Source organism: Neomonachus schauinslandi, chromosome 7 (assembly GCF_002201575.2).
Source record: "Neomonachus schauinslandi chromosome 7, ASM220157v2, whole genome shotgun sequence".
Classification (NCBI taxonomy): Eukaryota; Metazoa; Chordata; class Mammalia; order Carnivora; family Phocidae; genus Neomonachus; species Neomonachus schauinslandi.
The window spans coordinates 110,005,722-110,147,200 of NC_058409.1; the positions used below are offsets into that span (position 1 = coordinate 110,005,722).

The following is a 141,479-nucleotide window of genomic DNA, read 5'->3' on the forward strand; positions in this document are numbered from 1 at the left end:
CTACTCACTGAGGGATCCTAATCAGTTAGATCTTAACAAAGAGGCCCTGGGAGGAAGGCGGGAGAGAGGGGTCCTTTAAGTTCCTTTGGCTTTGAAGATGGAATAATCATGACTTCCTTTTCTAAATATCTTTTGGCCCTTCCTAGAACCAGATGGCGGATGTTTGGAATTTATGTTGTAAATAGTGTTTAAGAAGGGGATGGGGGTGCAGATGTGTTACTTTCTCCATCCTCCCAAAGCCAGATCTGAAGGAGGGAGTTGGGGGGAGGGGAGCTGGCTCTGAGATTGGGGAGAAGAATCTCAGGGAGGAGAAACAAAGGAGGAGAGATTGGCCGATAGTGAGGGCAAGAGGGAGAGAGTCAGGGAGGGGAAGAAAGTGAGGGAAGAGGGGTGAGGGGTGAGAAGGGGGGAAAGAGGGAGAGGAGGTGGACGAGGGAAATGGAGAAGGGGCTCCCCGGCTGTAGGCTAAGACAAACTCCATCTTGAGTTCAGGAGCAAACCCTTGAGCTTTCTAAAAATAGCTCAGCCTTTCCCCCAGCGGGGCTGGCAGCAGGGACGGGAGAGAGGCACGCTTGCCCTTTTATGGTAAGAAAAATTCAGATCCTCAGAGGGGGAGCTGGGCCAGAGCCTGTAGTTCTGGACGAAGCCCAGCCCTGGGGTCTGGAGTGGGACAGTCTGGGTGGGGGTTGTGACTTGGTGGGATGTCCTGGCCTGGGTAGCTCCATCCTCTGTGAAGCAAGGGCTGAGGTGACCACACTAGAAAGCTCTGGGGTCCTGGTGGAGCCCTAGTGATGGGGGTGGAAGGGCTTATAGAGACATCTGGTCCACCCCATCTCCCTGTTTTTAGAAGAAACTGTATCCCAGAGAAGGGAAGAGACTGTAGGTTCCCTGTGTGGACATTTGAGGTGTAAATAGGTCCCAGGCTCACATGAGGATGGCTTCCCTGCTCATTATTCTAAAGGGTAATGTGGTTAGTGGACAGAGCACTGGCCCGGTCATCAGGAGACCCAAGACCCACTTCCCTGTTGGCACATGGTTTGCTGTGTGACCTTGAGCGATCTGCTGAACCTCTCTGGTCTCAGATCCTCTCACTGGGGTAATCTTAAGGGCCTTCTTAGCTTTTTGCCTCTCTGGGAATTCCAAGGCTGGACGGCAGAGCTCGGGCGTAGAATATGCTGCCCCCAGGCAGAGGGGAATCTGCAGGCTGCTATTTTCTTCCTGTGCCTGACCTACTTCCTGCGCTGAAGCAAAAGCTCAGATGGACCAGGACAGAGAGAGACGAGGCCTCACGGGAGACTGAGGCAGATCATGGATGGATCCTCTGACTGTTTAATCTGGTAGGGCCAGCCCCTCACTGGACACACTGAGACTAGAAAAGGCTTCATGCTCATGGTCATGCTCAAAGTTATGTGGAGGGTTGGGGCAGAGCCAAGAATAGAACCAAGGGCTTCCCCTCCCAGCCTTGGGCTCTTTCCTCTGCAGGAGGCCTCCCATCTGCAGCAGCCAACAATTTGGGGGATTCTCTCTGGCCAGGAAAAGGGCCTTCCTGGGCAGAGCAGCCAGAACTCAAAACACACCATCATCTTTTGGCTCCTTTTTGGAGATAGTTACGTCCTCGTGGGACACCTGCCTCTCCTCTGACCCCTTCCCTTGGCTTTGAGGACCATCCCTCTGGAGAGAGGCAGGGAAGAGGCAGAGAAGGATGCACAGGGCTGGGCAGCCACTCTGGCCGTGTGATCTTGGGCAAGTCCCTCCCTGCCGGTGGCCTCAAGGTTTTGCCTCTGTAACACGAGGAAGGGGCCTGATGCTCTTGAAGGTCCCTTTTAGCTCTAACAGGATTATGACACGATGAGTTTAAAATTCAACACTGGGAATTATTACTAAGCATCTGCCAGGACCACCAGGGTGAATAAGATGGATCTAGCAGTGCTTCATAGCTTTATGGTCCACTGAGGTGGGGACCCGGTGCCCAAGGTTCTGGGGGGCCCCAATCCTGAGATCTTTGATCTATTCCGGGAACCCGGGCTGATTCTCTGATGCCAGCTTGAACCCATAGCTCACGGAGCTCTGGTCTTGAGTGTCCAGGCATGCCTCGTACTCACCGACCAGGACACTGGCCAGGCCTGGCTATCCCCTTGACTCTGCCCCTCCGTCTCCTCTTTCCCACATGGCCGTCTACCTTCCCATCTGCCCACACCCCATCTCTCCCCACTCATTCTTTCTGTGACTCAGCCCAAAGAGGAGGCTTGCTTTCCTCGTCCAGCCTTCTGCAACACCCCCACCCACTGCTGGGGGAGAGGAGGGACAGGAAAGGAAGGGGGACAAAAATAAAGCATCTTGTTCTAAATCGGAAGCTTCCCTGTGACCCTCCTGGAATTTCCATGTAGACTCTCTGGGGCGTGTGAACAGAGTTCCCAGGGACCCTGGCCCCCTCTGCCTCTTTCCTGCCGGGGTGGAAGGCCATCGGCTGAGTGTTCCCCGGGGACCCAGTCTTATAACCAGGCTCCAGGTCTCCCTGGTCAGTCCTGGCACTCCCTGGGAAGGGCAAAAAGCAGCAGTGGGGTGAAAGGAAATGGGAGGGAGGAGGGTCCCTCGAGAGCCCTTGTGAAGTCAGGGCAGAACTGATGTCATGCCTAGCTGGGAATTTGACATCTAGGAGGCAGGGGAGCTCAGTCCCAGAGGCTTGTCCCAAGGCAGCTAGGGCTGTGATGTGAAGACCCAGGCTAGTGGTGGGAAAGGCCATAAGGCCCATACTCCTTTAATGTTTGATTTCTCTCCACAGTGTCTGTGCTAAGCTTGCATACCTCTGGTGATGGGGAGCTCACTGCTTCCCAATCACCTTATCTTTCTTTGGACAGACTATTGGAGACTCCTTCCTAATATCTCACTGACATCGGCCTCTCTGGGGCTGCATGCCCCGTCCTTTAGCGCTACAAGGAACAAGTTCCTGTTCCCTAGAAAACTCTTCTGAGGTTTACAGATGGTGACTACAGCCCTTGGCCTTCCTACCCCTCCTGACCTCACCCTGAGGTCTCCTGTCCCATGATTTGATGTCTCAGAGTCACCAGTGCCCAAATCCCCAGGTCTGTTCCCTGCACTGGGGCTTTTGGCCTGGTGGTGTGGGGCAAGGAGACAAACAGGCTAGGTAAAGAAAGGGACTCCCTCCCAGAGACGGGTACCAACAAGGACTTCTAGCACTCTATGCGGCTTTGGTTGCAGGCTGTTCAATCCACTCCACGGCCAAACCTTCCCCACTTTGCCAGCCTCAAGTCTTACCGAGCTGCCAGACCTAGCCTCTCTTCCAGCCAAACTGGCTTGTTTGTTGTTCTGAAAGTGTCCTTCCAGTCCTGTTTCCATACCTTCGTACACAGAACTCTCTACCTGGAAAGCCTTCTGCTTTCTTCTCGGTCTATCCAAAGCATGCCCCTGCAGCTCTGACCACCTCTGCCCCAGATTTTCTCTCCCTGAGAGCCTGGGGAGCTGCCATCATGCCACCCGAGCTATCTCCCTTCCATCCCAAATCATGGACCATCACAGCCCGAAGGGCCCACAGGGACAGAGGAACTTACCCGAGTGTGTTGGCTACAGAGCTGGGGTCAGAGTCTTAGCCTGAGTCTTTCCCTTTCTCCCCATCTTGTTCCAGCTTATCTCAGCAGACACCCTTGGACTCAATGGGATTGTCGGGTCACATGCTCGAGGTCTGGCACTCTCCAGGTAGACTGGTTAGTGGCTCTCGAGCCTGGTAGACCACCTAGGGGGGGTGCCATGGCCACTACAGATGCCATCCTGAGATGGCAGCCTCCCTCCAGAGGGAGCCTCCAGAGGGAGGCTGCCATCTCAGCATCCCTGTTTGCCTGAATGAGGAGGAGGAGGAGGATGGTATGGGGTGGAAGCTAGTGGCAGCTGAGCGGGGTCCCTGTTAAGCTCACAGGGTCCAGTGTATTTCCCACTTTGGGGCTTTTCCATCTCCCTTGGAGCATGGCTTGGGGGCAGAGGAGGGCCATTCAGGAGGGGACTTGGGCTTGTGGCCGTTATGGGCACTTGACGAGGAGCCGGGGTGAGGCTGTTTCTTCCAGCCTTGGTCTAGCTCCCTGCTCTCCTCAAATCTCTGATGGGCTGTGCTGGGTCGGGGGCACCCAGGACTGATGGGACCCCCAAGGGTACTCAGCCCACACTAAGGGGTGCTCGTTGGCAAGAAGGATTGTTTGGTTGAGGTTTGCACTTTTGAGCAAGTGTGCGGAGGGAGAGCTCTGTCTATCCCCTTACTTAATCGAGAAGGAGGCACGGGCTTCCACTGGTCCCCTTTCCAAATGCTGAGAGTTGGTCCTATTAGACCAGCTGGAACCAGAACCAGCTCTTGCCCCCAGACTCACTGGGGCAATGCAGGAGTGTAGCGCATGGGTTCTGGGGTCAGCCAGACCTGGGTTTGAGCTCTAGCCTGGCCTCCTACAAGCTCTGTGACTTTGGGCATGTGACTAAATCTCTCTGAACGTCTGGGTCCCCAGAGAGGGGATGGTACTTACCTCAGAGAGTGCTGGGCAAAGGGCCCGGCCCTTGGGAAACCGTGGTATATGGCATCTGCTATTTTTGAAGGGACAAGGGCCATTTATGCCCCTGGGGAAAAGAAGAGTTGGAGCCCACTACGGCGCCTCCTTCCTTCCCGAAGAAGCTGCCTTTAGTAGAGCAGTCCCCCTGCTTCTCCGCAGTTCCAGTTACTCGTGGTCAACTGCCGTCCAGAAGCAGATGACCCACCTTCTGAATTAGCCTAACGCTATTAGTTATCGTTAATCTCTTACTGTGACGCATGTATAAGTTAAACCTTATCACCGGTTTCGGTTTGCAAGGATAGGGAAAAACATAGTACACGTAGGGCTCGGCACTACCTGCGGTTTCAGGCGTCCACTGGGGGTCTCAGAACGTGTCCCCTGGGGATGGGGGGGGACCCCTGTTACCACATGTTAGCAGTTAGTTGTTGTCGAGCACTTCCTGTGCGCCAGTCACCATTCTGAGGGTCTCAGGAGTCTTAACCTGTTCAATCCAGACAACTCAATACCCTGACGAGACAGGAATTCTTAGCATGCCCGATGTCACAGGTGCTACGAGGAACATCTGGAACTCAAACCCAGGCGGCCTGACTGCCACTTGGCACTTTAACCACCAGCCTCTTGCTCGGGCAGCCCTCTGGCCCGCCACCCCGGTCCCCTCTTCATCTGGGCACAGATGAAGATCTAGGCCCAACGTGGGGCTTGAACTTTCACCCCACCTCTGAAAGCCCCCTGGCTCAGGAGTTGGCCTCGGTTTCCTCATCTGAGCAAAAAGGGACCTGGATGAGTTGGTCCCCATGGGCCATGAGAATGGGTGACTGGTGCTGTGGTTTCTGGTGGAGAAGCATGGCTGCCAACAAGCCTCTTTTGCAAGCGGGGAGGGGGCCGGCTCTGTGGGCTCTTGCATGCGTGGTGAAGCCCCGTGGGGCCTGTCTAGACAGGCCGTCAGGAGATGGCAGCCACCATGGGCTCTTTCCCCCGAATTCCTGCAGATGATCTGGCAGGCGGCCTCTGCTTGGAGCATATTGCCTACTGCCGGGTTGGGGGGCAGGCCACGTGGGCAGGGCCTGCGCCTGCCCCAGCGCCTTCCGGATGCTCTGCAACTTGGTGCATGCAGGGCACATTTCTAGATACCCATGTGGACAGTGGTGAACAGCATTTTTGTTTTTTCCTTTCATTCTTTTTTTTTTTTTTTTTTAAAGATCTAGGCCCAACGTGGGGCTTGAACTCATGACCCTGAGATCAAGCATTGCATGCTCTACTGACTGGGCCAGCCAGGTGCCCTCCTGTCATTCTTTATTATACAAATTTGATAGAGAAAATAAAACGTGTTAACATATATACTTCAAGAAATCTGACAATTTTAAGTGTGGTCAAGGAGGGGGATGTTCATATGCCGCTGGTAGGAGTGTAACTTGGTTCAACCACTTTGGAAAATAAAATGGCGCTCTCCTGTAAAGTTGACAGGCATGTACCCCAGAACCCAGCAATCTCTCTCTCTAGGTATCGATTCCAGAGAAACTCTGGCTCCTGGGCACCGGGAGACATGGACAAAAATAGTCATAATAACAACAGTCAGAAAAAGCCTTTATCACAGTGTTTTGCACGACCCCATGGCCCTGAGCCCTGGGGACCGTTCACTTGGAAAGTTGCCGTTGAGGCAGGGCCTAGGCGTAGCCCAGCAGGGAGGACCTCAGAGACCTCTCCTTAGCTCCTTGAGGGAATCAGATAGAGCCCCGAGGGTCTGTGGCACACTGGGCCTGGAACTTTCTATTCCTCAGGGCTATGTGTACCAGCAATTCCCCACAACTGGCCAGTCTGGGTAAGGGCTGATTTTGCTCAAAGAGCTGCGGGGTAGTTCTTAGGCACCAGCAACAAGCAAGGCCTTTTCCTTCTTGGGACAGCCCCGGGGCTGGAGGGAAAGCAGTGGCCATGAAGCTAACTAGAACACTTGGATGCAAGTTCTGGCGAGGTCACCCCCTTAGCCTTGTCTCCTCTCTGAAGTGGGGTTCCTCATCACTGCCCTCAGAGGGGTCGTGGTGGGCAGGCTAAGAGCAAACATTTTGGAGTTGCAGACTGGGTTCACATCCCCTCTGCCACTTTCTAGTCATGTGACCTTGGGTGAGCTCCAGTGGTTTACTTCTCTATAAATTAGGGATAAGGGAGCGATGCTGAGTCCTGCCTCTCGGTAATCCTAGGAGGACCAAATGATACCACAAGCCATTCAGCCTGGTACCTGGCTCCCAGGAAATCCTCCATGTACATTCATGAGGTACTTTGGAGGGTCTGCAGGAAGTTCTGGGGTGGAGTGGCCGAGGGGCAGGGCAGGGGATGGGAGAGCCCCGGGGAGAGAGCAGCTGGGGCAGGTGGCACAAGACAGTGTGACCTTAGGCAAAGCCACTTCACCTCTACACCTCAGTTCCCTCATCTGTACCATGGGAATCATGACTACATCTACGTCACAGGGTTGTTGTGATGATTAAGTGAATGCATTCTCGTAAAGGCCTTCGGGAATGCCCAGAAAGTAACAATCGCAAGAGAATTCTCCTACCCGCACCACCACCATGGAGCGCAGGGCTGAGCAGAGCGGCTGCCTCGGTCCCCGCCCTGTCATCAGCTCTCTGTGAGACCTAGAGCAGCGCTCTCTCATGGTGGATCCAGTTGTTTCAGCTGTGTCTGCGAGGGTCCCAGCCTGCTTGACAGCCCAGCATTCTCAAAACTCCACGTGTGTCGGAATTCTCCTGGGAGCTGGAAATGCGGATTTCTGGGGCCCCACCCAGGACTCCCTGTCAGCGGATGAGTATACAGCGGCTCAGACCTCACCCTGAGGGACACATTGCCCACACAATGTGCTGTAAATGCAGGAGAGGAGACCTCACCTAGCCTTTTAGGCATCTCAAGCTGATCCCTCTTCTGTACCCCTTCATCTCTGACCTTTGAACTGAGGCCTCCTGCCCCTTTTCAGACCCTGTTCTCCCTTTAGCAACTCTGAGCACTCTCTGTCTGGGTCTCATTCCTACTTCTCTCTAAACATAGCTAAGGTCATCCTGCCCCTCAAGAGGAGGAGGCTCTGGTGGTAACGTAACACCAGCCCCACTGACCCTGATCTTGTGTGCCTATGTCCCTCACTCTCCATGATAACCAAGCAGTGTTAGAACCAAGACCAGACCCATTTTGTAGAGGAGGAAGCTGAGGCTCAGGGATGGCAAGTGACTTGCCCAAGGTCACTTGTCCGATATGTAAACAAGCCAGAATTGGACCCAGGCAGTTGGATTCCAGAGTTTCCTTTTGGACCATTATGGCCTCAGGCCTTATGTGACCAGAGTGGGGCAGGTGAGGGTGTTGAGTGGGCTAGCGCTGGAGGATTGTGTCCGCTCTGGGCCCCAGATGTGGCCAGAGCATGTTCGTAGGAGCCATGTTGTCTACACGCCTTCCAGTGCTGATCCCTAGCCTCTACCCCTACACAGCCTGGCTTCCCACGTCTCCTGCCTTCCTCTGAGGCCCCCACCACGCCGTGTCACCCCTCCTGAAACCCTCTGCTCTCCGTTCTAGCTTCATCCCACTCTGAGGCCCTGCACCTCCTGATCCAGAGATCAGCCCTTTCCCCACCAGAGGCTGCAGCGGTGGGGGTTCGGGGGCAGGCTCATCCTGAGGCCTTAGGCCTATGGGCTGGTCCTCCCCTGGCCGAGCCTGTAGTCAGAGACCATTTAGCTCCTTTCTGTCACTTGAGGCTCAGCCTCTGAGAGCTTCCATGGGCTTCAGGCATCTGCTTGGGCTCTGAGCCTCTGGTCAAAGGGCAGACTCAGCTCAGGGACTCCAGGGGAAACTTCCCAACACCGGCTGTCTTTCAGGCTCCAACAGGGTTCAAGAAGCTACATCCTACATGGAGACCACACTGTCCAATGGTTTCATGGTCCAGATGGCCCAGAGAGGGCAGGGTGCCTGCCCAAGGCCACAGGGCCAGGCAGCGGGAGGCCGAGCTGGGGCTGGAGCGCACGTCCCCCTCCCCTGGCCAGCACCCTGGCCTGCCTGCCTCTCTGCCTGTCTCCTGGAGCCTGAGTGGACATAGCTTTGCCTCCAGCTTTGCTTCTTAAAACCCTTATTTGAAAACAGTTTTCCTTGCCAGGAGCCCCAGGCTCTCAGAGCTGTGAAATCAAACCTCACAGAACAAGGAAGAAGCAGTGTCTCCGGAGGAGCCAGGGAGACAGACGGGCCCAGACTTGGGCATGGCAGTGAGGTTGGGGCCGGCGGCCGGCAGGACATCACCACCCGCCGCTCCCTCTGCTGCCAGCGCCATTTAACCACAGCCACCAGGAGTCCTCCCGGCCTAGAGGACCGCAGGGCAGGGCAGGACGGGCACTTAGAGATCATCCAGTCCAGCCCCTGTGCAGATGGGGAAACTGAGGCCCGGAAAGGTGGAAGCACGGAGCAGGTCAGCAAGAGAGCAAGGACCAGACCCCTGGATATAGCGTCTCCCTGGGAAGGATGCCCCAGATGCCCCCCCATTCGCAGACTCCGTGTCTGCCACTGGTTCTTACCTCTCCCGGGGTCTGGTCCAGGTGTGGTTCCTTGCAGCCTGGAGACGGGGCTCAGCCCATTTAGGGGATTGTTGGGGGTGTCATTGCTTCTCAACTAACTTGACCGGGCCTCTGCCACCCCTCATTGCCACAGGGCATTTTTAAATGGCTGGCACGGGGCCCCCCTCCCCTTAGCCCCTTGCCCGCTGCTCCTTGGCTACAGAGGCCCCTCTGCCTTTTACCTTATATGAGCTGAAGAGGCGAGCCCGGTGTTGGGGTGAGGCGGTGCGGAGTCCTCCCCGGGGCCCCCCATTGGCCCGAGCGCCCGCCACGTGACCGCCTCGCCTTGACCTGCCCCCGGTGCCGAATGTTGCTTTTACCCCCTAAGGAAGGAGTGGTTGACAATTTTCATATTTCTTCTAAATTTGGAGATTTCAGACAATGCTGGGAGGCTTGGCTCCAGCTGCCAGAGGCCCATGTGGAAGTCATTAAGCCCGAGAAGGGGGGCCGGGGGAGAGAGGGAGGCAGGGAGAGGAGGAGGAGGAGGAGGAGGAGGAGGAAGGGGGACGGAGTTCTGAGGGTTGCCAGTTGTCAGCCTGGGAACATGAGCAAACTCCCTGGGAGTTTGCTGTGTGTGAGAATTTCCTTCCTCTTTCCCGACCTAGTGTCCCAGGACTGGAGAGGGAGTTCTGAGATTTTTCTGGGAACCCCTGGTGGGGAAGACACTAGTCCTGGCTCCTGAGGTCCAGTGGTCTGGTGGGAATGGCAGGGGACGGGAGACCATGAAAAATTCAATTCCCTCTCCAGAAAGCTGGGACCTTGATAGGCCAACCCCATCATTGTGCAAAGAAGGTCCAGGGCCCCAGAGGAGAAGGGCCTGTCTGGCCACATACGAGGCCGTGATGGCGTAGGAGCTTGGATCCAGGCTCTCCCTGCTGGGGCTCTTTCCCCACTGTCCCAATGGTGAGAAATGCCCATCTCTCGCCCTACGCCCCCTTCCTCATTACGCTTCCCATAGATTCCTTCGCATTTTTCATGCCCGGGACTTTGCACTTGCAAGTTCTCTCTGCCAAAAGTGCCCTCTCCCCAGAGTTTTCCATAGCTGGCTCCTTCTCCAGCATCTGGTCTCAGCTTAAAAGTGACGTCTGGGAGAGGCTTTGCCTGGCCACTGCATTCCCCTCTACCACTCCCCTTGCTGGTTGCCTTGCATGGTGCTGATTTTATACGTTTCTTGGTTTAGTTGCTCATTGTCTAGCATTTCCAGGAGAGTGTGACCCCCCACCCCCACCCCCACCCCCGGACAGGGTCTGTGTCCCCAGGCCTCCCACAGCGCCCTCGAAGAATGGCGAGAAAGCGGTCTTCCGCCGGGCGGCCTCCATCATAGCATGGGAATAGCCTCTTTGAGGCCCATGGAGGCCTCCTGCTGGCGGCTGGCCATGCCCTGTGTCAAGCACGGCTACCTCGTCCCTGCCTTTGTTGCTCAGAGCTTCCCGTCTGTGGCCAGGCTGGCTGGACCCCAACCACGTCTGTTCACATTCTCGTTCAGTCTCCCAGACCCCCGGCTGGTACTGCTGCCCCAGCCCGTCTCCTTCCTCGGGGCCAGGATTCCCTCCAGCACACGGCCGTGTGCCGTCCCGCGTGGGGCGGCTGAGTGTCCCTGAGGCGGGTGGGGTGCTGAGCCCGACACTAGCCCTGCCCTTCAGAGGCTCCTTATCTGGTAGGAAAATCTTCACCCCTGCCTTGTTCCTTCTGAGGAAAGAATGTGGTCATGTCAGGAGGCCTGTGCACTCGCTCCCGTCTTTGCCACGTCCTAGCTGGGAGGTCTGGGCACAGTTTTCTACCTGCGGCTCTGAGCCTCCTTTTCCCCCTCTGTGAAATGGGTCAAGCCTGCCTTGCGGTGTTGCCATGGGGGTCAGGTGGGGGGGGGGCACCTGCGGGCCGGGGGGGAGCGGGTCAAGCAGAAGCTCTGGAATCAGACTTAGACTAAGCTCAGCACTACGTCTGCTGCTTCCCGAGGGGGTGGATGGGAGTGGGCTTGGGAAAGTTCTTTGCATCTGTGCACTTCGCTTTCCTCCTCTGTAGCATGGAGCAGGAAACAGTTCCTACCTCCCAGGGTTGCTGTGAAGACGAAATGAGACCCTGCTAGGAAGGGGTAGACCTGTGTCAACTTGTGAGTGCTCAGTAGATGTTTGGTACTATTTATTAAGGTTTATGATACCAGACCCAATACAGGCCAACCTGCCATGCCTTTCATGTCATCCCCTTCCTTCCCGGACCAAGCACATGGGTTCCCTTCATAAGCCCATCCCCGGACAAGGAAGGCTTGTGACCCTCCCTCCCCACCCTGCTCAGTGTTCGAGTTTATCACTCCAAAGCACCACCAACAGATCCCGGGGTATAGCTAAAACCAGCCCCTAGAACTATCAAAATCATGGAAAATCCTCTTTGGAGACTGCAAAACTTAAGTTATGTTTCTGTTAATCCTGCTACTGCATAAGCATCAAAGATTTTCCATCAAGACAGAAAAGAAAAACAGAACAACTACCAGTGTAAGTTGTAGAGAGACCCACCATTTCAAAACCCGAGAACCCTGTGTCTGGCTGAGCAGTGAGTTGGCTGAGCAGGCCCTGTTATCAGGAAGCCCATCACCAGAGGTCAGGACAAGGAATTGGAGTGACCTGGAGACAGATCCTAGGACAGGCGGTGTCCCGGCACCACGATATTTTAAAAGCCTAACTAAATGGGAGCCATTTGAGACTCGTCTCTATAAATCTGTCTCAGACATTTTGAAACCCGTTTCTATTTCCTCTCATACTTTCTCTTGGGAGTTATGAGTGCTTTATGTTTATTAACCGCTCTGTGAAGTGGCTTTTCTTTCCAGACTGTGGCAAAGCAGCCTTGAAATCCCCGCGCTCCCAGAGGAAACAGGTCAATGAGACTTGGGCTTAGTGTGTATGAGTAAGGCATCCTGGGAGGGGAACGGGGCTTCTTGTTAGGAGGTGGATATGAGAGTGTGCTTGGTGAGTTCAGTGTCTTCAGAGGGTGGGTGCAGCTAGGGGCAAGGGGAATCCTAACCAGGACGGTGAAGGGCTTAGAGAACAGGAGACCCACGGGACCTGGAAGAGCTGTCTTATCTCTACAGGTGATCAAGGAAGAGATTGAGGTGGTACAATTGGGACCTCCAGGGAGATAGAGTTTATGTCTACATAAGAAGGACTTTTTAAGTCAGTGGACCTACCCGAGGATGAAATGGGCTAATGAGTTGTCTCGGTAAAGTGATGAGTTCTCTGTCACTAGAGGAATGCAAGCAGAGACTGGATGGTAAGTATTTTCCAGCCCAGAGATCCTATGACCCCAACCTTTCCCCACCCCCTAGCCCCAACTTCATACTCATCTGACCCAAAAGGCATGTCTCAGAGGTGATTGGTTGGGAGATATTCATGGATTGAAAAGGGCCATCACCCTTGAGTTAAAAATCAAGCTTCATATATTTTCTTTGGTGAGCATAAGACTTTTGTGTCATTGATTGAGTTTGATTCTGAGAGGAAAGTAACAGTGAAGAGATGCTTAGAATGGTAATTAAGCCCATTTCTCAAAGACATCATTGCACAGACAGCTGTCCTCAGTGTATTATCGAGGTTAAAAATCCTAGTACAGATGAAAATACATGGTATAATCCCATTTCAGTAAAATGGTGTACTATAATGAAATACCACTTCACATCCATTAGGAGGGCAATAATAATAATAGTAGTAGTAGTAATAACCCCTAGATACTTAGATACTTGTACATTGATGTTCACAGCAGCATTATTCATAATAGCCAAAATGTGAAAACAACCCAAGTGCCCATCAGTGGACGAAAGGATAGATACAATGTGGCATATATGCACAATGAAGTATTACTCAGCCACTAAAAAGAACAAGATTCTGGTACATGCAACAACATGGGTGAACCTTGAACGCATTATGCTAAGTGAAATAGGTCAGACCCAAAAGGGCAAATGCTGTGAGATTCCTAGAACAGAAAATTCATCGAGGGGCGCCTGGGTGGCTCAGTCGTTAAGCGTCTGCCTTCGGCTCAGGTCACGATCCCAGGGTCCTGGGATCGAGCCCCGCATCGGGCTCTCTGCTCAGTGGGAAGCCTGCTCCTCCCTCTCCCACTCCCCCTGCTTGTATTCCCTCTCTCACTGTTTGATTCTGTCAAATGAATAAATAAAATCTTAAAAAAAAAATTCATCGAGATGGAGAGTAGAATCTTGGTTGCCCGGAGCGGGCTGGAGGGGAATGGGGGGTCACTGTTCAACGGGTAAAGGCACACGAGTCTTTGACAACGTTCTTTTGTTACAGCTCACAAATGCGAGCTGTGCAAGGTCAGAAATTGAATAGGGTGCGAAACGTCCAGGGAATTAGGACGAGTCAGCGTTCAGCTGAGGAAACCACTCCTGCTCATCCAAGCAGAAAGGAAGTCACTACGGGGAACTGGGCGCTCCCACCGTTGTTAGGAAGGCTGAAGAAGCTTCCAGCAGGGCTGTTAAGGACTCCGCTGCTGACACCGCAGGGCTGTCCCTCCAGGGCGGTCCCTACGGCCGCTGCTGTCAGAAGTGCTGGGCTCCGAAAGGGCGGCTCCACGGCGGGCTCGAAGGACACACCGTTGCAGATGAGTGCAGGGGTCAGGAAGCCACCCTCACCTCTTCCACAGCTGCCCCTCCTTACCCGCAAAGCCGGCAAGGGCTCTATATTAGGCTCTTTACCAGTTTCTTCCTCCCCCCTCCCCCACAAAGCTTTATGTTTCCATTTGGTTTCCAGCTGGGGAGAGGTCTCCAGGGTGGATTAAAAGCTGCCTAGGGGCTGCAGGGAGAGGCTCAGGCAGAAGGGGCACGCCCGAGGGCCCCCTCCAAGGCCGATGGGCTCTGGAGGCTCCTAGTCATGCTTGAGGGTGAGCCTGTGGAAGAGATACTCGTCCAGCCCGCCTGGGGGCCTGTCAGCCTGCAGAGGTGGGTCAGGCGGTCACCATCTTCTTGATGAGTTTCACCTCCCCACCCAAGAAGTGGTTCTTCGGGTCACAGAAAAGGGGGTCTGTGCAGCAGAACCCAGGGCATGCAGCTCCAGAAGGGCCTGCTTCAAATTTTTCTCCAGGTCCATGGGGCTTCCATGGCATCCATGCACGTTGGGATGGCTTCTGCAGGTCCCGGAAGAGGGCACAACCCGTGTGCTGGTTTTGCAGCTTCAAGACTCGGTGCCCTTGCACTTCTCCTCAGCTAGCTCATGGAAGAAGTGGCCCGCATCCAGAGCCACATCATCATGGTCAAAGTAGAAGCCCAGGGAGAGGTAGGTGTAGGAGGCCTGCAGGTGCATGTTGACCGGGCAGTTGACGGTGGCCTCCACCTTGGTGGAACAATTCTTGGAAGCTCATGGTTCATTGGCAATAAGGAGTTAAGCTCAAAATACAGTGTTGGCTGGTCCCAGAGGCAAAGGATGGCTGTAAAGATGTTCTCAAAGGTTGTGGTTGGAAAAGAGGTTGCAGGGTGGCCAGAGGCTGGAAGAAGGGGCATCCTTGGGTCTGTTCTGTCCAAACACTGTTGAAGCAAGAGACAGATCATGGGCCCATTGGGCACACTGCCTGTATTAGTTTCTTAGGGCTGCCATAAGAAAGTACCAGAGCTGGGTGGCTGAACCAACAGCGTATTGTCTCAAATTCTGGAGGCTAGAAGTCCAAGAGCAAGGTGTTGGCAGGGTTGGCTCCGTCTGGAGGCTGCGAGGGACAATCTGTTCCTGGCCTCTCGTAGAGTTTCTGGTGGTTTGCTGGCAGTCTTTGATGTTCCTTGGCTTGAGATGCATCAGGCTGCTGTCTGCCTTTATGTTCATGTGACATTCTCCCTGTGGGTGTCTGTCTCCAAATTCTGCCTCTTCATAAGGACACTAGTCATATTGATTAAGGTTCACTGTATTCCAGTATGACCTCATCTTAACTAATTACATCGGCAATGACCCTATTTCCAATTAAGGTCAATTTCTGCCATGTTGGGGGGTTAAAACTCAAACCTATGAATTTGGGGGAATACAACTCAGCCCATAAGGGGTAGAAAATTGCTGCAGAAAACCCACAGGATGGTACTTGACATCAGCTACAATGAAGAAGCAGAGATATGACATTCATCTAGAACTCTAGGAGCTCTGGGAAATGTTTTTAGCTTATTAGATTCTGCATTAATGAAGGTAGTCTAGGGGTAGGTTGGAATGGGTGCTCTGCCATTCTACCATATCCCCCACCTAAATCTAAGATCTTCCACTTGCCTTCTCAGTCCTGGTCATTTTGCAGCTGGTAAAATTCACACCACTGAGCACATGAAACTGGGGTACTAAAAACAGCACTATCCTTAGAAACCAGGAGATGGGAGTCAGATCCTGGCCTTACTGACTTGTTGGGTGACAGCCACAGCTAATCAAAACCTTCCACCATCCACAATTCACTCAACAAACACTGCAGTGTTCACAGTCATCACCACTCTCTAGAATCTGGGGCCACACACTGGTAATTCATAAATTTGTTCTACAAGGTTGTCCCACTCAAATTGGCTTCTTTATTCTTTCTATCCTGGGATTTTTAAAAAGATAATTGTCTCTTCCCAACCATGACCGATTTCCTGCCACCACCATTTTTCCCTTTTGTGTCCTGGTTATTGTGTGTGTGTGCAAGCCAAGCCCGACATTCTCCTTTGATGATGGGTAAATGATTTAGACGGCAACGAAACCAGGAGGCCAAGTTCTCCTCCAAGCTATGCCATTAACTTGCTGGGTGACTGGGAGCCACGTTTCTCCACCTGTAAGCAGGGTCATTACTGTCTGCCCACCTGGCAGAACTTGGGCAGGGTCCACAGAACTTTAGGGGAGGGATTGTGGTGTGTGGGACTGCTCTGCTCCATCACCATCCTCGGGGTCTGGGTCTGAGTCTGGTGCTTTTTGTTCTCATGCAAATATAGATATCTATTGTATACAAAGTGTTGTGGAAAGGGAATGAGACCATGTGTGGTACAGTTTAGGGTGTTTTCACACAATACTCTTTTATGGAGAGGGATGGAAAAAACTCAACTCTTAGTGGTTTCAAAACAAAGGCGAATTCATTGGCTCATGTGACTGAAAAGTCCACAGGTAGATTCCGCTTTAGGCATGGCTGGATCCAGGGACTCAAACAATATTCCTGGGTTCTGTCTCATTCTGAGGATGGATCCTGGGAAAGGGAGGGAGGGAAGGAGGAGAAAGGTGGTGTACAGAGCGAGCTGGAGTCACTCATGTCAAGCAGTGACCCCAGCAGCCAAGGGCGTTGCAGCCAAGACCAGATACGCCAAAACCAGCACAGGCTGACGACACTCAGAACCGATGACCCGCAGAACCAGGGGAGGTCTGCGAAGGCTCAAGACTGATTAAATCCCTTTAAAAAGGGAGAGTTTTCGCAGTAAACTGTCAGACTTTCAAGACGCTGACCCTTTCACATCTGACCACATCAAAAAGGCAGCCGCCGCCGAAGGCTCTGCCCGATTGATGTCTGAACAGAACCGAGATCCTCTACGGGTTGGACGTGATAAGCAGCACGTGCCGAGCGCTGCCCCAGACAGATGGAGGCCTCCTCCCAGCTGTGCCCTCACACACTGACTTTCCATTGGGTTCGATAACTTCCTAACCCTTGCTGTATCTTGTCTGTTGTGGGACTTCGGATCGTGCTTTGCTTTGTGTGACGTGTAAAAAGCCAAGTTAAACACGTACTGAAATGTCACTGAGTTTGGAATCCTGAACCTGCTTTATCATTATGTTCGCCTCGCTTTATGATTGAATAAAGCTGTCACTGTGGAAAGAAGACACAACTCGTGTGTGCGCCTTCATAGCGTGCTTCTAACAGATGGGTACTGCGAATATGCCCAGAACTAATTACGTTGTAAAGGAAACAGTGCTGAGTGATATGAGAGGTCTTGGTGAAGCCCAGGAGGATTTCAGAAGAGGGATGAATAGAAGCATGTATGAATGCTTCTATTCATCCATTAAGGTCGTCAACATTAAACTCCCGTTCTTCGCACTGGACCAGGCCTGGGGCTCTCAAGGAGCTTGCGCTGGCTAATGGAGAAGGCAGGGAATTTGGACAGTACTGTGGGGGTTCACGAGGCATGCCTAGAGGTCATATCCAGTCTGGGAATCTGGGGAGCTTCTTGGAAGCAGGATGTTGGACTGGAAGAGTGAAAATAGGAAAGAGCATTTGGAATAAAAGGAACAACATGAACAAAAGCACCAGGGCTCTATTCAGAACTGCACAGAGGCTGACTTACTAGGTGACATTGGGCACACGATTTTCCCAAGCTGGGCCTCAGGGTTTTTGTTTGTACAGTAAAGGGCTTGGGCAACTTGCTACCGAGGAAGGGAAGGAGAAAAGAATGAGACACTCCGGATGAGGCTGCTCGCCTCGGCGGGGTGAGACCTGACTCACTTCAGGTGACTTTCATGGCTTCAGGAAGGCGACGCCCCCTGGGCCCAGCCCAGCAGAGAGGGAGGGGACAAAATGATACACATCACACAGTAACCGGTATTTATTGTTCGAACAGGGAATGTCTACACATTGTGCCCATCAAAAAGGTCTAAATGGCATACCGTAAAACCTAAGTGCCCTCCCAAGCCCAACCACTCATCCCCCTACTTCCCTCCCCAGAGCAAATCTCTGTTACCAAGTTTTGCTTATACTTGCAGAGATGGTCTATGCGGATGTGAGCAAGTTCACACACACATACGTGCATCTACGGCCCTGACATGTTGTTTACACATAGGAGCACACTATTCACACTGTTCTGCACCTGACTTCCTTTCCTTAATCACGTATCTCGGATACTGCAGTCTATCATTACAGAGAGGGCTGCCTGGTTCTTTCAATGACTGGAGAGGGGGCCCACTGGGTGGATGTGCCCCCCCCCGCAGGCCACCAGTCCTGCGTGAATGTAGGGGTGAGCGTTCTGAAGGTTTGCAATCCTTTGCTAGTATCAACAATGCTGCAAAGCCTGTCCTGGTACTTGGGGTGTTTTTGCTTGGGGGTGTCTCTGGCACGAGAAGGCCTAGAAGAGCTGTTGCTGGAGCCAAAGTCTTATGTGTTTGTGGTTCCGACATATTGCTCCAGTCCCCCTCCCCCACAGAGGTGGTAACCAGCGTGTCCTCTCTCCAGGCAGCCTCAGGGAGAGAGGATGGGGGTATGGGACCCCGGGGAGGATTGCGCGGCCAGGGAGGGAGGATGTGCTCCGAAGGGGGAGGAACCTGGAACCTGAGCAGAGATGAAGCCAGTGAGAAGTCCCTGGGGTAATGACAGCGACACAGGGGCTTGAAAAGCCAAGGGTGATGTCCTGTGCACCCTGTCAGTTGTCCTTCCTCCACCAACAGTTTGGTGAAAGGCCTGCTACCTCTACAGCCTTGCATTTCCAGGAATGGCGCTTGGAAGATAAAGGAGAGGGCACCTGGTGGTGCTGGGGCCGCGTGTGTGTGTGTGAGCACAGACAGGAGCTCAGGTTAGGAGCCAGCGCCTTGGAGAAGCAGACGTGCCAAAGTGAGGACTAATTCAGGAGGAACTTAAGCGTCCCTAAAACTCAAGCAATAGTGGAGAATTCCCTGCACCTGCTGAAAGTGTGGTAGGGAGCTAAAGCCACTGGATCCGGACATTAAAGAAAAGTGACATTTGGACGTGGAGAAGGCAGTCACTTGGCTGACGTGCCCAATGGCTGGGGTTCTCAGCACCTCTAAGACGGGGTGGTGTACCCCTGCCCCCCTGCTGTTCCTCGCAGTCTCAGTCCGCAGAACTGCCGAGTCTCCATCCCTTGCCTTCCTGTTTTGAAAGGGCGTGAGTGAGCAATTTGACCCTGTTTTTTTGGGGGAGGTGAGAGAGGATGTACTTCTGGGGTGTTTGGTGATGGTTGCGGGGGGGCTTCCCTGCTGCCAGTCCATCACCGGCCCATCTTTTGACTTGGGCAGTAGAGATCCTGTACCCCCACTCCCTGGGGTCTGAGACCACTGGAACGACACTCCTTCCCTGGCACTATTCTTCTTTTTTTTTTTTTTAGAGATTTTATTTATTTATTTGAGAGAGAGAGGGAGAGAAACAGCATGAGAGGGGAGAGGGTCAGAGGGAGAAGCAGGCTCCCCGCCGAGCCGGGAGCCCGATGCGGGGCTCGATCCCAGGACTCCGGGATCACGACCTGAGCCGAAGGCAGTCGCTTAACCGACTGAGCCACCCAGGCGCCCCCCGGCACTATTCTTTACCAGACCACCTGCCCCCAATGGCCCCTGCCCTAGACCCTGTCCTGCACTCTGTGGATCCTCCCAAGGATCCCCAAGGCAGGCAGACAGGTGAGACTTTTTGTCCCACTTTGCACATGAGTAAACCCCAAGTCTAGAGAGCAGCCTCCCAAGGAGGTGCATCCTGCCCCCTAGCATTGCCTCAGGGAACTTCCTGCTTCCAGCAGGTGACACACAAAGAAGCAAAGCCCAAGCTGCCCCACACCAACAGGACCCCGAGGTGGCAGGCTGACTAAGGGGACAACAGGCCTGGGCCTTGTAAATGTTTTGTAAACACGTCTGAGGCTTACTCTGTGCAAAAGTACCGAGTGAGGGGCTGGAAGTAGGGACAGATATATGTCACTAATCAGTGTGTCACACCACAGTGGGTGGAATCCAGCACGGCTCTGGAGCCCGTCGGACCTGGGTTTAAATCCTGGATTTACCATAGTTTAATAATGAATTTACTATTCACTTGCTATCTTCACATGTCTAAATGTCCAAGCTGCTCAGAATGTGAAAGAATCAGAAAGAATGAGAGGTACTTTTGTTTCCCAATTCAGGAGAGCAAGCAGGACTCGAAATCCTGGAGGCTGGGGGTTCCCTCACTCTACCAGAGTTAAGGAACACTAAGTTCCAAGTCCTAGTCCAGGGGAACTCAACATTTTTTATCATAAAACCCTAGAAGTAAACAACAGTTTTTTTAAATAAATATATTTTATTTTAAGTAAGTTGTTTTTAAAGATTTATTTATTTATTTTAGAGAGAGAGAGAGAGAGAGAGTGAGAGAGCATGGGGGGAAGAGCAGAGAGAGAGGGAGAGAGAGAATGTCAAGCAGACTCCTTGCTGAGCTGGGAGCCCGATGCGGGGCTCGAGCTCATGACCCTGAGATCATGACCTGAACCGAAATCAAGAGTCGGTTGCTTAACTGACAGAGCTACCCAGGTGCCCCTTAAGTAAGTTGTTTTAAAAATAAATGTCTATAAATTCTGTAAAGTACTATTTTACTAATATATCATATTCTCTTAAAAAATAAAAAATAGAAATTAGAGAAGAGAGAAGTAAAAAACAGAAGACCCTAATACTTTCCCTGAGCTTTGAATGACCCCCCACTTTGGAAACCATGAACCTAGCTTTAAGAAATCACAGAACTGGGTTGTCCAAGGGACTTAGAGGGGTGTGTGTATGTATGCATGAGCACGTGTGCTAACTCAGGAACTGAGGCACTGGGACATTTGGGACAAGGTGAGGGTTTGGGGGGTTTCTTTGAGTGGCTGGGGCCTGGGCTGAGCAATGGAGGCCTGAGTGAGGACGGAAATATGGCTATATGGTAGATGGGCTGGACCTTTCGTGTCTTGGCCTGGGAGCAGCTTGGCAAGATCCCTGTACCCTGACTTGGGCTACATTAGTGGGGTGGACTTTCCCTTGCCCCACCCCTAGAGTCCCCTTAGATAACCCCCTTGCCTCCTTAGATGGTGAGCTTAACCACAGAGACTTAGTTACATATTATATTATATTATTAGTTATATATAACATGAGAGACTTCTCTTTTACTTCTATCTTTTCTAATTTCTATCTGTGTTAAGAAAATAAGTATATTCATGTAATAGTATTTTACAGAATTTATCAAGATTTTAAAAAAGAACTTACTTAAAATAAAGTTTTTTATTTCTATAAGCAAGGAGCTCGAGCCAGCCCCTAGCCCATGTCCCCGGAAGGGGGAGGGGGTATGCTAAGAGCACTGAACAGTAATGTGATCCTTGTTTCACCTGCTTGCCCTAGAGCTCATTCGTATTCCTTGCCTTGTATGAAAGGGTTATGGTAATGATTATCGGAGATAATTTCCAACTGGGAGCAACCTGGCTGGGGGGATTAGGGAAAATTCATGCCCCCTAGGCCTTGGCTTAAATTGACCTTGCTTGTCATCTCTCCCTTTGCTGCTGAGGCCTCTCCTTGCTTCCCTGACTCCACCCTGCCTATGTCTCCCTGGCTGACACTCCTCAGGATGGAGGCTGATCCATGCCTTCGTAAACCATTCAGGACTGTTAAACAAATCCTATAATTAGAAGCCAGGTTTCCTAAACGACGTGAAAAATGTAACGTTACCCTTTGTTTGTTCACTGGATGCTCAACGCATGTCCCATGACCCAGAGGAGCTGTGACTTTGGGTTTTCAAGAAGCCTTAATAAGGTAATGTTTATAAAGTTCTTAACTTTACAACTCCGCTGGAGCACAACTCCATGAAATGAGGACAAGCCGCAATTCCAAGGAGATTCCACACCACCAATCCCCCATCCCAACGGTAAAGAATGCTGTCCCCTCTTCCTCTTCCGTGGTGTGTGGAAAGCCCCAAGATGGGGACTAAGGGGAGTGGGTTTAGGCCTCAACTCCTACGCTGAATTGCTGTGTGACATTGCATCAGTCGCTTTCCGTCTCTGGACTTGTGTTTCCCCATCTATAAAAGAGAAGAGCTGATGAGACTTGCTTATTCTAAAAGTCTCTTCTAACTTGGATAGTTTACAGTTTGATTCCTGTGTCTCTCCACCACTGGGTTTTATCTCAAGCAAGGATTCTTCTCCAAATTCAACCTCCCGTCTCTGGACTTTCCAAAAGGTCTTGGTAATGAACCTTGAACAGAATAAATCTAGTTCGGGGTTGGCAAGACGCGTAGTTATACCTTTTCTGTCTCAGCTTTGAATGCTCAAGCTCCTCCCTCATGAAATAAAATACATGACAAAAAATGTGAAAATGACCTGTGGCAGGAAAAAGAACTCCTTAACTCTTTCAAGGAACTCAAACCGGCCAAGAGGGGGAACAGTGGAAGGAGCGGGGGTTGTGCTGTCAGGAGATGGCAGCCACTAGTAAGTTAACAATATTATGTTAACATCATAACAGTGGACATGCATGGAGTTCTTGCCCATGAACCAGAGCCCATGCCGAGGGCTTATATTCATCCTCCCAGTTAACCTCACAGCAAATCTGTGAGGTAGATACTTTCTCATTGTCTTCATTTTATAGATAAGAAACTGACACTTAGGAGCGTCTGGGGGGCTCAGTCAGTTAAGCATCTGCCTCCGGCTCAGGTCATGATCCCAGGGTCCTGGGATCGAGCCCCACTTCGGGCTCCCTGCTCAGCAGGGAGCCTGCCTCTCCCCCTGCTTGTGCTCTCTCTCTCTCTGACAAATAAATAAATAAAATCTTAAAAAAAAAAAAAAGAAATTGACACTTAAGGAGAGGAAAGAATTTGCTGCAAGAAAATAAGCAGTTGGAGCAAAGATTCCAAAACCCATTCTTGACCTCTATAAATGTACGGCCTCCAAACCTCTGATCCTGTTGTGGTGCTTGTGGAAGTATCCATCACTCTGGGTCGCTGAGCGATTCTGACGAGCAGAAACACACTAGTAGCCTGCACGGGACTTTTAACAGAGGTGGAGTGAGTCTCTGAGATCTGGGGGTTGTTTGTTACGGCAGCACAACGTGACCCATCCTGACCGACACTGCTCGTCATAGGGCAGAAGGAGCAGCTTTGTTCTGTATATTCTCAAAGAGCAAATTTGTCATCAGGAGATGGAGGGAGCAAGGAGGTAGACATTTAAATCAAGCGGAGCCTAATAAGAGACTTGGGAGCATTTACTAGGAGTATCCTTGAGAAGACAGCAAAATGACTGTAAGGTCCTGCTGATCCTGAGATTTGAAGAAACAGTCTAAAACATGCAGTATTTGTAGGGAATTCTGGAAAGATAATGTCAGAGCTAGGCCTGGGGTTGAGATAATGAGATAGAATGCAAGGGAATCCCAATATGGAAGACAAATACTGTGGACACAGCTATGTAATCACCAGCTGAAGAGCCAAACAATCCCAGTTTTTCCAAGAGAGCATTACTGGGGGAGAGAGAGACTGGGGTCAGCCCGACCCTAGAATTCTCTCCAGAGCTGACTCAGAAAACATGTCCGCCTGGCACCAAGCCCTCTTGCCGGACACATTTCCCTTCAATGTAGGCTTCTTCACAGAGCACAGCCTAGCCATGGCAAAGAGAATTTGGATGGACTTTGGTGCTCTGTGTACACAGCCTACTGACCCGGGGGTCCACCTCTACCCAATGCCTCGTTCCAAAGCTCATTCCTCATTCCCTAAACTGGGCAAAGGTTAGGGTGTGGTCAAAAATGACCTCAGGGACCCAGGCTTTCATCCTATGCTCTGCCCCTTTTCTCCTCACTATGTTTCCCTTCCCTGGGCCTCGTTTTCCTCTTTTGTAAAAATCTTTATATTTTGGGCTTTGTAAACTGTAGGGTGCTATCCACACACAAAAGCCATCACTCTTACCGCCGGGCAGTTATTGGCAGTGTCTGCCTGGGTCCTCAGGCTGCACCACCACTGTCTCCCAGGGCCAGAAACTTTGAATTTGTCTTAAGAAAAATTTTTTTTAAGTTTATTTATTTTTCTAGTAAGCTTTATACCCAACATGGGGCTCGAACTCATGACCCTGAGATCAAGAGTCACATGCTCTCTGACTGAGCCAGGCAGGTGCCCCTTGAAACTATCTTCTTTTTAAAAAAATTTTTTTTTTAAGATTTTATTTTATTTATTTGACAGAGAGAGACACAGCGCGAGAGGGGACACAAGCAGGGGGAGCGGGAGAGGGAGAAGCAGGCTTCCCGCTGAGCAGGGAGCCCGATGCGGGGCTCGATCCCAGGACCTTGGGATCATGACCTGAGCCGAAGGCAGACGCTTAACGACTGAGCCACCCAGGCGCCCCGAAACTATCTTCTAACATTAGAACAATTATGGAGGCTTCTTTCCTGGGAACCAGAGTTTGGACGTGGTCGGATTTCCCACCAACCATTTCTTCTTCCCTCACAAATACAAAATTTATGAGAACTGAACTTTCAATAGAAATTTGGCAAGATGTTACATTCTGGAGACATTGTACCTTCTTCCACATGCCCTGCGAGCTGAGGTCCTGGGTTCCAGGCATACTCACAGATGCAGGAGGTATAAGAGACTGAGAGGAGGGGCGCCCGGCCATAGTCCCTAAGCCTGGTCCGAAAATCTCAATATTGTTGTCTCCACCATCCTCTTTAAGAACATGAGCTCAGGAACTGTTTTAGCTGTTCCCTGCTGTATGCTCAGTGCTGAGCACAGTGCCTGGCACATTATGTATCTGTCAAGAAGTGAGTGGACCCTCCTCAAGAACTCTCAAGGCTCTTCACGGCCCATACCTTAAGGTCACAGCTCATGGAAACTTACAGAGCATCCTGGGCACAATATTTAAGACACCTGGGGTAGCTTCTCATTATCCTCAGCTAACAGGTTTATACCACAGAGACAGGAGGTTCAGACCTCCTTCTGCAGGGAGCCCTAGGAGTCTGTATGTTTCTGAGGCTGGTTTCTGGGTAGGGAGACAGGTTGGGCACAGAGGCATGGTTATGGCCATCCAGGCTCCTTGCTGAAGGGCGGTGGGACATGTCTCACTGCCTGTCCCCCAAGAGGCTCCCACCTGATGACTCCAAAACACACACACGCAAGACCCCATCCACAAATTCACACTCACACAGACACCAAAATAAACACAATGAAAACATGGCTATTTGAGCCAGTGACAGAAGCCAATATGTGAGGCAGACTCTGATAAGTACCATGCCTTTCAGCTGTGTTTGGGGAGCAGGCCTTTGAACGCAAGCTATGAAGGAATTCCCCTCTCCACCTGCCTCCCCTGGAGGACTCCTCTCCTATAAACAGCGGGGAGACACCAACCTCTTTCTCTCCCACCTCTCCCTAGGGCCAGGCTTCTTCCTCCACCAGGTCTGAGCTCTGGGGGTCTGAAGAGAACATTTCTCCTGCTGTACCCTTTTCCTGCTTCTGCTGGAGGATGGGGCCTCCCACACAAAATAGACGCAGACCCACCCAGCAGGAGGAGGGGCTGACAGCTTTCACAGAAAAGTCAGGACTCTGGATCTTGTAAGTCCAGACGTCCTATAAACTCTGAGCAAAGGATAAACATCCCCCGGGACTGAGGGGAGGATATGCCGGTGGGCAGGGGGCCCGGCGCCTCTGTCTGCCCCGGGGACAGGCTGTTTAGTCCATATCCCTCATGGGCCTCTTTGGGCTCCTTCCTGTTCCAGGTCTGGACAAGTGGAGACAGGCAGGACAGCCCCACTTGGGAACCTGAGGCCTCGGACATAGGACTCAGACCTCTCAGGGTTGGAAGGGAACTTTTAAAACTCAACAAGTCCAGCCCTTCCCTCTTTTTTATTTTTAAGTAGGCTCCATGGCCCAGTGTGGGGCTTGAGCTCATGACAGTGAGATCAAGAGTCGCATGCTCTACTGACTGAGCCAGCCAGGCCCCCCTTTCCTCTTCTTGAATCTCCCTCATACCACTCCCAACTGGCCTTTGGCCCCTACTAAAACAACTCGGCCGATGGGGAGCTCACTTTTTCCCAGGGCAGTCCATTCTATGCCTGGGACTCTGGCAGTTAAAAAGTTCTAGAAGAGCTGAGCAGAATTATTCTCTGCAAACTGGCTGAGCAAGAGCAAAGAATAATCTGCACCACAGAATAATAGCAGGGCCATTCACTGAGCACTGCACTGTGCCAGGCACGTTACATGCATCATCTTGTTAAATCCCCCTGCTTTCCGGGAGGACACACAGAGGCTCAGAGAAGTTAGGTCACTTGCCCAAGGTAACCCAGCTGTTGTATGCAGGGGCTGGGGTTCAGGTCACTCTGGTTCAAAGTCCATGCTTTAAATATTAGTCTATACTGTTTTTTCACCATCGAAAAGCAAAGAGAGCATACACAAAACCAACCAAATGACAATAAAAACAGCCGAAATTTGCCAAATATTAAGTACCAGCTGTGTGCCAGGCAAATCATAACTTTTTTAATTGTTTTTTTTATAGATTTTATTTTATTTATTTGAGAGAGAATGAGAGAGAGCACATGAGAGGGGGGAGGGTCAGAGGCAGAAGCAGGCTCCCCGCCGAGCAGGGAGCCCGATGCGGGACTCGATCCCGGGACTCCAGGATCATGACCTGAGCCGAAGGCAGTCGCTTAACCAACTGAGCCACCCAGGCACCCAATCGTTTTTTTTTTTTCATTTATTTTATTTATTTGAGACAGAGCACAAACAGGCAGAGCAAAAGGCAGAGGGAGAGGGAGAAGCAGGCTCCCCGCTGAGCAAGGAGCCCAATGCGGGGCTCGATCCCAGGACCCTGGGATCATGACCTGAGCCGAAGGCAGCTGCTTAACCGACTGAGCCACCCAGGCGCCCTGGCAAATCATAATTTTTATGATAAATTTAAGCAAACCTAGGAAGATACGGGGGCTCACTGAAGTTAGGAGAAGTGGACGTGGCCACATATGAGGGGCTGGGCAAGTGTCCGACCACCATTTCTGAAGGCGGCCATCTCCCACTACACCATATTGCATTGTAAGAGGGGACTTCAGCATAATGAAAGATAAAACTTTTATAATCATCATTATTATTTTCAACCACGAGAGCTTTAAAGAGTAGGATGTGTGTCCTCAGAGAGAAAAGATCTGCCTGCTATGAGGGTGTCCAGTGGAGATGCTTCAAATGGGGATCCTACGCTGTTGGTGGCTACACAAGACACACCCTGGCTCTGAGGGGCCACGGGTAAGCGCTAACAAGGGACGAGGTCCGGGGGGGAGTCGATCTGTAATTCGGAAACGTGAGCTTGGTGTTTTCAGGGCTGGCTGCTGGGCAGCAGGGACACCTTAGCCACCCAGTCCCAGAGCACAAGTCCACCTCTTAGATTCCTACCCCGACTCCCATTTTCTTGACTGCCCCCCACGGGGGAGGAGGCATGGGCTCCTGGCCTGGGCAGAGGACCCTGTGGGTGTGGCGGCCCCCCGGCCTACCTCAGGGGCCGCCTGCTCACCCAGACCTTTCCCTTTTTTGAGAACTGGGAGCTTGCTGGCTGGGTCTGCTCCCACCAACAGCGTTCCCGTCCAGGGAGCTTAAAATAGTGCCTCTTGGCTGGGTCTCTGGAGTGAGCAGTGAGGCAGGCATTTGTGCAAATATGGGCCTGGGAGAAAGGCTCCTACCCAGGAGGGTGGCGCCGGGGTGGGCCGCATGGCAGTAGAGCCAAGACCTCCTGTGCAGGATGAGCCCTCCTGGCCACAGCCCCGCTCCATCTCGCAACGGAGCCCCCTCTTAGTCTCCCGCCTCCCCAGCCCTTACTGGGTCCACTTGGGCAAGTCTTTACACTGACTCCCACAGGTCCTCCTGGCTCCAGGGTGAGCCCACGGGCAATGGGGCCGCTGCGTTCTTCTGCAGGTTCTATCCTTGTTCCCACCTCACAATGTCCTTCCCACCTAAGAACGCTCCCAGAAGCATCCTTGAAGGCCCAAATCAAAATGTGTTTTCACAAGAGCAGTGACAACAGCAGCACCTTTAATTGAGCATTTACTTTTGTCAGGCGCTCTGCTAACTGCTTTCACATGCAGTATCTCATCTCATCCTCACAACATGCTAGCCAGGCCAAGTTATTATTCTCTCTGCTGTGCAGAAGAAACTAGGGCTCAGAGAAGTCAAGCGACCATCCCAAGGTCACACAGCTGTGGACTGGTAGAGGCAGGATTCAAACTCAGGTCTGTCAATCTCTAGGGTCTGAACTCTTAGTCCCGGGCAATCCCCCGTCCTACAGGTCCCCGCTGCCCTGGCCTCCCATTCTCCATTCCAGCATTACCCCTCCATATTACAGACATCTGGTTTGAGTCAATGCATTCAATATCTTGTGAATGCCAGGAACATTGCTGGGTGCCGTGCTCACACCCTCGGAGCTCTCAGATCCCCTTGAGGACTCTGGTTTGGGCTTGGGCGCAGTGACCTCCCCAGCATTCATGGTCCGGGTCGTTTGAGGATGTCAGGGTGAGGCTGAGGCAAGCATAGCCCCTCCTTGGTGACCGGCTGGACATCGCCGCTCCTTTCCATCCTCCCCTGCAAGGAACAGCATGTACGGGAATCAGACAGACTTCCTTTGAATGCTCTGTGACTTTGGGGTCCCTGAGCCTCAGTTTCCCCACCTGTATACGAGGGATAAAATTAGGACCTCACTCCAGCGTGGCCGGGAGGATTTAATGACCCAATGCACACGAAGGACTTGGCACAGTGCCTGGCAGTCAGTGAGTAGATATTAAGCAGTAGCTGTTATTATTACTCATTGTTCTTTTCTGTAAATGACGATGTCTAGCTGACGAGTGCCTAGGGCCTAGCACCTGGTAGATGCTCCACGTGCAGGGGATCACTCACGCAGCGGACAGAAGCCCCCCCTCATCCCGCCCCCTCACTCTTGCTGGCTGTGCCGTTCCTGCTCTGACATGGGAGCTGTCCCTGGAGCTGGACCCTAACAGTAGGGTCGCTCAGGAGGCCAGGGGCAGGCACGGGACTCATGCCCCCTCCCCTGGTCCCCACAATTTCAGTGCCAGGGCCCATTCCAGGGAAGGGCGGGGGTGGGGGGTGGGGGGGAAGGGCGGCATGAAGTTCCCTCAGGGCTTGCTGTCCTCTTTGGGGCTGTCTGGCTTTCTGGTGGTGCCACCTGGTGGCAAGCACAGCACCGCTCATGGCGGGCCCTGCCTCCGAGGGCCCTTGCGGCGCTGAGCTAGACACCCAGCTGCCTCTCCCTCTCCAGCCCATCCGCCCCTTCCCTCATTCAGGAGTGCTGATGACCCCAACTTCGCTGTGACGCAGAAGCCCCTGAAGCCCAAGTTCTTCAGCCTCCCCCTCAGGCCCGGGTTGCGTCCCTCAGTGGTCCGCCAGGGTGGTGGGCCAGGGTTCACGCTTAGGACATCCCTGAGGGCAGATGACCCTTCAGTGGTTTCTAGAAACCTAGGCTGGAAGAAGGGACTATCTTCCAGGCCTGAGATGGCCCGGGAATGGGAAACCCATTGATGGTCACTGGGCCCATCCGTCACTCCCCAAGCACCTGTCTGGGTACCCCACAGATCCCCCTCCCCACTGGGAGGAGTCCCCCCACTTCCCCCCGGAGTCCCAGCCTGGCCCGGAGCTGTAGGTGTAAACTTCGGGGGAAGAGTAGTAAGAATTAGGAGACTGAGGTGCGCTCTAACCAGCCTCCCCCACGGCTCTGCACCAACAGGCCTGTGACCTTGGATGAGGCCCACCCCTCCCAGGCCTCCGTCTCCTGTGCTGAAGTAGGGGTGGGGTCCGGGAACGAGAAGGGGATGGGTAAGGACTCTTGTAGTTCCCAGACTGGCTCCTTGTTAGGTACAGATTCCCGGGCCTGCGTTGTCAGAGCTCTGAGGCTGGGAGCCTGGAATCTATATGGACAAGCACCGAAGCTGGAAGCCGAGAAGCTAAGTCCTGACTTGGGGATACAGAAGCGAGGGTGTGTGTGGCCAGCAGGTAGGAGGGTGTGGTGGTTTCAGGGGTCCTGGGAAGCAGAGGAAACCCCTGGCAGCCAGGTCCCTGCCTTTTAATTTCCCTTTTTGTGGGTGCCACAGTGGGAGTGGGGTCCCCCCAACTGTGTGCTGGTCGGACGCTCTGCCAGCAGCAGCAGAGGGGTAGCGAGGCGGCTGCCCGCATCCCTCACCCCTTCACGCTTGCTCCGAGGACAGTGGCAGTGGGGCTCAGGCAGCCCGGGATGGGAGTGGGGGCCCTTGCTGCCCGAGGAGGTATTTTCAGAGTCCCCCTCCCTCTGGAGTTTCCAGTGATAGAATAGAGTCCTGTCTAGTATTTGACCAAATATGGTGGTATCTCTCGATGAGCTCCAGCCTCAGCCAGTTTCTCAGTTATGCTGTGGAAACCTGCCCCGGGCAGATTAATCTTGTGACATTCAGGAGCGCGTCGCACTCTGTGTTCTCCCCCTCACCCAATTCCTGTAAATGGCCAGGACTGGCCCTCAACAAGACGGTGCAGTCCTAGATGTTTGCTCACGGTGTCCCTCCCTGTCCTCTGCACGCTCCCTCCCACCCCTCCTCCGCCTCCCTGGGTGGACTGGCTCGCTCCTGGGCTGTTCACTTGAGGTGAGAGACTTCGACCCGCGGGGCTGGTCAGTTCAGCGTGGGATTCCAGGCCCCGTAGACCCTGCGCTCACCCGAGCTCACCACACTGTGGCGGGAGCCTGTGAAGCCCAGAGCTCTCTCGGGAGGGTGGGCGCGAGGGGTAAGGAAGGAGAGTTGACTGAGCAATGAGAACCATGCTGGCTCTAATGCTAATTAGAACCGCTAATGTTTGCAGTTACAATTATATGATTATTTCATCATAATCAGCTAAGTATTTATTGAGCACTTTCTACATGCCGGGTACTGTACCAGCTGTTAAACATGGCTTATTTCCTTTTACTCCTTTTAACAGCCCCAAGTAGTGGCCACTACAATTACCCCCATTCTAGAGAAGTAGGAAGGGAGACTCGGAGAGATTTCAGGAAAAAAGGGGCCAGGCCACCGCTGATTCCTAGGTATGACTCCCATTTTACAGAGAAGGAAACCAAGGCTGAGACAGAGTCAAAGTCAAGGACAGCCACACAGGGGCAGGCCCCTGGAGCGAAGACCCTCTGCACAGGGTGGGGAGCACGACGTCGGGAAAGCCAGAACAAGCAGCCATGAAGTCCTCACGAACTGTGACTTAAACCGCGTGAGAGCACAGATTCAGAAACATGCTCACGGCAGGCTGGAACCCTGCAGAAAATATCCCAAGACAAACAGCCTGGGGTGGGGGATAGGGCCCTGCGCCGGGACCGGGTATGAATCCCAGCTCTGTCATCTCTAACCCACTGTGTCATCCCAGACACGTCCCTTCCTCGCCCTGGCCTCAGTTTCCCTGCCAGTGAACTATGTGGGTGGGACTCCGACCCCCCCGGGGCCACGGAACTCACCTGAGGCTGGCTGAGGCCGGGGTGCCTGAGGCTGTTTCCCTGGGAGATGGGGCCTGTGTCCTGCTCCTGGCCGGCACACTGGAGAACATTTGCTCTCCTGACCAACGGACAGCCCATCTCTCCTCCACCCTCACCCCCTCGCCATCCCCAAAGCAAACGAAGCTGATTGTCTTAGCCGGCCCTGCGGGTGCTGGCGGGGTGGCTAGCCACAGGCCACAGGCGGAGGTGCCACCCGCCAGAGCCCCGCCAGACACACAGGGCATTGTCCTTCAGTCAACAGCCCCTGGGCACCTTGGCCCGGCTCCTGGCCTGCCCCCACGCCCCTCGCTGCCTGCCACTGCGCCAGGCCCAGCCAGCTGGGGGCCCGAGGCTCCCAGCTGATGACGAGCCCACCCAGCCACCCCCCAGCAGCCCCCTGACGAGCTATAATTGCTTCGCTCCATCCTGTTGCTGCCATTCTCTTGGCGAAGGCATCTGGGCTTCCAGGCGGGCGGCAGCTGCAGGCCAGCCGCCTGGCTCGCGGGATGGACTGGCCGCACAACCTGGTACGTGGCGCTCCCCCCCCCAACCCCCACCCCCACCCCATTTTCAGGCCTGAGGGTTTCGTTACTTCTTTCCTATTGATTAATGGCTGCCTCTGTTTGGCTTGGAATCTGCAGAGGCGAGTTCTCCCTCGGCCGTCTCCCCCAGGGTGAGAGAGAAACAGAGACTGGTCTCAGAGCCTGCAGCCATGGCCAGCAGCTTGGGCTCCTGAACCGGGCTCAGCCCGTCCACAGTGAGGCCCTTTCAGGCCGAAGCCATCGGGGCAGATCCTGGCAAACTCCGTTACCAGGGGTTTTTCCAAAGAGTCCCCGGGGTCCTGAGATCCAGGCCGTGTGACCTTGGGCGAGTCCTTTTTGATTCTTTTTCCCAGGGAAGGGGACTTTGATTCTGTTCTGGGTTTCTCTGAATGGAGAGCCAGAGTTTCAGAACCCCATGGGAGACGCTCAGATGGGAAAGCCAACAGTTAAGGAGACATTTTTCTGCACCGGAATCCAGGACCAAAAAGGAAGAATTTAGCGACTTGAGTCTCTGTGGTGGATTTGGGGCCAGGCAGTGGTGCTGCCAGGAGGGGCTATGCTGAAACTTGTTTCCAAGGGTCAAGACTTGCTGGTAGCCTGGATAGTTCAGGCGTGGGCCGTGCAGGTGGCGAGGTGAGTGACTCAGGGCAGGTAGGAGCCTGGTTAGATTCAGGGACCAGATGAAACCCTCCTGAAGGTTCCTCCCTTCTGGCGAGCCCTGGGCCCCACCCAAGTTCTGGTCTGTCTCCTGGGCTTGCTGAGGAGTCTGGGTTCTGCCAGGCCCCCGGGGCTTCTCCTGAGCAAGCCAGAGCCTTTCCCGACGCTCCCAGTTCTGTGGGAACAGGAGGACGACGGTTGGATACAAGTGGGGGAGGCGTGGATGGTGGGCGGCAGGCAGAGGGCTGGGCGCGAAGGAGGGGAGCACAGGTGTCATGGCGTCCAATGGGGATCCTCAGCCGGGACCTGCCTGATTCCCCACCTTAGTCTCATAGCCCCCCCCCCTCCCCCCCCCCCCCCCCCCCCCCCCCCCCCGCCCTGCCGGCTTCCTCCGCATGCTCTTATTTCAGCCTCATGGTTTCCCCAGCACAGCTCTTCACCAACTCAAACCTCCTTTCACACTGCCCCCCTCCCTGTGAGATATTTAGACTCCCTCTGCCCACATCTGCCTCCCTCTTATGCTTCAGACCTCACCTACATGCCTGCTCCCCAGAAAGGCCTTGGGGGACCAATCCACTGCACCGGCTAAGCAGGTGTCCCTGATCCCCAGCCACATGCAGCCCACCTCATCATCTTCAACAACAAGCCCTAAGAGATTTAGGGGCTTGTTTCTTGTCTACGGTGTGCTCCCCATCCCAGACGGTGAGCTACAGAAGGGCAGGGATGGTGACTGCCGTTCACTGACCCAGTCACGGGGGTTGAGACACTATGTGGAAACTGTTGCAATGTCTGTCCACATGAAGTCTGTGCTTGGTGGGGGATGGCCGTATAAAAGAGCCACACACACACAATAAGTCTACAGTCACGCAAGGGGCGTGTGGTGTTGGGAGCCCAAGAAAGTCCACTGAGGCATCCCTAAGGACATGACACTGGGCTGAGACATGAGGGCTAAGAGGCATTTAGAAGGTGAGGGGAGGCAGGACGCTGCAGGTAGCAGCCTGTGCAAAGTCCCTGTGGCAGGAAGGATCATGGTGGGAAGAAGGGCTTCAGAGAAGGCCAGAGGCTGGAGCACAGGTGTGAGAGGAATCAGGGGTGGTCTGTGGAGGTAAAGGTCAGACCGTGTGGCAGAGTCGGGGTGTTGTTACCCTGAAGGTGAACTGCTAAGCTGGAGGGTGACATGATCAGATTTACATTTCAAACACCTGTCCTTGGCCATGGTATGGAGAACAGATTGAAGGAGCCAGGGAGGATGTGGGGAGCCCAGGTAGGAAGCTTTTGAGGGAAGTGAGGATGGTTGCCCAGAGAAGTGGAAGTGTGGTGAGATGTTTGAGAGGTGCCTCGGGTAGGACTTAGCGATGACTATGGTACATACACACACTTGTGGTACACGTGTGGTGGCCTCGCGGGACCAGGCCACGCATGGCAGGTGAGGGTGGTCCCCACAGAGGCTCCCTTCCCTCTCTCCTTCTTGGGCCTTGAGCCTTGGCCCAGAGCGGGAGACCAGGCTCTCCTACCTTTGACATGTGGCCTTTTTCCCCAGCTGTTCCTTCTCACCCTCTCCATCTTCCTGGGGCTGGGCCAGCCCAGGAACCCCAAAGGCAAGAGGAAGGGGCCAGGGCGGCCTGGCACCCTGGCTCCAGGGCCTCACCAGGTGCCGCTGGACCTGGTGTCCCAGGCGAAGCCGTACGCCCGCATGGAGGAGTATGAGAGGAACCTCGGGGAGATGGTGGCCCAGCTGAGGAACAGCTCCGAGCCAGCCAAGAAGAAGTGCGAGGTCAACCTGCAGCTGTGGCTGTCCAACAAGAGGAGCCTGTCGCCCTGGGGCTACAGGTAAGCTGGGCTGGGTAGCCAGGGGCAAGCCGCACACCGTGCCTACCGTCCCCATCACTGTCACAGGCCTTGGATTCAGAGGCCTGAGCACCTGCTGTGAATCCTGGCTCTGCTTCTTACCGGCTGTGTGGAACAGGGCAGGCTTAGCCTCTCTGAGCCCCAGGTTCCTCAGCGTAAGTGGCGGTGATACGGGTTCATACTCATAGGTGGGTTGTTTTTTTTTTTCATTTTTAAAAATCTAAATACAATTAGTCAACATATAGTACATCATTAGTTTCAGAGGTAGAGTTCAGTAATTCATCGGCTGCCTATAACACAGTGCTCATCACATCACGTGCCCTCCTTAATGCCTGTCACCCAGTTACCCCAATCCCCAACCAATTCCTCTCCAGTAACCCTCAGTTTCTTTCCCATAGTTAAGAGTCTCACTTCGGGCGCCTGGGTGGCTCAGTCGGTTAAGCGACTGCCTTCGGCTCAGGTCATGATCCTGGAATCCCTGGATCGAGTCCTGCATCGGGCTCCCTGCTCGGCAGGGAGTCTGCTTCTCCCTCTGACCCTCCCCCCTCTCATGTGCTCTCTCTTTCTCATTCTCTCTCTGTCAGGTAATAAATAAAATCTTTAAAAAAAAAAAAAAGAGTCTCACTTCATAGGTTTTATAGGCTTGTTATTAAATGAGCTATGGAGGCAAAGCCCAGGGATTGTGGTTCACATGCCCGCTAAGGGCCTGCAAGGCTCTCACTTGCTCCCAGTCCCAGGTCTTGCAGGAGGCATCAAGTTGCTGTGTCAGCAACTGTCTCACGTTCGACTGGCACCTTCCCAGGGCCTGCATCAGAGTCATGTAAGGATTCGAGTGGCCCACTCGATCACAGTCTCCTGGGAGAGGCGCAGAAAGTGGTATTTTTTTTTCTTCAGATTTTCTTTCTATTTATTTATTTTGATGTAGTGTATTTTATACATCTCCCTGTGATGAGGGTGCCCAGCCAGGTTTGCGAGTTAGGACCTGCCGCCCCTACATGATAGGGCTGATGTCTCACCTTGACTGTAGCTCTCCTTCTAAGCACAGACCCTGGCATACAGGAGGGGCCGAATGTGTGTGTGCTAAATGAGTAATGAAGAAATAGACTAACCTGGAGGGGTCCTCACTCACAAATCAGGCCAAAGATTTTTTTTTAAAGATTTATTTGAGAGAGAGAGAGTGCGAGAGGGAGCAGGGGGAGGGACAGAGGAAGAGGAGAGAGAGAATCTCAAGCAGACTCTTTGCTGAATGTGAAGCCTAAAGTGGGACTTGATCTCACAACCCTGAGATCATGACCTGAGCCAAAACCAAGAGTTGGATGTTTAACCAGCTGAGCCACCAGGTGCACCCAGGCCAAATACTTTTTAGCTGCACATCTTAGGTCCCAAGACTCTAGAAGAGGATGTTCAACGGAACTTTCTGTGATGACGACTAGCTTCATGTGGCTATTGAGCACTTGACATGTAGCTAGTGCAACTGAGAAACTCATTTTGATTATTTCATTTATTTTAGATTTATTTATTTTAAGTATAGTTGACAAATTTTGATTGAGTTAAATTTAAATAGCCACATGTGGAATGTGTATCTGGAATGTGGCCATTAGAAGAGTCCATTAAAATCCCACAAACCTGGGCTTCAAACTTTATTGTGCCCTTGATTTTTGGGGGGGATCTTATAAAAATGCAGGTTGTGACTCAGGAGATCTGGGGTAGGGATGAGATTTTGCATTTCTTTTTTTTTTTTAAGATTTTAATTTATTTATTTGACAGAGAGAGACACAGCGAGAGAGGGAACACAAGCAGGGGGAGGGGGAGAGGGAGAAGCAGGCTTCCCGCTGAGCAGGGAGCCCGATGCGGGGCTCGATCCCAGGACCCTGAGATCATGACCTGAGCTGAAGGCAGACGCTCAACAGACTGAGCCACACAGGCGCCCCGAGATTTTGCATTTCTAATAAGCTCCTGAGTGATGCAGATTCTGCAGGTCCACAAACTCCCTCCCTCCCATTTAGCAGACGAGAAAGCTGAGGCACAAGGAAGGCGAGGTCACAAAGCAAGTCCCTATACTCTCAGCTCTAGGAGGGAACCTGTGTGTGCTGTCCATCAGTGAACACCTCATGCCTAGGACAGATGCACTCACGTGGTGGGTGTGTGAAAAGCATGTCTTGAATGAAGAGAAACGCCGTCAGAATAGAACCCAGGCCTCCTGACTCCTCTTCTGGTGAGGATTAGGCATCAACGTGCTCCTACGTCATTTCCCGTGGACGAAGTTATATGTAAACATAAACACGTGGCGGGGGAGGGGGCGCGAGACAGAGAAAGCGTTGGCTTCTTTGCGATCCCACAGTACAATCTAGTACTGGGATGGGCAACTTGGGGATGAAGGAAGGGAACTGGGTGACTGACTGGTGATCTTGAGCCTGGATAACCTTGGGGCTGGCTTGCCTTCTAAGATCTTTGGTTTTCTCACCTGGAACCCGGAGTTCATCACTGCCCAGGCCCCAGCAGAGCACAGCCTTGCTGCGGGGCTGAAAACCCCAGTTAGGAAAGGTAGGGGCGTGGGGCATGGGCACGGATTTGCCCTGTCCTGAGCACCTGCCACTCAGGGCTCTCTCCTGCCTTCTTGCAGCATCAACCACGACCCGAGCCGCATCCCTGCGGACCTGCCGGAGGCGCGGTGCCTGTGTCTGGGCTGTGTGAACCCCTTCACCATGCAGGAGGACCGCAGCATGGTGAGCGTGCCAGTGTTCAGCCAGGTGCCAGTGCGCCGTCGCCTCTGCCCGCTGCCACCACGCCCCGGGCCCTGCCGCCAGCGCGCCGTCATGGAGACCATTGCGGTGGGCTGCACCTGCATCTTCTGAACTGGCGGCTGAGGGTAGCCAGAGACCACCGTCCCTGCGCTGCGGCGCCAAGCGAGGCCCATGAAGAGTAAACACTGTCTTTTGTTAAGCAAGACCTTGGGTTTGCTCCTTGTGGCTCCGAAGCCGAAACCAGGGTGCGGATGGGAGGTTGCAGGGAGGTAGATTTCGGATCAATGTAAAGGAGGATATTCCATCACCACCACTGAGATAGGTTATTTTAAAAATACCGCATTCATTTCTACCATTTAGGGCAGTCACATACTTCCTTTAGTTGGGGTTTATAAGCCTATTTCAACCAAGTTATTGGAGCTTGGTTGATCTAGACCTATGTAGGAGTGAACAAGCACTAACTCTCCCCGAATAAATCGAGGACAATTGCAAACAAGCTCTTAGGAAGCGGTGAGCTCCCAGTCTCTGGAAGGGCCCAGCTAATGCTGAGGCTCTGTGGATATTGTGGAGCAGATTCCTACTTTGGTTGGACTAAGTAACCTGTAAGGTCTCTTTCAGCTCTAAGATTCTCTGCAGGTCAGCCTTAGACCCAGAGAAGAGCAGAGCCTCTGGATTGCCAAAGAGTGGTGGTCTTTCACCCAGGCCAGCCAGCCCTGAAACTTCCACGTGGGTATGCATTTTTCTGGGCTGGGATCCCTTGCTTTGAACAAACACTCAAGAGTTGAGAAGCACCAGTGTAGATCATTCTTTCCTCCAGCCTTATGTGCAAGGGGATCCATCTAGATGGTTTGCTGGTATCATTGGTTCTCAAACTTTAGCTAGCACCAGAATCATCTGGAGGGCTCATTAAAACACAGATTGCTGGGCCCCACACACAGTGGTTCTAATTCAGTATTTTTTAGGTGGGAGCTGAAACTTGGCTCTTATTTCTTTTTTTTTTTTTTTTTTTTAAGATTTTGTTTATTTATTTGAGAGAGAGAGCACAAGTGGGCTGGAGGGGCAGAGGGAGAGGGAGAAGCAGACTCCCCGCTGAGCAGGGGGCTCCATCCCAGGACTTCAAGATCATGACCTGAGCAGAAGGCAGACGCTTAACCAACTGAGCCACCCAAGCGCCCCAGAAACTTGGCATTTCTAATGCAGTGTTCCCAGGTGACACTGATGCTGCTTTATCTAGGGGTCACATTTTGAGAACCACTGGCTTTTTATTTTCTTTTTGATTTTTTATTTAAATTCTAGTTAGTTAACATACAATGCAATATTGGTTTCAGGAGTAGAATTTAGTGATTCATCACTTACATACACACCCAGTGCTCATCATAACAAGTGCCCTCCTTAATACCCATCACCCATCTCGCCCATCCCCCCCCCTCCACCAACCCTCAGTTGAGAACCACTGGCTTAGATCAAGACACTCTGCTGATCAAAAAGGCACTGCCGAATGACTTGTCCTAAAGCCCCTGCTGGTTCCTGCCCCCTGGATAACTCCCTGCTCCCCCCATTAGCTCCTTGCAATTCAATCCTCCCCCTGACCTCCTAGCCCCTGCAGCTAGTCCTAAATCAGCTGTTCTAGGGTCTAAAAATACCTTCCTTACCCCAAGACAGCTGAGGGGTTGAGGTTATTTTCTGAGGGTAAGAATAGCTGGCACTTCAGAGGTAATTTCAATAAGAGGGCCAAGAGCCAATATAGGGATACTTTGCTTGGCTCCTCTACCTTCAGTTTTAGCTCTGAATGTTTTAAGAGTCTAATTCATGAAAGGGCAATGATTAGGTATGCGCCTGTCTGGGGTGGTAAGCAACTTACCTTTTTTGGTATTGTTCTAGAGTGGATACTGGTTAAAATTACCCCAGGAAGCTTTGGCCTGGTTCCAGACACATAGAAAATAGACTTCATGAGCCAGCCTGAGCTGACGCCTTTAGCAGCCGTCCCTTCTCCCTAGGGTTGTTCATCTCTGAGGCCCCCACGGCCCGCTCTTGGGGCTTTAGGACATGGACTTCAAGCCTGGTTGTGGGTTGAGGGCGTGGGAAGAACTGAGCTGCAGGAGGGTTGCTCTAGTCCTGGGAGAGCCTGAGTTCCCTGGGGCATAGGGATTGGGCGGGGAAAGTCCTCATCCGGGTGGGACAGAGAGCCTCAGTAAATGCCAGTTAGTTTTATATGGATGCTGCCTTTTCCTCTGTCTGGGTTTCAGTATTCTCGTCTGTGAAATGAGCAGGTGGGATTTAGGATCTTTGGGGTCTTTTCCAGTGTTACCATTCTGCAGCTTAGGAGCGTGGCCTCGTAAGCCTGGGCTGGCAGCTGGTCCTTCCCAGTCCCCTGGTTTAAAGGCAGGGAAATTGCTCAGGACTTTTGGAGGTCCAGGGAGAGTGCAGGGTCTGCACCGTGCCCAGGAACCTCGTTTGGTTTGAGTTGATGTGTGTTTCCCGTTTTGCACTGTCTGGTGTGAAACCCCCACTCCATGAAAATAGGGGCCTTATCTGCCTCCTTCAGCGCTGCATCTCCGGCACCTAGCACGATGTCCAGTGCAAAATGGGATGAAGGGCTTGGTGAATGAATGCATGCATGCACACACGTATGGAGGCCTCTAGGGGGGGCTCAAGATCTGCCCCAGCTCCTGTTGCTCCTTCAGAGGTGGATCAGGAGCAAGGCATTCCTCTCGCCCCTGCCATTCCTTAGTCATCCCCAACTCTACCCTCCACAACCTCCCCTACTTCCAAGTGTTGAAGTTTCACTTAAGTCACCTGCTCTGGGAGTGGAATCCCTGGGAAGAGTTCTAAATGTCCACCACGCTGCTCCAGGACTACTGCGGACGAGTATGGCCTCCTTCCTTCTTTGTTTGGCAGATTATAGGGCTCTCTCTGTAGCTGCAAATGCTCTCCCTTCTCCCAGAAGGCTGTGGGCCCTTGGGGGCTCCTGTCCTGGGCTGAGAAGGCTCGGCTGGGCCCTGGGGCCAAGGTTTCCTGCTGGTCCCCATGCTCCTTTCTGCTATCTTCAGGAATCTCTGGATTTTCCTTGCAGGCAGAGAGGTGGTGAGATCCCGCTCCCGGGTCGGGGCTTGAGGAAGCAGGCCAGCAGGAAGTGTGGGCATTGTGTCCGGCATTGGTTCTGAGCTGTTCAGGCCTGTCTACCCAGATAAAGGAAGTTCCCGAACAACGAGCCCGCTTCACTGCAGTCAGGCTGGGGCATGGAGCCAAAGCCCCAGCTGAGGACTGGGGATCAGGTGTAACTGTCCTGGTTTGCCTCTTCTGTGCACAATGCAAGGGAGGGATGGTTATCAGGGACAAGTTTGAGATTGGCCTTGGCCCTCTGGCCCAATTCCAATGCTCATCAAAGACACCATGACAGCCCATGGCATCTTCATTTCAAACATAGACCATGAAAGGATGTCATTACATATTGATTCCACTGGCCTTGAGAAGAGGGCGGGGACACAGCCCCATCCTGTGTGTGGTTGACATCGTGAGTCTCTCTAACACCCTTTCCACTTTTCCAAATTTGTAATTTGGGTGAGACCGCCTCTGCTTCAGGGGAGGGACTTGGCTCTTCTAAGCCAATCAGCTTCATTTCATCCCCTGTGTCCTGATGACTGGTCTGGCAGCGGAGACATAAGCCAGTCAGCACGCACGGCATTCGCTTGGTCACTGCGCATTGGTTCAGCGGGGGCCCAACTGGCCCAGAACCAGCTTTGGTTCACAGGCGGGAGAGATCTCTTGGCAGCCATCCTTGACCAGGAGAGAAGAAATGGGTCTGGCACGACACAGGGCTGATGCTTGCTCTGTGCCTGGACTCTCATAACCGGTAAGACCTTTTAATTGCTTAGGCCAGTTTAAGGTTGGTTTTCAACTACTTCAGCCAGAAGCGTTCTTACCGATGTGCCAGCCTCGTAGTTCCTATAATAACCGACAAGACGCGCTATCTTCTTCACTACCACCTCTGTCACCCCAGCACAGCAAAAACGCCTCTGCCTACTTGCAGGGTATTTTGTCCCATGCTGAATTCAAATTTTTTTTTTTTTTAAGATTTTATTTATTTATTTTAAAGAGAGAGTGAGCGTGCATGCGCCAGCACGAGCAAGGGTAGGGGCAGCGGGGGAAGGAGAGGGAGGAGGAAAGAATCTCAAGCTGACTGCACTGAGCAGAGTCGGAGGCAGGGCTTGATCCCATGACCCTGAGATCATGACCTGAGCTGAAACCAAGAGTCAGAGGCTTAACCGACTGAGCCACCCAGGCACTCCTGAATTTAGTTATTTTTAGGGAGACGCTCCAGATTTAAGCCCTCTGAACTCACCAAGAGACCTTGGGCAAGTTACTTCCTCAAGCTGGGCTGTTGTCGCCATCTCTACAGAAAGAGGGAAGTTCGCTGGATGACCTTGGGAGCCATTCCTGTTAGGAAAGCACAGTATCAGTACTGTTTGGCAATGCTATGTCCTTGTGGTTTCTGGGCCCTCCCCCAGACCTAGATTCAGCAGCTCTGGGTGGGAATTGGGCATCAGTCTCAGCTTAACCTCAGAACTCCATCCCGACACCTTTTCATCCTTTCTTCTGCTGGGGTGAATGTTTTTGGGTAAGGTAGGGCTGCTCTCCACCATCTGGGCACTTGTATTCTTGCAAGAAAGATCCACCCTATTACTCTTCAACCCTTGCATAATGGATAGAATGGTCGACTCTTCCAGGTGCCAAGGAAAAGCTTTCCTCTTCTTATGGCCTGGTGTATTTCCCTTTTTCCACTGGTTGCTAGGAAGCTCAGAAGTATACTAGAAGCTTCACTGAGGTAACCATTTCAGTAACCATCTCTTGCTTGGGTCCCACCATAGCCATCTCTCCCAATATGCAGTGTTGAGAGGCTTGGGTGGTGTCTAGGTACCTAGTTCTTAACTAGTTAAGGTATCTAGCAAGTGCACAGGAAATAGGAGCTATTATCATGTCTTATGTTTTCTGATCTTCTCTTCTACTTTATTTGTAACCATCTGGTACATGTCTTTATTTTTATTAAAGATTTATTTATTTATTTGAGGGGGGGCGAGAGAGAGAAAGAGAGAGAGAGAGAATAAGCAGGGGGAAGGGCAGAAGGAGAGAATCTTAAGCAGACTCTCCACTGAACGCAGAGCCCAGAGCCTGATGCAGGGCTTTGATCCCAGGACCCTGAGATCATGACCTGAGCCGAAATCAAGAGCTGGCCACTGAACTGACTGAGCCACCCAGGCGCCCCCGTACGCGTGTCTCATTGTAGGCACTGCCTCGCATACATTTTGGGAGTAGGCAATGAAAAGCAGTAAAGAAATGTGACAGCATTCTCTGCCCCATATTTCCTCCCAGTTATCCATCCCCGTCTGCTACTTAGGAAACCAAGTTGGAAGCAGCTGGAGAGAATGGATTTTTATTTCTTCTTAAAAAAAAAAATAAATAAAATGAATACACAGGCTTGAATTTCCTTCCCTCCTCTTCTTCTCCCCTTAAAAAGAAGCAAACACTGTGAAAGTCCTTAAGATAGAGAGGCAGAGTGGGCCGCCTGGACCCACGCTGGAAGCAGCAGCAGCTTGACACAGGAGGCTTGGCGGCGAGCGCAGCCTGCCCAGCCGCGGCCGCTGTCGGGGCGGGGGGAAGCCCTCTTCAGTGGGGGATGGACGCTCCCGGGCTGTCCCCGGTGCCCTCACAGCTCAGTCTTCACCTTGTGCATCAAATCCTTTTGGTCGATCTTGTCTAGGTCCTGGTACCAGCGGTTGTAAGCCAGCAGGGCCACGTTCTTGGCAGCCACAGCCATCACCTCCACGGAGCTGGCCGCCCACTCCAGCGCATTGAGGTGGAAGAGTTGGTCGTGGAGGGCAAAGCGCGGGAGGGTGGTGTGAGAGCCGTACACAGGGTGGGCCTGCCACTCGGCTGTCTGCACCGAGTAATAGGAGCGGAAGAGGGTCTTCAGCTGGGAGCGGAGGAGGGGCCTGGGGGACTGGACTCGCCAAACCGCGGCCTCCTGGGGCTGCTTGCGCCGGAAGTTGGCCGAGATGTTGACGGGACAGATGTTGTCCAGAGCGCAGAAGAAGTTGGGGAAATCTGTGGTGAGGATGCTGGCAAAGGGGAAAAGCTTAGGGTCAGGGAAACCGAAGTAGGAAGAGTTGAGGTAGCCATGGACCAAGGAGACCACGGTGGGCTGGAAAGAGCCCTGCACGGCATCGATGGGCGGGTCGAAGCCTTCAAAGGTGATGGAGCTGCTGCCGTTGTCCAGGTGCAGGGGAGTGGCGATGACCACTATGTCATAGAAGTCGGACCCGTTGCCCACCCCGTTCTCATACTCTACATAGTACAGGGGTTTCCCTTCTGGAAGGAGAGAGAATAGAGCACAAAAGTCAATTTGTTCCTTGCCCACTACCCACTGATCTCCACCTGGGGCCCAGCGCTGAGGGTAGGAGGCTCTGGGTGCTGCGGGGCCAGTGGGATGGTGGGTCCTGGGCTTTCCATGCTGGTGTGGCTGCAGAGGGTGCACTGGACTGGGAGTCAGGAATCCGGAGCTTTTGATCTAGCTCTGCGGCTGACTAGCTGGAGGGCCTTGGGCAAGGCTGAGGCTCACAGTCCTCAGTGGTCAAATGAACGGGGCTGGCTGAATGCGAGTCTCAGCTTTCTGGCTCTGACATTTGAATCAGGACGACAGTGCCCTCTGGTGTCACTGGGCAGTGCCGGAACCACTTGGCAGCCTTTCCCAGACCAGGGTTTAGGGACAGACTGGTGGAAGTGTTCCTGGTCTAGGAAATCGAGCGGCCACATGCCCCGCTCTGCTCACTCACCTGTATTTTGCAGGGTCACAGAGGTCACTGTGGCATGGATCACATTGGCCTTGGTGAGCTTCAGCAGACTGGAACAAACCAGCTTGTTACCTCCCTCCACAGACCACAGGCTGCCCTGGGCCCCGGCTAGCGACATGGCTCCTGGGCAAAGGGGGAGAGTGGCCAGTGGGTTCTCAGAATCACTGGGCTGTGGGGCCGGACAGTCCGGAACCATCCTACCTGCTGGGCCTCCCTCTCAGGCCAAGCCTCCCCCAACATGGGCATGGAGAGACAACACATACACAAATACAATAAAATTTACAAGTGAAGTGAAAACAGGCTCAATGCAGGAGCCATCTATAAAAGATCACAGATGGTAAGATTCTGTTTATACGGACTACCCAGAAGGGGCAAATCCCTAGAAACACAAAGTGGATTTATGGTTGCCCAGGTCTAGAAGGTGGGGGGTTGTCAGGGAGGTGATGGCTACAGGTATGGGGTATTCTGGAGGCAATGAGCATATTCCAAAATTGACTGTGATAATGGATGCACAACTCAAAATCACTTTACATCGGTGAATTGGGGGCACCTGGCTGGCTCAGTCAGTGGAACGTGTGACTTTTGATCTCAGGGTTGTGAGTTCTAGCCCCACGTTGGGTTGTTGGGTGTAGAGATTACTTAAAAATATAAATGGGTGAATTGTGCGGTATATGAATTATATCTTGAAGGGTACACACAAGCTACTGGAAGAGTGAGCAGGAGAGCCTCGCTGAGGGAACATGTGGTGGGGCCTGAAGGCTGGGAAGCAGCTAGCCATGCCAGCAGCCGGAGGGACTGCATCCTGGGCACGAGGGAGGTGCTTGTCAGATACAAACCTTTTCGTTCATTTATTCAACAAAAATGGGCTGAGTGCCTCCACTGGTCCAGGCCCTGTTCTAAGGGTTTGGGATACATGAGTAAGCAAAGGAGACAGAGCTTCCTGCCCTTGGGAAGCCGACGTTCTAGTGGGAAGAGACGAAAGAAGTAAATGAGATAGGCAGCTAGAAGCTGACACTGCAGGGTAGGAGGACTGGCATTGCTGGGGGCAGGAGGAGGCGTCCATGTGATTGAAAACTGGGTGGTAGCGTAGTGTCAATGACAAGGAACATCTGGACAAAGACATGGTGGGGAGTAAGAGTTTACCACGACTGTGTCTCAGGGAAGAAACGTTCAAGCGGAGGGATGGCCGCCCAAAAGCCCCAGTGCATCTGGAACGCTGGAGACATGCAAAGGAGTCCAGAGTGGCTGGGCTGGGGTAAGTGGGGAAGGTGGTGGGGCCTGGACCATGGAGGGCCTTGCAGGCCACTGCAAGGACTCTGGCTTTTACTTGAAGGCAAGTGGGAGCCCTTACAGAGTTTTACACATAGGTCTGACGTGTCTTGTTTTAAAAGGATTATCCCGCTGATGTATTGAGAATAGCCTGCAGGGGGCAGGGGGTGGGGAAGGGGGTGTGGCAGGAGACTTGCAGTAATCCGGGTGAGGGATGCTGAGCTTAGACCAGGGAGGAAGCAGTAGTGGGAAGTAGTCAGATTCTGGATATATGTGGAAGGCAAAGCAGATGAGATTTCTTTCCTTTCCTTTCTCTCTTTCTTCCTCTCTCTCTCTCTCTCTCTCCCTTCCTCCCTCCCTCCCTCCCTCCTTTCCTTTGCTGATGAGATTTCTTGACATACCATGTGATGGATATGAGAGAAAGCATGAGCCCAGGTTTTGGCTGGAGCAACAGGAAGGAGCTATTACCAACCAAGCTGGGAAGACTCTCAGAGAGGCAGGCTTGAGGGGAAAGGTCAGGAGCTCAGGTCTGGCCACCCTGAGTGCCCACCAGGCCCACCAGGGGAGACATAAGGGTAACACCGGACACGTGAGTCTGCAGTCCTGGAGGGAGGTCTGGCCTGGAGGTCATGCTTGGGAGTCAGTGGGCGGAAGTGTGAGTGGTTGAGAAGCGGACCAAGGACTGAGCCTGCACTTCCATGTTAGGAGGGTAGAAGAGAAGGACCTGGCCTGCGCTGGAGGATGGCAGGCTGTGTATATGGACCCCAGTGGGGCCGGTCCTGAAACTAGCCCAATCGGGAGTGGTGGAAACACACCGGACCTAAGACCTGAGCTTTGCTTCTACCATCTGAGAAGTGGGGTGAACATTATCTCCTGCCAGCCTGGAGGGCCCATACCAGAATCAAATAGGGTTGAGGCAATAAGGTGCTTAGGCAACTGTACTGAGCCTGGTGAGTGTGAGGTTGTTACGGGGAGCCCAGCCCATTCTGGGCACTGTGGGCCGGGGCAGGGCAGCAGACAGGCCGAGGGCCTGAGGCTCACCGGCGAAGGCAGGCATCGCTGCGGACTGGCCATAGCTGGCCCGCAGGACGGCAGAGACGACATCGTCGATAAAGCGCTGGGTGACGCCCACCTGGAGCAGGGACTCGGCCACGGAGCGCTGGGTCATGTTGACGAAGGCAGACTCCCCCAGTGAGTAGAGCAGCTCCTCCACGCCCGAGAAGGCATAACCATGGGCCTGGTACTTATAGATCCTGGAAGACGTGCAGAGTTGGAGCCCGTGTACACAACGGCCTCTCGGCTGAGCACCCACTCCTGGCTCACCACACCCGGGAGGCCCAGCAGGGCCCCGGGGCCTCTCCTCTCCATGTAGTGGGTGAGAAAGGAGGCTGGTTACTTGGCCTCTTTGCTGACCCCGGTGGGCCTTTCCCAACCACAGGGACAGCGCAGGGGGTAAGGCAAATATTCTCGAACCCCACTAGACCCGGCTTCGCATCATGGCTCTGCTAAAGGACAACTACGGCACCTCTCGGAGCCACTCCCTGCCTGAGGACACAGAGGGGACCACCCAGGGGTACTACCAGGCAGCAGGCCAGAGCCCCCCCGCCCCCCAACACATCCCTCTCTCCAGCAGCCTGGGCTCTGAGCTGGCTTCTAGGGCCATGCTGGACCCGATGGTACCTGCCTCACGCCAATGTCGTCACTCTCTGTGCTAGCCCAGCCTGGCCTCCCTTCTGGCTTGCTCCGACAGGGCTCCCACGCACCCCCCGAGTTCTCGTCTTGTCCCTCCACAGCTCTCCCAGTCTCAGGGACTCATCGGCTGATGGATTTCCAAAGACCAGAGGCACTGGTCTTTGAAAGGCTGCCTCTGCCTGGGCTGCTTTGTCAACGTGTTGAGTCTGGTCATAATGGGACATCCAGATAGAGTTCCTCTCCCACGAAAGAAAAAAGTCAGCGTTGTAGGTTTGGGTAAAATGGACAAGGGAGAAAGACGTAAGAAAGAGGGGGTAAGGACATTACGTTTGGGGGACACCTGAAAGTAGAAGGTAGAGATGCAATGAAGGGCATAGGTGTGGAGGTGGGGAGAGTGGCGAAGTGCCAGGACCCAGCAAGGAGGCCGGGGGGCCATCCTGAATGTCTGCGTCTGGGCCAGGGAGCAGGGAGGACCTTCAGGGGAGAGCGGGAGTGCCAGATGGCGAGTGGGTGAACGGTGAGAAGTGGACAGAGTGACATCGGACCACTTGTCCTCATCATCTGAAGGAGTGGGGGAGGAGGCCGGGGCCCAAGGAGGAGGGAAGTGGTGAAAAAAGGAGTTTGTTCTAGATGGGAAAACTGGGGGACAGTAGGGCTTATAAGGGCATGACCCACAGGCTGTATGAGGCCTATAGATGTGCTTCATTTGGCTTATTTCTAAGATGAACTGGTTGCATATACTGAAAAACCAGGAGATTTCACGCATCACTCTGGATTTCCAGCTTCTTCTAAAAAACTGGAAGACCTAGCCACAGGAGGTGGGCCTTCCCACACGGCAGAGTGCTGGCCGCCCCCTTCAGGTGGGGCCCTGCTCTTTGGGGCACCCCACTCCCACTCTTCTTTTCCATCAGCTGCCTCCGCTTACGCACGCCCCAGGTATGCCCTTGTAGGTGGATGCATTTGCAAGCCCTGCTCCGAGTCATTCGGCTAGCGTGACAACACCAGAAACCCACCCCCGCACCATGTCAGTCCAGTCCTCGCGCTGGGGGCTCGCCCAGGAGCAGGACTGAACTGTGCGGGGCTCTCATGTGCAAGCAAGTCCCCTTCTCCTTCTCGACAGTTTCCAGGCCAGCCGGTTCCTTCCCCACCTCTCTTCCTCGCTCCCTCTGGAACGCCCTCCCTGCAGCCTGCCCTGCCGTACCTCATGAACTTCTCCATGACCTCCTCCACCCACATCTGCAGCCTCAGGAAGCTGATGCCATAATGCCACCAGAGACGGAACAGGTTCAGCAGGTACCAGTCGGTCTCCTCCAGCACGAAGTGCTCCCCGCTGAAGATGGCGCTCCTGCCCACCACCTCTCGCCGGTGCCTCAGCCCTGAGGAGACAGGGAGGAGCCTCAGGTCCCTCTCAAAGGGCCACCCCTGGAGATCCAGTGGTGCCTGAGCGAAACTTAGGGTCCTCCTGAAGGATGCAAATGGACCCACTCCATTAAAGGGAATAGGGACACATTACGGTTTGTTCATCCATGCCGCTTGTTTTTGTTTTTTTTTTTAAATGTTTTATTTATTTATTCATGAAAGTCAGAGAGAGACAGAGAGAGAGAGGCAGAGGCAGAGGGAGAAGCAGGCTCCCCGCCTAGTAGGGAGCCCGATGCGGGACTCGATCCCAGAACCCTGGGATCATGACCTGAGCCGAAGGCAGACGCTTAACCATCTGAGCCACCCAGGCGCCCCCATGCTGCTTGTTTAAAACAGTCAATGGATGCACTGGGCAGGCTAGTCGATAAAGACGTGACAGTTAAAATAATGTACCAGCTTACAGGTTTTTTTTTCAACAGGGATGCACTCAGCCATGAGTGTGGGAAATTCACATGTCATCCCAGAATGGCCAGGGACTGACAGCTGGCTCTCGGGCGGCAGCCCTGGCCACCGAGACCACCTGGACGGAGTCCCAGCCCTTTGCACACGCGACAGCTTACAGAGCACAGGGACTTCAGCATCTCGCTTCGTCCTCTTTCAGCCTGGGAAGAGGCAGAAGAGGTGACAGCACCCCCAGTTAAAGATGTAGAAACCGAGGCTTGGGTTCTAGGACCTGCCCCAAGTCACAGGCTTTGTTACTTTCCTATCTCCTGTCCCTGAGCCACTAAGTTCCCCACCGCGGAGGCCACTTGCCTTCAGCATCCTTCCAGAGATATTTTCTGCCAACACTCCTAAGTATGTATATCTAGGAGTTACTCCTCCTCTGCCCCCACATACTATACGCGGCTCTGCACCTTACTCACATACTGTGTCTCCAAGATTGTTCTATACTTGGGCCTAAAGGACTTCCTCAATCTGGCTGCTGAATAGTCTGCTGTGTACTTAAACAATATTTACTCTCAGATCCTAGTGGGTGGGCAGGTGGGATATTTTCAACCTTCTGCTACCTCAAACAACGCTGTGAGGAATAACTTCATTTGTATGCCACTTAGCTCTTCTGCAAGTACACCTGCAGGGTCACTTCCAAGAAGTAGAGTTTGGGTGTCAAACAGTCTATGTATTTGTGGTTTCGCTAGATGCTGCCGGGGTTGAATCCAGCTCTTACTCATTAGCGGCGGGGCCGCAGCAGAGGTGTAGACATTTCCTCAGGAGATCTAACACCTGTCTTGCAGGAGGGTGGCTGGGTAGGAAGGATTGGGGGTGACGTAATGCCTACATCCCACCTAGAAGGATGCCAGGTAGCTGGCAAGCACACAGCATGTGGAAGCCATTATGATTGTGGCTACTGAGAGGCAGCAAATTGAAAGGGAAAGAAACTGGCTTGGGAGTCAAACCTGGGTTCTAATCCCAGCTCTGCAACTCACTCACTGTGTAACCTCAGACAAGTTCCTCCCCCTCTCTGGTCTCAGCTGCTCCATCTGTAAAATGAGGAGATGGGGCTACATGACCTTCTGGCCTTGACCTTCGGGGCCCTCTGGGAGGAGCCCAATGGCTGCCACTAGCCCTGGATGCGACACGTGGGGAGCCCGGGCGCAGTGCACTCACCCAGCTGCTTGACGAAGTCCTGCATGTGCAGGCTCAGGGAGTGGAAGGAAGCGGCCCCGCTCTCATAGTGCTGCTTGTTGACGGAGATGGTGGCCAGGCGGCCGCCCACGGTCCCCTTCTCGAACACGTCGATCTGTACCCGGGGACCGAAGTGTTGCTGGAGGAAATGGGCCACGGCGGAGCCCCCGATTCCGGCCCCAACCACAGCTGTCAGCAGGCCCAGGAGGCAGAGGAGGGGAGAGACAGAACATGGGCGTGAGGCCGCAGGTCCCACCCTCACCGCCCCCTGGGAGGTGGTTCCCAGGCCCTTGCATTTCGCAGGCTTATCACCTCTCAAAAAGGAAATCCTCGGGCTAGTTTTTTAGTAAAGCTATTTACAAAGAGCAAAGGACAACCTGAAAATTGTCACCTACTGTAACGCTCATTTTATAATGAAAATGACATGTTAGCAGGAAAGAATCTCAACATTTTAGATGATCACTTAAAGAAAATACATTTAGTTTTATACAAACTCATTACATTGTCCCTATTTTCATTTCACTCTGAATTGGTGAAAACCTGGTTGGTCGCTGCAAGTACTGTTAGGTGAGATCAGTGTTTGGGAACCACTCCTTAATCTGGGGGTCGGCAAACTACAGCCTGTGGGCCAATTCTAGGCCCACGACTGTTTTTGCAAACAGAGTCCTACTGGAACTCTTTCTGGAGCTTGTTTATGGGGCTGCTTTCGTGCTAGGACGGAAGAGATGAGTAGTTGCCACGGAGACTTTATGGCCTGCAAAGCCTAAAGTATTTACTCTCTGTCCCTTTACTGAAGTCAGCCAACCCTTGCTCTAGGGCAACCTACCACCTGACCCTTTAATCACTTCTACATTCGGTGTTTGCCAAGACTGGAATGCACCCTGGGACGGGCCGCTCACTACCGTGCAGGGCGCCCTTTGCCGGTTTGGACTCTCTTGTTCTGAAGTTTCAGCTTCGATGTCTTTGGGGATCTTATCATCCACTGTCTTTTCTATGCCTCCTGCTTTCCTGCTATTTGCAAACTTGGTTCATAAGCCATGCGTGTTCCCATCCAAGTCACTGATACAATGCTTCACTGGCGATGTGGGCTCTGAGGGGTTCCGAGGCACCACTGTCCAGACAGAGCCTAATCTAGCTACTCAGACTCTGTAACACTCTGCAAAGACGGCAAGGCGGCTACGAAGCTACTGAACTGGACAGCCACACCTCCCACAACCTGAGACCCAGCTTTCTTCTCATCTGGCAGTCGGTCCAAATAGAAAAGGAGATAAATCTGGTGTTGATTTGTCCTCACTGGACCCCTGTTGGACCCATGCCAGAGGAGGGGACAGAAACAAGCTCCTGTCAAGAAGGCAAAAATACAAGGTTATGATCTGGCCCCCCTTCACTTACACACTCCCTGCCCCACTCCCAACACTCCACTTGCTCGTGTGCCTTGACTTCTTTGGCTGTGGAACCCACGACTTTGCTCTCTCACCCTTGTGCTGCGGCCTGCGCTGCTCCCTGTCAGGGGTGCTGTCGCCTTTTGCCTCGCTGCTTCTGTGGTCCCCACGTGCAGTTAGAGCTTGGCTTGCCTCGCTCACCGAAGACAAGTCGGGTGTCACTCCCACATATTCCTACAGCACACGCTCCTTCCCCGGGGCCTCGTGCTTGCACGCTCTCCTCCCCTGGTCCGTTTAAGGGCCAAGAGCAGCTCACCAGGCCCCCGGATCCTGGCAGGTGGTAAAGCTAAGTATTTGTTGCATCTTGAAAAAAACAAACCACTTCCTCCTTTTCAGTGTTTACAAAACCATTTCCAAGAGTGCCCTTAGCCTTTTCAAACCAGTGTGCTCCCCCCAAATTATTCATTCTTCAGAGGAACGAACATCACGAGGCCTGGAAGCTGCCCAGAGGGCTACAGGGAAGCAGAAGAGCTCACCTCGTTGAGAAGCAGCGCATTCAACGCCCACAAACTGACACCCACTCCCTGGTCCGTGATAAGATGTGCTAGGGCACAAGAGAATCAAGCAGGGCTTTTGTCCTCCTGAGCTCATGCAGGGAGTGGGCAGACAGACTCTTGCACAATGAGCTATGACAACGTGTGACCAAGTGCAACAACAGGGTGCCAGGGAATCCTGAGGAGGAAGCAACAAATTCTGCCTGAGCACGTGGAGACACAGGCTTCCCAGGGGAAGTCATATCTGACCAGGGCCCTGGAGGACAACCGGCTTTGCCCGGTAGCAGAAACACATTCTCCCCAGTGAGAACAGCAGGAGCAGGGTGGCGTGTGGAACTCCGTGTGTGTGTGTGTGTGTGTGTGTGTCAGGTTAGGGCGGCGTGTGGAACTCCATGTGTGTGTGTGTGTCGGGTTAAAGGGTCCAACATCACACCGAGGTATTCAGATTTGACCCTGCAGCAGACTGGGGGTGAAGCCATCCTCACAGGAAGCTCCTCAGTCTCGTGTGTCGAGTCCAAACCACCAAGGGTGAACGGAGGCTTCTGTCCAATAGCTGAGGACAATCAAAAAGGCTACTGAGCATCTTGGCATTGCCAAGTGCCCTGCCCTGAGTGACCTCTGGGGCCAGGTAGGCAGGGATGAGGCAGGCAACCAGCTGTGCCCTGTTGGAAACAGGAGTGCTGGGAGGAGGCCCTGCCCCTTCCCAGGGGCCAGTGTGAAGTGTCTTGTTCTGTTGCCCATTTTTGAGAGATGAAGGGAGTGTCCTGCCCTCCAGACATGGCCTGCCTAACTTCCCCAACCTTCGGAGCCTGGCTCAAAATCCACCTTCTCCCTGAGGTCTTCTCTGACCACACTAGCTCTCAAGATTCTCTCTCCCTTGAAAACCCTAAACTCTCAGTCCCAAATTGATTTCTGGCTGTCTGTCTTAACCGTTTATGGCTTGAGCTGAGGTTTTGTAATCCAAAGAAGCCTTGCCACTATACTGGCCCAGTAAGTCTGTGGTGCTCCCATGGGACATGCTTCCCTGCCAACAGGGGTGCAGAGAGGGCAGCTTAGTGGAGTGGAGACTCTGTCCCCTCACACCAGAAGCCTAGCATCTCTGCCTGTGGGAATTTTATATTCGAGGGACTGGAAAATCTTAGGAGTCCTGTCGAGTTGAAATGACAATTGTTAAGAGAAATAAACTGCAAACAAATATGGAACTTTCGTCAATGAGATGCATGAGAAGGTATTCAGCAAAGTGTCCTGATGTCTGCAGTTTATTTTGAAATGCATTAAGATGTAAGATGAATTAATGGGGGGGGTGATAGCCATGTAAACACGCAAGTATAGGAGCAGTTTGCTAAGGGCAGAACCTAGGTGGTGAGTACACAGTTGATCACTGTACATCCAGTTCTTTCAGTTCTGCTGTACATTTGAAAATTTTCAAAATAAAATAATAAAATCCAAGATGACTGCTGTTAAAAGTTCTCCACTGTCACTCAGCAAACTGATCTCCAGCAGACCTACCATGGGTCTGTCTCCTATTCTCCCTGAGGTTTTGGCTTAGATGCTCCTTCTACGGATCCCTCCAGAGCCCTCCCAGAGCCTGGAAGATGGACGAAGCGCTCTTCCCATCGGGGCACCTTCTCGGCCTTACCGCTGACTTCCCTGTATTGTACAGTCCCTCCTCCAGACAGGAACTACGGAGCACTGTGCCTGCTACACAGACGGTCCTCAATAAACCTTTACGAATGACATCACCCAGACCAGGTCCTCTCTGCCATCCATCGGGGCGTCCACCGCAGATGCTCGATGCCCTTGGACCTTCTGGTCAGATCAGTGGCCAGTCCGGTCCCAAGCCTCTCTTCCGCCCCCGGTAGCCGTCGCCACATGCCCTGGGATCAGCACCTTGCCTACCGCCGGTCCCCTTCCTCGCCCAGTGTCAGTCCCTCGCCTCTTCTTCAGCCAGTTCCTTTCCCGAGGACCCCTCCCCTCGCTCAGCTTCCTTCCCCTTCCCCCACCCGGTTGCTCCCGGCTGGGATCCCTTTTCCCTCGCAGCCCTCCCCCCGCGCAGGCCCCCACCCCGTCCTTCCCGCACCGATTTTGCTGGGCCGGGCGTCTCCGCCCGTGGCGGCGGCGGCTAGGAGCGCGGCTAGCGCGGCGAAGAGCCGGGCAGCGCGGGCCATGGCGGGCGGCGATCCGGACAGCACGCCGGCGCTCGGCGCTCGCGGGTTGGCGCTGGGCTCGCCGCCCCGTCCCGGCGCCCCACTGGCTGTTCCGCCTTCAGCCCGGCTGGCCACTGCCTCTCATTGGTCGGGCAGCTGTCTCTCTCCAGCACTAGGCGCTCATTAGCTGCAGCCCTCTCGGGCAGGCTCGGTCCGCCGCAGCTCCCCCGTCCCGCCTCCTGGATGCGGGCTCCCCATTGGCTGGCTCGTCCTGCCCACGCGCAGGTGTGCGCGCTCCCGGCGCTCAGCATCAGGACCAGGGCCCGGCTGCGGGGAGATCGATGCGAGAGGCGGATGACCTCGGTTCCAGTCTAACCACTGCGAGTTCCTAGCTCGCTAACGGGCCGTCTCTGTGTCTCCTTCGGTTTCCCTGCTCTCTCTTTCTAGGCGGTTGTGACAGTCACATGAGATCAGGGACGTGATACCGCTCGGCAGCGTCTGCAAGTGCAGCAAATTGCAGACCAAGCGTGGGCAGCCATGGTGGCTGGACGCTCCCCTCCGCGTGTGTGGAAACAAGGCCAGATGCTTTCGAGACTGCTGTCAGTGACGTGCATTTGCAGGTTCTACATGCAGTTGGTGTCTCTGCCTTCTACTTAATCCAAAGGGAAGGGTTTCATCCATTCTCTTCTCAGAGGGAGGAAAGGTAGGAAGGGAGGCATACGCTCCCATTTTCACCCTCAGAAAACAAGAGCAGCTCAGTATGGTTAGTTCATTACATGGTGAAGGACAGATTCCTCTAGCAGAAAATAAAGTTGGGGATGAGTTTCAGGATAAATAAGGGAAACCCATATTTAATTCGTCAGATTGTGGCTAAGAGAGCAGACTGAAAGGGTTCAGAAGATAGTAAAAGAGCATACAGCTGGGATTCTAAGTCAGCTCTCTGAGTCATAAAACTGCCAAACTGGTTACTAGTAAAGTGGTAGATGAACAAACATGCATTTCTTATAATCTTAAAAAAATCTTTTTGGCAATGTTTATGTCAGAATAAAACTTTTTAAGTTCATTCCCAATGACTCAAGATATTCCCTTAAATTTTTTGTTAAATAAGCATTCATCAATTACTTTGTGCCAAGTTCTCTTATGTGCTGACTTAATCCAATCGTGTAGCTTTTTGGTAAGGTAAATTTTACTAACCCTAAAATTCCACTCCCACCCCCAAACAAAAGGCCTCACATATTTATTACTGAACCAACCTACTGGTGCAGAAGCATGGGAACAGAGAAAAATCATCTTCCCAGTAAAACATGCCTATTGTTCAGGTAGTAGTGATGTTTACACTAGGAGACCAGGAGTGAAGCTGGGTGACTATCAAGTTCCCTGTTGCTGCATAACAAACTAACCGAAAACTTAGTGGCTACAAGTAACAATCATTTACTTTGCCCATAAATATGTGCTTTGGGCAGGGCTCGGTGAGATCAGCTCATCTCTGTTCCATGTGGTGTCAGATGGGGCTGTTCCACTAGGGGCTGGAGGATCCACTTTCAAAATGACTCGAGATGGCTGGCAAGACGGTGTTGGCTATCAGCTGAAGTCTCAGCTAGGGCCCGGTTCCACTCCACGCAAGCTGCTTCAGTTTGCCCTTAATTTGAAGGCTGAGTTCTAAGGGTACACATCCAGAGATAGGACGGTTTGGGTCCAGAAACCAGCAGTCACTTCTACATTCTATTGGTCATCCACAAAGTCCAGATTCAAGGAGATTTGGGGCCATGTTTTAAAATCTCCACAGTGAACCTGACCATGTGGACAGTCCGAGAGGATAGAAGTAAGAGTATACTTCCTAGCACTGGGACTATGGGAAGCAATGTATTAGGGAGCCAGGGTATACAGACAAGATTGGAAGAGTAATGAAATCCAAGGCCAAATTGCTGGAAAGGCTGGCTCCAAAGAGGGCCACTCAGCCAGGAGGCTGGGTATGTAGAGACCAGCTGAGAAGCAGATGTACAAAGCCAGGCAGAGCTTGGCAAGGACTCATGGAAGCTGAAGATCTGAGTAAGGCCATATGTCAATTATCTGGTTGAGAGGATCAGAAGTCCAGCAGTTCAAGTGAAGTGGTTGAAGCAGATAAGACAATTAGAACCAAGAAGAAAGTGTAAGAAAATAAGGCAATGCCAGAGAAGAAGGCAGAAACAGGAGTCCAGATCTAAGAAATACATAAGAATCAGAATGAAGCAAGGCCAAGGAGGTAGGAAAACAGGTAAGACTTCAACACCAAGGTAGGGTGTAGAATGATGTCTACACTGCATCCATTTGGCTGAGCCGCTGTGGGATCTCAAGGTACCTCTGCTGAGCGTCGACTAGGTGGGTCAGCAGTCAATGAAGGGACCATAATGTCAATATATAGGCAGACAAAGACACTAAACACACGAACTGCAGTTATGTCAATTCAGGTTTTATTGAAGTTGCCTCTGAATATTTTATTTCATCCTTAGTTTTCCCTATTTGATTTGCTTTAGTGTACAAGAACCTTTCTTCACTTAATAGATCCTTTGCCATGAAAGAGCACCAATTAACTTATCAGTATCAAACTGATTCCCTTATGACACTGAAGAAAATCTGTACAAGGTTTGTAGAATCCATGTACTAAAACACCAGGATCCCCTCTTCAAGTGAGCCAAAGCTTCCTTACATATCTGCAGGCCTACAACATCTTTTCGCTTTACCATCAAGATCAAAGTAAAGAAGAGCACAGACACAATTTTCTTGCTCCTCCAGTCTAAAAGTGTGGATTTTTTGCATTACAGTTAAAAAAACACAGAAAAAACCAGAAGCTAGAAGGAAAATAAGTCACTGTGATTGATTAAATTACAATTTTTTTTATAGAGAAGCAGCACTTAACCAGTTTTCCCCTTTCCCTAGACTTTAGGCAGCTATAAAAACATAGGCAAAATAACATGTATAATAAAAAGTAATAAAAATAAATATTTGAGGGCCTACTGCAGTAGACAATTTACACATTTCATTTAATCCTCACAATACTGTGAGGGAATTATAATCATTGTACAAACAAGGAAGCAGGCTCAGAAGGGTGAAATGACTGGGGCCCAAGATCACACAGGTGACTGGGCTGGGATTTATGTTCAAGTCTATGCCTCCAGAGCCTAAGCTCTATTATGCTGCTCTGGCTCCCAAAAGCCCAAGTTTTTGGGATTCTTACCATTGTAGCTCCATCTTCTAAATTTACACTTTTAAGTCTGCATAACTACTGAATAATAAAAGAGCTTAAAGTTATTCTCAATCTACTTGCTAAAACAGGAGTTTGCAAGGAATATTAGAAAACTCTTCAAGTACTTGGAACATTCCATACCTAAAATGATGGTTGTTCTAATTCACTGATAATGACAGCTAGTAATTCAAGAACACATAGGTAATTGCAATTGGCTCCTTTTCTTGTTGCCACCATCTGTCAATCTCAAAGGAATGAAGGCAAAAAAAAAGAGACAAATTCCTATTGTGAAATCCAACTGCTCATTAAATTTACAGTATGCACTTAGTGGAAAGCCCAAAGAGGTTCTGGTTTTAAAATCTTACCACCAGTCTTTTGTTTGCTTCTTAAGAGCACTCATTTGTTTTTTTTAAGTATCTAATTCTGGTGGAGATGGCAGGGCCCACTGGGGGATGGCTTTATTGATACATATGAGGAGTCTGCTAGAACTATCTATGATGTCTAAGAGGATAACTTTTAATACTCCACAGGATGGGGTCATAAAGTTCCAGTAGAAATGGATTTACTTTATGGATAACTAACTTAAAAAGCCTGAACCTATGCAATCTGGACATCTAACAATCTTTGTCCACTGGGGACATATTTGCATGTTCATTATAGAACTGCTGGATCTTAAATGATTAAAGTTAATATCTAGTTGTTCCTTATTCAAGTTCTCACTGAAATTTAGTTTACTAGTTTTAGACATTTTTTGAGTCCAGTCCCAAAAAGACGTTTTCATGCTTAAGAAGCTGAAAGGGTGAGATGAGATCATCATTAAGGCCTCTTCTAACATTAAAATCTCCATAATTGACCTCCTTTCTAAAGTCTGATTGATAGGTCATTCACTTGCTCATTTATTGAACAAATCTTTTACAGAACACCAGCCATAAGCAAGGCTAAAAAAAGTAAAAAACATATAGGCTCATTAATTCTAGGAGGTCAATACATAAAGGACAGTTAGATGTTAATAAACGTAATATAAGAAAGATACGAAAACTAGAAAATAAAGCTTATCAGTGTGAGAGAGGTAGTGATTTGTGAGTACCAAATAAAAAAATTCAGCATAACTAAATGAAATGAGAAATCGTAGAAACCTAACAATTTTGTCCTGACCACCTCCCTGCATAATCTAATAAAGGATGATGAGGCAAATCTGACAAAGTGGAAAATTTAAGGACTAGTGGAGAGAAAAGCTGTAGGTAAATTACCTACATAGACTGATTTGGGTCATTAGCTATTGGTGCTGCCTTGGTTTCCCTGAAATAATTATATACCTAGGGAGGCCGAAAATTACTGGAAGGTAACTCAGCAAAGAAAGCACAAGGATTCTTGATCATACTCGCTAGAAAGGAACCTGGTATCTTGAATTTCTTGGTACTTCATTTCTATGCCTACAGAGCCTAAGCTCTATTATGCTGCTCTGGCTCCCAAGTCTTGTCTGGGCCTTAATTAGCCCTTGTAAATGGGAATTGGAAAGGGACAATGAGTGTGCATATGGCCTACCTGGTGGGGACTACCAGGACAAAAGATGGCTAAAAGGAAAATAAAATAAAAAGGGGAAATCCTAAAAATCTATGTGTATAAAAACCAACCCAAATGATCTAAATTCATGTAACTCTAAAGCTTTATCATCTAAGCACCCAGATGTTGAACCAATCCCTACCATCTCCTTTTCCCATGAAATACAAGATCCTATATAATTCCTGTTATAGGGACCATTAGAAAGAAACATTCAGTTGAAAATACATAAACATATACTCATTTCCACATTTTAAAAAGATTTTCAATTGATAGTCATCAGAGTACCAATTTTAAAATAATTTTCTTAAACATATTTGGACAAAGGCCATAGGATCACTTGTCACATTGTTCAAATGCCCAATGGCAAGACTTCTGATGAGACCAAATAGGTCACATTAAATCAGTAGAGTATCTTAGAAATAAAGCCAATATGACTAAATCCAAAACAGATCACATGAAGTACCTCATGTACAATACAAACCTAGTTTAATAAATAAAGGAAACACAGGTGACTGTACCCTGGGAGAACATTCGGTTCCTCATGGCCCATTCATAGTCTTCTCTGAGACTCCACTGCCACTTCCACCCGGGCAAGTCTAATGGTGCGGCCATGAAGCTTGTAGCCATCTTGCCTTACTAATGCCACGGTGCCAGGCTGCACCCCAACACGAGCTGGCACGTGACAGAGGAGTTCATGCTCATGAGGGTCATATTTGTCACCGATGGGTGTCATCTTCTCCAGGCCATGTTTGGCAAACACACTTTTCAGCTTTGCTTCTAAAAGTGACAAGCCTCGGAAGATCTTCTCCAAAGTGAGCTTCTGGTCCTCAGGCTCTGTTTCTTCAGAAATGTACTCTCTAGTCTTCTCCAAAATGTCTGCCACTTCGACCAGGTCCTTGCAGAAACTCTGAATTCCTAGAGAAACCAGACACTTTTATTGTTTGTGAGGAAATCACTTTGCTCTTGGGGGTGAAGTATGGGGAAGGCCCAGAGAAGTGGCTGGTATACTGGATACCCTAGGAAGTGGGAGGATTGCCACACAGGACCCAGGGATCGTCATCAACGATTATCAGCTTACCCAACTGACAAACCAGGGTTTCTCTTGGAAGGCATATGACTGGGAAGCCTACTAGGGAAAGGGGAAGATGGTGAGAACCTAAGAACTAGGTAAGTCTGCACGCAGGAGGCTCAGAAACCCGTCCTTTAAAAACTGGATCATTGTTTCTTGTATTTTTATTGCTATTCACCTTTAATACTGAGTTATGTACATTTTGAAAATTCTTGTAGGTCTTAATTTTGCTAAGACATACATTCTCAATAGGGACAAGATATTGGCATTTCATGGGGCAGGGGGCAATAATACAAAAGTTAGTTGACAAGACCGTGCTAAGGGAGCTTCAAGAATCGTTTATTCTTTTTTTTTTTTTTTTTTTAAAGATTTTATTTATTTATTTGACAGAGAGACACAGCGAGAGAGGGAACACAAGCAGGGGGAGTGGGAGAGGGAGAAGCAGGCTTCCTGCCGAGCAGGGAGCCCGATGTGGGGCTCGATCCCAGGACCCTGGGATCATGACCTGAGCCGAAGGCAGACGCTTAACGACTGAGCCACCCAGGCGCCCCAAGAATCGTTTATTCTTGAGGATTGGCTAAACAAGGACAGGAAAGCAGGATACTCCATAGATGAGATGAGTCTCCAACTGCCTGCTCGAAAGTTACATATATTTGCTAGAGATGGGCCACAAAACTTTTAAAATCTTTTTAGTCATATGAACTGTTCTAAAAGTAAACTCAATTGTTGAGAAATCTCATTACTCCCAATGTAGCATCTTGATTTTTCTTACAGAAATGTTAAGGAATGTCATCATTACAGATATCTATGATAACAGCAAAGCCCTGGTGGGAACCAGTGAAGGGTGAAGGCTTTTGTTCATCTGGTTTTAATCCAGGGAGTTTTTTTTTTTTTTTTTTTTAAAGATTTTATTTATTCATTGGCGGGCGGGGGAGAGTGCACGCACGAGTGGCATGAGGGGCAGAGGGAGAGGGAGAAGCAAACTCCCTGCTGAGCAGGAAGCCCGAGGCTTGATCCCATGACCTGAGCCGAAGTCAGTCACTTAACTGAGCCACCCAGGGACCCCAATCGAGGGACAGTTTTAAGGCCATGAGTCAAAAAATAGGCAGCCACCTTAACTGTATTCAGAGGTAAAAAGGAAGATTATCTACAGGGAAGCAATAAAAGAGATGATGGAGAAGAAATTTTCTAGACTTGCTGCCTAGATTCTGGAAGGAACAACTGAGAGAGGTGGAAATTCTACCTTTAACTTCTGGGTGATAGAGATGCATTATAGCATCTTGAGAAAAACAAGTGTAATAGGATTCAAATTAGTCTAAGAACGTATATAATGGATTTGGGGTGCTAGGGCATGACAGATGGGCAGGAAGAGAAGATATCAGAAGAAAGAGGAGAACCAAATGAAGGAATGCTGGTGAGACCTGGTCTGGTGTAGAAGAGGAGGCGAAGGAGAGGAAAGAGTAAAACCAGCAGGCATTTCCAGGGAACCAGACTTGGTGTGATCAAAGTTCCACGAGATACGCCCCCCACCTCCACCGGGGATGGCAGCCATAAATATTAATGGCTATTAATAAAATCAGCTGGAAAGGTAGAAGAGATTTGCCAAAGGCTTGAGAAGTACGCCGATTAGATAAAAACTCCACCCAAGAGAAAAGAATGTCTCATAAAGATCAATTGGGGTACTAAAGGCATCTCCTGGCTATTAAAAGAAGACATATATGCTAATAGAGTTTTGAAAGTAGCAGGCTTCTGGGCAGACTCGTACACTGCCATGGTACAAAGAACCCTGGCTTCTGTTCAGTCAAGTTGTATGAATTTGGGTAAACAGAAGCCCAGGTTCTCTTGTGTATAGTGAGGGGTTCAGTCTCTGATTCTATTCTAATTACTGTTACTTCAGTAGGAAGTTGGTGTCTGCACCATTTCTTGGGAGTGGGGGGTGAGGGAGAATCTTTACGACCTGTTTAAGAGAAGAGTTACTGAGACAAAACTATTCCTGGAAGGAGGGTCATTATGCTCTACTACATATTAACTAAACACAATAAAAGCTTTCTGCTTTTTTTCTACCTCCATGCTCCCTGACCAATCTTCAATTTTTCTAAGTATTCCTGGCCACTAGAAGGAAATGACCCAAGCAAATAACTTAGGTGGCATACTGCTAGACACATTTTGCTCTCTAAATGAATACATTAGATTATCAAATTATTTTGAGCTTAGCTAATACTTGTTTGTTCCTGGGAACCTTATCAATTCTTGAGGAAATTGATATAACTGATATAACCCATCAAAGCTTGACTTCTGGTAAGCCATTTTACCCTGTTCCCCTCAAGCAGGCAAGAGGTCTTCCCCAGAAACCAGTTGGTTTATTTGCTACAGAAATTCCTTGTAGCTCAAAGGTGAGGAGACTTTTCCTAAAGGGTCATATAGTAAATATTTTAGGTTTTGTGGGACAAGAGGCAAAAATCAAGGATCTTATGTAGATGATTATTCAATAAATGAGAAAATTTATTTCTATAGATTTTTAATAATGAAATTCAGAACTGTATTTATGGACTAACACACAGGCTGTAATTTGCTAAGCCCTGTCCTGATGGTTGGAAATAAGACACTAAAACTTAGATGAAACATCAGTAATACAATTTGGGGGTCAGTACTTAAGCTGATACTCATAGCCTTGAAATGTGATGTCTCTAGCACTGAATGAAAAGCAGAAGGCTATGCCAAAGCACTGGGGCTGGACGGGACAGGATAGGAATGAAGTGAATCCTATGCACAAATAGCAGATAAAATCCAGAGAACAGGAACTAGTGTGACATAGGGAAAAGACTAATAGACTGGGGGTCAGGAGACAATGGACTCATGTCTCTGTCACCAATTAATTTTTTCAGCTCACTTGTAAAAGGAGATTGGACTACATAAAATCCAAGGGCTCCTCAAGCACCTTCATTCTATGTGAAGTCAAAGTATAATGCTCTGTATGAAATTATGAGCAAGGCAAGTAATCACAGATTTGCCCTCTACCCTTCAATCCGTTACTAACACTTTCATGAACACGTTTGGAACGAGATGTTCTGTGTTCAGAGAAAAATTTCTGTTAAGACTTTATTTTTTATTTTTTTAAATGTGAGGCCTTCAAACGTATATATATATATTTGAGATTTTATTTTTAAGTAATCTCTACACCCGATGTGGGGCTCAAAAGCCTAACCCAGAGATCAAGAGTTGCATGCTCCACAAAGCCAGCCAGGCACCCCTGAAACACTTCAAATTGACCAAAAAGATTATTCGGTCATCAGTGAAAAAATAGATGTGATCTAGTACAACTTCCAGAGTTATCTGCTTCCATATGGTCTGAGCCTTTGTCTTTTGAGTTATTTTATAACTTAGTAAGTTGTAAATACTGATGGTAATGCAAATCATTTTTGTCCATAGTAGTGAAAATAGTTGTAGTGTCCACAGTAATGAAAATGATTTTTGTCCACTTCATCTCTCTGGTGGAGATACAGTTGATTACTGCACTATGGATATAGACCAGTTTTGCTTCTACGAAGCAAATTTTAGTATTCCTGATTGCCCATGCGTCTTGTTCTTTGGATTCTCCTCTGAACATCTTAATGATTCACTTGTTTATTAATGAGTTAAACAGAATTGATTGTATAAGCACTAGAATGTTAAGTGTACATGCTTGAAAAATAAAGTAACAAAGGTTTTGGTCAAAACAAAGGCAAGCATTATTTTAGCAAATGGTTGACTTGGCAACATTCCCAATAAAGATCTTAGAAAACATATGGCAAGAGTGGAAGGGCAGGGTAGGATTGGTTTAGGACCTAGATGTGTTTTTTACTATGTTCAGTTTGCAAAACTGCTAGTAAGTATCCTTAAACTAAAAGGTTTTTTTTTTTTTTTTTGAGATAGAGTGCCTGCATGCAGGGGGTGGACGGGCAGAGGGAGAGACAGAATCCCAAGCAGGGTCCATTCCCAGTGTACAGCCCAACGCGGGGTTCAACCTTCCGACCAAGATCATGACCTCAGCCGAAGCCAAGAATCAGACACTTAACCGACTGAGCCACCCAGGTGTCCCAAACTCAAAGGTATTTTAGTTTTTATCACAAATAAATCTCTCACCAAATATCTTGGCGTCTTCTACACATCTCTGGGTTCGCCGCCTTATGTTTTCACCATCGGCTACAGCTCTCTGGTATCTCATCTGACACCAAAAGCAAAGTCAAAATGATCAGAAAATACATGCTTGCTGGTGGAAAAGAATGTTTTTGCTTACTTTACAAACTTCACCCTTGGGATAGGTTTTTATAAAAACAAAACTTAGGAGCTGTAGGCATCTTCGATCAGCTACTACAAATCCCGCGTCAAAGCAGGAACTTACTCTTCACAGCAGCCCTGATAGGCTGTCATTTAGCCTCCTACTCTTAACACTTCACAACAGTTTTCAAGCTCATTATCTTGAGCGCAAGCTTCCTTTTTCAGACACAGCCAATACTGCCAACCCTCTTTCTTTTGTTGAGCTGAACTCCAGGACAACAAACAGTAAGTTTTAAAAACGTGTCATCTTTTGAAGGCAGTTAGTTTAGCTCCTTTAATCTTTTCCTCTTTCATTCTTATAATCCTTGATTCCTTTAATTGCTCTCACAAGACATGCTTTGCTACCTCCTTACCATTCTAGGTGGCCTTGCTTTGGAACTACTCTAATTATCGCCCTCAAAGCTTGTCTGTCACCCCGGTATGGCAGAGTATGCCAGATGGAGTCTGACTGGCAGACTACAATGATAAATGACATATTCATTCAACAAATATCTATAGAGGTTTTACTACGTGCCAGGCCCTGAGCCTCCTCTGGTATGTAAGTACTGTGACATAACATGTTTTTAACTACGAGAGACTACTTTGCCTAGTATACCTAGCAGGAGAGTGGAGATGGGGGGAGAGGTAAAGAGCCAATGAGACGAAATTTAATTTAAAAAAAGGACACAAAAACTGTACGTGGATATTTAAACCAGAGAGGGGATGTGAGGGACAGACAAAATTTACTCACTGTTAAGTCCTGGACTTCCTTCTCCAGTTTCACAGCTTTCAGCTTTAAGGCTCGTTCTGCCAGGGAGGGCCCAAGCTCATCGGGAGGGTCCTCAGAACTGCAGTCCTCACCAGCAGTTCTCTGGGTGGCGGTGCTGAAAGGATGTGGCCATCCCCTTAAGTGGGAGGGAGGGGGCACATGAAGAAATGCCATCACACACAGACAAACTGCTTGCGGTCACAGTAACACCACCAACAACACCAACACTTAGAAAGGGCTTAAGTGCCAGACACCATTGTCAGGTTTTACGTAAATCATCTTTACATCTCACAGTGTATGAGAGAAATTATATTATCATCTCAATTTTTTTTTAAAAAGGTTTTATTTATTTATTTGAGACAGAGACAGCACGAGTGGTGGGGAGGGGCAGAGGGAGAGGGAGAAGCAGACACCCAGCTGAGCAAGGAGCCTGACGCCAGGACCGAGATCATGACCTGAGCCAAGGCAGATGTCTAACCCACTGAGCCGCCCAGGCGCCCCTATCATCTCAATTTTATAAATGGGAAAACTGAGGCTCAGAGAGGCTTATGACTTGCTTAAGATGACATAGCTAGTATTCTGTTGAATAGGGATACTGAACACAAGGCGGGAGGAATAGCCAGAAGTGGGGACACAAAAGTCAGCAAGAGAAAACCAAGTTCTAATGCCCAGAACCAGAGGGGCCATATCAGAAGCGGGAATTCAAAACACAAATAATTTCTGATTCAATCCTTCATTTTACACATAGGGAAAATTAAGCCCAGCAAAGGGACTGTGTCAAACTGGAGTTAGGCCTAGAATTCTATAGCTTTCTTGACAAGCTCTGAAGTAAGGCTCTTAAGAAAGAGAACCTGTGTTAAGAGAAATTCTGAGTTGAGAATTCACTTCTGTGTAAAATCAAGTCAATTAAATACTTATAAAACACTATACGTTCCAGACTGTTAACTATAAACAGGTGAATAAAATGGACCTTTATATTCAATCATGTTTGTCATCTACAATTTCATACAGCTCAAATGTCTGACATATAGTTGTTTACAAAGGAAGAAATTTAGGGCAGGGGCTACTTTACAAATCTTGGCTTATAGCAGTTCTGACTCCTCTTTCAAGGAAGTTTCCATTACACTTTCTGGATTCCCATAATCTGATTCGAAGTAAAATCAACAAAATCAATCTGTGAGTACAAAAGATCTTTAAAACAAATAATTTACTCATATAAACTGGCATATATTGAAGAGCAGTCATTGAGGTGACATCCGTGCAAAGATTTAAAGGGGGTAAAATGAGTTTGCTTCAAGAAAGGGAGAGGGTGGGGCGCCTGGGTGGCTCAGTCGGTTAAGTGGCTGCCTGCGGCTCAGGTTATGATCCCAGAGTCCTGAGATCGAGCCCTGCATCAGGCTCTCTGCTCGGCGGGAAGCCTAGTTCTCCCTCTCCTACTCCCCCTGCTTGTGTTCCCTCTCTCATTGTGTCTCTCTCTGACAAATAAATAAATAAAATCTTTTAAATTAAAAAAAAAAAAAAGGAGAGGGAACAGTCAGTAGAAAGCTATGGGCAAGATGACTTTTATGTCCCAGACTTTCCAGGCCAGGCCTGAACTCAATTATTACAATCTGGTGTCAGATCATATGTGGTTCCACATTTTTGGTTCAGAAAATATGGTCACCTTAGATCTGGGGCAAATCACACAGGGTGAAGTACCTCCTTCCTCCTAAACTCCTAACAAACTACATTTATCCAATTGAAAGTAGGTCATAACACTCCCAGGGCCAGTTTAAAGAGAAAACGGCCAAAGCCCAAGTCTGAAGAGGACAGTTGAGGCTGATCCCTTCAATTCTTCCTGCTCCAGAACTGGAGTGAGGGGAAATTTTATCAGAAGCAAACTTTTTTCTTCTGGTCACTTCCCTACATCACAGACTGCCAAAAACACTTAAAAAGCCCGAAACCCTGAATTCAATCTGGCACCCAGCTGCTAGGTCAAGTGTGTTAAAATAAAAAGGTGACAAACAGTAATGCGCAATTCCCGGATTCCCCGCAGCTTAATTTACATTTCAGAAGTCCAACCTTACCCCACAGTTCACTCATTTTTATACTTTCTGAGGAACAGTCAAACACAGAGTCGCCCCTCAGAATAATTAACGTTGCTTACTAATTAAAAGCGCCGATTCTAGAGTCCTGACTGGTTTCTAATCTGGGTTCCACCATTACAGAGTATTTGAGTTTGGGAAAGTTACTGAACTTTTCCAAACCTCAGTTTTTTCGACTGAATGGGAGAATAAAAAGAACAATCCTGAGAGTTCTAGAGTCAGCATAAGTAATCAATAAAAGGTGCCGCAGCCGATGGTGAAAAGCAGCAAATGCAACTACAAAGACTCCCGAGGGCAGGTGGAAGGGCCGTTTGGAGACCAAGTCGACCGCCCTCCTTTTACCGACAGGTGAAGCGAAGCCGAGATAATGGGGAAGGGACTGGCCTAGGGTCACACAGGGAGTCAGCGGGGAGAATTCCAATTTAACTGCAGACACCTCAGCTGGAGAGAAAAGGGCCGGGACACGTACATCCCCAATTCAGTCGATGCTCGAGGCTGAAGAGTTCCCACTTCCGAGGAACGTGACCTCGGCTCTTCCTTGGCCTAGCAAGGAGGCGCGGCTGTGTGCCTCAGTTTCCTTCTCTGTAAAATGGGGCCGTGAGCGCCGGATCGGACAGCCGAGAGGCTTGGTGGGTCATCTCGCGCCCTCCAGCCCACAACCGCCCTTGCAGCTTTCTTGTCTCGCACTATCCTCAACCCCCGACCCGCGGCCTGCCTGGCTCACCTGCCTTCGGACGCGGCACTCGAGGCCAGGAGGCGCTGCAACAGCCGCCGGACTGCCCATACGGAGCGCGCGGCCATATTCCCGATCTCGGCTGACGGAGGCAGCGCAGGCGCACTTGCTCCAAATGACGAGATAAGCGAGATACCACGCTTCCCGGCAGCCTCTGCGGGCGCTCCCAGTCCAGGGCCTCAGACTCCAACGCCGCACTTCCGGTTGTCAGTGCGCGCGCGGTGCTGGTGCCTATCCGGTGTCTCCGACCGAACGCGACACTTCCGGTCCCCAGCGTGTTGGGCGCGTAGGACGGGTTTCTGTGGCGGGACTTAGGCTCGGTGCTGGTCGCGAAATCCGCCGCCAGCACAGGGGATCGCAGCTGTACCCTCAAGGAGCTTCCGTGAAATTGTAAACAATAAGTGAATGCAAACGCGACTTCAAGTCAAAATATGACTGGTGGTTAAAGGTGGAGGGGCGTGGTGCCGCGGAAGCGTGGAATACGCTGTGGCCAAGTGTGGGCAGTTTCCCCAGAGGAAATACTCGAACTGAAAGCTGAAGAATGAGTAGATGAAAAGAGGAGGAAAGTGGTTCAGGTAGAGGTAAACAGCATCTGCAAAGACCAGTCCAGAGGGAGAGTATATTGCGAGTAAGGCGCTGAACTATGGGGGAAAGAGGGCCAGGCAACACAACACAGTTAGCGGAACAGATCACGCGAGGGATTTAAAAAACTTGAAGCCCAATTCCGCCATCACTCTTCCCTGCTTTTTTCTCCAGTTCCCTTGTTTTCTGACTTCGCTATGTTTTTAAATGTTGTGTATTTTCTCATTTCCCTTCACTGGAATGTGAACTCCATTAGGGCAGAGAGGAGTTGGTTATTGCCAATGAACGATGAAACAGTGTCTTAATGTAGTACACAAATTTTTTGTTGAATGAACTTGAGTTTTAACTCTCATTGCAATGGGAACATGTTACAAAACCTTTACATGTTTAATGGGTCGCTTCGACTCCTGTATGATGGAGATTGCTGGGTCTAAGCAAAGAGGTAGGGAGACAAGCTGTTGTACTAGTCCATGCAAGGGAGGGCTATATTCTGTCCTGGAGACCCGTTAATAGACCTTTGTAACACCCTATCTAAAGTAGCTACTATTTTAGGTGTGCCTAGCACATTTCTGGTTCCGTATTTGTATTTTATTTGTTTTGTTTTCTTTTTGTTTGTTCTCCCAACTAGAGTTTGAGCAAGAGGGTGCGTGTCTTGTTCACAGTCATGATTTCTGACATCTAGTACAGTAGGTATACATAGGTTCTCAACAAATATTTGTTGAATGAATTAATGGTTGATGTCAGTGGAGATAGGAGGAAGTGGATGAATTTTAGAGAGATTTAGTATGGAAAACTGTCAGGAAGTGAGGATAGATTGGTGATTAGGGTTGAGGGCACTTGGAGTTGCCAGACTAGTTACTGGGTAGTCCTTAAGGTAAGGAATGGGAAGTGTGCCCTCATCACCATAACATGGCTTACTTGTACTGTAGCTATTTGGGTCAGATTTTCTCTCTGCTTGTCTGTGAGTTCCCTGAGAACAGAGCTGGAGACTTTTGCATCTTTTTATTCTATTCGTGGCCCAGCCCAAATGTGTTGTAACCAACACCTGATGCTTCCTTTTGGCCTCAGGAGAAGGGCAACGTGGGTCAAGGAGGGATTATGATCCCCTTTTACATTTGAGAAAAGTGAGGCTCAGAGGGGTTGGTACACCTGCTTAGGGTCCCCCACTGAGGATCCAGGGACACTAGAAATCTGATAGTCCCAACACTTGGCAGTGTCAGGAAGAATGGAGCTTCAAATCCACCCTAGAGCCATGAGCCTATACCTTGAAAAAACACAAACACAAAAACAAAAAACCAAACAAAGCATTTTAACAGATGAGGACTGGCATCTATGCTTTAGCCATTTTGTTTACACTTCTCTTAGCTAACTGACTTATACCAAATATGCTGCATATGTACATCCATCATTCATCTATTTATTAAGTGCTAGTGTGCTTCTGAATGCTGCAGTGCAAGAGGGGTGGTGGGGTAAGGCATGGATGAAATGGAACCTTGGAACTAAGAGGAGGGGCTGCTGCCTCCACGACTTCCTGTGGGCTCCTGCAAGTTACATAACCCCTCTGGGCTTCAGTTTCCCTCACTGAAAACTGAGATAATAGAGCCTATCTCACAGAGTTTTAGTGAAAACAAAAGGGATGATGCCTGGAAAAGTGATTAGTTAGCACCAGGACTGGCTACGCAATTTAAAGAGCAAAAGGAAAATGTGACACCCCTTGTTCAAAAATTATTAAGAGGGTAAGAGCAGAGCATTAAACCAAGCCCAGGGCCCTACTAATCTTTGTGACTGCACAGGTTGTGTGCTTGTGAACCTTGTGAACACAGTGCCTGAGGCATGGAGTGTTCAATAAATGTTTATTATTAATTCTGTAGTGTTCCCCCTATCAATGATCCCCAAGATCTATCGGTGGGGAAAAACGCTCAACCCCCAAATAACTGCATGAGGAAGAATACATGCTGAGGACATAACTGGAGTGTTGGGTGTCATTCTAGGATCCACATTTTTAGAAAGAACATTAACAATCCAGATTATGTGAGCTGCTTTTTCATTGAAGATGTTTAAGTGGAATCTGGATGAAAACTGTCAGTTATGGATTAGTTGTTTTTTAGCTTTTTGATGGCTTTGATTACCATATAAACATTTCTTCAGTGGAAAGAACACGGGAGTTTTAGTCAGACATTTCTTATCTAGCTAATAATAAGAGCCACTATCGACTGAGCATTGCCTATTTCTCAGACAGTGTGCAAGATGTTTCCCATATACTATCTCATTGAGTTTCCCCAATAGTCTTGGGAGGAAAATGGAACTGTCAACCTGGGTTTCACAGATAAAGAAAACATGAATCAGAGAGATCAAGTGACTTTCCCAGACTCACCAGCTGGTTAGTGGCAGAGGCAGGGCTCAAACCCAGCCCTGTGTGGATCCAGGCTCATAGGCCCTAAGCCTTTTGCTCTGCCTCTGACCAGCTAGGTGATTTTGGTCAGGTTATTTTCCCTGTTCTGGTCTCCAGCTACCTCAAAGAGTGGTAAAGTTGGGATAAGGCAAAAGTATGTAAAGCCCTAGGTAGGGTAAAGTACGTGAAACCTCCAGCAAAGTGTCCAAAGGTTATTCTGGGATTTTCTTTCTCTCTCCCGGAGCTAACCTTTGAGCTCTTAACAGTTAACAGGTTTTATCTTTTTTGGAAGGAAATGTAAAGACCTAAAAAGTGCCTAAAGTCTTGAGAAAGTAATGAGTGGCACAGTAAGGGGAGTGCCCAAGACTTGAGGTTCTTGCTTCCCTATAAAAGTATGAAGTGTTAGTAAAAGGCACTCCTGGCAGAAATGAGCCACTGTCCTTTGGTTCTCCCTGACAGCAGATATGAAGTGCAGACTGGAGAGCCCTCAAGTGCAAAATCAAGATAAAGACATACTGAGCATCAGTTGGATTTCTAGCCCTAGCTCCTGGAGCCTGAGTGTCATATGAAATAGGTAAAGGACCTGACTGACCACAAATGACCCCACCCTCCAATGCCTGCAACATCCTGTGGACGTTAGAAATCCACGTTCCTGTCACTCTTACTGTGACCTGAAAATAAGTCCGCTGCTGAACCTCCCCTCGCCTGCTGCGTATCAGATCTCTAATTTGAAAACAACTCAAATGCGGGGTTCTGGTAGCCACATCTGCCCAGTTCTGAAGCACATAAGGAATGATTGCAGAATTTGCATGTTGTCTGTAGCTTTTGTTCACCTTTACGCAGGCAGGGAAATTCTATTGATTTTTTGGCCTCTTTATGTTGCCCAGAGGTTGTCACGGATGCCCAATATGAATCCAAATGGCACAAGTGTGAGCAGATGATCAAGGCTTGTCTCTTTGTACGGTACTACCTACCGATGCTTCAAGCACTGTCTTCCTCTGCCCTACAGCCTGGGAGTGGGACGCTAGAATGGGATGGAATGGCTTATTCACATGTGCTTTCATTTCTTCTTCAGCAGTGAGGGCAAAGACATTTAACAAAACCTTTACAACCGTGCAGATTTCTATCTCCCTCCACCCCTGTTTTCCACCCTCTGGGAAGTGACAAGGACACCCTCCATGTCCCTCTTCCCTTCTACTTCTTCCCTCCCCATATCCCCTGTAATCATGCAGACAATAAAGGCTGGTCTCTTGGGTGCCCTGGAGAGGCTACTTCCAGTGGGGGCTACTTCCAGTGTTCTGGCATCTCCTTGTGAAAAAAGTGTTTCCAATACAATCTTGTATTTCCTTTGGAATGAAATCTTCATCCTTTTTCTAGGTCTTCTTCATTTCCCATTCCTGAAGTCCAGAAAGACAAGAAAAATCAGGTTGCTGAATATTCTAGTGTGACTTGCAGAATAAAAACATTCCACTGTACCTAATTACATAAAGATCTCCACTGGCCAGATTAGAGAGCCACGGGTCCTAGTCTCACCCTCCTTTGGTAGCCGTGGGTAAGTCCTTTCTCCACTCTGGGCCTCATCTTTATGGGTGCTCAAATATCACAAAGTTTGTCTTTCTCAGACAAGGAAACTGAGGCTAGTCTCTGCTTGGCTCTAATGCTGGGGTGGGGTGAGGTACGAGGCTGAGGAGAGAGAAGACAAAGCAGTTTGGCAAGGAAGGGTGAAGGCAGGCAGCCCACCTGGCTCCCTTCTTTCCCCTGGAGCCATGTAGGGCTTCATCTGGGAGGGATACTGAAGTCCTGGCCAGTAGTGAATGGCTTTTTACCCACAAATGATGCATAGGGTTTTCAGCCAGCTCTGGAGGTGATGGTGTGAACCTGGGTAAAATGGGATGGCTCAAACATTCTTGCTAGGAGGATTCCCCACTCCCAACCTGCTGCTCTTCTCCCAGTCTTCACCATCTAAACTGCAGCTGCTCAGGGCAATGACTTAGGAGTCATCCTTGATTCCTTTCTTCTCCTCATCCTCCACATCCCCATCAGCAAATCCTTTGGCTTTACCTCCAAAGCCACCCACTTCGAATCACCCCCACTATACCCTTCTCATCTCTCATCTGGATGACTCCTAACTGGTTTCCCCTATCCCCTTATCAGCTCTCAACATTGTTCCAGAATGGTCTTTTTTTTTTTTTTTTTTTTTTTAAGAGAGAGAGCACACGTGAGGCAGGGGGAGGGGCAGAGGGAGAGAATCTTAAGTAGGCTCCACACCCAGCATGGAGTCTGATGCGGGGCTCGACCTCAAGACCCTGAGATCATGACCTTGAGATCACAACCTGAGCCTAAATCAAGAGTCTGACACTTAACCAACTGAGCCACACAGGCACCCCCAGAATGGTCTTTTATTTTTTATTTATTTTATTTTTTATTATTTAAATATTTATTTATTTAAAAAAATTTTTTTTAAAGATTTTATTTGTCAGAGAGAGAGAGAGCACAAGCAGGGGAAGCAGCAGGCAGAGGGTGAAGCAGGCTCCCCGCTGAGCAAGGAGCCCAATGTGGGGCTCCATCCCGGGACCCTGGGATCATGACCTGAGCCTAAGGCAGATGCTTAACCGACTGAGCCACCCAGGCATCCCCAGAATGGTCTTTTAAAAATGTAATTCATATCCACAGATTTTTTGCTCAAAACTTGCCAATGACTTTCCATTATGTTAGAACAAAATTCACAGTTCTTCCAATGGCCTACAAGGATCAAAGAGAAACAAACTGGCCTACAGGCCATATCTGGCACACTGTGTGTTTTTGTAACAGCCATCAACTAAGAATGGTTTTTACCTTTCTAAATGTTTGAAAACATATCAAAAGAATAATTTTTCTCGACATGTGAAAATGGTATGAAATACAAATCTCAGTGTCCATAAATAAAGTTTTATTGGGACACAGCCATGTCCATCATTTGTTTACAAGTTGTCTACTTTCCTGCTACAGTGGCAGAGCTGACTCATCCTGAAAGAAACTCTGTGGTCCACAAGCTCTCAAATATTTACCTTTATAGACAAAGTTTGCTGCTGTATAGTCTAGATGATCCAGTCTCTGGCTGGTTACTTCTCTAATCTCATGTCCTAATGCTCAGGTGTTTGTTTTTCAAGTCCACAATTTCTTTCTTTCTTTTTTAAGATTTTATTTATTCATTTGAGAGAGAAAGAGAGAGGATGAGCAGGGTGGCGGAGCAAGGGGAGAGGGAGAAGCAGGTTCCCTGCTGAGCAGGGAGCCCGAAGAAGTGCTCCATCCCAGGACGCTGGGATCATGACCTGAGCTGAAGGCAGATCCTTAACCAACTGAGCCACCCAGGTACCCCTCAAGTCCACAATTTCTTATCCCCAATTCTGAAATCCAGAAAGCCCTGAAACCAAGATTTTTCTCAAGTGTTTTGGCACAAACACAATTGGTGCAAAACCTGACCTGAACTGATGTGAGGCTGTTTATAATCTACTCCACATGGTGTGAATATTCACGTGCCTTCTTGTAGAATTCTTAACATGTGTGCTTTCAGGGTACTTCCTGAGAAGTTTTTGGGGTTTTTCATCATATACAGTATATGTACTGTATTACCTTTCTAAAATCCCAAAAGTTCTGGAACACAGCTGGCCCCAAGAGGATCGGACTGTGGGCCAGTATCATGGAGTGAGCCTGGGACTTTGAACCGGAAGAGGTGGGGCCGAGAACCTCTTGGTGAGGTTCCATGGAAAGGAGGCTGCCAGATCTCTGGATTTTAATTCGCTGAGCTATTGCTGTACCTTGGCTTTCTGTAGCACCCTTCCTTGGTTGGAGGTTACGATGGATGGGCTTCTCTTCCTCAGCTCAGAAATACAGTTGACAGGGAGAGGTTGCTCTGGGGCATTGTTCTGGGGTTTATTTGCAGTTTCCTGTTGATGAGGAGAAATAGTTACATAGGTGAGGCCTAATGATGGCTACCCACACCCGGCTTGCCCTCCAAAGCATGCAAATAGAAGGCGCTGTGCACACATGCTAGCACCAAACAGGGCGAGGGAAGGAAGACCACTTGAGGGCCTTGGAATAAAAGTAATGACGTCTAAAATTACTGACCCCTCATATGCACCAGGCTTTGTGTGGATTAGCTCATTTAGCCTTTCCAAGCCTCTGAAGTAGGTACCATTATTAAGCATCCTATTTTGCAGATAAGGAAAATGGGAAGGTCAAGTCACTGCTCAAGGTCACACAGCTGGTGAGTGGGAGAGACGGGATTCAAACCCCACCGCCCTCTCTCTTCACCTCTCCCCTGTATTCCTTCTCTTCTGTAGTGCCTTCACCCCTTAACTTTTCCAGATAATTGCTTAGTACGTTACTGGATGTAGTTCCTTAAGTGTGGCATATTAACGGCTAAGCCTGCAGGGAATTTAGAGGAGACTTCTCTTTATCTCCAAAGGCCAGCAAAAAGGATCACAAGTAGTGGGAAAAGCCATCTGGAATGTGAATTTCAGGGCACACTGGTGAGGAAGCAGCTGGGATGAGTGAATCACTTCTAGCTCCTCCTCCAGCCCTCTGTGGGTTTGCCTTTGTCCTTTAAGCTCTTCATCTGTAACTGAGGTTGGAAAGCCCCATGGAGAAGAAGCAGGGGGGCAGAAGGAACGGCCTAGCTTCGGAGACATCGGGTGTGGTCTGACCAGGCAATGAGGCCTCGGACAACAACAGTAAGAATGCAGTTCCCAGTGACAACTCAAATCTATCAGACAAGTTATTTCATCTCTCTGAGTCTCCATGTCCTTGTCTGAAAGCAGGCATAACTTTTATTCATTCAACAAACATTTGTTGCACTCCTAATCTGCAGACTCTGTAAAAGGCTAAGGCTATAGTGATAAAACAGACATAGTCCAATTTTTAATAAAAATACAATCCAGTGGGGGAGACAGACATTAGACAAGTAAGGACACATAAATACACACACGTACACACACACGTATATCCATATACACACGTTTACATAAATTGTGGCTAAGTGCTATGAGAAAGAATAACACATGGGACTCTTGGTAATTTAGACCAGTGGTTCCCAAATGGGGGTGATTTTGCCCTTCCAGGGGACGTTTGGCAATTTCTGGAGACATTCCTAGTTGTCAACTGGGTGTGGAGCTACAGACATCTAGCGGGTAGAGGCTCGGAATGCTGCTAAACATCCGACAATGCACACGGCAGTCCCCTATAAAAAGAATTATTGGCCCCAAATGTCAGTGGTGCTGAGGTTGAGACACTCAGATGGAGACGGAGGTCAGCCAAGTTCTCCCTGGGCGGTTCTCAGTCGGGGTGAGAGTATCTACCTTGCAGGGTTGCTTGGAGCACTGGAGATGATGGATCTGCAAAGCCCAGAGGACGGCCTGGTACACCGGGGGCCCTAAGACAGGGCACGTGTACCATGGCTAACACCAGGCTCTGGAGTCAGACTTCCTGGATTGCGGATCCTGCCTCCTACTTAACTGAATGACCTTGAGTAAGTCCTTCAACATCTCTACCTCCGTTTCCTTGTACGTCCAGTGGTGCCAATACACCTAGCTCTACCTCCCAGGACTACCGTGCAGATCATATGAGATAACAGAAGTTAAAATGCTGTACTGACCTATGGTTATTGTTCAACACACAATTGTTATTCTTACTCAACATATCATAGTTATACTTATCAGTAACCCAAAGGCTACTTCTAGGATCACATTCAGGATAAAACGGCAGGGCTGCGGGGGGAGACAACACAGGCGGAACCTGCTCTGAGAGTCCCCTCCCTAGCAGTGCCACCTGCTCTTTGGGAGGCTCTCTTTTGGCATGTTCCCGCTCCTCTTTGGGTGTTCGCTTGCTCATCTGTTAATAAGTATAATCCCTACCCCCAAAGAGTGATCATGAAGATCTAGAGCTTGTGAGGGGATTAAGAAGCAGCTGCCTCTGGCCCAGAAGGGCATGGACTCACCCCACTCTTGTTCTTGCTGCCCACGGAGAGCCCCAGGGCTGGGCCCCCTGCCAGGGATCTCTGCAAGCGCTCCTTCACAGCCACCAGTCGCAGCTCCAGGTCGATCCGGCGCTCCTCCTTTGCCCGACACTGAGCTTCCAGGGCAGCCACGGCCTCCTCCAGAACCTTTAACTTTGCTCCTGTGTGTCCAGAGACATGTGTGAGAAACAGCCGAGCCTGGCCTGAAGCCTCAGGGAATTCGGCAGGACCTCAGGTTCTAGTCTGTCCCTCCCAGAGGGTTTTTCCAGCCCTTAGTTCCTACTCAGAGATGGGCTCTGGGCCTGGGGTTCCAGCTCCATGCTGGGTTGTATAGTTTTTTTTACCTGCTCTGTACCTATTTCCCCACCTTCTGGATATAGAACCTTGATTTTACCCTGGGAAACCACATTCTCCTCCCATTCCCTCTAGTTTGGATGGAGCTGACCTCACTTTTAGTTCAAGGGGTTGGCATATAACTTGGACCTGGTCCATAACCTATCTCCATCTTCTGGTCACAGTGGTTGGTTTAGAGATCAAAGTTGGTCCATCAGAGTGAATCCTGAGGCTTTTGTGGGGTCCATTGGGAAGAGAAGTTTTCTCTCCTGGGGCAGCTGAGAGGATTGGGTGAGGGCTAGAGCTGTGTAGCCATTATGCCACCACGAGGGGCACAGCATGAAGCCAACGGAGGAAGGCAGAAGCCAGAATTAGAGAAATATACTTTCTGGTGATACATTTAAATCCCTGGAACTTGCTATATCTGATTGCTCAGTTTTCCAATTAAATTTTTTTCTTTCTTTTTCTTTTTTTAAAATAAGGTCTAAGCCCAATAGAGGGTTTGAACTCATGACCCTGAGGTCAAGAGTTGTATGCTCTACCAACTGAGCAAGCCAGGTATCCCTACATTTTTCTTTTCTTTTTTTTTTTAATTTCTTTTTTTTTTTTAAAGATTTATTTATTTGAGAGAGAGAGAGAGAGCACAGGGGAAGGGGCAAAGGGAGAGGGAGAGAAGCAGACTCCCCACTGTGCACGAAGCCCAGTGCTAGGCTGGGCTCTGGGCTCAATCTCATGCCCTTGAAATCAGGACCTGAGCTGAAATCAAGAGTACAACACTCAACTGGCTGAGCCACCCAGGTGTCCGTCTTTTCATTTCTAAGCCAGTTTCACTTTGGTTTCTCTTAATTGTAACTGAGTTATAATCCCCTACTGGGATTTTGCTGCTTTTTAATCTAAACTAACAAACCTGTATTAGTATCTTTTCATGCCAAGAGTTGTGTTAGGTCTTACCAGGTTTAAAAGTTAGTTTCATTCATTCATTCACTCATTCATTCTATTCAGTAAATACTTATTGGGTGCTTAGTGCTTACTTTGTACCAGGTGCTGTTACAAAACAGGCCAAGACACTAAATTCATATCTTTCGGTGGTTACCCTGAATGTAAATGGGCTAAATGCCCCAATCAAAAGACATAGGGTATCAGATTGGATAAAAAAACAAGATCCATTGATATGCTGTCTGCAAGAGACTCATTTTAGACCCAAAGACACCTCCAGATTTAAAGTGAGGGGGTGGAAAACCATTTACCATGTTAATGGACATCAAAAGAAAGCTGGGGTGGCAATCCTTATATCAGACAAATTAGATTTTAAACCAAAGACTATAATAAGAGATGAGGAAGGACACTATATCATACTTAAAGGGTCTATCCAACAAGAAGATCTAATAATTTTAAATATTTATGCCCCTAACATGGGAGCAGCGAATTATATAAGCCAATTAATAACAAAATCAAAGAAACACATTGACAATAATACAATAATAGTAGGGGACTTTAACACCCCCCTCACTGAAATGGACAGATCATCTAAGCAAAAGATCAACAAGGAAATAAAGGCTTTAAATGACACACTGGACCAAATGGACTTCACAGATATATTCAGAACATTCCATCCCAAAGCAACAGAATACACATTCTTCTCTAGTGCCCATGGAACATTCTCCAGAATAGATCACATCCTGGGTCACAAATCAGGTCTCAACGGGTACCAAAAGATTGGGATCATTTCCTGCCTATTTTCAGACCACAATGCTTTGAAACTAGAACTCAATCACAAGAGGAAAGTCGGAAAGAACTCAAATACATGGAGGCTAAAGAGCATCCTACTAAAGAATGAATAGGTCAACCAGGAAATTAAAGAAGAATTAAAAAAATTCATGGAAACAAATGAAAATGAAAACACAACTGTTCAAAATCTTTGGGAGGCAGCAAAGGCAGTCCTAAGAGGAAAGTATATAGCAATACAAGCCTTTCTCAAGAAACAAGAAAGGTCTCAAATACACAACCTAACCCTACACCTAAAGCAGCTGGAGAAAGACAAGCAAATAAAGCCTAAACCCAGCAGGAAAAGAGAAATAATAAAGATCAGAGCAGAAATCAATGAAATAGAAACCAAAAGAACAGTAGAACAGATCAATGAAACTAGAAGCTGGTTCTTTGAAAGAATTAACAAGATTGATAAACACCTGGCCAGACTTATCAAAAAGAAAAGAGAAATGACCCAAATAAATAAAATCATGAATGAAAGAGGAGAGATCACAACCAACACCAAAGAAATACAAACAATTTTAAGAACATATAATGAGCAACTATATGCTAGCAAATTAGACAATCTGGAAGAAATGGATGCATTCGTAGAGATGTAAAAACTACCAAAACTGAACCAGGAAGAAATGGAAAACCTAAACAGACCCATAACCAGTAAGGAAATTGAAGCAGTAATCAAAAATCTCCCAACAAACAAGAGCCCAGGGCCAGATGGTTTTCCAGGGGAATTCTACCAAACATTTAAAGAATAATTAATACCTATTCTTCTGAAATTGTTCCAAAAAATAGAAATGGAAGGAAAACTTCCAAACTCATTTTATGAGGCCAGCATTACCTTGATCCCAAAACCAGACAAGGACCCCATCAAAAAGGAGAATTACAGACCAATATCCCTGATGAACATGGATGCAAAAATTCTCACCAAAATACTAGCCAATAGGATCCAACAGTACATTAAAAGGATTATTCACCACGACCAAGTGGGATTTATTCCTGGGCTGCAAGTTTGGTTCAACATCCACAAATCAATCGATGTGATACACTACATTAATAAAAGAAAGAACAAGAACCATATGATATTCTCAATAGATGCAGAAAAAGCATTTGACAAAGTACAGCATCCTTTCTTGATTAAAACTCTTCAGAGTATAGGCATAGGGGGTACATACCTCAGTATAATAAAAGCTATCTATGAAAAACCTACAGCGAATATCATTCTCAATGGGGAAAAACTGAGAGCTTTCCCCCTAAGGTCAGGAACACGGCAGGGATGTCCACTATCACCACTGCTATTCAACATAGTACTAGAAGTCCTAGCCTCAGCAATCAGACAACAAAAAGAAATAAAAGGCATCCGAATCGGCAAAGAAGAAGTAAAACTCTCACTCTTTGCAGATGATATGATACTTTATGTGGAAAACCCAAAAGACTACACCCCAAAACTGCTAGAACTCATACAGGAATTCAGTAAAGTCACAGGATATAAAATCAATGCACAGAAATCAGTGGCATTTCTATACACCAACAACAAGACAGAAGAAAGAGAAATTAAGGAGTCGATCCCATTTACAATTGCACCCAAAACCATAAGATACCTAGGAATAAATCTAACCAAAGAGGCAAAGAATCTGTACTCAGAAAACTATAGAATATTCATGAAGGAAATTGAGGAAGACACAAAGAAAAAGAAAAACATTCCATGCTCATGGATTGGAAGAACAAATATTGTGAAAATGTCTATGCTACCTAGAGCAATCTACACATTTAATGCAATCCCTATCAAAATACCATCAACTTTTTTCAAAAAAATGAAACAAATCATCCTAAAATTTGTATGGAACCAGAAAAGACCCCGAATAGCCAGAGGAATGTTGCAAAAGAACAGCAAAGCTGATGGCATCACACTTCCAGACTTCAAGCTCTATTACGAAGCTGCAGTCATCAAGACAGTATGGTACTGGCACAAAAACAGGCACATAGATCAATGGAACAGAAGAGAGAGCCCAGAAATGGACCCTCAACTCTATGGTCAACTAATCTTCGACAAAGCAGTAAAGAATGTCCAATGGAGAAAAGACAATCTCTTCAACAAATGGTGTTGGGAAAATTGGACAGCCACATGCAGAAGAATGAAACTGGACCATTTCCTTACACCACACACAAAAATAGACTCAAAATGGATGAAAGACCTAAATATGAGACAGGAGTCCATCAAAATTCTTGAGGAGAACACAGGCAGCAACCTCTTCGACCTCAGCTGCAGCAACTTCTTCCTAGAAACGTCGCCAAAGGCAAGGGAAGCAAGGGCAAAAATGAACTATTGGGACTTCATCAAGATAAAAAGCTTTTGCACAGCACAGGAAACAGTCAACAAAACCAAAAGACAACCGAGAGAATGGGAGAAGATATTTGCAAATGACATATCAGATAAAAGGCTAGTATCCAAAATCTATAAAGAACTTACCAAACTCAACACCCAAAAAACAACTAATCCAATCAGGAAATGGGCAGAAGACATGAACAGACATTCTGCAAAGAAGACATCCAAATGGCCCACAGACACATGAAAAAGTGCTCAGCATTGCTCAGCATCAGGGAAATCCAATCAAAACCTCAATGAGATACCACCTCATACCAGTCAGAATGGCTAAAATTAACAAGTCAGGAAACGACAGATGTTGGCGAGGATGCAGAGAAAGGGGAACCCTCCTACACTGTTGGTGGGAATGCAAGCTGGTGCAGCTACTCTGGAAAACAGTATGGAGTTTCCTCAAAAAGTTGAAAATAGAGCTACCCTACAACCCAGCAATTGCACTGCTGGCTATTTACCCCAAAGATACAAATGTAGTGATCCGAAGGGGTACGTGCACCCCAATGTTTATAGCAGCAATGTCCACAATAGCAAAACTACGTAAAGAGCTTAGATGTCCATTGACAGATGAATGGATAAAGGAGATGAGTATATATACACAACAGAATATTAGACAGCCATAAAAAAATGAAATCTTGCCATTTGCAATGATGTGGATGGAACTAGAGGGTATTATGCTAAGCGAAATAAGCCAATCAGAGAAAGACAATTATCATATGATCTCACTGATATGTGGAATTTGAGAAACAAGACAGAAGATCATAGGGGAAGGGAGGGAAAAATGGAACAAGATGAAACCAAAGAGGGAGAGAAACCATAAGAGACTCTTAATTTCAGGAAACAAACTGAGGGTTGCTGGAGAGAAAAGGGGTGGGAGGGATGGGGTGGCTGGGTGATGGACATTGGGGAGGGTATGTGCTATGGTGAGCGCTGTGAATTGTGTAAGACTGATGAATCACAGACCTGTACCTCTGAAACAAATAATACATTATATATTATTAAAAACAACAACAACAACAAAAAAAACAGGCCAAGATCCTTGCCCTTATGGAGCTCATATGTGTGTGTGTGTGTGCGTGTGTGTATGTGTGTGTATGAGAGAGAAAAAACAATAAATAAAAATGATAAACATAATAAATAATCCAGTGTTACAAAGTGATGTGCTACAGAAAAAAATTGAGCAGGATAAGGAGGATAGTCAGCCTGTTCCAAACCCTGTTTTGACTCTTAGAAAGTTCTGTGTATTGAGACCAAACTGCCTTCTTTTTTTTTTTTCTCTTAATGCTTCCCTCCCACAGATTCTGGTTCTTGGCTACACAGAAAAAGCCTTACCCTTTAAGGTAGAAGTTCTCTGTTAGGTGTATGGATTCCCAGGCGATCTATCGCTGAGCTCTGGGGCACATGAGCTCTTGGTTACTGAAACTGTCTGTGACATTGCGAACTGCGGGTTTTTTTTTCACCTTGGGAAAAGGGTCCATAGGTTCCATCGGACTCTCATCGGGCTGTGTGACCTTGGATGTATTTTATAAAGGACAAGGCTTCTGTTCCCTCAAGCCTGTGTGCAAACTTCACGCTGAAAGTATGCCAAACTACAGCTATAGAGAGAATGCAAAGGAAAGAGCAGAAGGTGGGGTGCAGAGGAGCCCAGAGCAGGCTGGGCCTGCAGGAGTCATGGCCCTGGATTTTGGAAGAGGATCCTGGGACTGTGTCTGTCCATCATTCCCCAGCACGGGGACCACTATCTCACACGGTTGGGTGCTCAGCCCTTCCGTGAATGAGTGACTTACTGGGAGGTTCAAAATGATATCTCTTATTTCCTTGATTCTAAGGCACACTCATTTTAACATTTCTAAAATCAGATTGAATTTTACTACATTAAGTGTACACTTTTTTGTGATGCCTTTTTATCCCCTTACCCAAAAGCAGTTATTAGATTGAGGGCACTTTCATTAGTCAGGAAGGATGATGATGATGATGATGTTGAGGAACAGGAGAAGGAGGAGAAGGAGGAGAAGGAGGAGGAAGAAGGGGAGGAGAAGTGCACTGTCCTGGATAACCAGCTGACCTCTGCCACCGGAGGTGTCAGAGCTGAGCCCGGTCCCCGCTTGAGTGCCCAGGACATGCCCACGTAGGTACCTGGGTTGTTGCGAATGGCTTCCTTCAGCTCCCTCTTCTCCTGCCTCAGTGCCATCAGCTCCGTCCGGATTGTCTCCTTCTCTTTTTCCAGCTTCTCTTTTTCTACCAGGTACCTCCGGGCATCTTCCTCAGCTCGGTTCTTGCCGTACTTGTATTGATTGGCACCTGCAGAAGTAGAAGGCAGGCAAAGGCCCCCATTTCTGATCTCTGGTAAGGGTACTTGGAGGGGCCTTAGCGTCTTTCTCAGCCTCAACTTCTTCATCTATAAAATGGGAATACTTAGATCTATATCCTTAGTGTGTGAAACCTCCAAGGAAACAGGAGCAAAAGGGAGGCAGCAGAGCACAGGGACTAGGAACAAGGGCTTTGGAATGAGGCAGACCAAGGTTTGTGTTCTCTTTCCCCCTTTACTAGTTGTGTGACATCAGGCAACAGTGAACTGCACTGTTTCTGTGCCTTTCCCCCAGGTCTTGGTTTCCTCATTTGTAAATGTGGGACCATTGATCAAACTTACCTCTTAGCATAGTGGTAAGTTTTTAAAATTTTTTTTAAAGATTTTATCCATTTATCCGAGAGAGAGAGCACAGAGGGAGAGTGAGAGGGAGAAGTAGACTCCCTGCTGAGCAGGGAGCCCGATGCGGGACTCAGTCCCAGGACCCTGGGATCATGACCTGAGCTGAAGGCAGCCGTTTAACCGACTGAGCCACCCAGGCGCCCCAGCATTGTGGTAAGTTTTAAATGAAAGAATTCATGAAAAATACTTGATACGGTATCTGGTGGAAGTGCTTAGTAAATGTCAGATAATGATATGAAACAAATTTTGTGATGTATAACACACTTTAGTTTTAAAAGGGCATTTTACAGTCAACTCTCAGGTATATATAAGACAAGGAGACAGGGACATACAACTCAGAGCTGCAGAGAATCAAGACCTTGGGTCAGGTATTGCCTGCTTTATTCCTGGAAAATGGGTTGGAGGAGAGAAGGGCCCAGAAGTCTGTTGCAGGTTCTACATTATGGTGGACAATTACAAATAATTATGGCAAAAATTTATCAAGCATTTACTATAAGCTAGGCCATTTATATTCATTTCCACTTAATCTTCATAAAACTTACTAATATTAGCTCTGAGGCACAGAGAGCTCGGGTCTCACTGCTAATGATGGCAGAGCCCAGGTTGAGCCCATATGTGTCTAACTCTGGGCTCTGTGCCATGCATTACGGCCCTAGCTGGGGCAATGCCATGGTCCAACGTTTCAGGGAAGTTTTTATTTATTTATTTTTTTCAGACAGTCACTCATAGCCCTTTTAAGCTGGTGGGGTGTGGCGTTTGGAATGATTCCCTTGGTTTACCCCCATTTATGGGGTCTTGTCTCTCTAAGTCTCATAGGGACGGCAGTGGCCACCCAGTGATGCATGCAAAAATCAATTCCTGTCCCAACTACCCTGCAGTTCAAGCCTGATGATAATAAATAAAGCATGGAGGGCAGAGGAGGGGCCCCATACTTCCCCCAACTGCCCAGATACACAGTAGCATCCCAGGGCAGTTTTCTCCCAGAAGTTTGGATTTTATAGACTGGTAAACTAAAAATAAATGGGTAGACCAGCAAAGTGTTGTCAGTGTTATATTTATCAGATAAGGACCTTAAAACCCCCAACCACCATCTGTGATTCCCAGTATTTTATATCTCTTTTATACATCACTCAATATAATATTTGATTTGAAGAAAGAATCTATTGTGTTATCTTTGTTGTTGTTGTTTGAATGCTTTATGGTTTCTTTAATCTTACATGTTTATTTCAGTTCACTTTTCCATTTAATTTTTTAATTTTAATTTTAATTTTTGGAGAGAGAGTGAGCGAGCACGAGCATGAGTTGGGGGTGCAGAGAGGGAGAAAGAATCATAAGCAGACCCCATGCTCAGCGCAGAGCTCAATGTGGGGCTCGATTTCAGACCCTGAGATCGCAACCTGAGCCAAAATCAAGAGTCAGATGCTTAACCGACTGAGCCACCCAGGCACCCCTACTTTTCCATTTGAAAATGGGCATTCCATAAAGGCCTGTATTTCCGGTGGTGCCGATGAGAGCAGAGTGTAAGGAATGTGACACAACCACCCTCTGACTGTGCAGGGGGCACACTCAGGCCCAGAGAAGGGAAGGGACTTTTCCAAAGTTACGTAGTAATTTAGTGATCAACTGGTGAAAGGAATACAGGTCTCCTGACCCCCAGAAGAGATTATCTACATTAATGAAGTGGAGATCTAATAAAGAAAAGTACTTTAAAAGATAAATCTTCAAAAAGCAAGGAATAGAACTTGACTTTGTTCGGGGGCAGGGGGAAGAACTGTAAAGCAATAACTAAAAGGCTCTTGGAATATGCTGTCCTACAGGAAGCCGGCCGGCTCGTGAATCACGTGTAGGAGCAGAGACTAGTGTCGGAAATCAAACAGAATTGACCAGAGTCTGGCATGCTTAGCCTTTATTGCGTAGTGTGGCAATCAGGCAAAATTCACTCAGCTCCTATATGGGGTGCTAGGGAGAGCGCGGGCTGGGACACAGAGGTGAGCCGTGCCCTTCACGGCAGCTGCCTTGAGGGTATTTGGAGGGGTTCGTTTCTCCACTTGCTCCCCCAGATCAGAATTTATAAATGTTTTTAGCCTTTGGAACAGACAGAAGTTGAGGGTGAATTTTATATGTGTATATATGTGTATCCATATATATGCAACATCGCAGCATAAAAACGTATTTGGCCTTTGTGTTAAAATTTTTGAAAATTAGTTGCTAGTATTAAGAAGTCAGTAGATTTCCTATAAAGGCTAGATTTCTGGTCTCGAATAATCTGCGAACCTGGGCTGCCAGGTTCCGTGGGAGCCACTGGCTGAAGCTGAGTAGTAGCCGCCTCTCTAGGTGGAGGCTGAGCACTCCAGGTTCCCACAGTCTTCCCCCCACCCCATTCCCTGTTGTTCCCCCTCGGAGGCCACAGCCTAGCTGCCCTTTAGCTCTTGGCTTGTGCTGTCATTTTTCTTACGGTAGAGTATTTTCTTACATCTCGCTTCACTCCTTAATTTACTTGCCCACTGCCTGGAGGAATCTGATTTGAGATTCCCAACCCCGTGGATTGTTTCTTTCCCTTCCTTGGTCCCACCCAGAACTCACTGGAGGCATGGCGCTTGACTTTGACCTGCGGATCCACTCGATGGGACTTCTCACTGCAGGAGGAGGCATGGCGTTTCACCTGGGCCCCCGCGGGACGCTCGGGCTCCTCGTCCTGCGGGAGATGGAGAAAGGAGGTGAAGGGCAGGTAGGCTCAGAGCCCTCCAGGCAGGGTTGTATTCTGCTCCAAGTGTGGTGGGTGAGCATTGCAGGACCTCTGAGATTGTGGCCTTACGTTTTTAGACTGGGGCTGCACTCAACACTTTATAGACTACTTCTACTAGCGTGTATCATTTGATCCTCATACCTTCCTGTTGGGGGCTGCAGAAGGCATCCCTAAACTGGAATATCTGCTGAGAGGAAAATTTGGAAGTCTCAGAGGGCTGTGGGTGACCATATTTGATTTATCATAGCTATTTCTGTCTTCACATCATTTGGAAGTGTCCTTCAAATTTTCTAAAATTGCTAAATGTAGAGCTCCCAGTTAAGATAAAAAGTCGTGGATGACATCAGCCAATGGTGGAAGTTCATAACTTAATAAACTGGCTCTACATTTTAAAAAAAGATTTTATTTATTTATTTGAGAGAGAGAGGGGAGAGTGTGCGAGCAGAGGGAGAGGCAGAGGGAGAGGGAGAGGGAGAAGCAGCCTCCCCACTGAGCAAGGAGCCAGACATTCCAGTGCGACCCCAGGACCCTGAGATCATGATGTGAGCTGAAGTCAGACGCTTAACTGACTGAGCCACCCAGGCACCGCTAAACTGGCTATACATTTGTGCATGAAGAGTATTAAGAACACCCAGAATCCAGTCAGAGCTCAGGGAACCATGAATGGAATATGATAATAATGTAATATAATAATGATATTGATAACAATAGTACTATTTACTCCATGTGAGAGCTTCTGATGTCTACGTGCTGCTAAGCTCTTTCCATACAGTATTTCATTTAGTTCTTGCAGTGATCCAATCAGGTAGGTTTTATAGTATTCGTCTGGAGCCGGGAAATGAGGACTAGAGAAGTGAAGCCCAAGGTAACCCAGATTCAGCCCTGAATTGAAAGTTCATGCCGTTAGGTACTAAGCTATCTGGCTACTAATCACTGCAACTGAGAAAGATCTCAAGCTGCATCCACTGGTTCATCTGAATCTGAAGAAAGACCATATAAGCAGAAGAAGGATGGAGAAGTTTCTAGGAAAGGGAGTCTTAGAGGTGGGAGCTCGGTGTCATCCAGCACTGTCCAAGGCAGGGGTCTGGCGTGCAGACATGTCTGCTTTCTTTGGCAGCTTGATCCCCTCTTTTTCTCTCCCCCAGCTGTGAGGCCTGACGCACCCACCAGGGTCTGATCAGAATGTGGCTGTCTGGCTCTCCCGTGGGAGGAAGAGACGTAGGACACGCTGCCGGAAGCAGTCTGTTCATGTGATGGCTACCAAGGCCTCACTGGCCTCTCCTTGATTTAGTGAACAAGACAGGGAGACTCTGTCTTGGGAGCTGAGGCCCGGACCGTGACGCCACCAGGTGAAGGTCTATGGAGTGGCTGCCCCCCACGCACCACTGAGTCAGCAGCATCAGCTCACAGAGCAGCGAACCGGTGGAGGGACCAACACCTTGCTCAGACCGGTGTAGTGCTTTGCAGTATACAGAGTCCTCTCCCTTCCTGATCTAGGGGCTTGTTGCTGTACTACCCTGCCTCCTTTCCCGGGGATTCCTTACCCAGAGCCGTGATCTATGATGAGAAGGGTCCTCCCTCCCCTTCCAGCTGCTGCTTAAATGGAAATTATCCCTGATGTGCAGGAAAAAAGGAGTGGTGACAGAGAGAGAGAGGAAGAGCTAAATCAGTGGCCTTTGCCACATTCCCAGCCCTCCCAAGGGAGCTCACCTGTATCTTTTCATAAGGAACATCATCGTATACACGGGGCTCAGGCCATTGATCCTGGCAGGATCTTGCATATCTAGAAAATATAAGGTGTCATGATGATGGCAATGATGATGACACTTTGTGGCTTATAGAGCTTTCCTGTCTACTCTCATTTGATTCTGTGATGGGTGTTGGAAGGTTAGTAACAGCAACCACGCCAGGCAGTGCTGGGCCATTGCTGTGTTAAGGACTTCAGAGGCAGGGAGCCCCATGATTCTCACAGCAACCTGAGAGGTGAGTAATTCATCCCCTCCATTCTATACGCGAGGACACAGAGGATCCAAGCTGGCAAGCCACCACCCCAAGCTGTTGGTCGTGAGAGCCGTGACTTGAACCCGGCTCTTCCAATGCATGGACCAGCCCTGATGGCCAAGGGTGTGAGACCCTGAGTTCCATGGCGTGAGAGCCCAGCCCCAGTCACTACGCAGAAGGACTTCTGTTCCTTTGCTCATTGCATCCACAGCTTCCCCCAACCCTGGGCTACCTCCGTTAGCCAGCTCGCTCCTGCCTGCTGGAGGAGGAAGGCACCCACTCTGACTTCCCAAGGAAGCAGAGTCCTCCTCGGCTCCTCCTCCCTCCCCTCCCAGCGCCCATGGCCAGACTCAGAGGCTCTGAGAGGCTGCCGGGGGGGGCGGGGGGGGGCTGGGGGTGCTGGCCCTCACAGGAAGGAGTTGCGCCCTGCACTGACGATGCTGGTTAAGGTCTCCACGTCCACGTAGTCATAGTGCAGTGCCTCGGGAGTGACTTTGGAGCCCATCTCCACCAACAACAGCCCAAGCCAGCGGCCCATGTCCTCTGAGCAGTTTGCCTGAGGGAGAGGAGGCACAGGCTGATGAGTTCACTTTGGTACTGTTAGGGCCTCAGGCTACCTGCTCACTTTAGCCAAACCCATATTTGTAAAGTACCTGCTATGTACCCAATACGTAGGGGTCCAAGAGGAACAGGGCTGCAACACACACCCAGAAATCCAAGTGGCTTCCACCCTTTCTTTATTCAGGTTTTGGCTCTAATGCTCCTCTTCGATGAAGCCCTCCCTGACCACCTCTCTAAGACACACACCCTCACTCACTATCCTCAGAGTCTTCATGACCATTTAGAGGCAAAAACAACATTTGGATTTCCCTGAATTTAAAAAAAAAAAAATTACTTTTTTATTAGAGGAGACTATTTCTCACATAACCCAATCGAAATTTTTCCCTTATAACTGCCAATTATTTGTAGTACTAGTGTACAGGAAAACTGCCAAGAGTTGCTGGTTAACTGAACCCATAGTTCTCGGTAGTTCTCATTTAAAGAGCATTCTTATAAAATCAGCTGAGCACACAAATGTTAGACTTGAATAAAGAAAGCACACTTCTCGCCAGAAAGCTTTGTGTTTAATTTAAGAGAAATAAGAGGCCCTTCTCAACCTGTCAAAAATAAAAGTGAGTGACCAAAGCAATATTTCTTGAAATTTAAGAACTGGGTGAGGCAGTGGGTACTGGGCAAAGCAAACAAGATCAAGAGGCTGGGTTTTTGTTCTAGGATCAGGCCAAGAGGCCTCTGACCCCCCTTGGAGCCTTGGACAAAGCACCTGGCTGCCCTGGCCTCAGTTACCCTGTTTGTAATATGAGGGGGTAGTTCTTGAACTTTCCCTCCAGTGTTTACATTGTAAATCCTAAAAAGCCAAATGAGGGACATGTAGAGGAGAGGCTCCATGCATTGTGCAGGACCTCAGAAAGGAGGGCTGGTGCCACTGGGTAGGAACAACCATGAATGGGTGGGATGAAATCACATTTTCATTCAGCCATTTGTTCAACAAATAGTAATTGAGCCTTTAATATGGGCTGGGCATCATGCTGGGTTCTGGAAAAACCAAAAATATGCAGAACAGGCATGGTTACTGCCTTCACGGAGCTTAAAGATTTCAACTCAGTGTGGAGAACACCTTTCTAAAAATGTAGCTGCTTCATGGGAGGGGCAGGCTGCCTTGAAGAGCAGTGGTTGATCTGAGGCAGCCGGCCACTGGTGGGAAGGTTTTAGAGGGGATTCCAGAATCAGATCCAGGTTAGATCAGACTAGATGCCTTTCAGGCTTGGGATTTTAAGACAGGGGAGAATAAACAAACTTCGGTTCTAGGGTTGCCAGATTTAACAAATAAAAATGCAGAATGCTCTGTGAAATTCGACTTTCAGATAAACAACAAATACTTTTTCAGTACAGGTATATACCAAATATCACATGGGATATACTTGCATTAAAACCATTGTCGTTTATCTGAAATTCCAATTTAAGTGCGTGTCCTGTATTTTCACTGGCAGTCATTCTCGGTCATTTGGCAGCAGGTGGGCTTACTTTCCCTTTTTCCTCAGTCCCTGGAATGTCAGTTAGCAAGGCCCCCAAGACAAAAGCCCACACCCAGGCCAAACCTCCTCTCAGCTACCACCACCAAGAACCACCTGGATTCTCTCCTCTCACCTCCAAGATGGCAACCTCCTGCCGGTTGCGCAGAATCCTGAAGGCAAATGGATGTCTGGGCCCAAAGCCTGGGGCCACCTCACAGCCACGGAGAGCAATGGCATTCACATGGGTCCGCAGGTCTGTGTGATCCTTGTGGAAGTACAGAGTGTTGCATTTCAGGAGGCACCAGCGTTCCTTCCAGCCCTGGTTCACCAGCACATTCAGATAGCCTGGGAGGGGGAGACCAGCGGGGTGACCTCCTGACAGCCTGGCCCTGGGGAAACCCAAGGTGGGGGCTGTGAGTCTGCATGGGTCTACACCCTGGGGACAAGCGCCTGGACAACCCTCGTTCTCTAGCTGGAAAGAGGCCTTGTGGGTCCTGGATCAGCTCACTCTCTTTGGGCCTGTGTCCTCTGGCACCGTCTTCTCCCTGAGTTTCATTTCCTCATCTGAAATGGGGACTGATGATCACAGTTATATACTGATACCCAGCCTTTGTACCATACCCAGCGTGGTGAAAAGGGCAGGGGACTACTGTAGAGGTGAGTAAAAGACACAACTATTATCCCTTTTGCTTTTCCTCCTCCCGAAATAGCAGAACTATTAGTGAGACAGAAAATAATGGGTGATGCTGACACCTGGTGGCAGCATGTGGGAACAAAAGTGTCTAGCCAAGAGAAAGAATTCTAAAATGAGCAAGGCACAGACTGATGACCAATGGGTTTAGAATTCACTCTCAACATTTTAGATTTAAATAATTTTTTCCCACAACATGCCCTGATTTACTGGTTACAAAATAATTATTTATAGCCATGTGATTTTATACTATTTTTTCAGGTTTAAGGGAATATTACTACATATCCAAAATACAGAATTTTCTGGGGTGCCTGGGTGGCTCAGTCGTTAAGCGTCTGCCTTCAGCTCAGGTCATGATCCCAGGGTCCTGGGATCAAGCCCCGCATCGGGCTCCCTGCTCAGCGGGAAGCCTACTTCTCCCCCTCCCACGCCCCCTGCTTGTGCTCCTGCTCTCGCTATCTCTCTCTGTCAAATAAATAAATAAAATCTTAAACAAAACAAAACAAAAACAAAACAAAAAAACCCAACAAAATACAGAATTTTCTATTGGAGTCCAGTACATGGAACACTGCATTAATGAAAACAGAATAATATATCTTCCCTTCCAAACCATGTTAAACTCACATTGAAGGCATTTATAACCATGTTTAGCTCACGCTGAATGCATTTGTAAGTACTTAAATATTTTTATCCATTTCCTTCTAAGACTGGGTTATAACTTACACACCTGGCATGTTATGTGCTGGGAGGAAATAAGACACTCTCCTCCCATCATAGTGGAGGAAACTGAGGCCCACAGACGGGCAGTGATTGGAGCTGAGGTCGCAGGGAACACAGAGATAGGGGAGTCAGGTGGCTTTTCCTTTTCCTGAGTGTTAGGGCCTCACCGGAGAGAAGTGATATAAAGGCATGGATTGTTGATGGAGTGGGGGTTAGGTAGGATTCTCTCCTCTGCCCTGGGAGCAAGGTGGAAGAGGCCTAGAGGGTTTTCTGGCTTAGCCCAGGGGCGCACAGCAGCAGGGTCTGACTCTCCTCCTCCCGGTGCCCAGGACCCACCACAGCATGGAACCTCCTCGTCGGGGCAGGATGTCTGCAGGTCGTCAGCCAGCGGCTTCTTCTTGGAGAAGCTGATGATGCGGGTGATCTTGCGGCCCGCAGCCCTGCTCATTGAACCCTTCAGCTCTGCCAGACTGCTCTTCTTCCCTTTGCCTGTTGCCATGGAGATGGGTTAGGGGAAGGGAGGGAGCCCCAAGTCCCAGACCCACCCACACCAGCCTTCCCAATGGCCCTTTCAGCCTGCGCCTGGGGCCTGGCTGCAACTGCAGGTGTGGACAGGCCAGGTGACCTTCCCCAGATCTCCAGAGCCGTCAGGACCTGCTCTGCACCGTATCCCTGTGCAAGGCCCCTCCCAGCTGTGGCATTCTCTGGCCTGAGTCCCCAGAGGCTCCTACCGTGGTCGCAGGCCTCCCGGCGGCCTAGAGTAGAACAGCTGTTACCCATGCCCAGGCTGTCCGAGTCTGAGGTCTGCTTCTCCTGGGACAGTCTCTGGGGGGGGGGGGGACACACAGAGAGCCCCATGTCAGAGGGCACACTCAGAAGTCCCCCTTTGTTGGTTCAATCCCCCCAACCTCTGCACACGATGATTGCCTAACAAATATTTGTCCGCACCTCTCCTGTGCCTGACACTATTCTAGGTCTGGGGAAGACAGGCTGACTTAGGACGGTTGTACCTTTGAATCTCTCATCGTCCGTTTGGGGAGCCAGGCACCTAGTTGCAACGCATTGTAATAAATTCCTAGGATGTCCCATATTCGGTAGGTGACAGGGTCTGGGAAGGTACTTAAATAGGATTCTAATGTAATGCAGCTGGTTTAGGAAGTGACCTCTGGTGGCATCGTGGGGACAGACTATCAGCCAAAGTGCCACATTAGAGAGTGTCATCCAGGGCAAGGTGGGACGTGGTAAAGGAAGGAGCTAAGATGACAAGATGTAGAAAAAGGGAAGAGTTGGCGTGTTCAAAATAGTTACGGCAGGACTTGGTGACCAGGAAATGTGAACAGTGACAACAGAGGGGTCTTCATGGTCCTGACTCGGGTAGGAGGGTGGTGAAGACATGCACACACACCATAGCAGCAACTCCATCATAACCAACAGAACTTTACTCATATGCTGACTCCGGACCCATCGCTCGTCCGTCCGTCTGTTCATTCACTCATCCAGACAAGGTCAGTTAAGTGCCTAGTAGGTACTACGGAGGTGGCGAGGCAGAGTCAGATGGACCTTCGAAGAAGTTCTGTCGCTGGTACCACCTGTTAGTAATGGGAACCCGGGAAAATCCTTTCCTCACCCCAAGTTTTCTCGCCTGAATCACATCCTTTTCCAGGGAGCCAACAGATGGTATCATCTCTCACACCTGCATGGTGTGCTGCTACCTCGCTTTAAAAAGCTAAATGGTGCCAGTCAGACTTGGGACAGGATTAAAGTGGCACCAACCCACTTAAAAAGTAGTAGAACAGGCTCTGAGGCCTCTCCACCTTTCCTGCCAAGGACTTCCCAGACCAGGCTCAGGGATGCTTTGCTATAAGCACAGAACTTGGGGGCCTGGAGAGACAAGAGAGGCCTCGGGCTTCCCTCAATTTCCAAAGGCTGGAAACATGGCAACTGTCAGAATTGGGAGAGATCTGTTGAAAGTATAAAGGATCTCCCCTGTAAATTGTGAAACAACGTATGGTTCTATTTGCCCTGCAATGGTATACGGATGGTAGGTATTTCTTTCTTTTTTAAAAGATTTTATTTATTTATTTTGACAGAGAGAGACATAGCAAGAGAGGGAGCACAAGCAGGGGGAGCGAGAGAGGGAGAAGCAGGCTCTCCGCTTAACACAGGCGCCATCTTCCCTCCCCCTCCCCCATTGCCCCTCCAGCCAGCGTGAACCCCTGTCCCCTTCACTGCAGTTGGAAAGGTCCTAGAAAGGACCACTCTAATAGGCCAAACGAGCCCCCTTCTGTCTGAATCCAGCCACACTGGCCACCTTCCATTTGCTTGCCTCTGCTCCGGGGCCTGCTCCCTCAGCTTGGAATGCCCTTTCTGTCCCCCTCCTTTCTAGTTGTTCACCCTCATCATAAATGTGCTCTCTCAGAGAAACTTCCCAGACACCTAAGACAAGAGCAGGCCCCTGGCAGATGCTCCCAGGGTACCTGGTGCTTTTCCCTCCCAGCGCTCACACAGCTGGGCTTTTGTGTCAGAACCCCCGCCCTGGGGGGGTGCGCAGGGTGGGTGTGAACTACTGTTAGCTTTGCACCTGCGTGCTCAGCACAATGCCTGGGGCACGGGGCTCACGAATGACTCGGTAAGCAGAGCTCAGCTCGGCCCCCTTGAGAGATGGGGGGCAAAGTCATCAAGAGCCAGGTGTCTAGGTATACAACCTTGCTCTGCTTCTTATTAACTATGGGACTCGGGGTTAGCCTCTCTGTGTCCCAGCTTCCTCATCTGAAAACGGAACTCGTCAAAGAGCTGTCATAAAAATGAAAGTAGGTAATACGTGTAAAGCCCACCAGACATTGCTGGCCACACAGTCATATTCTAGAAACACTAACCTTTATTACGTCATGCAAGACTCATGTGTGTAGGTTGGGGGCTGACTCCCTTGATCACCCACCGGCACCCGGCAAAGCGGCTACCTGAGCAACTACCAAGTGTCCACTTCACTCCGGTCCCAGTGGGGTACACTCCTCTGACAGCTTCCAATTTGCTTTTCATGGATCCGTTCAACTGTGACCTCCTCCTGTCCTGGCGCGGCTAGTCACTCCCTCCACGGGCTCACACTGCGCCCTGGACATGGGTATTCATTCATTCATGCTTGCATTCATTCAGGAGACACAGACCGAGCGCCGACTTGTGCCAGCTCCAAGCGGGGCACTCATGGCTTGTCTGAGGCAGGTGCCTGGCCTCATCACCGGCCCGTGGTTCCCCCTGGGGCAGAGCCCGTATTGAGTCCCTGCTGCCTGGCACGGAGGACGTACCTTGTCTAGGTCCAGCTTGCACAGGAGGACTGGGGATTGGGGCACGTCTGCGCCCTCGGCCGCCCCGGCAGGCCTGCTCACCTCTCGGACGACCTGCGGAGAGGATGCACAGCTGTGAGCAGGTGGGCAGGGGTACCGTAGAGGCAGAAGAAGAACGGGGTCTGTGCAGTCAAGGCCATCGAGCAGCGGGGCTGAGATCCCTGGGCAGTGGGAATGGGTTGATGTGGCCTCCTGCACATCGGGGTTTGAACAGGCTTTCCCCTTGAATTGAAAAGAGAGGGGGCTGGGGAACAAGAGGCATGGCTTCTAGACCGGGCTCCGTTGCTAATCAATTGTGCAGTCTTGTGAAAGCCACTTTCCTCCTCTGGGCCTTAGTTTCCCTGTCTGTCACATGGGGATAATACTGTCCTCTGCTTACGTCCTTGGGTTGCCTGAGGACCAGTGAGATCATGGGTGTGAAGGGCCACATGACCCAGGACCCCCCGCACAAGCACGAGGGACTGGCTCCCGTGACAGTGTGGAACCTTGGCAACAGCCTGCAGGCAGCCGGGGGCTACCCCCTCCATTTCAAAGGTGTGGACATGGAGATTCCAGGGCACTCACTCACATTGCAGAAGCATCCAGACCATGAAATAATGGCGGCCGTCACCTGTTGCTCACCCATCTGCGGTTTTACATGGATTATCCTGTTGTATTAACACAGCGGTCTCGAGGGGCAGAGACAACTGGGATCCCCACATCACAGAAGAGAATGATGGGGCTCCGAGAAGCGAAGCCGTGGTTGCCTGCCCCGAATCTCTGGGCTAATGACCTCCCCGTATCGGGATGTCAACCCAGTCTCTAGTCCAGGTTTGACTCCAGTCTCAGTCTCCAGTCTAGGGCTCCTTCTTCTGGCCCCCCTGGCCCCTGGAGGGCAGAGGCTCCCCCAGCAGGCAGGTTCTCTCCCTTCTTTCCCCCCCTGAGACAAAGATAATGAGCAGCACTAAACCTCCCAGGGGGAGAGCTGGTTATCACAGGAAGGAAGGGAGGATGAGGAGGGAGGGAGGTGTCTGGTTTCTTTGTCCCAGCAGGAGGATCACAGGATGAGGGAGAAAGGTGCCAGAGGGGAAGCGGGCCAGGGTGCAGGGACATGGCGGCCTGAAGTAAGGGACTGGGGATGGTGGCTCCACCACCAGGACACAGTGATCACTCACAGTTACTGAGTACTTACTGTCTGGCAGCACTATATTAAATGCTCTCTAGAATCTTTACAAGAACCATTTTACAGAAGAGGAAACTGAGGCACAGATAGGCAAAGTCATTTGAAGATCACATAGCCAGTAAGTGCCATTTAGGCCTGGGACCTGAACTCAAGTCTGTGTGCCACCAAAGTCCTCCCTTGTCATCACTGTGCCACCCTGCCTATGGCCTTTGGAGTAGATTTCCTTGGTAACTTCTACTCTTGGCCCTGACAACTTAGTTGGGTGACTTTTGGCAAGTCACAGAAGATTCCTAGGCCTCAGTTTCCTCATCTGTAAAATGGGAACGATAATAGTCCCATTGCAAAGAGTAAATGAGGTCAAGTATGTAACGCTGTTAGCACAATGCATGGCACAAAATACGCGCTCAGTACACAGTAACTAATTGTTCTACAGTCCGAGGCAAGATGTGGAAGCTGGGCCACAGGTGGTTGTTCCGAGGATACACATTTCACCTAAGACAGGAAGGATTTCCTCTTTTTAATTTTTTTTTAAGGTTTAGCTTATCTAATGATAAAATGTGTTTCCTTCAAAGATATTAAGCTCCGCATTCCAGGAGGCATACATATGCAGGCTAGACAAGCCCACAGTGAGGATGTTAGAGGATTCAAATCACTAGAAAGAAGGCATTACTTCAGCCTGAGGTCTGTCTCCTGGAGATGTCTGAAGCCCACTTCCACATGTCAGCCCTAGCCATGCACAGGGTTCTGATCGCCACCCCTCCCCTGAGCAAGGCCTGTTCTTCCAGGGACTGGAGCCCACCTGGCTGAAAGCTGGACCTGGGGAAGGGGGAAAGGAAGGGCAGGTGCCATGTACCTTCAGCCACTCCTCGGCTTGCTCCCGGCTCTGCAGTGCCAGCACCAAGACCTCGGTAGCCCCCTGGGAGAAGCGCAGCTCGTGCCTCTTGTGCCGGCTGTCCTTGGGCACGTAGGTGACGCTGCAGACATCCAGCGCCAGCCTCAGATGCGGCTGCCGGTCCTTGGAGCTTTTGTAACACTGGACAGGAAGAGAAGGGCTCACCCTTCTGGACTGGAGGGCAGAGGAGGGAGATGCCCTCACACAAAGACTTGGGGGAGCTCGACCTACCCCCTCCCCACCCCTAGCCCAGCTGTGGGCACTGCATGAAGATAGGGGCTGTGGCTATTCACCCCAGAGAAAAGAAGCCTGGAAGGGGGGCATATTTGGACAACCTTCAGATCTCAAGGGCTACCGAGGGGCCCCAGGGGCACAGCCACCTATTAGGAAGAGGCAGATTTTAGCACAATACTAGGAAGACCATTCTAGTCTAAAGAACCAGAGAAGAAACAGGCTGGCTTGGAAGGAAGCCAGCTCCCTGCTACTAATGTGCTACCTAGCAGGAATGTGGGAGAGAGAATTCTAGCAGAGGTGGAGGGTTGGGCTTGGGAAGTCAGTAGTTTATCAATAAGGACCCCCTCACTTCCCAGTTCTTATTATGAAGCCAGCATTACCTTGATACCAGAACCTGACAATGACATTACAAAAGGAAAATGATAGGTTAATCTCAACATGGTGGCAAAAGCCCTCAAAAAACCACTAGCAAATAGAATCTAGACACATATAAAAGCATACTGTATCAAGGCGAAATAGGGTTTATTCTAGGATTGCAAGAATGCATTAGCCTTCAAAAACCAACCCTATAATTCATCATATTAATGGAAAATAAGGAGAAAAGCCACATCTCAATAGAAACGGAAAAGGCATTTGGTAAAATTCTCCACCAGTTTGTAATATAAACTCTTAGCAAACTAGAGAAATAGATGGGAACTTCCTTAATGTGATAATAAGGAGCTTCTACAAACCACCCACAGCAAACATCAGCCTTAATAGTGAATTATTGCAGCTTTCCCTTTGAGCTTTGGACTGAGACAAGGATGCCTGCTCTCACCACTTCCATTTACATTGTGTTGGAGATCCTAACCAATGCAATATTTCAAGAAAAAAATGGCATAAGGAGTGGGAAGAAATAAGTCATGACCTTTGGACTGGTTCTGGCCTGGGGTGAGTTTTTCACTGCTCCAGGATGAGAAAAAATCATGTTTCAAGTGGATATATGCTGGATAAGACTTCTCAATGGATTTTGGGGTAAAGAACCAATAATTTTTTTCTGAAATTATGTCTGTATTCCTACTCTGGAATTAAAGGTATATTTTCTTTTATGAAATGATGGCGATGAGAGATGGCAAATTAAAAAAAAAAACTAAGAAAGCAAGTTCCATAGTAAGTGCTGCGTGGGCTCAGTTTTAGAAAAGGCAAATGAATGGAAATGAGAGTGGAAACATGGATATTAAAACTTAACAGTAGGGGCGCCTGGGTGGCTCATTTGTTAAGCGTTGCCTTCGGCTCCGATCATGATCCTGGGGTCCTGGGATCGAGCCCCACATCGGGCTCCCTGCTCAGCGGGAAGCCTGCTGCTCCCTCTCCCACTCCCCCTGTTTGTGTTCCCTCTCTCGCTGTCTCTCTCTCTCTGTCAAATAAATAAATAAAATCTTAAAAAAAAAAAAAACTTAACAGTGGTTAGCTCTTGGTCGATGGGATTTTAGGTGGCTTTAAAAATCATTTTCATTATGTTTTTCCCTAGTTTTATATATAAACACATTTAGTTGCATTATGAAAACAATAAACATTGTTTTAAACTGATAAAAAATTCATTCCTGGAGAAACAAAAACTTGGTAAAGTCTATATCAGGTCTTTGAGTATGTGTGTGTGTGTGTGTGTGTGTTCATTCTGTTCCAGTGGGAGAGCCCTGATCTCAGAAGCACTGAGCCTCTGTGCACAAAGCAAGCCCAGAGGAACAGAGGCAGACATGCCTGCACACACACACACACGTACACGCACACACACACACGTGTGCACACACACACACGTAAGTCCATGTGAGGCCTAGAGGCACACTTCCGCAGCCACTCACCAGGAGCTGGTCCTCCTTGATGACGGTCAGCTGCTTGGCCCACTGCCCGAAGCGCTTTTTCCGTAGCAGGAAGGCACATATCCTGCTGTCCCTCACCAGGTGCATGGAGGCCTCCTCCGAGGGCCACTGGTGCGTGGGCTGTGGCCCTTTCCCTTCCTCCTCCTCCTCATCATAGGACTCGTAGGAGCTGCTCATTGGGTCAGAGTCATTGTCTGCGGGAGCCACGGGAAAGGGCCCGTTACTGTGTCCTCGCCTGGGAGGCACCTTCTTACCCTTCTGCAGGTATCCTTACCCTGGGATTCGAGGACCAGGAGGGGGTGGGCATGAGGTGTGACCATGGTGATCTCTACACCCCCACACGGGCACAGCGTTGTGTAGATTTACTGGTGGCTTTGTGACCTCGGTGACTTCACTTCTCAGAGCTTCAGTTTTCTTATCAGTGAAATGGTCACAATCAATGACAGTATCTACCTCATCAGGTTCTTAGGATCAGGGACTGTAGAGCGTTCAGCCCAGTGTCTGGCACTTGGTGAGTACTCCACTAACATCAGCTACTGTCATACCCCATCATCTCCGTGCCTTAGTCTCAGGTGACTCTCACAGCACCCAGCAAATCCCCACTTTATACAGAAGGCAACTGGAGGCTCAAAGAGAACAAATGCCTCATTCAAAGTCAGTCACCAAGGGTCAGGGCAATGGCTAGATCCCAGCTCCCAACTCCCATGCCTTTCCACTGAACCCCAGGGTCATGAGTACAAGGGCTTGGGGCCTCTGTGGCAACCCAGAGGGGCTGGTATGCATGTGCATGCCAATGGTCAGGTCAAAGCCTTCTCTCTGAGGACAGGACCATTCTGAACACCTTCTCGGTACTTACAGGAGTTCTTTAGGTCCCCATTCATCCTGGTCGTGGGGTAGCTGCTGTCTGCATCCTCGTAGTAGCCATCCATGATGGAGTGGGCTGGGCTGCAGCCATCTGTGGGGTTGGTAGAAGGAGCGGCACCTTGGAGAAAGACAGGCAGATTGCAGGGGCCATGGCTGGGGAAGACCCCAGACAACATGCCCCTCCTCGGGGAAGAGAGAGTGCAGCTCCCTGGCCAGGGTGAGGGGCCTCTTCTCTGCATGTCATCTGCTCCAGCTTCCCACAAGCTCTCTGTGTTTCTGTCACCAGAAGCTGCCCTGTTGGGCCTGTCACACCTCCAGGGCTGTGTTCATGCTATTCCGTGTGCTCTCTTAGCTTCTGCTAGAGAACTCCTACTCATCCTTTAATACCCAGCTCAAAGATCTTTTTTTTTTTTTTAAAGATTTTATTTATTTATTTGAGAGAATGAGATAGAGAGAGAGAGCATGAGAGGGGGGAGGGTCAGAGGGAGAAGCAGACTCCCTGCTGAGCAGGGAGCCCGATGCGGGACTCGATCCCGGGACTCCAGGATCGTGACCTGAGCCGAAGGCAGTCACTTAACCAACTGAGCCACCCAGGCGCCCGGCCCAGCTCAAAGATCTTTCTTCTGACCTTCTCAGACAGAGCATAGTCAGCCCCTCCTCAGTGATCCCACAGCGGTGGGCTGGTGGTGGTGGTGGTGGTGTATGTGTATGTGTGTGTGTGTGTGTCTTGGTCACAGCCCTCGTCCCTATACTGCAAGGAGTGGTGCTCCAGCTGCCTGGGCTCAGCCCCCCTCATCTTCTGCCACTTCAGTCCTCCTGCTCCCTTCCTGATGCGTATGCTCCCTCTTGTGATGGAGATTCTCCTAAACTTCTGTGACTATGGGGAGGACCTGGACTAGAGGAGTTAATGGTATAGCTCATACAATAGTGAACACAACAGCTCCCTGCATGGAATGTTCCCAGCGCACTCCCACTCAGGGGCAGCACAGTGCAGGGGTGTGGGGGGCGCTATCTGAAACTGTATTCTGCATCAGAATTACCGGGGGGTCTCTTTAAAATGCAGATCCCTGGACCATCTCCCTAGAGATTCTGATTCACCAGTGTGGGTGTGGGCTGAGCTGAGGAATCTGCATTTTAAAAAAACCTATTTAACAGGACATTAAAAAACATGTACAAATGGAAACTATATGGAACTCCAAGAAATCGGATTTTTTTTTAAACAACTAAGGTTATTTTGATGCAGATGGCCCCTGGGGCACACTCTGAAGGTCAGTGGGTTAAGGGCATGTGCTTTGGGTTTGACCAGATTTGAGGTGAAATCTGTCACCACCATTTATTGGCCATAAAAGCCCCCAGTTTCTCTGCATTTCATGGTCTTCACCTACGGTGACGGGAGCAGTTCCCACCTCGGACTAGTGATACAATGCATATAAGCTCTTGGCACAGTGCCTGGCACATAGAATGTGCTGAACAGATGCCAGATGTCATTATTATTACCATCTCCTTTGATTCCTACAAAGCAGGGAGGTAGGTATGAGCCCCATTTTACAGATGGGAGCCCTGCAGCCGTACACCGTTTGCTAGGGTCAGAACCTGCATGAGAACTGAGGTTGTCAGCTCAGGGAATAGATGCACATCCCTCTTCCAGGAAGACTTCCTTCATGCAGTCCAACTGGCTCTCGTACCACACTGTTCTTCAAAGTGCTGCTCTGGGCTCCCAGCCCCTGCCATCCATCTGTTTCCTGAGGACAGCAGCACTGAAATTCCCAGCGACTGGGATACCAAGTGCTGTCTCCCAAGTGATGAGCAGAGCCTGCCCTTCCCAGCAGGTCCTCTGAGGCCTCAGATGCCGGTAATATCCTGTGAGATGGATGGGTGGAGCGGGGGTGGGGGGGCAGGGGTGCGATGGGGAAGAGGGAGGGGACACCCGGGGCAGCGCTCTTGAATACCTGGCTGGGCTGGTCACTGTGTAAGAGGAAGGATGTTCCCCGACGGGCTTGGCACCCTCTCCCTGGTCCAGCCCCCTGGCCCTTCCTGAGGCCCGCCCTTCCCTCCTGGCCCAGGATCCCCGCGGCCCCATGGGAGAGGAGTGTGAGCTCCCTGGGGAGGTAGAACAGTTTCACCCAGCCGAGGGGTTTGACCTGGGATTCAGGGCTCAGCAGCACTTTGTCCTCACCTTCCTCTCCTGTCCTCAAGTGGGTAAAATAGAACAAAGTCAGCTGCTTCACATCCAAACAGCTGCTTACAGCAACACAGACCGCAAGACTTTCAAGGCTGAAGAGAGCCACTGATCACCTGGTCCAACCCCACCATTTCACTTTGTTTTCACTAGTTGGTTAATCCTAAAAATAATATACCACAGTAGCCCAAGGAGGAAAAAAACCCAAATGTCCATCAACTGACTGAACAAAATGTGGTCTATCCATACAATGGACGATGACGTGGCCCTAAGAAGGAGAGGAGTACTGATTCATGCAGTGATACGGGTTAACCTTGAAAACGTTATACTAAGGGAAATAAGCCAGACACCAGAGGCCACACATTGTATGGTTCTATTTATGTGAAATATTCAGAATTGGCCAATCCATAGAGACAGAAAGGAGATTGGTGGTTGCCAGAGGCTCAGGGGAAAAGGGGAATGAGAGTGACTGCTTAATGGGTATGCGCTTTCCCCCTTGAGTGATGAAAATGTCTGGGAACTGGGTAGAGCCGATGGCTGCCCAGCATGGTGAGTGTACTAAATGTCCCTGATTGGGCACTTTAAAGTGGTTGAAATGGTCCATTTTATGTTATGTATATTTTGTTACAATAAAAAAAAATATGACCATGGTGATAAGCACAATCAGTATAAGAGTATGAATGGGAAAATATTATGTTCCCTTCACCCAGATTTCTACAGGGAAATACTGTTCCCGGTTTCTTGCATATCCTAGAAAAATTGCTAAAATGAACGCATGAGTGTGTGTGTACCGTATTAAGGAACAAATGGAATCATATAATAGGCAGTATTCTGTGTTCGAGGTTTTTATCAACGAAGGTATCTTGGAATTCATTTCTGATCAGCACAGACAGACCTATTTCATTTATTTTTTGGCAGTTGGAAAATACTCCACTGTGCTACTGAATGAGAGTAGAGCACCACATAAACATTATCTTATAAAAGTTCAACTACAAATGCTGGGTCACCCAAAAACCATAATATAGTTTCTTGTGTGTGATGTTAAGTTCCTATATCCAAGCCAGTGACTTATCTGATCCTCAAAAAAACGGCCAGTTGTTTCAGTGCTGGAGGGAACCCATGGAAAGAGGAGTCCAAATCCAGAGACTCTCCTTTGTGGCCAATTTAAGAGATTTGAATTCCCTGGGGTGCCCACAATAGGAAGACCTTTTGATTTTGGCCACGTGCTTTTTTTACCCCACACGTTCACTTTATAACTTACTTCTCCTCTCAGGTGTGGCCAGGCTGAAGTACAAACCAGTTCACCGGGTCTACCGAGGAGGAGCACGTGGGGGAGCACCAGCTTCAGTGGCCATCTGTGTACCTCTGTCCCCGCACATTTATATGCATGTATCCAGCCCTTTCTTATTTTCAGAGTAGGGAAGGGGATTGTCCAAGACCGCACAGAACTGGGGCTGGAACCAAGCCCCTGGTCCCTGGGGCTAGGCCCACTGGCCTCCCCAGGCCTTCATTAGAGAGGCCAGGGGCTCAGGCAGCTTCTCCCCAGGATGTGGGCAGGGCTGGGCAGGTGCCGGGCTTGGAGCTCCAGCCCTAGAGGGACACACGGGAGCTTTAGGAGAGGAGTCCCCCCGGGGGGACCAGAACTTACTGTGGGAGCTGATGTACTCAGGGGACTTGCCCGGGCCCAGGGGAAGGGCCTCTTCATAGTAGTCCTCGGGCGGAGGCCTTTGGGGAAGCGGTGGAGGCAGGTCAGCTGCCTGAAGGGGGACAAAGGAGGCAGATAAGACCAAGAAGGCCAGGAGAGCAGAGGGAGCCAGTGGGGTGACGGCAAGGAGGCTGGGGCAGAGAGAGGCAGGAGCCCCGAGGAGGCGGGATGCATGTTCTGAAGGTGAAGCCGGAACTTCTGACAGGGTGGCAGAAGGCAGAGGTGGGAACCCTGAGAGTTTGCTTGGTCCTCTACTTCTTGCCCAACTTATTTCAGCATCAGGGCTTCTCCGTAAGATCTAAAAGTTTTGTGGAGTGCCACATAGGCGTAGTCAGGCTTTTGATTAAGTAAGCGCATGCAAAGTGATCAAAAACTACTGTGAGTTCTGCAATGCTCTGCAACCACATCTACACACCTGTGAGGAACAGCAAGACAAGTACATGGAACACACGTTACTTAGGCAGCACGGCCTCGTGGCTAAGAGCTTAGGCTCTGGGGCCAGGGCACCCCTGCTTCACTGGGATTAAGCTCTGTCACTTATGAGCTGTGGGCACTGACATGTCGCTTACGCTAAGTCTCATTTCCTCACCTGTAAAATGGGGATAACAATGGTGCCAACCTCATTCAGTTATTGTGAGCATGTAAAGGTCGTAGTAAGGGGTCAACAGTTGGTACCATGGGATGGTGATGATGATAGTGAATTATGCAGTTGACAGAGAGTGTTTGATGTGATTATGGGTCCTTTGCCTTAATTCCGTGGATGAAGGCTGGGAACCCTAGATATGATCCAAACCTTTATTTTGTAAGTGAAAAACAGGCTCAGAAAGGGGAGGTGATTTGTTTAAGACCACATGGCAGCAGGAGGAGGGCAGAGGCCACCAAGCCCTGGTCCGGAGCTTTCCTTACAGTCCACGTTTATTATGGCAATCAGAAGTTGGGGTGGGGAACGTCCTTTGTGCCTGAACTGACAGATCAGTTCACCACATTATCCCTGCTCAGCGTGGGTGCAGTGAGCACATAATGAGTCACTGAAATGTTCTCACAACCTGTTTCTCCCCTTAGAACAGGGTCCTGCACAGTCAGGAGGGACCCAAGCATTGGGGGGAGAGCTTCACTGGCCACTTCAGAGGGACAGAGGGCCGGAGGGTGTGGGAACCCAGGCCATGACTCACGTGTCTCAGAGACGGGCTCTTGGCTGGCTCAGGGCTGGCTCCTTTGCAGGGCTCCCCGTCATCCTCTGGCATGTCCCGGAGGTCGCTCAGGTCACAGTCTACCAAGGGGCAGGCCATTGGGGCAGAGCAAGCCAGGGATGAGCACGGTAGAATGGGAACAAGCCTGGATCTGGGGTCAGGAGGCCTCTACCACCTCCTTCGTTAGAAACCCTGGGCAAGCGACTTCATCACTCTGAGACTTGGTCTTCTCTGTAAACCGGTCCCAATAATCCCTCGCCTTGTCTGTCTGCCAGGGTTATGAAGAGGGCCAAATGAGATATCTCGTGTGGTGCTTTGGAGATTTTCAAGAAGTGGGTTATGAAGGCACCGGGTCTTCCGTCAGTCTCTCCATCCCTGAAACTTTCACCTGACCCGCAGCTTTCTTGAAGCAGAATAGTGCGGTCTTCCCTCGGGATGGATCGGGGGTGCACACACCCTGCCCGCCGCCCGGTGCGCCTGCTCCCACGCCCACGATGTCCCCCCGCAGCTCCCCTCTCTGCTGGGGCGCAGGATGGCTCAACCCAGGGGTCAGGCGGCCACCACCAGTGGATGTGAGCAGCAGGAGAGACAGCACCTTCTTTGGCCTGCACGTTCCTCCCTACCTTTCCTCAAATCCTGGGGATGACTTCCTGTCACCATACAGATTTTGACTAGACTTTCAGAGCTGGCAGGGCCCAGAGAGGTCAAGGGACCTGCCCAACGTGACTCAGTGTTGCAACGCTAGAGCCAGGCCCCCACCCAATCCGAGGACCCTTCCGGAGACTGGGGCAGTGGGCCTGCACACTCAGGGAGGGGACAGCTCCCAGCTGGGGTTGGGAGAGGGTGCCTTACCGAACTCTTCAAAGAGGGACTCCACGAAGCTGGGCCCGGAGTGGAGGTCTGCTGTGTTCACATACAGGTAGGAGACTTCTTTGGCTGTGAGGAGAGGGGGAGCGTGTCAGCAGTGAGGAGGAAGGGGGGGTCTGCTGCTGCCCACTCTGACGACGGCCGGGTCTCCCCCCGCCGCCACTGGGACTCAAGCCCACTCAGGACACGGCACCGTTGACAAAGCATGTGCACATCCTAAATGAACTCCCTGGTTTTCAAGCTTTGTTCTGATTTTTACATCGTTCCTGAGCATCTCCTTTTCCAAGTGGAAGGATGCTCAGAGCCCAGTATAGAAAACAGAACAGGTAAGGTGCTCCGGGGACGGCCAGGGGACAGGGCTGAGCACGGGTGGCAAACTGCCCCCTACTACCCTCCCACGGTCCTGTGAGGGCTGCTGATGACATCGGCCTGTTTTGTCACTGGAAGTGAGGCTCCGAGAGTCACCCGGTGGGGACGCCCCCACCCCCCATCACTCAGACGCCCGCAACACTGCGGGACACAGGGTGGCCCGTCTGAGTTTACTGCGCGCTGGGCTGACCTGGGGTGTCGAGAAAAGGCGGGAGCGGACGGGGAGGCCCTGCTGCCGAACGGACGGGGGGGCAGAGGGGCTGTGGGGCTGGTGGGGGGGGGGCGTGTGCGGCGTGTGTGCCGCGTGTGAGGGTGTGGGGGGTGGGAGCGGTGTGCTGTGCGTCCTGCTCACGTGAGCTGTGCGAGCGTGCCGAGTGTGTCACGGGAGTACTGCGCACGAGTGTGGGGTGTGCGTGTGAGTGGGTGTGGCAGCTGTGGACATGGGCTTTAGTGGGCTGCGGATGGAGGGGGACGAAGAGCCCGGCCAGGGTGGAGAACGACAAAGGGGACGAGGACGCCGGCCAGGCCATGGAAGTGTGTGGTGCCCACGCTGTGAGGCTCAGGCCTCCGTGCGCCGCAGGCCCTGGGGAGTTCCTGAAGGTTCTTGAGGAGCTGGGGGCGGAGTGCCGATGGCTGACCTGGGAGGGGCTGCAGGCTCTGCAGGATGGAGGCCACAGCCATCTTCTTCTCCAGGGCAGTGTCACTGAGGTACTCATGGTCCAGGAGGCTGAGCAGCCCCGTGAGCTCAGGGAGCAGCTGCTCCAGCGCTGAGGAGGAAGCACAGCGGGGCCCGGGGTCAGGATCCAGCCCCGCCCCCACCCACCAGAGGCCAGGGCAGCACGGTGATGGGGGGGGGGAAGGCCGGGTGCAACACGGAGACCTCAGCAGCCCTCCCACAGCTCTCCCAGGGCTGGCCACCCGCTCCCGAGGGAGAGCCCTGCTCAGTTAGCCATGACGTTCCTCTGGGCCTCCCCACCCTGCCTCAGACGTCATACGGCCTTGGCCTGAGGACGGACACCCCGGGCTTCAGCCTGGCAACTCTGAGCCCAGGCAGCCCGAGCAGAGGCTCTTAGGCCTGCCTTTGTCCCAGCATGCCCTCGGCTGTCCAGGTCCAGGGGTCCTTTCCCACCGCAGCTCGAGGCTCAGTGCAGGTCCCAGGCTGGAGCCCCCCACCATCCAGCACACAGGCAGGAAGGGAGCCTTCCTGTCCCATCAGTTCATACACTTCAATCTCTGGAACCTTCTGTTTCCGGTGCCTTGGTGGGAGCCAAACTAAACATTAACCCTTCCTACCCCAGGCCCCAAACCGTTATCACCAGTCTTTCCATGCTTTACCAGCGTTTTCCAAACTTGAGTGTGTAGAGGAATTACCTGGGGATCTCATCGAAATGCAGAGGCTGGCTCAGGTCTGGGGCGGGACCTGAGATTCTGCATTTCCAGTGAGCTCCCGGGTGATGCTGATCCCGCTGGTTGAGACCACACGGGAGTTGCAAAACCCTACAGCACATGGTCTTTTAAAGACTGGAGCATGCCACAACCATGAGGTCATTGATGTGTCCCTGTCCCAAACGGTAACTTGGGACTTGGTTCGCCTTAGACCAGCTTTGTTACAGTAGTAGTACTATCCTGCCTTGTGACTTGCTAGTCACTTGTGCAGAATACTAAAAGCTAACCATGTCAAACGATTCTTGTGAGCTTTGCTAAGCCCTTCATACTTACAATCTCATTTAAATATACTACCGAGCATTTTATGGCTCAGAGTGGTTAAGTAACTCCTCCAGGGTCACACAGTCAGTGAAGCCTCGACTGGCCCTGGCTCCCTCACTCACTAGATTGCCTTGCAGTATTTTATACAACCCCACCAACAAGTTTTGAGATAGGTCCTATGTTCACACCTATTTTTTAGAGGAAGAAACCAAGGCTCAGAGAAGAGAAGTGTCTTGCTTGCAATCACACAGAGGCCACAGAAGAGCCAGGCCTTTGGCTTATAGTCTCTGGACTCCCAGCCCCATGTGCTTCTCTCCACCCTGGGCCCTCCTAAGGAAACAACCAGACTCCGACTTACAGTTACAAGGTCTGTGTGTGGTAGAGGGGCTGTAACATTGTGCATAAGAGAACCAGCCCTGGAGCCAGACTGCCTAGGTTCACGTTCACGCTCCATTCATTAATTGTGGGACCTTTGAAAGTTACTTAGCCTATGACTCAGTTTCCACCTCTATACAGGGGGTCATAATAACACCTGCCTTAGAGGGTTGCTGTGAAGATTAATTAGGTCATGCATGAGAAGTGCCTTTCCCCAAACAGAGTTAACGCTCACCCCAAGTCAGCTGTTGCGGCTGTCATTGTATTTACCTTGCTGATCTGTGCTGTGCGAGTCTCCAGGAGTGTCTGCTCCCACAGCAGGCTGTGAGGCTCTAGACAGGGTAGACTGCCCTTGGAATCTCAACTTCCTTCGCATCTAGTCTGGGGCCTGCTCAGTGCTGGTGCTCCATATGTATTTGATGAGAAAGGGCATGAGCAGATGACCACGCCAGGACTTTTAAAAAAATAGAATCGTATGTACAGATAGTGGCACTTGTTGGAAAAAATGTGATGTGGCCGTCTCTCTGTGGCATTCCATCATCACCTGAAATCTGTTGGAAATGAGCTAAAGGCTGATCCCGTCAGCTACCACCTCATGAGCTCTCTCTGCTGCTGGGCACTGAGATAGGGGCTGTGTATGCCCCGCCTCATCTGTGAGCAGGTCCTGCTGGGATACCTGTGTTCCAGAAGAGGACTGAGGCCGAGGGAGGCTGTGGGATGTTTGCACAGCGTGAAAGAGGTGGAGCCAGGCTAATTCCACGTTTGTGTGATTCCTAGAGCTGTTGAGTCACACAATGCCAGGGGGCGCGACTCACCTCACAGCCCAAGTGCAAGGGACCTGGAGGCCCTGCTGCCTCCACAGCCCCAGCCCCGGCAATGCCACCTGAGCAAGGCTTCTGGGTGGGTAGATTTCCCTCCTTGAAGTAGGAAACCACTTAAAATCATAAAAGCATCTTAGGTAAATTTTAGCTGTTGCAAAAGAAATCTTTATAAATGGAATCACAAACCTCTCCGGCACCCTCACCGGATACACTGAAAGTCAGTAACTCAGTTCTAAGATATTGACTGAGCCCTAATTATGTACCACTCAGGGGATTAGAAAATGAATAAGATATTGTTTCAGTGGGTATGCTCCCTCCCTCTCTGTCTCTGTCTCTCTGTCTCTCTCTCTCACACATACCACACACACACAGACGCGTAATAACTCACGAGGGAGGCCATGGTAAATGCTACTGGGAAGGCACCGCAGGTGACCATGGGAGCTTTCTTGTGGCCTGCAGCCATGGTTCCTATTTGAAAATTCATGACATTGCTCTGGTATCATGTGGGAATGTCAAGGCTATGGGGTACAGTGACTTTTATCCCTCTGAAACTTTTTGGCTTTGGGATTCCTTTGCACATTAGAAAATTATCAAGGACTCCACATAACTTTTGTTTTATGGGGATCATAGTTATCAATATTGACAATAGTAGTTATCAATTGGGGAACAGTAGTTATCAATTTATGGGGATCATAGTTATCAATATTAACAATTAAAGCTGAGAAAATTTTAAACCACAAGAACACACAGGCACATATCCCATTGGCCTTCAGAGCTACTGTGTCATCATGCGACATAACCTCTGGAAAACTCCACTGTAAACATTGAAAGAATGGGAGTGAAAGAAGGCATATTGGGTCTGAGTACTATATAATAGTTTTGACCTTGTGGACTCCCAGAAAGCATCCCCAACCACACCTTTCGGAGAATCGCCGTCCTTCAATGAATGACCTGGGATTGCTAGGTCTTGTCCCTGTGTCCATTCCTCCTTCCTTCTCTCCCCACCTCCCTCCCACCCTGTCTGTCTCTCATTTTGCTCTGAGGTCCCAAAGATTTATTCTTGCTGTTATCAGTCAGTGCTTATGCCGGCAGCATTCCTGCTTCTAAAAGCTCTCCTGCTTCTAATTTGAGGTTTGTTGCAATTGTTTCTAAAGTAAGAACAGTTAGGTTCTGAGTGAGTTCTCCGCATTGACAGATGGGAGTCTTAACACCCAAGCTTTGTTAACAACTCTTTATTTTTTCCCTGATTGTTAACGGGATTCCTAACATGGGACCCTGACTTCTAAGTGTTTTTGTTGAATGGAGATGTGATCACAAAAGTCGAAACAGAGCAAAGAAGAAAGAGGGGACTGAGTGAACCTGGGAGAAGCAGATGTCCGTGGCAGCATCTCTGGCCTGGAAGGACCCGGTAGTCAGCAGGTGGCCAAGGGGGAGTCCCACAGCATTTCCAAAGTTGGTTAGCGAAGGGAGCGTGAGCCACAGGGGACTTCTCAGCAAATGGGCGAGAACCCTTCCCCAGGGCGGAGCAGTGACTGTGTGCTGGGCAATTAGGGTGCACCCTCTCATTTCAGGCTCATAAACTGCACAGGAGGGATGTAGTGTTGAGCTCTGTGTCCCATGAGGGAGGGAATGGAGGCTCAGAAAAGTGACGCCACCCAGCTGGTAAATGGTAAGGCCAGGCCTTGAGCCCAGGTCTGACTTCACAGTGTACACCCTGTGCCAGAATCTTCCATCAGAAAACATGGTTTCAGAGCACTGGAGGCCAGGCTGGGGCAGGGAGGAGGCAAGTAGCCCCTCAAAACCCTCCTGCTGGGGGCTCTGGGCCATGACTTCATCAGGGCTCCTGACCTGGGGTCCCCGCACCAGATGGGTGGAAGGCTCTTATTGGGGGGCTAAAATTCTTGCTCAGTGGGTCTCTCTGCACTGGGACTGTTTGTGAACTTCAGAGCCCTAACGGTAAAGATCCAGAGAAGGAAAACAAGCGGCTCAGAGCATCTACCTGACTTAACAGCAGGATCTCATCCCAGAGGGCCCCTTATACCTCACGGTACAAGAAGGCTTTCAGCCGGTGCTCGGCTCTTCAAAGGCAGTACCTTTGAGGTCTCCCCCCAAAAGCTGGCTTTCAGGGGCAATGAATGTGGCAATGCCTTCCGTGGCAGCTTCGTCTTTAATGCCAGAGAACTGAAACCACAGGGTTTTAAACGATCGCAGAATTTAATTTGGAGAGAAATCCTATGTGTATAGTGCATATGGCGAGGTGGTTCTGCCAGGCCTCAGACAGACCGCCAGGACAGCAGCCTCAAATTTTAGCAAGAATAAGATTCTCCCAGTGGGGGTTGTTGGAAAGGCTGATTCCTGGACCTCCTACCCGGGCCTTCTGATTCCATAGACCCTCTACTGAGACCCAAGAAACTGCATTTTATTTTTTATTTTTTTTATTTAAAAGATTTTATTTATTTGCCAGAGAGAGAGAGAGCGAGCACAAGCAGAGGGAGTGGCAGGCAGAGGGAGAAGCAGGGAACCTGATGTGGGGCTCGATCCCAGGACCCTGAGATCATGACCTGAGCCGAAGGCAGACGCTTAACCGACTGAGCCACCCAGGCGCCCCAGAAGCTGCATTTTAGTAAGTACTCCAGGTGATTCCAAGGTTCAACCTTTGAAAGCTACTCCGCCAGAAAACCCATACTACAAGGCACGTCTGTGAACATAAGGAATGTGGGAAGACCTTTCTCGTTTGCTCACAAGTTATCATTAGACCTCACCTTTGAAAGAACTGCAAGTCCAGGTGGGAATAAGAGCTCCCACAGATTATAAATAGCCGGAGCCTGGAAGCTTGCTGAGAAGAGCACAGTGCTTGGGTCCTTGGGGTCAGACCCGTCACACTGCAGTTCTCGAGCCTTCTGAGCTGTAGCAAGATGGCATGCTGGAGAGCTCTGCGCCCTGGCTTTCTGGTCTGTCACGTGAGAGCGAGGGGAGGCCAGCCCCGACGAGGCAGAGCGAGGCAGCCATGTCTGCGAAGCACTCGGTCCTCGGGGCCTGGAGCCTGCGCTCACTCAGTCAGGGCCGTAGTACCGTGAGGGCTGCTATCTCCTGATCCTCCTCGGAACTGCGCCGACTCCCGAGCACCGCTCAGGTACTGTTTGGCGACAGATCTGCCGTAGTTTCGCAACAAGCTCCATGAGGACAGGGACCATGTCTCAGTCATTGTAACTGTCCGATAAGCATTTATTTAGTGAACATGGTATTTTGATGACCTAGTCCAACCTTCTCATTTTAAAGACGTGAGAAGTAGAGGTCCAAGAGCTCCTCTGACTTAGCTATAGTCACACAACCAGTTGAAAATCCAAGTCCCTAGCATTAAATTCACACAAAGCTTGCTACTTAGCAGAGTCATCAAAGAGTGGCCAAGAGAACAGGCTGTGCACCATCTGGCCCCTCCTCGCTCGGCCGGTTTCCAGCTGTGGCCCTGGCGAAACTTCCTAACTCGTCCAAGCTTCTGGACCGTGGGGGTAATCACAGTAACTGCTTCACACGGTGATTGTAAAGATGAAAGGAAGCCACGCAGAGGGGGCTCAGTGCACTGGACAGGTGCCTCGCCATTCACATGTGACCTCCAGAGAGTTTCAGGTGCTGGGGCACAAGGGAGGGCAGGGAAGGGGTGTCTGGGGCCACGGGGACTCTGCAAGCCTCACCACATTGACAGTTCATAGATCTGGGCCTGACACTGAGCTTAGGGTAGCTATGGCAGTAGAAGGTGGTGTAGCCCCTTTCCTCAGGGGGCTCATATCCCAAGGACCCCCCCATACCACATGAGGGGACATCTTTCAGTTGGAGGGGAAACCTGTCCCTGCTGTCCCCAGTCGGGAAGGATTTCCTTCACCAATTCCTAACCCGCCCCCTCCCACCTTCACTCCTGGTCCAGGTCCTGTCTGCTTTCTGAGGACAGACTGGGGCATCGGGACAGCATTATCTTTTATGTCTAAAGTTTATTTAGAACCACGAATACATTTCATTGATCTTGTTTGGTTTAGCTGAGCCTTAGGGAGGTACAGTGAATTCCAGGGAGGAAAAAAAAAAAAAACACAGGAAGAAATGGTTTAATCACTGTTTATGAAACTTCAATCTTTCCCTAAGTGGGACAGACAGGCTCGGAAACCCAAGATGGGTGATAATTGTTCTTTGGGATGCAAAAAGTTTGCCAAATAAAATTAGAAACCTATTTTAAAATATATTTAAGATTAGACCACTAACTGCTTACTTGTTACTGGTGAATACCCAACGAAGACGAAGATCAGTTTTCTCTCTGCTCCTCCACCCTCCCCACTTAATTTAAATCAAAATGAGATGGCACCGAGCAGAAAATAAGCCACAGGCAAAAAGCACTATTACTTGCTCCCAGGACTGCATACCCCCATGCAGCATGAATGAAGCTTTCAAGCCAAAGTTCTTTATCATAGCCGGTATGGGTTCTAGCTGGATTTATTTAGAGATCTCAAAGGTAGAGAGTCTAATTTCCATAACAAAAGAGAAGTGAATAATTAACCTTCTGCAAACCACAGGAATAATAACCCCTGTTTTGGCACCTACCTGGTCAGCCTAGTGGGCGCCCTGACTTGTGATCTCATTCCTGGGCAACTTCCAGACTTTGGAATTTACGAAAATGCTTGGAAATAGCTTGCAAGTTACAATGTCATTAAATGCAAAGCAGTGGGAGGAAATACAATTTCTCTTTCCCCCATCTCCTTATTTGACAAGCCTTTTAGAACAAAGATAACTCATCCTTCTTTGTTTTCAAAGTCAGAGAATATGCAACAAGCATGATTCAAGAATGGAAAAAAGGAAAGTTGTCAGTATGTGGTGCTTACAAAGGGCTTACATGTTTTGTTTGTTTGTTTACTCAAATTTTCTTTCTCATTTTCCAAACAGCAAAATAACCCAATTTCCAGCCCATAAAGGCTCCTGAGCTGGAAAAAGTGCCAATGTGTTACTTTAAAAATTTCTGATCATGATTTGAGAGATGACTTTCTGTATCCTGTGCTTTAACAAGCTAGCACATTAATGAGGTATGACCCCATTGGGAGGGTGGAGAGGCAAGGCATCCTGGAAAGGAAAGCAGTCCACTTAGCAGGTTGACCTCAATGTTTGGGTGGGGGGGCGGGTAGGGAAGGAAGAGGAACCCTTTCCTGTGGCCCTCCAACTCTGCAGACCCTTCCAGAGAGACTTCCTGCCAGGCTGCCTTCATGCTCCTTTCTTCAGCCTCTTAACCCAGGGCCTTTGCATATGCTGTTCCTTCTGCTTGTCAGAACTCCCTTCTCCTGCCAACCAGTGATGCCCTCTTCAGCTCTCTGCTCACTCAGACTGCCTCAGGGAAGTTTCCCCTGTCTTCTCCATCACATCTGTCCCCCTATTTTACACATCACTCTCCCTGTGGTATGTGCCCTGGTGAAATGTTACATTTAACGATGCATTTCTTCAATTAAGATCAACTTCCCCCACTTGAGCCTGAACTCCAGGGCAGGAATAGCACCAGCTTTTGTTAGTACCTGACACAGCGTACATGCTTAAGTTATTTGTGGAATGAATGAATTCTTGAGGCAAACTTAAGAGTTGATAGTCTAGCAGCTAGTTAATGTGATTTAAAAACCATGTCTACAATAGTGGATCAGCATTGTAAAAAGATGCTTAAAAAAAGGAAAGAAAAAAAGTAACAATAGTCCAGGGGAACAGAAGGAAGCAGAAGTCCAATTTCCGACTTGGCTAAGGTCCCCAAGCCCTATTTGGTTGAGCTTGTATCCCTCGTGTGAATACGGCTGCCAACAAATTCAGTGATGCACATTTTGTAGTTGGTGGGTTTTAATCCTAACATAGAAATTGGGAAATAATAAGACTAACATATATTAAGCCACCCAAACTACTTGAGTTCAAGTCCTGTCTCCTCCACGACCCCCCATTGCCTAGCTGTGCACCTTTGGGACACTCACATTACCACCCCGTGCCTCATGTACGTCACTAGTGACCTATGAGCCTATGTACCTCATCAGTGGGAATGAGCCCTAATGCATGAAAAACAGTGCCTGGCACATAGTAGGGTCTCAATAAATGTTGGCTGTTTATATTACTCTTACATTGTTTTTCTGTGTCACCCTCTGCTTTAAGAGATTTACATGTATTATTTACACAATTGAATTCTTTTTTTAAAAGATTTTATTTATTTGACACAGAGAGAGAGCACAAGGAGGGGGAGCAGCAGAGGGAGAGGCAGAGGGAGAAGCAGGCTCTCTGCTGAGCAGGGAGCCCGACGTAGGGGGCTCGATCCTAGGACCCTGGGATCATGACCTGAGCTGAAGGCAGACGCTTAATCAACTGAGCCACCCAGGTGCCCCTACACAATTTAATACTTATGACAAAGTGCGCCAGCCCCATTTTACAGGGGTGGGAACTGCAGATTGCAGAACGGGAAGAACAGGGAGGAGCTCTTCAGGGGTGCCCGCCCCAGGGGTCCCTCACGGCACTACTCCTAGCTACCCAGCTCTGGGTTAAGGCCGCACAGAAGGCCTGCAGACCTGCCCCTTCACTTTGTGGGTACAGACATCTCTCCTTCCCTTGCTCACAGTCTCTTCCAAGTTGCAGCAAATCTACCTACTGGGGGCCACGTGGACATCTCACTTCCCCCGAATTCTTAAGCACTTCTCTTGGAGCCCAAGTGAAGGCCAAACAGTGGGCACAATGGCAGAGGGAACCGTGCTGGGGAGACCAGCATTGTTGGTCACTAAAACAAACACTTCCTGTTGTCCCAGAGTGTTTGGGGAAGACCACGGCTCATGTGGGCAGGAAAAGAATGAAAAAGGAGCAGCAGAGAAGCCCAGCTGCAAAGCCAGGGCCTTGGTGTGACCGCTTTCCAGGAGTTAAATATAGCCCGTGTGTGAGGGAGGGCCGGGGGAGGTCACCTTGGAAGGCTTTGGTGTGTGTTCATTACAGCTGGTGCAGGAAACTCAACATCCTTTATGCTGAAGAGAGCAGTGCAGGTTTGACTCTGCAGGCCCTAAGCACAGACTCCTAAGGGAGGGAGGTGGAAAGGAGGAGGGGGAGGCCTCGGGGTTTGGTCTGAGAGGACTGGTTTGGGGCCGTGCCTCCCATCCGCTAGTGTGGAATCTGGGTTAAGGCGTTCAACGCCTCCGAGCGTCCCCTTCTGCTTCTGTGAGGAGGGGCTCAGGAGGCCCATGTGTCGGTTCATGTGAGGAGGGGAAGGGTTTGTAAACCGTGGATCATTATTAAGGATGTTAGGGTAGCACGCTTCTCTGATCTGTTATTTCAGGAAGACAGGGAGGTCACAGTCAGCTGGGAAGCAGGTCATGGGGGCCTTTTATGGGACTCTCTTGGTAGGAGTCAGGCCAGGGTGACAGGCTCAGGGAAGCCCCCCATCTTAAATGGCCTTTCTAGCAGCAGCTCTGCCCAGGCCCCGCCATCCACCAGCACAGCTCTCGCTCTGGGCACCTGGTGTCCCAGCCCTGGGCCACCAGGGAAGCCATTTCCAGACAGGAGGGGGTGGGGCAAGCCACTGACTTCCGAGGAAATAGCTTTTGGCTGTGGGACTGGGCTCTCCCAGAATTGTTCCTTTGTCTGCAGATTCCTCCCTGTTTAGCTCACAAAGGAAAGGGTTCAGGAGGAAGTGGAAAACTGTGACCCACACATGCTTACCCCCCCCCCCCCGCCCCGCACAAGATGGCAGCGGCTGCCGTCCGAGGCAGTCTGCACCATCTCCTTCATCAGAGGGGAGCAGAAGCCATCCTGGGAGTGGCCTGGGATACCCAATGATAAAAGCAGGTAGTATTTTTAAGCTCTTAAGTGATGTTCCAGATGTTGTGCTAAGCATTTTGTCTAGATGACCTCGCTTAATTCTCATAATGACCCTGTGAAGTAGATACTGTTTTCACACATGAACCAAGTGAGGCTCAGGGATGCTGGGTCGTTTGCCTAAAGGCACACACCAGCAGAACGCAGATCCAAACCCAGACCTAACTCTAGAGCCTAAGCTTCCAATTGCTGCATTGTAATAGCTTCTGGCCTTCTTCTTCTAACGGGGGTGGGGGTGCTGTACCCCCAAAGCTTGCTGGAACCAGCAGTGAGCCCCTCAGGACTTTTCCCACTGATGTCCATTCACAGGATGGGGTACCTGGCCTGAGGCCTAGATGGGACGGGGCTTTCTGCTTCTGAGAAGTTTGAGTTTGAGGACCCATCCCACCAGTTAGCCTAGGGCAGACACTGAGGACATCTGGCTAGGGGTGGGCAGAAAATGCAGATAATAATAAAGATATCCAAGCATGACAGTGAGCATTTATTGACTGCTTCCCACAAGCTGGGCATCGTGCCTGACACTTTTATTTCTTTTTATAAATAGAACTTCAGGGGGTGCCTGGGTGGCTCAGTCAGGCATCCGACCCTCGGTTTCTGCTCGGGGCATGATCTCATGGGTTGTGGGATCAAGCCCTGAATCGAGCTCACCATCAGGCTCTAGGCTTCAGGCTCGGTAGGGAGTCTGCTTGAAGATTCTCTCCCTCTGTCTCTTCCCCCATTCACGCATGCTCCCCTGCCCCTCTAAAATAAATAAAATCTTTAAAAAATAAATAAATAGAACTTCAGGTGGATAAGAATTGAGGTAATCCTGACCCTTGCTTCATGAGACACTGTCTTCACTGGTTCAAGCATGCTCCACTTTTATTTACTTAGTTATTTATAGAATCAGTTATTTTTGCTAATGTAGTAAGGACCCACAAATCTACCATTCAAAGCAAAAGCCGGGGTTCAGACGATATCTTACCTCTAACTACGATCCCAGGCTTCTTGCCTCCGACACCTAGCCTCACGGCCATCCTGAATGCTGTATTTGTCACATCCTTGCTTTCCCTTATATATAGTGCTATTGCAACTACACATAGCCACAGAAACTTTTAAAAAATCTGTAGTTGTTTCTAACTTTATTAAAAGGGTATATAATGCTGTAGGTAATCCTTTGTGACTTTTTCTTTACTATTATCCTGCTAAGATCTACCCATATTGTTGTCTGGCATTGTGTTCATTCATAGTACTGTATGTTATTCCATTACTGGAATATTCTCTGTGGCCACCACTCTGTGCCTATTACTTCATTTAATCTTTGCAGGAGCCCTGTAGGAGCTCTTCTTATCCCGGTTCTACTGACAGGAAACTGAGGCCTAGAGAGGCTAACGAACTTTCTGGAGGTCCCAAGTGCCAGGTTTGAAACGTTCCAGCTTCCCACTCTCCACTGTGTTTTGGTGTAGAGGAAAAAACACAGGATCTAGAACCAAAAGCTCAGGGCTCAAGCCCCAGCTCCACACTTACTGGCTGTGTGACCTTGGACTAGTTGCTCCGTGTCTCTGAGCCTCAATTTCTGTAACGTTAAGGTGGAGTGATGACGGCTGTCCTGCCTACCTCTCAGGCCTCTCGTGAGACTCAAATCTCACAAAGTCTGGGAAAAGTGAGAGCACTGAAGTTTTATAAATCAGTAAATTGTGATTATTAGTATATATGCTACCTGTTCTTCCTTCTCCCCAAACGAGCAACAGAACCTCTGTAGGATTCAAGAGAGGAGACTGAAGAACAGCATTCCCATTCAGAAGGCAAAGGATTAGGTTGACAGTGAGCCCACAGAAACCTCAGTGTGATAAAAGAACCAGAAAATCATCAGTAGATGCCTCAGGTTGCACTATTAGGAACATACTGTGTATTTATCTTTGTTATGTTCAATGTTTTTTTTTTTTTTCTTAAGTTGCTTTTTATTATTTCTTACCTATTTTCACTATCTGAGATGCCCCCCTCCCCCGCACACACACCGAGTGCTCTTTGTTCATGGTATTTCCTCTGCATGGCTTGTTCTCTGCTGCCAAATACTGACTGTGTGACCTTGGGCAAGTTACCTAACTTCTCTGTGTATCCTCATCTGCAAAATGGGGATAATGGTAATACCCACCCCTTACAGGTTGTTGTGTGGACCCAGTGGAGTATTGTACAGTCTTAGAACAATTCCTGATGCATACCAAGTTGACTCATTGTTATTTAAAATCTCTCATACTCCCCAGATAGTGCCCACTCATCCTTTGAGGGTTTGTTGAGATGCCACTTCCTCCAGGAGGGCTGTCCTGCTTTCCTGGACAGGTGAGGTCATCCTGTTACACCCTCCAGAGCAGATCACTTGTTCAATATCCTTCTTCATTAAACTGTGAACCATGAGGGTAGAGATGGTGCCTGATTTAGTGTCTGCCCCTGTTGCCCAGTGCCCAGCACAGTAATGGGTACACAGCAGGTGCACTGGGGACAGATTAACTGACAACCTAGAACTCAGAGAAGGACCACAGACTAGGCAGAAGGCTGTAAATCCTACCTAGGACAACTGTCTCCAAGAGAAGAAGAGCTCATAGCGGGGGTGGGGGGGGAGGAAGGGGGGAGCAACTTTGTCCCCTGGGGTACTGGGGCACTCGAGGGTAGGCCTGGATCAGTGGGTGGTAGCTCAAGACCACACTAACTTACAGAAATCTGAACTAAGAAGAGAGGCAGATATCTCTTCCAAGAGGGGCTGAGCCCCAGTGGGACAGCCCTTTGGCAGGGAGGTGGGGAGAGAGTCAGTATAGTGGGGAAGTGAGACACTGGGCAAGTGGGGTGAGAAACACCCAGAGTCAAACCTGGGATTTGCCTTCCCTAGCCTAGAGACCCCATGTAGGTGATGTCACCTTAGTTTTGTCATCTTGTGACACAAAGATTATGAGAGTACTCCCCTCAGAGATTCTGGTGAGAAAGGGAGGTCAGCCTAGTCATTCTGGGTGGGGGGCTAAAGGTCAGGCCCACAATGCCCTCCTTGACTACGGCCCAGGTGGGAAGCCCCTTCTCCCTCCCTCCCTCCCTTCTTTCCCTCCCCTGCCTGCAGAAATCTCCCATTGCCAACTCTGGATTGGGTGCCGGCCAGGTGCCCAGGACTCCAGTCCACAGGGAGCCCAGCCATCCTGGGGCAGGCTCTGTGAGACCCTCGGGCTGATTCCTGCCCCAGGGGCTGGGGCGAGGCTCCAAGAAAGTGATGGCAGAAGGTCCTGGGGATGGGGGTCTTGAATTGCGGAGAGCTCCAGATAAACGTCTCCTCTGCTTCCACATTAAACCAACAATTAACTCTATCTGAAAATGGATAGACTCTGAAGTTTTGTTTCTCTGTTCTTAATTGAAACACGGAGGTGAGTTAATGTTATCCAGTCTGCTGCTCGCGTGCACCTCCTAACTGGTCACCTCCTTCCAGTCTCTCCCTTCCCACTGTCACACGAGCTCACTGCTCTAACAATTTCCCCCAATGGCAACACTTACGAGAACCCCCTCCTGTTCACACCTGGCCAGTCGATAGCTCCCCAGGGCCCCGACACCAGTTTTCTCTGTGACATGGATGACGAAAGACCTTTATACGCGCTCCCTGTGGCTTATCACCAATTCTTCTGTCATTCCATCCCTTCCCACGATGGGCAGGCCAGAAGCCAGAAGCCAGAGGGAAAGCAGCACAAAGGGAACTTGGATTCCATTCTAATTCACTAAGAGAGGCGATCATTTACAAACCTGTATTTTAAGTATTAGGGTTTTTGTTTTTTTTAACTGAATGCTTCCTATGTGCTGACTGCTTTCCTTGCATGAATCCAATGATCCCTGTAGGGAGACAGGAGATTGTGATCTCTGTTTTTAGTTGAAGAAACTGAGACTTGGGGGATTAAGTGGATGAGTAGAGCTAGGATTCAAACCTGGGGCAACCTGACCAGCGCACGGAGCTCCCGCATCATGCTGCCTCTATTATTAGTTACAAATCCCAGCAACCAGCTTCTCAGGGACTGGGACACGCCCCGCTGGGGACCTGGAGGAGAAAGCCTTACTCTATCGAAGGACGACCTCTACCTGCTTCTCTGGGCTGTAGGCACGCCCACCCCATTGCACACTGAGCACACTTCTGGGACTTTCTTCTTTTCACTCTGGCGTTTTCTCTACCTAGATGCTGCCTCCCCGGTATTTCTGAGGTTCCTGGCTAGAAAATGTCCCTTGAACCCTCTGGTCCTTTTAATGTAGTCTCTGAGGGACACAGAGCAGATATGACCTCATGTCACAGGCATGGGTGCCTCGCTAGGAGACTCGGGTGCAGGGACGCTGAGCTTCCCCCCCGTCACCCCTCAGAGCTGCACCTGGTTGCCGGCTGGCTGTGAGGAAACACGATCGGTCTCTTTGGCTGCCCAGCACGCTCCTAGATCAGTTTTCTTCTGGGTTCAAGTGGAGCTAAAAAAAAATCGCCCATGGTTTCATATCAGCTGCATCTGCTCTCAGCAAACCCTTCAACAAGAATGGGCAGGAAGAATAAATATTTATTCTACAAATGAATAAATCTGATTCCATCTTCAAAAGAAAGCTGCAGCATAAATTATCATAATTTCTCCATTCTAAGATGGCATTGATTTAAAGATGTCTTATCTGCCTAATAACAGCTTTTGGGGGGAAAAACAGAAAAATGATCTAATTGATAGATCAGTTGTGAGACATGTTCTATTTTTTTGAAAATGTGTCTCGGTATCAATTAAATTTTTTTTTAAATATGGTCCAATTCAATTTTCATTTTATTTTTTTGTCTCTGTTGTTCTCAGGAAAAAAAGAACAGCTCCCAAGCCTTGCTTAACTACTGTAAGCATGGCGGGTATCGGCAGGTATCTCGGCCAACCCTGGGGGCTGCGGGGTCAGCGTGGGCATGTCATAGTCACCCATGTACTTATGGCAGTTCTGAGGCCCCCGAAGCCAATGGACGTCTTCTCTCCAGCAGAGATTATGTCTAAGCTCTGCAGATACCTCACGACCATGTCAGTAGCTCCATGGAAAGCCAACTGGGAGTCCATCGTATGGCCCTAGAAAGACGCTGCCCCTTGAACCTCAGTTTCCCCAGTTGTAAAACAAGAGTCATAGGATTAGCTAGGTGGTTTTCAAATGCTCTTCTAATGGGGTTATGGGAACTGTGTAGCTTCCTTAGGGGCTGCCTTGGGCATAGGAGGGATGGAATGGACTGTACCGTGTTCTCATTCCCACTTCACTCTGAGCAGCTCTATTGCTTAAGATTTTGTTTGCAAAAGGGTTCTGGGACTAAAAGTAGTTTGAAAAACATGAGTGAATGGCATTCTGGGGTCCTTCCAATACTACTCGTGAATACATACTCTTGTATGGTCTAAAGGACAGAGCTACCTTTCTTAGTCTGGACACTCTCAGAATCCTTCTTCCCACAGTGCTCTAGGTAGATAGTCCCAAACTCTCTATAGTCTAATCCAAGGGTTGGCACACTTTTTCTATAAAGGACCAAATAGTACGTATTTTAGACTTTGCCAACCACCTATGGCCTCTGTTACAACTACTCAACTCTGCTCTGGCAGTGAGAAAGCCACAGACAATACATAAGGAATGGGTGTGTCTGTGTTCCAAAAAAACTTTATTTACAAAAGCTGGTGGCGGCCGCAGAGTCCGCAGGCCGAGGTGTGCAGATCCCTGCCTTATAATACTTCGACCAGACAGGTGAAGGAACTGAAGGCTACGGAGGGGGTTCTAGGAACTGGGTTTGGTTGGGATCCCTGTCCCCCACAGAGCAGATATGCTTCCACGGCTCCACACTGCCCACTTAGCCGTGACGCAAAGCCTGATTTGAACTGCGGGCAGCTGGGACTACACGCTTGAGGGAATGGTGCCTGGAAAAGACACGTGCCCCACTTCTCTCTCCCAAGAGATCAGTTTTCCCCGAGGTTCTTAGATGGCTATAAAAAGCCCCTGAGCTTGCCTCCTGCAGGACATGCTGTCGCTAAATCCCCCGGAGCTGGAATGACTGCAATGTGGTGCCACATTCTGCCCCTGCCAAGGCCTGACAGCTGTTCCCCGGGAGAAGAATCATGCCCAGCCGGCTCTGTGCCTCCGCCCTCACTTGGGGAGACGCTGGGATTCCCCAGATGGAATTTTAGATGGAGGACAAGCCCTGCCTGGGTCCTCTTTCTTAGTTCTGGGAGGATGAGCGCTTCTTGAATCCGAAACACCAGAACTGTGAGGGCTACGGCAGGAGGAGTGGAAAGGGTAAGAGATAAAACTTCATGCCAGCTGCCTGGCCATATCACTCACTGACGGAGGGTGTCCCCTTTCCCTCCCCTGCTTCCCCACACCCTCTCTGTCCCCACCTTGAAATCTGGACCTAGTATATCCTTGTAGCTTATCAAGCAAGTCCTTCGTATAACTGACTTGGGGATGACCCTCCAGCATTCAGTGAAAAACTGAGGTTTGGAGGTGGGCAGGGCTGCGTAAATAGATGGACCTTTCTGAGCCTCAGTTTCTTCATCTGTAAAATGGGGATACTTTAAAAATATGTACAACAAACTCTTAGTTATCTAGTGAAAGTAAATTACAGGAACTAACTTTAAAATCCAACAGAGGGCAAAGTCACAATAAACATTCTTAGTGAATTCCCTTGGGAGGTGAGATGGCAGTGCTCAAAAAAGATAAGTATCACAAATATATCTAAAATTGGCTAGGCATTCACACACTGACATGAGCCACATTCCTTCACAGGGAACATACTTAATGGCCTACTGCAGAACTAGATTTTGCCATAAACTTTTTTTTTTTAAAGATTTTATTTATTTATTTGACAGAGAGAGTCACAAGCAGGGGGAGCAGCAGAAGAAGAGAGAGAGAAGCAGGCTCCCTGTTGAGCAGGGAGCCCAACGCGGGGCTCAATCCCAAGACCCTGAGATCATGATCTGAGCCGAAGGCAGACGCTTAACTGAATGAGCCACCCAGCTGCCCCTGTCATAAACTTTTAATACAAAATGATAGTCATATTTTTATAATTCACATACATGCCCTAGCTACACATGGTACAGACAGACACTATTAACTCATAGCTATAGGCAGCAGTTTTGGATGGAATTTTCCCCCAATGAAACAAACGGCATATTTTACGTACAGGAAGGCCAAAATGCATCCAGCTCATGGTCGTGCGAGCATTAGAGGACCCCGTGTACAGATGTAGACTCCCTGACTCCCGGCGAGCACTCAGTGGGCTCTTCTTATTGAACATTTGCTATGTGTGAGACACTGGGCATGAGAAGACAAGACTGTCTCAGACCACGGGACTCACAGATACATAGAAGGGGTATTTCAGTTAGTGCAATAAAATCTTCTAAAGGCCAAGACTGAGGAGGGTGGTGGTCACCCCAAGTCAGAAAGGAGGTAGAAGGGGGATGTGGCAGGGATGTTTACACAGCGGGGTGATGCTGAGCTGGTCTCTTTCCGGGAGAGGGAACAGCAGAGACATCTCTCTGAGACTCAAGTTTTTGCATCTGTCCAATGGGGAGATGTCTCAGCTGTCCACTTCACAGGGCTTTTGCCAGAGTTGAGAGAAACCACAGAAGAGAAACTCAGGCTGGAAGGGTTCAGAGAGAAAGGATTTTAGTGGTCAATTCTCTGTCTGAATATCCCTATGATGCAGGTTCCTTCTTGCCCATAGCAACCCCCGAGTGTATGACTGTGGAGTGAGAGCGGGTATAATTACCAGAGGCTACACGGGCTCTGAACGAAGCCTTCACAGTGCTCACCATCCCAACATTATGCTCCAACGGACACAACCAGTAAATGTGGAAATGTTTCTAAAAGTTATATGTGTTATAAAAATGTATGTTCTCGTGTTGCAGAGTGAGTGGCTGAGCCAGGGCTAGGCTGTGGGATCCTGCTTCCATGGCCAGACCCATGTCCACTCTAGCACTGTGTGCTGGGACATTTCTGGGAGATCGGTCTTCTCAGGCTAGAGTTCACACACCCTGGGAGCTCACAGCAGAGGGCAGGACGGGGTAGGGAAGGAGAAGCCCCAAGATGAACACTGGCATCTCTAGAGGTCCACTGGGCAAAGATTTTTCTTGTTGGGCTGGACGGGGCAGGGGGAGAATGTGTTCAGATATATTATAGACTACAATAGAAAAAAATGGCTTGGCTTTTTTAAAGATAAAATGAGACATTTCAGAAGACTACTTTGGGTAAAAGATCCAGACCCTAGAGTCCCACTCGACTGAAAAGTATAAAAGTCAGTGCTGGAGACAGCAACAGGGAATCCTGGCATGTGTTTAGGCAGGGTCAAGGGGCATGATAAAAGCAGGTCACTGCTTACAACAGTGAGCACATTAGACTCAGCTGGGAGCTGTGCAAAAGGCACACATACCCAAACCCCACTCCAGACCCACTGATCAGATCTCTGGGGGCATATTTTCAGTAGGCTCCACAGGAGACGATCCTGAGCCCAGCTGGAGTCAAACAGACAAATCGAGAGTGGTCCTCAGGGCAGGTGGAGAAGGTGAGAGCAGAAACAGGAAGCTCCCATAGGGTGGAGAAGAAGAAGCCATCCAAGAGACATTTTTCAATCATAGTCAACAGGATTTAAGGTCTTATTGGATGAAGGATGAAAGCAAAGGAAGCAACGACTAATGATGAAGTCTACGTTTCTGTATCCCTAAAGTGAGACTCATTGAAATGGAGAATCCTGGAGTTGAAAGTGGCCATATCCAGCTTCTACTCTATGAATTTTGTATTTTTTCGTTCATTTACTCATCTCAACAGACGTCTTTCTTGCCAAGCATGACTAGGTGCTAGGGAAAGAGCTGTGGACAGAGGCAAGAAGGGCCCTGCCCCCACAGAACTCACGTTCACAGCCAATTCAATCCCACGACTGATTATAATTATGAAAATAGCAGCCAAGGAGGAAGAAGTGCAGGGTGCAGGGGCCCCTGCAGAAGGGAGCCGGAGCTTGGGAGATTGGGAAAGATGGCCTTGAGGAAGAAAGGTTTGAGCGGACTGCAAAGGATGAGCAGGATTAAACAGGTGGAGGTACAAAGACAAGTGTGTGGAGACCCCACAGCAAGAGATGGACAGGGGCCCAAAGTACGCTGGTGACAGACGGGGCAGGGCCTTGAGGGCCGCCACGGGGATTATAGTTTATATCTTAAGAACACTGAGAATCCACTGAAGGGTTTAAGCATGATCAGATCTATAGTTTATTTTTTAAAAAATTTTTTTAAAGATTTTATTTATTTATTTGACAGAGAGAGACCTAGTGAGAGAGGGAACACAAGCAGGGGGAGTGGGAGAAGGAGAAGCAGGCTTCCTGCTGAGCAGGGAGCCCGATGTGGGGCTCAATATCATGACCTGAGAGAAAGCAGACACTTAACCACTGAGCCACCCAGGCGCCCCCAGATCTATAGTTTAAATGACCGTCTTTAATGGCATCAGGTCCTCTTCCCAAATTCCATCCTTAAGTGTAATTTATAAGACCCATAAAAGTTATGACAAAGTGTACATTTAAATAAAAGATGGATACTTCAGGTAGAAGTCCGGCTCTATATGGTTCGCAAAAGGGCCATGCCTATAGAAGCCACTTGAATATTACGTGACAGTTGTTCTTAGCCTATATGTTACTGTGGTCCCCATAGGAGGCATTCTGTGGTTCCCTGATCTGTAGCCATTCAGCCTCTGCTTCCTAATGTCCTTGGGCAACTCCAATCCTTGTAGTGGATAATTCTTTTCATTTGTGTGCTTCTCCTAGATCAAGCCCAAATCAGCCTCTGTTTGATCTCTTGTACAGCCTCTGGACAGTCGTTCTATTATCTCTTCTACAGGACTGATACCGTGTCCCCCTTTCAAATTCGGTCTTGTTCACAAACAGCCCCATTTCCTCCAATTGCTCCTCACGTGGTTGTGTTGTTAACAGAAAAAGAGAAACAGGAAGGGGGATCTGATTTGGTGGTGAATAAGAGGAGTTCAAAATTGGGTCACTCGGAGGTTGAGTTGACCTCCGGATGAAAATACACCACATGGGCGCCTGGGTGGCTCAGTCGTTAAGCGTCTGCCTTCGGCTCAGGTCATGATCCCAGGGTCCTGGGATCGAGTCCCACATCGGGCTCCCTGCTCGGCGGGAAGCCTGCTTCTCCCTCTCCCACTCCCCCTGCTTGTGTTCCTGCTCTCGCTATCTCTCTGTCAAATAAATAAATAAAATCTTTAAGAAAAAAAAAAAGAAAATACACCACAGGCAGGAGGTAAATAATGCAGGAATGGACCCAACTCATGGCTGAAGATGGACACTGAGCGTCACCCTCATGTGGGCATGGCTCTCTACACGAGTGAGTATAGAGAGAGGGCTGAGAGGGTGGGGAAAGAGGGGCAAGAGTCCTTAAAGAAGAAAAAGTGAGTAAGCCAGAGGGGAAGATGGAGAATAACCATTCGTGAGCACCTGCCACGGGCCTGGCTCTGGGTGCTGGGCAAATATTACCACAGTCCAGTTCCGGGTGTCATTCTTCCTGCTTTGCAGACTGAGGGGACAAGGCTTAGTTGGGTAACTTGCCTGATGGCGGGAGAAGCCCAGAGGCTGTGAGCACTGATAACAGTGGAACTGGGGGACAGGAGGAGAGGCAGGAAAGACTTCTGGGAGGATGGAGCAGTGGTTATTTAACGGAGAGTTATTTGATTCCAAAATCCATGCTTTCCTCATCTCCACTAAGTAGCAGAATATATTAGAGGAGTCAATAGCGGGTCAACAGCGCAACAGAGAAGTCCAGGACTCAGAGGAGGTGAAAGATGAGACAGCATGGAACCATTTGTGACTCAGAAGAGTGGGCTTTCTGCAGAAGGTGTGACTGGAAGGGAGAATGCAGGCAGCGCAAGGGGTTTGGGGGGACGGAGCTGGAGGTTGATGTGCTGACTGTGTACTTGAGAAGTTTGGCCAGGAGAGGAAGGAGGAAAATGCTTAGGGGTAGAGAGTATGTGCGTGCACACAAGTGCACATGCGCATGCCCGTGAGCAGGGACTTTACTTTTTTGTTCAGTTGCATGTTTTTTTTAGAAGGGTAAGAAAAGTATGAGAAGCTGATGGTATCCAAACACAGGCTTGTTTTTCCCAAGCAAAGATCAGAATGGAGTAATGATAGGCTTCTGGCAGAGGTTAGGGAGGGAGGAACTTACTTGGCAGGGTGCTCACCCATGTGAGAAGGGGGGTTTGAAACTGATATTTGAGGGAGAGGCAGAAAAAGCCTTGACTACAATGGGGAAGGCAAACACCATGGAGGCTGAGTGGGATAAGGATTTGGAAGCAGTGCCCAGGGACCGTAGTACACTTCTCCCTACAGGGAAGAGAGGAAGTTCAAATCTCCTGGTCCCATATGACCACATACACCCATTACAGAGATTGGCTGAAATCCAAGCAATTATATTTGATAAATATAATAGCTATCACTCCTGAATGTTTCCTAAGAGCCAGCATCCATGTATTACCTTTCCCCATGACACTGCAAATGAAATGAGACTGAAGTTCAGAGAAATTGATTTATCCAATTCATACAAGATCATACAGCTGGAAAGTTCCAGCCCAAACTCAAACCCTTGGGGCATCTGGTTGGTTCAGTCGGTAGAGCATGCAATTCTTGATCCCAAGGTCATGAGTTCAAGCCCCATGTTGGGCATGGAGCCTACTTAAAAAAACAAAACACCTCAAGCCCACACTTATCCGTTCTCTGACCCTTTTCTGCTTTCCCGAGTCTCCAGATTGACAAAGATGATGGCATAAGACATATGTGGATGGAAAAGATGAATATGGTTGAGTGTTCCTTTCAGAAGGCCAGTAATGGATAGGAGTAGAGAATGAACTTGGATGCCAGGCAACAGGTATGCCTGAATGGGAATTCATGGCCTTGGTGGTGGAAGTTGGGTGGTGAGTCACTGTAGAGAGCTCACTCTAGAAGCAGCTACAGGTTGCTTGGCCCAGCTGGGTAAGGAAATGTGGCTTTCCTGACATGGGTCTCAAAGCTGGTCCAACAGACGCACAACAGTTAAAATGGGTTCTTCTACCATCTCTTGAACAATAAAAATCTCATTTAATTAAAAGCACAGTTTCAGATTATTTCTTAAGTTGCCCAGCAGACAATATGATCTCCCAAAGAGTACAGACTGCGAAAGAAATTCCCATCTTGGGTTGAATTCAACTCACTGAAGAAGAACTAGCAGTCAAGTGGAAAGGAAAGGAACCTCGGGGGAAATCAGTGACTCCACATGAGGCAGGCAGATCAGACATCACCTCGGATATTAAGAAGGCACATGACAAAATCAGAAAAAAATGTAGACCAAAGGCTTCAAAGAGAGGATGGCTTGAGAAGACTGGAAAGTTTGCAGAGGCAAAATTATGAAGACACAGCCAGTCAGTAGGCACTAATAAATAGGATAAATAAGAGAAAATGGACACATTGGCATATGTATTAATATTTTATCAGCCACTCAGAGATGTTAGTTGGACGGTGGTCCAATTATTGAAGGTCAGAGATGGATTTTCAATGGATAAGTACCACAAAGGAGCTCCAGGATACAGAGGTTTTGACACAGACCCTGTCCTTGAGTTGTACACAAAGCTGTCTAGCTCAGTCCTTAAAACAGAGTAGGGACTAAAAAAATCTGTCATCTGAGTCAGACCAGCTTGTGGAAGGACCAAGTGAAGCTTTATAAAGCAATTTTATTATGTGGAGTCTGATGAAAAAAGACTGTAATTACAATCGTATTGATTGAGTGGGTCCCACATGCTAGGCATTGTTTGAAGTATCTTCCATGCACTTAATATTTACAACAACCAAGAAATAGGTATTATCAGTATCCATATTTTTTATCCTCATATGAAGACAGAGAGTTAGTTAATTTGTCCTGTAGAAGGTGGTGTCTGTGGCCATCAGTCTATGATTCTTTTTGTACGATATTCATGAATCAGGAAATCCTACTGGAAGGGATTTCATTATTTTTTTAAAAGATTTTATTTATTTATTTGACAGAGAGAGAGATAGTGAGAGCAGGAAAACAAGGAGATGGGAGTGGGAGAGGGAGAAGCAGGCTTCCCGTTGAGCAGGGAGCCCGATGCGGGGCTCGATCCCAGGACCCTGGGATCATGACCTGAGCCGAAGGCAGACGCTTAACGACTGAGCCACCCAGGCGCCCTGGAAGGGATTTCATTATAAGTGGTTTCTCTGTCTGTTCTGACATCATATAAATCTTGCTTTCCTCATGGGAAGACACATACCGTGTTAGGAGAGAAATCCTAATTCCCAGGTTTGTTTTCATTCTCAAGTCGGTTGACTTTGGTGCTGAGCTTTTGCGCTGCCATCGCTGCTGAAGATCTGAGCAGCACAGCTGAGGTGTGGAGGAGGCACCTGGAGCTGGAGCGGGACAGCCTGGCGTCCAGGCCTTGCTCCAGGGCGTGTGCAGGTCACCGGCCACAGCGGAAGCAGCAGTAGTCAGCTTAAGATCCGGACTTTGGTTCAAACCTAGCTCTGTCCCTTACACAGCAAATGACTGGGCAAGTTCATGTCAGTGACCCAACCCTGCTGCTCTGGACAGGAGTGCAACCCCCTGAAATTCATATGTTGAAGCCCTAACCTTCCAATGGGACTGTATTTGGAGACAGGGCCTTTAGGGAGGTAATGAAGGTGAAATGAGGTCATAAGGGGTGGGCCCTAATCTGATAGGACCCATGTCCTTATAAGAACAGGAAGAGACACCAGAGAGCTCTCTCTTTCTTCACATGTGCACAGAGAAGAAAGAGGTCAGGTGAGGACACGGCAAGACGGTGGATGTCTACAAGCCTGTAAGAAAGGCCACACCAGGAACCAACCTGGACAGCACCTTGATCTTGGACTTCTAGCCTCCCAAACACTGAGAAAATAAATTTGTTGTTTAAGCCACCTGGTCTGTGGTATTTTGTTATTGCAGCCCTCCCAGACTAATACACCTGCCAAGCCTGCTCTCCTGTGATGATTTCAGCTGCTATTGTTATTAACACTGAAGTGTAGTTTCCTCCCCAGTATCTGGGGCATGACAATCCCACTCCCCACGTGGTAGGCATGGGGTTGAAATGAGACCTCTGCTTCTTAAACCTTCCCTGACAACAGAAGTGAGTGCACACATCCACCTGGGGACAGGAGCACAACAAAAAAGTTCTGCTGGAATGCATTTTGAAGCCTCATGTTTTATTTTGAAAATGCATACGGGTTTCACACTCTAATTCATATGTGCTTTGCTTTAATTCCTAAGATGTTTGCAGTGATTTATCAGGGTAGACAACTTAGGATCTAGATAGATAGTCTGGTCTTGTGTGCCCTGGCCACATGACTACTTTACTCACATTTTGAGAAGGCCCTTGCAAGTCACAAAGAACTGTTGTGATGCATATTCTCTTTAAAAATCAACACTACAATTAATCAACTTGGGATTAAGTGTGTTTCATATTACCCAGTTAACAAATTGAACCACTCTTAGTGAGCTCCTCCTGTGTGCCAGGTATTGTGCCAGCAGAGTGACCGCACAGATCCACTCCCTACCTTCCAGAAGCTCCCATTTGGGCAGGGAAGGTAAGCACAAAGCATATAGTGCGATAACTAACCCTTCGAATAACAGCACATTGAGACAAGAGCTGTGAAGGAGAAGGAAAAGTAGGCTGGGAAGGCCTGCAGGATGGGAGAGAGCTCTCGAATGTTTTGAGTACTAGCAGAGTCCCAGGAAGTCCGGCTTCCTAGGAGGAGTGATCTAGAGACAGCCTTCTTAAGTGAGGTGTCAGTTATTAAGCATTTTAAGCTAACTGAATTATTGTCATTCTTGGTCTGTCTAAGGAGGGCACAGTCCTCCCACGATTCTGAGTAGGCTAGATATGGATTTTTATACTGGGGACCAGACAGGGTGATATTTAACAACTTTATCTCAGGGGCGGGTGCTCTTTGCTTTAGATGTACCACATGGGAGGTGGGAACTGAGGACTGAGGGACATTAGAGGTGCCTCTTCTCTCTGTTTTTCCTCCCTGGCGAATGTGTGTGCTCTTTGTAAACTTGTCCAGCAGTCAGTTAACAGGTGAGAACTGCTTTACAAATCACAGCCTCAGTCTCCAAAGAGCCAAACGGAAGCCCCGTCTATTTCCTGCCTGCCCTTCCAAGCCTGAGAGGAGAAGGTGTGTGTGGTATTTTGGGCTGGGACCAGGTGGGTGGAGAAGTTGTCCCGAGCATCTTGACCTGGAAGCTGGGGTCCTTAAGCCTGGCTGTCCCGTATTGGGAGTGCCAGCCAGCTTATCCTGAAACCTGTTCATGCACTCATCCCTGACCCTGGTGCCCTCCTAACTGCTTCCACACCCCTGGTCACTCTTCCTGCCCCCACCCCCCACCTTGGGGGCCTCAGCACAGCTAACAGGCAGATGGAGGAAAGGTGTGAGCTTATTAGGGAGGCAGAGGAATTTTCCATTAATAATAACAACAAGAATAATAATGCTTCTCATGCTGGCACACCACTGGCCAGTTTACCAAGCGCATTCACAACTGTGATCTCTCCGCCTGTAGAGGTGGGTGGATGGGACCCCGGTGTTCTGATTCCCAGCCTTGGACACTGCCCGCATGTCCAAGCAGGCCCCTTCTTTGCAGACACATGCCTTTGAAGTGTCTAGGCCTTTTCTTAAGCAGGGCCCCCCTCAAGTGCTGCTATCTTTTCTCACGTCAATTTACACATGCCCTCCCTAATCTCTGAAACTTTTATCAAACACACTCAACTCCTGAAAAAGCGTGGGAGCAAGAAGGGGCCTCACAGAGACCATCAATCCAACTTTGTCACTAGTCCAGAGAGGGCGAGGGACTGGGCGAAGGTCACACAGCTTGTCGGAGGCAGAGGCGGGCTCAGACACCCACGCGCACACTGGCACGCACGCCTGTCCCTCCTCTCACTGCCCTAGGCAGCTGCAAACTCGGGGCTCCCGCGGGGTCTCGCGGGGCGCACGCTGCGGGCTTCACACGTCCCGGTGTTTGGGAGTGTACCTGCCAACCCTATCTTCCCCTTCCAGAGGGGAATGGGGTGGGAGGAGCTCGCTGTCCTCAGGAATCCTGTGGGGCATTCTTTCATGAAGTTGACTCTGAGTGTATGAAACTGGTCTTACACACAGGAGGCCACTCGGCCCCGGGACGCGAGGGACTGATCTACACCCGGGCTGCCCCAGCCGCGGGAGGCACCTGTCCACCCTGCCCCGGGCCTCCCACCCCCGACCGCGCGCCCGCTCCGACCCCTCCTCAGCCCCCCACCCTCCTCTTCCTCTCGAGCCCCTGGATCGCCGGTCTCCCTCCCCACCCCGCGCGGCCGCCAGCGCGGGCGCCGCGGCTCCTCTTACCCCGGCCTCGGTCCATGGCGCCGGCGGTCCCCGGGCGCGCGGAGCAGGGCGCAGCGGCTCCGGCGGGGCTGGCGGCGGCGGGTACTGCGCTCTCTGGCCCGGCCCCGCGGGAGCGCCCTCCGCGCGCGTTCCCTCCCCCAGACAGGATGCCCGCCCGGCGCCCCCGCCCGCGCGCGCCCGCCCCTCCACGCCGCTCCCGGAATAGAGCCGGAGCACGCCTGGCCCCCTGGGCGGCCGGCCGGCCGGTGTCCCGGCTCCCGCACACGCCCGCGCCACGCCCTGCCTCGCGCACGCCCCCGCGCCCCTCCCGCTGCGGCCCGGGGACCCACTGCCCGGTTCACGCGCCCTCGCTCCCGCGCCCGCGCGGCCCACCCCGGCCCGGCCCGTGCGGTCTTCCGCTTTGCTTGCACTCGGCTGGCGATGGGGGGCTTAGTGTCGCACCTTCCAGCTCATTCCATCTGCAGACTGCCCAGACTGTTAGAACATGTTTCCCCCCCCACCCCGCCCCCAGGTGGAATCAAAACTTCTCCCTGCAGCTGCCACTCATTTTCTGACTTCGGGTTTATGGCCTCCGTTCGACAGGTCTTGCCTGAGCAGCTTCTAGAGCAGATAGTGGACAGGGCGCTATACCCGTGCACCGTCAATCATGGTGTGAGAGAAGAGTGAAATAATAATAAAGATCTCCAAAAAGAAGATCATCGAACACAAGGACAGACAGAGACGATTAAAAGGTGGGCAGTGCTTGGGATACTTCCAGCTTTGGAAATTCTTTGTGTATTAACAGATGAAGAAATACCAAAACGGAGGGATACAACAGAGTGGAAGTGAATACTTTTAGCATACAAAATATAGTGCAACGTGAGTGTGCTCTTTCCAAAATAATTGCAGCATGTAGAAAAAATACTGCTGTGGCTGCGGCTGGCCCAGGAATGGGATTTAAGTTTAAAGTTGTATGAAGAATGTCAACTTACATCCTATTAGTGTGTCTCTGTGAAAACAGGTACAACTCATTTACAGACAATGGCAAATATCTAAATTTGACCTTCTTTTTTTTTTTTTAAGATTTTATTTATTTATTTGACAGAGAGACACAGCGAGAGAGGGAACACAAGCAGGGGGAGTGGGAGAGGGAGAAGCAGGCTTCCTGCGGAGCAGGGAGCCCGATGTGGGGCTCGATGTGGGGCTCGATCCCAGGACCCGGGGATCATAAGCTGAGCCGAAGGCAGCCGCTTAACGACTGAGCCACCCAGGCGCCCCAATTTAAGACCTTTTATAAAGTGAAGTCCAAGCTCAGTTGTCCTCCTAGACACCCTTCCTCCCCAAGATGGGCCAGGTCTCTGTTTTCAGTTTTGACTAGGGAACTCCTTTGACTTAGAACATCCTGGCATTGGGATCACCTTGTGCAAAGGCAGAGAGACGGGAACAGCTTGGGAAAGAGAATCCTGCATCTTCCTGGACTGGGACTTTTTTCTCCGTTGCTTTTACAGGCAAGTTGTAATTAATGCTGTCTTCAGAAAATTGCGTGTGTTGTTTGTAGCGTGTATGCAGTCACACTCAGAGGAAATGTGGGGTACTGAAGAAAACAATAGGATCTGAGTCTGCAAACTTGTGTGTGAGGTCTTGCTCTACGAAGTACATAAGACTTGCTTGCTCATCTGTGCTTGGGGAGACCTCTTATTGACCTCATAGGGCTGCTGAGAGGGCAAATGAAATGATGGTACAAACCCACTTTATAAACCATAAATAGCTATAAAAATGTGAGCCATTATTATTTTCCAAGTTCCTCTTTGTTCCTGCCTACTTTTCCAATTTGAAAAGGTCAGTTTAAATTCTAAAGCAGACAGCCAACAATTTACAAGTGGATTAGGTTCCCCAAGTTCACTGTTGGAACTCTGAAACACTTGGAAACAAGGCTGTAAATGGCAGTTAAGTTCCCAGGCCTGCCCATTAATACTTTTAAAAACATTATATTTCATTTGAGAGAATAAAATAATATAAAATATATCAATTGTAAAGACAGATGGAGGCTTTGGTAGATTTTTAAAAGAAATTTCAGAAACTTTTAAGGACTTTGGAGGTTCATCAGAGAATTGGAACAGAAAAGTCAAAAGGGCTAAGGAGAATTTCTATGGATCTGTGGAATAATTTATGGAGTGGGATTAACTGAGCTGTGGACCGGGGAAAATAGATAAGTGGGAGAACACAGTCTGTGCACAGTTCTGCTAAGCATTAACAAAAAGATGTGGCTGTGGAGGCTAGTGGTTCTGGTTTAGATCATTACTCATAATGCCCACTCGGTGGCACTGTTGACTAAGTTGACTACAGCTTGGTTGCCGGCAGGATCACTGAATGAGAAACCCTGTTTGTGGGCTCTCGGTGGAGGAATAACTATATATATATCTTTTCTGTCCTTTTCTTTTTTTTTTTAAAGATTTTATTTATTTATTTGAGACAGAACGAGAGAGAGAGAGCTCACGAGAGGGGGGAGGGTCAGAGAGAGAAGCAGACTCCCCGCTGAGCAGGGAGCCTGATGCGGGACTCGATCCCGGGACTCCAGGATCATGACCTGAGCCGAAGGCAGTCGCTTAACCGACTGAGCCACCCAGGCGCCCCTGTCCTTTTCTTTAACGGGGTCTATCGTCACCATAGAAACAACAGCACGTTTCATCAGTTCCCTTAGGAATATGTGTTGCATTCTGTGCAAGTTCCTATAGGGAGAACTAACACGAAGTAGGAATGGGCTCTGTCCTCAAGGACTCCACAGTCTAGTAGAGGAGATAAATGTGTACAAAATAGATGAGTTACAAATTATTATGTGAAAAGTACCAGAGGAGAGATAAAGTGCTCTTAGAGTTCATCAAGACAAGGCAAGAATTTCTTGCCAATCACAGAGACAGTACAGTGACATTTGGGGGAGCCCACCACGGGGAGAGTACATGGCAGGCAGAGCAAACAGTGGGAACAGAGCCACAGCGATGGGAGACCGCAGGACGTGCCTGCAAAGCCGTTTGGTTTGGTGCCATTGTGGGGTGTCGGGTGGTAAGCGCTGGTGAAGGACTGGGATGGAGGTTGTGGATGCCCTGTTTCCTCCTTCCCTTGCCATATCTCTGCATGAGTGCGACCCTCATAGAAGATTTTTTTTTTTTTTTGGCTCTGTACTAGGTTTGTCTGGTGCTGTTTAAAGAGTTCTGTGGGGAGAGCTCCAGCTCTGTAAAAAGATATCAAATCCCGGTGAACAATACCAGGAAGAAAGCTTTCAACTCCCTCGTGCTCCCAGTCTTGTGAAAACAAATGATACTCCCCAGTCTCATTCTCAGCTTATCAGGTGGAGCTGGGAAGCCCTGGGAAAGAAAAATTTGGAGGCTAAAGATTCTGTGTCCCAGTGAAAGAAACATCCTCTCGCCTTCTACCTTGTCACTTTGCCTCTAGGTCCATTTGCACCATGGCCACCAAAGTGAACATTCCACGACCCCAATCAGATTCCCCATAAAAATATGTGATGGCCCCCCTCTGCCCTCAGTGTAGAGTCCAAGTTCCTTATTATGGTGTGTGGGGTGCCTTCTTCACTGACCCCCTTCCTCAGCGCAGACAAGCAGCTCAGGGGACCCTGGGAAGAGTCAGAGAACCCACAGATCAGGCGTTCAGACCCGGGTTCTTGAACTGACTCTGTTGCTCTGTGCATCTCAGTTCTTTGGTTGGGTCGTCAATGTTCAATTTCCTACTTGCTTCTCTCCTTGCCTCTTCCTGGCCCCCCAGATTGCAAGCAGTGTGAGGCTGGGTGCTGTGTCTTACTCCGCACTAGCTCCTACAGCCTAGTGCAGTGCCTGGCACCTGGTGAGCGGACATAAGTACTGTGGAGTGAGTCTGTGAGTAATTGCTCAAGGGCTCCTGAGGCTTCTTCTAATGCATGTGTCCTGGAGGGAGCCGTTTATCCTCTGGGAGTGTTTGCTTGCTCACTTATTTGCAGGGAGAAATGAGATTGCAGCGAGGTGTTCTGCAAGCACTATGTCTCTGCGTCCCAGCCTTCCTGCATGCTGCTGGGGGCAGGCAGCCCAGCCCACTGGGCTTCTCCCCAGCTCAGGGCCCCTCTCCCAAGCTCCTTTGTGCAGAGTGAGCTGCAGAGCCCCCTGCTCTAGTGGCTGCCCAGGGCTGGTGGCCCGATGAAAACTTCTCTTGTTCCACTCGGCACAATGTCGCCATTATGGCCCCTACCCAGGGAAATGACACACGTCTGCTGGTCCACCCCAGGCCCTGGAAAGCAGATAAGAGATCTGGGTGGTGGCTGCTGGGAGAAAGAGAAAGAGTTTCATGGCTGAAAACCCCTCCTTTGGTTGAACCTTCGGGTTTCTGTTCCAGGGCATGGGGCTCCTACCTGTACCCAGGCCACCGGGCTCGGCTTCAGTGGTGAATGGAGCCCAGTGCGCTGGTTGTGTCTGGAGGAAAAGAGCTTTTGTTTTTATGCCCAAAGGCTGCAGGGGCTACCTACCTCTCTTCTGAAAGGCTGCGTACTGTGCCCCATCTTCACCTCCGTGCTGCAGGATGAGACCAGGCTGCAGCAGTCCAAAGGGAATTTCTGAATCCTGGAACCACAAAAACTTGAGAGCGGAGAGGAGCTGGAGAGGTTAGCCGGGATGGTCTCTCCACTGGTCAGGTAAGGAAACTACAGCCCAAAGCGCACAGGGCTAAGAGGCAGGGCCAGGAGTGGTGTCCACGACTCCAGACTTGACGTCACCGGAGCCACACTCCTGCCCCCATGACTCATTCTCTGCCACTTGTGGGACACACTGGGGGAAGAGCAAGATCAAAGGCATGATCTTCAACCTCTCTGAGCCCTTGATGACTCATCTAAAAATCATCTAAAAATCAGGGGCTAACAACAGCCCCCTGACACGGGGCTTGTGAGGCTTTAATGCGACTGTGTATGTAGCGTGCTTGGGTGCCTGGCCCGGCATAGGGGAAGCGTTCTACAAATTTAGCTCGTGCTCTCTTCAGGGAGGTAGTTGTTGTATGGTGGCCAAATTCATGGGCTTCGGGGTGAGATATCCCTGAGTTCAGGTTCAGGCTCTGCTATGTATAGCTGTGAAACCTTAAACGAATTACTTATCGAGAGCTCAATGTCCTCATCTGTAACAGGAGGGTAAAAGAAGCACCTAGAGGATTAAATGAGATATGTCAGGTGCTCAATCCAGTGCCTGACGCATTGTCAGAGTGTGAGTTATTATGGCAATCAATATGGGTTTCCTCTGCAGAGGTGGTCAGATGCTGGTGGAAATGTTAAGGGATACTGAAATCGCAGCCACACACCCAGGCTGCCCCCTGCAGGCGGGTTTATGTAAATCAAACCGTTGGAAATGTGATAGATTCTGCCAGATTCTTTGCCTTCCCTGCAAGAACACCTCATATTCTTTTTTTTTTTTTCTTAAGAAAGAGTCTTTTTTTTTTTTTTTAAAGATTTTTATTTATTTATTTGAGACAGAGAGAATGAGAGAGAGAGAGAGAGAGAGCACATGAGAAGGAGGAGGGTCAGAGGGAGAAGCAGGCTCCCCGCCGAGCAGGGAGCCCGATGCGGGACTCGATCCCGGGACTCCAGGATCATGACCTGAGCCGAAGGCAGTCGCTTAACCAACTGAGCCACCCAGGCGCCCGAACACCTCGTATTCTTAAATAGGAGGCTGACAGAGCTTCCAGCTACTGTTACCCACAGGGTCTGTCAAGGGGTGGAATTTTGTGTGTATATTTTAAAAAAGCTAAATAGTGCTGCTATTTTGTCAGAAGGACAAATTGCGCAGGACCATTTCTCCTGGTCCAGGTGGGTAAGACCCTGTCTGTGAGTTAGACAGACAATACATTCTTTATCCACAAGAAGACATAGGAGACTTCACTTGATACTCCCCTGTTAAGGTTAATTTTCTCTAGGAGCAGGCATATTGGTCACGGCTCCTCTGGTGGCAAGTGACAGAATCAAAACTGAAACCAGCTTAAACCAAAAAAAGAATTCATTCGCTCAGAGGTGACTGGGGAACTGAAGGGAATGAGGCTGGCAAACAGAGCAGTCACCGCTTTGTCTCCATCTCCTGACTCTGCCTTCCTGTGCTTAGTCTTCATCTTCAGGTGGTCCCTTCCAGCCTGTGGGGAAGAAGTTCCGGCCTCTGAAGGCCTGCTGGTCTTTGTAGGTGGAGAGTCCCTGGGGTGGGGGGGGGGGGGGGGCGGGGGGGGCGTGGAGAGAGTCATTCCTCTTTTCCTGCAGTTCCAGCACTGGCCAGAGGCGGCACTGGTAGTCTGGGTAAACCACCAGATCGAGGCATGCGGGAGATGCTGAATGGTCAAAGGCACACAGGACACCTTCCCTGCAGCCAGGTACTGAGCCTGAAGTACATCATTCCGTCCCTACCACCCTGTGAAGTAAGTGCTGTCATTCCTATTTTGCAAGCTAATTTCACATGGTATATTAGTGTGCTAGGGCTGTCCAAACAAAAATCCCACGGACGGGGGCGGCGGAGGGGATGGGGGCTTAAACAATGGAAATTTATTTTCTCACAGCCCTGGAGGCTGGAAGTCCAAGCTCAAGGTGCCAACAGAGTTGGTGTCCTCGGAGGCCACCCTCCTGCTGCGTCTTCACATGGGCTTTCCTCTGTCACTTGGTGTCTCTGTGTGTCCCAGTCTCCTCTTCTTATAGGGGTACCAGGCTAATTGGAGTAGGGCCCACCTGAATGGGGAATGCACATCTCCTCCCCTCCCACTTCCGTCAGACAGAGCAATGCTTCCCATAGTGTGGAATTCAGACTACTGGTGGAAATGTAGATGGATTTAGATGTTACCCAGACCACCATATTTGAAGAGTTACCAATTTATTTGAATTTGTATTAAAAGCGTATCACTGGTCCTTATGAATCCATACTTTCCCTGATGTTGCTTTAAAATAGAAATGTCATGGGGAGCCTGGGTGGCTCAGTCGTTAAGCGTCTGCCTTCAACTCAGGTCATGATCCCAGGGTCCTAGGATCGAGCCCCGCATCGGGCTCCCTGCTCGGCGGGAAGCCTGCTTCTCCCTCTCCCACTCCCCCTGCTTGTGCTCCTGCTCTCGCTCTGTCTCTCTCTGTCAAATAAATAAATAAAATCTGAAAAAAAAAAAAAAAGAAATGTCAGGTATGAGTCAATTGAGAGAAAAATACCAGGTAAATAGCATCATGTAAATAAGGAATCTGATGAAAATTGAGAAGGTTGTGTTTGAGTGACTGAAATTTGGGAAACACTTCTGGTCATGGGCATAGAAGTCACCTTACTTTTGACTCGATTCATCTGCACACTTGGCCCCAATTTGCCCCGAGGACTAACCGTGTGAGAGAGTGTGAGTGTGAGTGTGAGTGTGAGTGTGAGTGTGAGTGTGTGTGGGACTGCAGGCCTTTGGTTTCTCCCGTCTGTGCTCCTGTACGAGTCATTTTGGACCAGGCTGGGTGAAAAGGCAAGGGGATCCTGGGTGGTAATGAGAGGCTGGCCCTCGTCTTCATAGCTTCGGGATTTTATTTATTGAGAGTCTCCCTCCAGGGCTCTTGAGTGGCTTGACTGCAGCTCATGGCTGTGTATATAA

At 49.7% G+C, this 141,479-nt stretch overlaps 4 protein-coding genes and 1 pseudogene across 4 annotated transcripts; 1 reads left to right on the forward strand and 4 right to left on the reverse strand.

Annotated features, from left to right (window-relative positions):
* Window positions 1–13,925: 13,925 nt before the first annotated feature.
* Window positions 13,926–15,992, reverse strand: LOC110585267 (annotated as a pseudogene).
* Window positions 15,993–31,707: 15,715 nt separating this feature from the next.
* Window positions 31,708–37,220, forward strand: IL17B (interleukin 17B). Its single transcript, XM_021697005.2, has 3 exons — window positions 31,708–31,759; window positions 33,972–34,261; window positions 36,903–37,220. Exons 1-3 carry the CDS (start codon window positions 31,739–31,741, stop codon window positions 37,132–37,134), a joined length of 543 nt encoding a protein of 180 aa, XP_021552680.1. The 5' UTR covers window positions 31,708–31,738; the 3' UTR covers window positions 37,135–37,220.
* Window positions 37,221–42,506: 5,286 nt separating this feature from the next.
* PCYOX1L (prenylcysteine oxidase 1 like) lies at window positions 42,507–53,978 on the reverse strand. The gene is made up of 6 exons (XM_021696994.1): window positions 53,891–53,978; window positions 49,857–50,063; window positions 48,034–48,208; window positions 46,182–46,393; window positions 43,854–43,994; window positions 42,507–43,389 (listed from the first exon to the last, which is right to left on the reverse strand). Exons 1-6 carry the CDS (start codon window positions 53,976–53,978, stop codon window positions 42,728–42,730), a joined length of 1,485 nt encoding a protein of 494 aa, XP_021552669.1. The 3' UTR covers window positions 42,507–42,727.
* A 2,407-nt stretch (window positions 53,979–56,385) lies between these two features.
* GRPEL2 (GrpE like 2, mitochondrial) lies at window positions 56,386–67,768 on the reverse strand. The gene is made up of 4 exons (XM_021696983.1): window positions 67,686–67,768; window positions 64,860–65,013; window positions 63,935–64,016; window positions 56,386–59,658 (listed from the first exon to the last, which is right to left on the reverse strand). The coding sequence occupies exons 1-4, from the start codon at window positions 67,760–67,762 to the stop codon at window positions 59,294–59,296; spliced, it is 678 nt and encodes a 225-aa protein (XP_021552658.1). The 5' UTR covers window positions 67,763–67,768; the 3' UTR covers window positions 56,386–59,293.
* Window positions 67,769–71,858: 4,090 nt separating this feature from the next.
* Window positions 71,859–110,099, reverse strand: AFAP1L1 (actin filament associated protein 1 like 1). The gene is made up of 19 exons (XM_044916675.1): window positions 110,060–110,099; window positions 107,372–107,500; window positions 106,350–106,433; window positions 105,480–105,577; window positions 104,251–104,359; window positions 100,416–100,514; window positions 99,542–99,753; window positions 97,428–97,607; window positions 95,374–95,466; window positions 92,803–92,896; window positions 92,408–92,560; window positions 90,794–91,005; window positions 88,999–89,144; window positions 88,298–88,370; window positions 86,425–86,536; window positions 83,268–83,432; window positions 76,643–76,821; window positions 74,466–74,594; window positions 71,859–72,065 (listed from the first exon to the last, which is right to left on the reverse strand). The coding sequence occupies exons 1-19, from the start codon at window positions 110,097–110,099 to the stop codon at window positions 72,042–72,044; spliced, it is 2,331 nt and encodes a 776-aa protein (XP_044772610.1). The 3' UTR covers window positions 71,859–72,041.
* Between the last annotated feature and the right edge of the window lie 31,380 nt (window positions 110,100–141,479).

Coding starts and splice junctions, on each gene's coding strand:
- IL17B (XM_021697005.2), top strand. CDS start 31,739: ATGGACTGGCCGCACAACCTG. Junction 31,760..33,971: donor TGGACTGGCCGCACAACCTG/GTACGTGGCGCT, acceptor CTTTTTCCCCAG/CTGTTCCTTCTCACCCTCTC. Junction 34,262..36,902: donor CTGTCGCCCTGGGGCTACAG/GTAAGCTGGGCT, acceptor GCCTTCTTGCAG/CATCAACCACGACCCGAGCC.
- GRPEL2 (XM_021696983.1), bottom strand. CDS start 67,762: ATGGCCGCGCGCTCCGTATGGGCAGTCCGGCGGCTGTTGCAGCGCCTC. Junction 65,014..67,685: donor AGTGCCGCGTCCGAAGGCAG/GTGAGCCAGGCA, acceptor CTCCCACTTAAG/GGGATGGCCACATCCTTTCA. Junction 59,659..63,934: donor AGAAGACGCCAAGATATTTG/GTGAGAGATTTA, acceptor TGGTTTCTCTAG/GAATTCAGAGTTTCTGCAAG.
- PCYOX1L (XM_021696994.1), bottom strand. CDS start 53,978: ATGGCCCGCGCTGCCCGGCTCTTCGCCGCGCTAGCCGCGCTCCTAGCC. Junction 50,064..53,890: donor CGCCCGGCCCAGCAAAATCG/GTGCGGGAAGGA, acceptor GCCTGCTGACAG/CTGTGGTTGGGGCCGGAATC. Junction 43,390..43,853: donor TGTGACCCTGCAAAATACAG/GTGAGTGAGCAG, acceptor CTCTCCTTCCAG/AAGGGAAACCCCTGTACTAT.
- AFAP1L1 (XM_044916675.1), bottom strand. CDS start 110,099: ATGGCTGCAGGCCACAAGAAAGCTCCCATGGTCACCTGCG. Junction 92,897..95,373: donor GCAAGCTGGACCTAGACAAG/GTACGTCCTCCG, acceptor CCCCCCCCCCAG/AGACTGTCCCAGGAGAAGCA. Junction 83,433..86,424: donor AGTCAAGCGCCATGCCTCCA/GTGAGTTCTGGG, acceptor CTACTTCTGCAG/GTGCCAATCAATACAAGTAC.